Genomic DNA, 101,466 nt, shown 5'->3' with positions numbered 1-101,466 from the left:
TGTACCCAACATGCCAGTGTCTGCTCTGTGCGGCATGCCCCACTCAAGGCTGAATGGCTCCTGCAGACTTGGCTTTCCTTTGGACACAGCAGCATCTGCCTGCCCTTCACATCTCCCCCAAACCCACACCCTGACCCCGTGCCTCCTGTCTGTCCCTTCTGTCCATCAGCGCATGGACAGACTTGATTCAGAAAACACAGCCGAGGACTTAGCAGCAGGGGTCCCCATCCTGAAACAGGTTTTTCTGAGGGGTCTACTCTGAATCTCACTCTTGTGCATGTGAGGCCCTGATGAGAAAGTGATTAGAATTTTCAGAGGCTGTTTGACTCATCAGTGCCACCAGCGGAGGCTGAGCAATCGAGGCTTGTCAGCCGAGTGAGTTTCCCACATCAATGACGTCACACCTGTCTCAAGGCTCTGTTCTCACTTATTTCCTTGGCCAGGCTCTTAACAGTCTACAAGCCTGAGATGGAAAACAGCCTCCAGGCCTCAGGATAAGCTCACATACAAGCTGCTGTCCAGTGGGTTATGCAGATCACTACCTCTCCTAACTCCATGTGGTTAGGTATTTGCTGCAACCTGAGTTTTAGCTGAACAAATGAAGGTAGTAATGGGCTAAGTGACTCGTTCAACGTCATTTATCTTGTTAGCAGGACACCCAGGGTTTACACACTAGGACCAAGAATGTGGGCTCTTTGTTCTTGTTTTCCTCCACTTACCTTAACAGCATGATGAAAAGCATCACCCCATTGTTTCCTGAGTTTGAGGGGCTACATCCAGTCTCTGGTTCCCTCCATCACCAGGCCTGACAGCCTTGAATGTTTGGCAATGGTCTCTTCGTTTGTCTAGGGCTGGGCATGACATGTTGGTTTATGACTCATTCATTCTCAAGAACACGTTTTGGTGGGTGTCAGTGGACATCAGGCTAAGGGATTCCATGGGGAGAAGACCCTGTATGCGTATATTCTTAAAATCAAATGTTTCCTAAAGCAATTAATTCCTCCCCTTCCCCAAGACATGGTTTCTCTGTGTAACTCTGGCTGTCCTTCTGGAACTCGCTCTGTAGACTGGCCTGCCTCTGCCGGATTAAAGGCCTGCGCCACCACTGCCTGGCTGAAGCAATGAACTTAAAAGGATAATGCTATTGCTGCCTACTCAACAATCGGTCACCACTGAAGTCACCACTGAAGTCGTCTCTTTCGCTTTTCTCGGTTCTAGAGAACTTGAGGCTCTGTGGTGTGCTTTATTGTTACCAGAGGCAGGCTCCTGCTGTGTAAACCAGGCTGGCCTTCAATTTACAATCCTCCTGAGTGCTGGCATTGCAGGTATGCACACTTTTCAAAATTAAGTGTTTAGGTTCCATATACTTTACTTATTTGTGTATGCATGCGTGCATGTGCGAATATGTCACATGACCCTAGTGCCTGCAGATGCCAAAGAGGACATCATCCACCAGAGTGGAAGTTACAGATGGTTGTGAGCTGCCTGAGTTGTGCTGGGAACCCAACTTGGATCCTCTGGAAGAGCGGCCAAGTGCTTTTCCCCTCCACATGCCTTTTAAAGACATGCCAGTTGTACACACAACTGAGCGCCATATTGAATTGAAGGTGTGATTACGTACAGCACTGATCCATTGGACAGCTTATCATACCAAAGCATATCAAGTCCTCCATATCCTTTTCCTCCTCGATGATGCTAAGCCTGCAAAAGACTTTTTCCAATGAAACAGGTGTGATTTCTGAGCACTAGCCATGAAAGGCGCTGGCAGCTAAGATAGCAAAGCTTGGAGGATTCTGAGGCGCCACTTTGCAAGCAAATTGATATCACAGGCATGTGCGGTCTGCATAGTGAGAACAGATGTCATTCACTACATGGAGGTCTATGTGAAGAATTAACCATTCTGGAATGTTCTATGAGCAGATGCTGCAGATGGGGAAGAGCAGGGTGCAAAAGGTGGGTATGAAGGGACAACTACCAGTAGCCTAAAGCAAAGCAGAGTGCTTCCCCCAGTTACAACATTGCCACGTAACTGTGAGATGGCCATGGCCATGATGGAAATGCAGCTCTGACAGCCTGAGGACCACACACACCAGTGTGACCACTCAGACATTTGATTTTCAGCCAAGAGGGGGCATCTCCTACTCCAGCCAGCAGGCACTTCTGAGGCAGCTGGACAGGCCTCTGCCGTTTATTCTCTGCCACTGAGAGGTCCTGTGGAGTAACTCTACACTGCCTCTCCTCTATCTTCCAACCAAACACTCCCAGGGCTGGAGGAAGTCAGAAGGAATTTGACCACATTGGGCCATATTTGTGTGTGGCAGTCACCAAGAGCCAAGAAATGTGGTCATTGTTCCAGGCTGTATGGGACAAAGAAAATCTGCATTAACTTATGAGGAAAAAAAATCATAACTGAGAACACAAGGTGCTTTGGAGGGACAGACACCCAGCGAAACTGGGGCCTCCTACCCACCCCTCATTTCAAGCCACTTCTCTATACAGCTTGTCTATCCTAACACGTCTGGCTTCCAAGTCTGCTTCTCAACTGGAATATACTCTACTTGCCAGCGAGTTACAGAGAACATGGCTGCAAAGCATGACTAGGATATTTTTCTTCAGTTTTATACACAGCAGAACGAATAGCATCCTAATATATACTAAGTGAAGGTTAGTTCTATGCTAGTAAGTGTTGGGATGGAGGGGCATTTTTTCTTCCAAGATGAACACAAAACAATCTACACTGGATGTGCAGATTTTTTATGTGTGTGTGAGAGAGAGTGAGTAAGCTTGAATGTGTGCATGCTATACTTAGGATAACACTAAAACAAATTCTTAAAACAGGATGCTTTTCAGCTGGGCATAATGCATAATGGCACACACCTTTACTCCTAGCACTTGGGAAGTAGAGGCAGGCGGATCTCTGTGAATTTGAGGCCAGCCTGGTCTACATAGTGAGTTCCAGTACATCCAGGGTTACATAGTGACACCCTGTCTTAAAACAAAACAAAACACCAAGACCCAAACTAACCAAAACAACAACAACAAAAAACCCAAACAAACAAACCCAGAAATAATTTTCTCCCTAGTACTGGTAATTGAAGCCAATTCATATGAACTACAGCCCCAGCAAAAAGAAGATGCCTTTCAGAATGCAAAGCAGAGGTACAGGGTGGGATGAATAATTATGCTTGGAATTATTCCAGGCAAAGAAGCATGTATGATCACTTCCTTAGAGTTCAAGCTTAGTGTTTCACAAGTATGTAAATTATATATATAATTTATTTAACTTTATTTTGTGTGTGTTGGTATGAAGGTGTAAGATCCCCTGGAACTGGAGTTAGACAGTTGTGAGCTGCTATGAGGGTGCTGGGAATTGAACCCGGGTCCTCTGGGACAGCAGCCAGGGCTCTTAACCACTGAGCCATCTCTCCAGCCCCAAGTATGTAAATTTTAACAAGCACAATCTAATTTTATCTAATACGACATGCAGCATTTTAGACATATATTACTTTGGTTATTCTAACACAACAACTCGATCTCTGGCTAGAGGGAATAATGTTCCACCTTTGTCTTCTTGTTCTGTGGACACTGTCTTATGGATAAGGTAAACAGCACAGGAAGCTGGTCAATCGCTCCAAATCACCCCACAGCTCAAAGCCTGAAAGAAACCCAGCCCATGTCCTCAACAGTTACGTAGTTTGCTGCATCAAAAAGGGCTGCCTTTTGGAATCTCCAATTTGTATTAGATGCACCAGAGGAAGACATCTGTCACTACCTCACTGGCAAGAACCTCACCTGAGGCCCCTTCCAAAAAGCCCAAGTCCTAATAACTGGTCATATATTTGGACTTTCCTATTTTAGCTTCTGGTGCAGATCTCTGAGAAGGAATGCAGGTACTGACTGAATTTGTGCTCAAGGCGTCTTTATTTACCATGTCCTGCACTGGCAAGTTTAAAAGAAGAATCACTGGGCCATGTGGCAGAACTGTCTCCTCTAGTCCAGTCACCCTCCACTAGGCTGCCCATCTGCTGCCATGTCTTCTGTCTGACCACTCCATCACCTTTGGTCTAGCAGTTACCACAGCTGCATACCTTATGCTTTAATAACGGCTGACTACAGACTGGACTGGAATTAGCGGGTCTGACCCTTTGTTGCCTTGCGTAAGCTGTTATCAGAGCCACATTTTAAGTGTTGTTCGACACTGACGCTTTTGAGCATGAGTTGCCTTTATAAACACAACTTTGCTTCTCAATCAGTATGGGAAGCGCTGCAAATCACTATACACTTCAAAACCGGCCCTTTCCCACCATCAGTGAAATGCAGAGAAGGGGTGTGTGCCAAACACGCTACCCAACACCCACTAACCCTAGGTGGACTAGACTTCCTATGGGGTGCTCTAAGAAGACAGCACTGGGAGGCCAAGGCAGGGCCGTGGAACAGAGAAACTCTAAAAAACAGTGTTCTACTAGGGCAGTCTTTGTAGACTCTAATCCTGACCTCACAACAGTCCTGTGGGACATCTTCCTATATACGCTGTGAATGTGTTGTTCTGATTGGTTGATAAAATAAGGCTCCATTGGCCAGTGGCAGAGCAGGATGGAGCCAGGTAGGAAAATCCAAGAGATAGGAAAGGAGATAGGAGTAAGGGGAGACACCAACCACCACTCAAGGAGCAGCAAGATGCCAGCTGACTGGTAACACCACAGCCACGTGGCAACTTAAAGATTAATAGAAATGGGTTAAGTTCTAAGAGCTAGGTAGCAAGAAGCTTGAACCATAGGCCATCCCATTCATAATTAATATAAGCCTCTGTGTATGTACTTGGGTCTGAGTGGCTGTGGGGCTGGGCGGAACACAGGAAAACTTCCAGCTACAACATAAGGTCTGTGAGAGCTCTACCACTGACCAGCCTTAGTTTTCTCATCTATCAAATGGAGATAAAACCTTCTGTCTTCATTTATGGGGCAAAGTGGGATCATGCATGCAAAGTGCAGAGGAGGTATTTCTCTTCCAAGGTGATGGGATGTTGAGAACTCTAGAGAGAGAGAGCGCGCTATCATTAGCTCCCAGGAAATTCAGCAGTGAGAAGTAGGAAGGCAGGAGGAAGCACCACTGTCTCTGGCCTCTTCTTCATCTCAAAACATTAGAGCTGAGCCTTTTCCCTGAAAAGCTTCCCCAGAGTTCTGGCACCTATTCAGGATACACTAAGAGGTCAAAACCAAGACAGAATGGCTCATGACAGAGGTCTAGCTAGACTGGCCATGAAGGAACCATATGGAAGTGTAGATGAGTGTGGCACAGCTCAGTGGGCAGGCTGTCTCACTGACAGCAAAGTGTCAGGGATGAGGGATGGCCTTGGGGTTTTACCTAACTTCTTTTAAACTTGATTTCTTATCTCTAAAGAGAAGCTACCCCCTTTAAAAAAAAACATTTAATTATTTGTATGTGTATGGATATTTCACCTGCATTTTTGTGCCTGGTACCCACAGAAGTCAGAAGAGGACATCAGATCTCTTGAATTAGACAGTTGTGAGCTGCTATGTGGGTGCTGGGAACTGAACTAGGTCTTCCAGATGAGACATCAGGGCTCTTAACTGCTGAGCCATCTCCAGCTCCCAAGAAGCTACCTTTTAAAACTACCTTAAACCATCTTTAAGCAACACTAGCCTAAATAAGTTACATGAGGCTTAAAAAGACAACACAAACACAGTAATAGCTGAAATTTTCTGTGTGCCTTATTTCTGTGTGCATGCATTCATGTGTGAATGTGTTTGTCATGATACACATGTAGACATGTCAGAGGACAACTTTGGGTGTCCACCACCTTGAATAGCCTCTTATGCCTCCCCACTGCTTTGTGCCCCAGGGCAGCTGGCCCACAAGTTCCCAGGAATCCCCCTGCATCTCAGGAGGCTTGAAGAGATTACCCAGCACGCATTACCACACTGCCTTTATGGGTCCTAGGGATTCACATTCAGATCCTCCTCATGCTAGGCTGTAAGAGCTTTACTCCACCCCTCCCCCATCTTCTCAACCCCTGAGCTTCCTTACGGCTTATACAAAGTCAAGACTTTGTAGGGCTAGAAACTTGGATATTCTAAGATTCTATCACACCATTTCTAGGACCTGCAAGCAGGATTCAGGCAAATCTCAACCAGGAAGTAGCCAGTGAAGTGTACAGTGTCAGTTTTCACAACTTAGTGTGGCACACCCCCCCAACTCTGAACAACGTATGGGTAAGTACTTTCCCACAAACAGTATCAGGAAACAATGGCTTAATCTGCTCACTTAAGAGGACACATAGAACGGCTGGAGAGAGAGAGGGCTTAGCCATGAAGAACGTTGGCTGCTCTTCCAGGGACCCACATCAGGCAGCTCACAAACACCTGTAGTTCAGGGATCTGATGGCTTCCACAAACATACATCCAGACACACGCACACACACATAAAATAAATGTGAAAATAAACATGTAAATACCACAGAAATGTGCTTCACAGGATGGAGCACATAGTTCTCTTGATATTAGATTCGTGTGTGTGTGTGTGTGTGTGTGTGTGTGTGTGTGTGTGTGTGTGTGTTATATTTGAATAAATGTGGTCATGTTAGGATTCAATCTTGCTTTAGACATCCACTAAAGCAGAGAGGTGAAGAGTTAAGAGTATTAGTATGGTGGTAAAAAGGACCAGCCAGGCCAAAAAACTTAGCATGTGTTTGTAGAGCAACGTCATTTCAAAATGAGAAAGTCAATCAACCAACTGGGCCTACCCCAGGATTGTCTTACATTTCTATTTCACTATTTCTTAGCTTTATTTTATTTAGGTGGGCACTGTTCAGGCATATAGAATACAGAAACCCTAAAGGGTAAAAGGCTGTAATCTTTTCCAAAATTCTCATTCTCAGCCCACTTACACAGGAGCTGTAAGGCTGGCTAACTCCCATGACAGGCTCAACCTCATTAGGCTTAAAGTGACTCTCATCTCATGTGTGACAGAGCAAAAGGAGTCGGGGTGGTGGCCACAGGGCTCCCTGACTTCAGGGAGAGATAACCTGGTTACAGAGTGGCCTATCCTTGGGGGAGGTCCTCACTACAGGTATTGGCATCTTTTGCTGAAGATGTTTAGAGAGCAAGGCTTTTTTCAGGCAGACTGGTGGAATTCCTTAGAGAATGCAGGTATTGCAGGCCCTTGTTTTCTTTAGGACTACAAACAGAAAGTTAACTGGGCTCTGGAATTTTTAGGGAAGCCTAAAATTGGGCCCCAGGAATAAAATACATGGAGAAACTGTGAAATCATGAAAATGCATTTCTTAAGAAGGCTTTCAAGTATTACACACAAAAACAAACAACTTTACCTTAAAAATATCAAGTATCACATCTGTAACCTATTTCTATTATAATTACTTCTTTAAGCAACATTTGCCTTTGCAAATACAGCAGCAGGTGATTAAACCTAGAATCTTCCATTTCTTACAGTTCATAGTACAAATGTGTATGTCTCAAACCACACTACAGGCAGCTTAAGTTAAAATGCATAGACTGTAAAATACATCAAATTTACCATTATTCAGTAAGTGGAAAATCACAAGCTCAAGAAAAGCATTACAAAAAACCTTTATAGAGCACATACAAGTCAAATCTACTCAATGGCAACAAGCCAGTGTCTGTTAATGAGTGACAGGCTGTGCAAAACGCACAGGAAAAACATCCTGTTACTTTGCACACTTGAATAGTTGCACTGGTCAGCACTACAATCTTGAAAGATATTATTTTGCTTTTCTTGTTGTTTCTTTGAGACAGGAGATCTGTCTATGCTTCCTGAATGCTGGGATTAAAAGTGTGCACCACTTTTAGTATCATAAAGATATACGAGTATCTACACACACACACACACACACACACACACACACACACACACACACACACACACACGAGTTTAACAAGCCAGGGATATTCCTTTAATCTCAGCATTTGGGAGGCAGAGACAGGAAGACTTTTGTGAGTTGCTCATCTACATTAAAAGCTCCAGGCTAGCCAGAGTTATATAGTGAGACCCAAGTCAAATAAGAAAATAAGTATCAAATCCAATGCCATTTAAAATGACCCAAGACAAATCTGTTATCTCGAGAGTTATCGTTCATTATTTTTTATTTAGGTGGCAGGTAATGGTGTGCCTAACTCTCTAGCACAGATGTGCACATCGGATGGACTCAGTCCGCAGATGGGTTCTCAGTCCCCATTACCATTACCCGTTTTTGTTTGACTTGGCAGAATCCTGAAAACAGAGTGACATTTGCTCCCTAGGATCAGGCTTCTGAGGGCATGCACTGCTCTCAGCAGCTCCTTCAGGGAAGCTTGCACTTCTTAACATGGAGATGGTTGAAGGCTTGTGCTTAGACTTCACTTTGCAGAGCTGTCACTGCTGGCACTGACCAAGCTAGCTCGAAATCAGAGGGGAGGAACACATGGCACTAGTTGTTTAGAAATGTAGGCAACTACACCAAGTTTCAAAAGCTGTGTGTGTGTGTGTGTGTGTGTGTGTGTGTGTGTGTGTGTGTGTGTGTCTGGAAAGTGTTAGCTTGTGAGGTGCATCATGACTGTTTTCTAAAACGTTCTGTTGCCCTCTGACAGTAAGAAGAACAAAGGAAGAGTTCTTGGTAAAGAAGTGTACACTGTAAAACCTAAGATTTCAACGCCAGAAGCACTGATCTTCCACACACCTCGATGTTTTTGCCATATTTATTTAAAAATTTTGTCAGCCTGTCTCAACAAATTCTGTAATTTGGACCAAACATATTGATGCGCTGTCTTTTTAGAGACCAGACCTGGCCCAGCATGGCTTATTCTGAAGACAGCATTATTCTTTTCTTAGGTTAAAACACAAACAAAAATAGAAAGCCCTTTCTGGATTCTTTTCCTCATTTGGCTACCTTTTATTTTTTATTTTTGCTTTTCTTGATTGTATCTTGAATCCAGAAATACTCTATCTACCCTGACAGCAACAGGAGAAATGTTCTAAACAAAACAAAACAAAAATAGACAATTCTGCCATACCTTTGATTTCCACTTACATTAAATAATAATAATAAATTGAATAAGTCCCAATTATCAGTTGGAAAGTCCAAAACACAGGGTTTAAATGGAAGTACTGTCCACAGCACAACATGCAGTATGGGTCATTAGATTCTATTAACTACCCTCCCCCCCAAACACCAACAATGAAACAGCAGCTGATGAACTTGGCAGCTAATTATTGGCTTAAAATTACATAGGTAGGCAGGGCAGTGACAGTATGTTCCAGGGCCCAGATGCCCAGACTGTCCAGGCGCCCCCGGGAGGAGAATCAGTAAACTTTTTGTGGCTGCTAAGCTTAATTCAATCATTATATCCAGTTCCACCAAAATAACAAAATGCTCCCTTTTAAAACTGCATTACAATCTAAGGGGTTTCTTGCTCTGCTAGAGTGCTAGAAAAATGTTGGCACCAAATGCACTTACAAGTTTTAAGGCTTCAGTTAATGCAGGAGGTATTTTTGGTGAATCGACATCTGAACCCACCAGGTAGTAACATCAGTGGCATTTCTGGGTCACCAGTCACTGCCATGGCACTCGTGGCACACCCAGCACAAACAAGCTCAAGGATCATGCTTTGCTATGTGAAGCCGAAGACTGTAAAATCTCACGGAAAGCTGGACAAACCTCACACCCAGAGCAGCAGTGAGAAGACAAGCCCAGCTCCTAGTTCCAAAGACGTGGACCACACCGAAATGCTGAAGCCCGCACCCACGGTCGACTGGGGCCATGACTTTCTCCCCATAACAAGGTCTTAAACCGACCAGGAGGCAAATCCAGCACCCCCTTTTTCTATTTCTTTCCAAGACAGGATTTTTCTGTGTAGTCCTGGATGCACCGGAACTCCCTTTGTAGATCAGGCTGGTTTCAAACTCAAAGACCCACCTGCCTCTGGCTCCTGAGTACTCCAGATCTCCTTTAACCCCTTAAGTTGGAGTGGGAAAGGGTCTGTCATACAGGCCTTGTTGCTACTGGGAGAGCACAGCAGACTACCTTCCAGACTCATAGCAGTTCCAGAAATGTCCTTTGGTAAATCAAGTTGTGCAGTCATGCACTCCGATCTAGATGGTGAAGTGTCTGCAGGAGCCACTTGCCAGCCTTGGCTTCCTACTGGTCTACTGAGAGGTCTGACCGTGGCTTTGTCAACTAGAGTTTCACCTCCAGCTGTCCTGTATACTACTGCCAAGCAACATGTATTACATGCATAATTCTAGAACAACCCAAATGGGTTGTGGTTCAGTCATTAAGAGAGATTTCATTTGGAATTCATTTCTCCCCCATTAAAAAAATGTCATATATGGTGTTTATTTAGTCCAGCCAGTAACTTAACTTATAAGGAAATGGACCACCTTTTGTAAATGCTTTAAGAAAACAATGATTTGCAAATTCCCAAGCAGACTGTCAAGAAGGACATCCTTATGTTGTCCCCGCTGTCCACTAGTGAGAGGAAAGCTCCCAGCTCCAGCTGCTGGCTTACACAGCTGGGGGAGAGGAGGCCCTCAACACTGACTGCCCAGCTCCAGCTGCTGGCTTACACAGCTGGGGGAGAGGAGGCCCTGCAACACTGACTGCCCAGCTCCAGCTGCTGGCTTACACAGCTGGGGGAGAGGAGGCCCTGCAACACTGACTGCCCAGCTCCAGCTGCTGGCTTACACAGCTGGGGGAGAGGAGGCCCTGCAACACTGACTGCCCAGCTCCAGCTGCCTCACTCCTCTCCTCTTCCTACCTTCCTGAGGCTAGACAGTCTGACTCCTGCATTAAACTGTAAAACTTGTTTAAGTGCATTTGGCACCAGCATATTTCTAGAACTCTGTCAGAGCAAGAAACCTGTCCTTAGATCATAATGCAATTTTGACAGGAATATTATCTTATTTTGGCAGAACTGGGAATAATGTCGAATTAAACTCAGTAAACACATACACAATACATTTTTGTAGCTAAAATATAACAAGAAGTCCTGGTTTGTGTAGCTAGAGGACCTCAAAATGTTGAGGAGTCATGTTTCAATTAAGTGATTGTTTTCAGTTATATGGGAGTGAGGGATGATTATAAAAAATACTTGAATTACTTTGCCAATTAAGTTACAATTCTAACAATAATCCATGTCATTTTAGATTGAGGGTATAGCTATATTTTAAACAAGTATTATCAAAAGCAATTTGATATACATAACCACATTAACCACACTTGGTTTGCTTTTACATTTTTATCTGATTGTACCCATGTGATGCTCTACATATCCAAACACATGAAGCAGGAACTCTCTGAGGTACAAAAGTTGTTCTTTCATGAATGTCCTTCACCAATAGCGAAACCAGCCATTTGTATATAAGCCTTCATGTGCATGTACATGTACTTCAAAAAGCAATGCGCCATCTCTTCATCCACTGTCAACTTAATGGTACTGCAACAGAAAAAAAGGGAAAAAAAATCAATGTGTAGAATTGTGTGTGGGGTGTCTATGTGAACATGACAGCCAGATGAACAAAACTGTTGGGACAGTACAAGAATGGAGTTATGTGAGATTTCTGAGTGCTCATGAGAAAGTCCAAGAAATCAAGACAAGTGACCTCAGTTTCTTCAATAACATAAAACTGGTCTTGGATTGTTTTTGTATCTCTCCCAGATGCATCGGATAGGAGAGAGTTGACTTCAGATTATTTATCACAATTGGCTATTGTTATTTATTTATATGCTTCTATGGAAAAACGTTTTTGCTGCATTCAGCTTGCCCATCACACGCGGTTTGCACGTGTGATTGGACACTTTACTCACGCAAATACTCTTGACCCTTAAAACAGAAAATGTCGGAGGCGCTAAATAAATATAGTGGTTATTATATGAGACTTTAGTCCACCTCATTTATGGGCTCCATTCTCCCAGGTCCCACCCCTCTAGAACAGTGACAAGTGGCGCCCAGAATAGGGATCTGAAGTCCCTACAAAATTAGAGAGTGGAGATGCTCACACAAGGAGGTGAGAATTACAGGACAGAAACCAGGGAAGGCTTTGCCTGATGTCGACCTCGTGCACCATTTTTTAAAGAGAGGAGCGCAAGTATTAAAATCATAACTATTAGACTATTTGCAAGTATCCCTGGTTTCCAGAAGAAGGAACTTTAGGTGAAGGAGTATAGGACAGAGCCCAAAAGTACACTGAATAAGACACTGAAACAAGAGGAAAGATCCCTGTCCAATTTTGGTCACTTGGGCATTAATTCGGACTGTTATCAAAATGCTTAAGGAAAATAAAGATAATACTAATTATAAGAAAGAGATGGATAGTTCCTTGTATGAATATAAACTGAATGATCAAATCTTAAAATTGGTAAAAGGGGCAAAAAAGTAGATTTTTCCTGTTCAGGCAAAATTGAAAGTAAAAACAGTGCCATCAGTAACTATGCTGGTGATGACCCCTTAGCTCCCTTATGGGAACCTCCTTTAGATATGTTTCCTCCACTGCCTGAAGACGATCCTGAAGCATGGGGCGAGTAATTTGATAATCAATCCTTTTTAAAAAAAAGATTTTATTTATTATGTACACAGAAGTGGGTACCAGATCTCATGATGGTTGTGAGCCACCATGTGGGTGCTGGGTCTTGAACTCAGGACCTCTGGAAGAACAGTCGGTGCTCTTAACCTCTAAGCCATCTCTCCAGCCTTCAATCTAATCTTATATTCCCCCCATTTCCTGATAGGGATTTAGGAGAACCTATGAAAATGCCAAGTTTACAACCTAGGCAAGCTAGGACACAGCAGGGAAAAGGAATTCATCTATCAATTCCTCCTCAGCCTCATGAGCTGCAATTGGTATTTCCAGTGCAATTTCAGCAAAATCAAAATGTTTATCAGGGATCAGACATGGATATAAAGATTTTTAAAGAAGCTTGTACCTCTTATGGACCTACTACTGCTCCATATTGCTATGAGTATCTTTTTGGTTACATCATCACTGCAAAGGATGCTTTATGATTTTCATGCAATTGTTAAAATGGTTCTAAGCCCTTCCCAATCTCTTCAAAGGCAAATATGGCTTACAGATGAATGAAGACTGAGGGGTGATCTGGGAAATGTCTCCTATGCTGTTAGGGACTAGATCAACAGATCATCAGTTAGATAACAGACCTCCTACAGCTCTCCCACATTCAGGACATAACTGGCTGCTTGGCTGAAAATTGATAGGGGATCTGACTCTGGGTCTAGTTATATATATATATATAAAATCACATAAGGTCCCTCTGAGCCTTATGTTGATTTCAAAGGGAGACTCGAACATGCCATTGAGAAACAAGTAAAAGGGGAACCAGTTCAAGCATTATCATTAAACAGCTGGCTTTTGATAATGCCAGTGAAGGTCACCAATCACCAATGAATAACTAGACCTCAGAGAGATAGGAAATGTTAGGGACTTTCTCAAGTCCTGAGAAATGGGGGGACTTAGAAACTTAGAGCAAAATTAGCTGCTTTTGAAACCCATGCCCTTCAAACACAGACCTCAGCAAAATGTTTCAGCTGTGGCTGACCTGGCCACTTAACAAGGGAACACTCAGAATCTAGGAGCTCCTGGCTTATGCCCTAAACGCAATAAAGGAAAACATTGGGCTAAGGAATGCTGGTCTAAGTTTGATAAGGACGGAAATACACTGCCTAGTAACAATGACAATACCAGTCAACAAGATTAGAGGATTAAAGTAAAAAAGCAGTAACATTTGTGTCAGCTTCAGATCGCAATCCATCTGTTCTTTTGGTATAAACTACTACTCAAGGAAGAGCTGCTCTTCCTTGTCCTAAAGATATTCCCATTTCCCACATATACAGACGGCCAGCCAAACCAGTGGAAACTCACGAACTGTGGACCAATAGCTGTGGAGCCGTCATGGGACTGGACTAGACCCTCTTGGATAGGTGAGACAGTTGTTTATCTTGAACTGTTTAGGGGGTCCCCACCTGCTTCAACTGAATGTGCCAGGCTCTGCTGACTCCCCATGGGAGACATTTCCTTGGAGAAGGTGGGAATGGGGGTAGGGTTGTGGAGAAAGGCTGGGGGGTGGAAGGAGAGGGGACCTGTGATTGGTATGTAAAATGAATAGAATATTTCTTAATAAAAATGAAAAAAAAAAAAGATATTCCCATTTCCCTTCTTCAGTGTCCTTTTAAGTTACTTATAGGATACTGGGGACCTCTAATGAATGTTGCAGTTTATTTATGAAAGGAATAATCGTTCAGAGTCATTGATGAGGACTATATATGGGGAAGTTCAGTCATGACCACAGTGCCCAATGACCTGCAAATTAAAGCAAGAGAAAACAATTGCATAATTGCCATTTCACAGAAAAATGTGCTTTGCGAGGAAGAATTTGGTAGTACAGATAAAACTGAAGTTTTAAGCACTTTATGATAAGCCATTACTAGACTTAAAATAACAGGAAAACCTTTACAGCATTGACTCTGGAGCTGACTGATGTCTGTATTAGAACATAGAATGGCCTCCAAATGGCCTGTTGTGGAGGTGAACTAAACCCTCCTAGTGCTGAGAACTATGAGCTCCAACAAGATTAAACAAAGTGGCACAAAATTAAAATGTGTAAGTACACAAAGTATAATAGTAGTCCTACAGCTTTCTGTTACTGATGCTCCCATTCATCTTTGGGGAAGAGACATTTTACAAGTTAATGAGATCTTTATTCGACCTCTAATGCCACTATTCACAGGAGCAATGGCTAATGAAAACAGGACAGCAGCAAGGAAAAGGACCAGGCAAAGAGTACAGGGAATTATTAAATCTGTCTTCCCACAAGGGCAAAATCATGAACATAGATTAGGTTTTTCACCTCTAAAAATGACACGGAAATCCAGTAAGTCTGTCTGGACACCTCAATGGCCCCTTTCTAAAGACGTGGTACCTGCACATACGCATTGCCACAGAACTCTAAATTTCTCTGGGCTGTACCTCAGTCTTCAGAGAACGCCTCTGCAGTATGCTCTTCTCTTACACAAGCTTCTGCTGTTATGGGAGTGCCTACTAAACTGACAATGGACTAAACTGACAGTTCTAGAAGGAATGAGTATTAAACATATTACAGGCACTCTTTTAATCCTTAAGGCCAAGGCATAATTGAAAGAACATAAAACCAATTACTAAACAATTAAACAGGAGCACCAAAGGGTATTCCTGCACTTTATTTACTGTTAATTTTTTAAAATTGCCTCAAGGTGGTATGTTTAGAAGAGCTCAAAAACATTTCTCTATAGAACATTCTCAACTGCCTTTAAATGGGCCTGTGTGGCTTAAATAATTTGAGACTTGGAAGCCTGGGTGGCTGGAAAAAAAAAAAAATCAGGATTGGATATGAGTTTGTCATTGCAGATGGATCCATCAAAGATGATGGTGGAGGGCCTCCAGCTGTAGGGCAAAAGATATCAACAATACACAAGATATCAACAATACACCAGAAGTCAAATGTGCCCACCTGGGGCCAAGGTAAAGCCCTATGCACCATGGGAGAGGTTATTCTACAACACACAGAGCTCCAGGTCACCTAAGAATAGCCTTACAGTGATGCTAGCTGCTTTGACCTGGGCATGTGCAGTGAGTGCCTCTGAGCACAGTTGTTAGTTTTATGTTTCTCATTCTCCACTGCTTCAACTTGTAGATGAACAGACCCAGCTCTTGTTATCTTTATTAATGACCCTGTGTTTGTGCCTGGACCACAGGACCATAATAGACTCCTTTATCCATCTGAAGAAGGGACTGCATTTAATTTTCCTAGAGATTTAAATCACTTTCTATCTGCATAAGGCATTATAACATTTATGTTCCTATTAAAATTCTATAAGATACCATAACTACTAATTATACGAGTCTCTTTTCAAGCTCTAGATTTTTCTGATCAATATATCATAACCAATAGTACTGGGCATAGTCTAGATCTCTGTTCTTGGTGGCAGAGTATTACACAAAATGCTTCTCACTGTTTTAATATTATTATAGTTATAATTTGTTTGCTTATAGTATACTCATGCATCAAACAATATATTTATCTACAACATCTCAAAATTACATTACCCTGGATATCTTGAGTTTAAAAAAAACCAAAAGGGGAGATATCAAAGCATGGTGCAAGACTGGAGTCTTGTGAGAAAACTCCAAGAACCGAGACAAGTCTTGTGGTCTTAATTTCTTAAAAGACACAGAACTGTTTGGAATATGCTTTCATACCCTCCCAGGCGTAGTGGATAGGAGTGAATTGATTTCAGCTGTTGTTAATCATATGCCTCTATGGAAAAACATGTTTTTGCTGCGTTCAGCTCACCTACCACATGTGGCTGTCTGCCAGATGCAGACTGCCCACCATGTGTGGCTTCCCCCGCCACATACAGCGGTGACAAGTAACGATCTGCAGGAGGCAAGACAGCTCAGTTCAACAGGATTCAGTAGCTGGTTCAAACTTTGGGAGTCTGAACAGGAGTAGTTTATTTTAGGCATATTTAAGTACAGTGTAATTTAGTGAAAATTTCCTGGTGGTAAAGAACTCAGTCCAGCGTGTACAATGAGGCTTAAGACAGGAGTACATAGCAACACTTTGTAAAGTACATAATATCTCACATAAAGATAAGTCTCACAGATTGACAAGTTCATGGTCAATGTCTGGGGGAGGACCCAGTGTGCCCTTGGCCACACATACCACGCAAAGGTCTCCAGGCTATTAACCACATCTGCTCCCAGTCTTCTGGGCAGAAAACAGGTTAGACATCTCCTCCTTAGAAGAGACAACCCTGTGTGTTTAACATTCCTGGTTCCCCTAGCGCTTCCACATCTCCTCCTTTTTAATGTTTAAAGAAAAATTGTGGTCAAGGTTAAACGCACTGTTTGCATGGCTAATCTAATATAGGCAAGCACAACAGAATTGTAAGAATAGCCAACAGAGGAGCAAAGAAAGGGGCCCGCTATGGTAACCATGACAGCCATTCAAAGGTCACCCGTGAGATCATTAATTTTATCAACAACAGTATGAGAAAAATCTGATACATTAAAGCAACACACACCAGAAAATTATTGACAACTATAATTATTATCTGAGCAACAAATAATCCATGGTAGCTCTATTTTGTAAAACTGTGGTTCTCAATTTACCCATCTCTGACAAATTTCTGCTAACATATTTGTTGTAATATTAGTAGTTTTACTAATCAGACAGGCCATCTTTGAGACCTCTCCTTGTATTACAGTAATCACTTCTGGAACTGGTAATAAAAAAGCTCTAGCTGGGTGGCGGCGGCAGGCAGATCTCTGTGAGTTCGAGGCCAGCCTGGACTACAAAGCGAGTTCCACGAAAGGCGCAAAGCTACACAGGGAAACCCTGTCTCGAAGGAAAAAAAGCTCTAGTGGCTGTAACTACCACAGTATGCAACAGACTAAAGAATCATGACAACTTTCAGGAAGAGCTTTCTATTCTATTATTGCCTGCAAAGATCCACTGAACACAATGGATGCAATATGGCCTCTCCCACATAAACGTTTACAACCTGCAGGAAGGTCATTACAAGCAGCATTTTCATTATTAAAAAAGCATCCATCGCAAAGGCAATTAGACGTGAAATTGCAATAAGGAGGGATATGAGTACATTTAAAGCAGAAACAATGTACAAAAACCAAAAACAAACAAGCCCACTACTGACAAGACTGTCAGGGGAGCCTATGAATATGGGCATTGGTAGATCCTATTTTGTCCCTGTTATTTGTGAATAATGAATATAAATTTCTTTTTAAGAGCCCAGGATAGATGGGTCTCCTCTGTACAAAAAGATTGGTCTTGTTGACTGATAGGCACCAAATGAAGCTAGGTTATTTTCTAAGCCATTGGCAACAGATAGCACTATTCTAGGTACAGTAATTATCAACTCTAGTAAGCATACATCAGAAATTCCTTTTTTAAAATCTTCATACAACTATAATTTCCACTCTTAGAGCTTTCAAAAGAGTACTTAGTTATGCTAAAATCTGTATTATTGCATTTGGACTGATCTCTTTGATTAGTCCAACCAATATATCCTCCATTCATGTAACTAAATATTTGTATACCATCTTTTGTCCAGACAACTGGTCCCAAAGAATTAAACCATCCTTAGCATGGCAAGACAACATCATACTGCTTATTATAGGTATACCTTTACCTCCCTCAATAAAAGTCATTTGGGATCTGAAGGGTCACGCTGAGAATTAACATGTAATATAGCCATTAAACATAACAGCATCATTTTGGGGTCAGTTGTACTGTGTCCTTGTTCTTTCCCCAAGGTCTCAGCTTGTTGAGTTAAATTCTTGATGTCTCCCCAAGTTATTGGCTTACAACTCTTCCTCTTGGGATTCCGCTTCTTGATAGCTTTCTTGTCTACCTTGAGAACTTTCATTTGTCCAGTGGACTCTGGGCTGCTCTCCTGGTCAGATACATTGGAATGGGAGCCACCTGGCACTTCATTCACTTTCTAGAAAAACACAAGCATAACCTTGCCCTGACGTTAGATGAACACTGGGCCCTTCCACTCATTAGCCTTTAGTGCTTTCCATTAAACCTACACTTTAGGCTGTGTCTATTTTTAAGGCAAAATGCTTTTGGGCAACAGAAGAAACATTATCCTTTAAAGTGAAAAAACTTAAAGTTAGTAGAGCTAAATGTAGCATCCTGTGAGGGGATCTAGGTGAGTGTCTATACCTCCCCCTTTTTACTTTTAAAAGTACCCGGTGGTGGTGTTCCACAATAGCTTGACCCTGTGGATTTTAAGGGATTCTAGTAACATTATTAATATTCCATAAATTCCAAAATTCTTTAAAGTATTTGCTGGTGTAAACAGGACCATTATCAGTTTTTAGTTGCAATGAAAGTCCTAGAGAGGAAGATGTATATAATAAATGAACAATGGCATCCAAGGTTGCTTCACCCCTGTGAGCAGAAGCAACAATCATATTAGAAAAAGTTTCAACATATTTTAAAGGTCCAAATTCTGAGAGAAGAGTATATCTGTTTGCCAAATGGCATTAGATTTCAACGCTCTGGAATTAATTCCTTAAGCAGCCAGCAGTGGGGTGAAAGAATTTAACAAGGACAGGTTCTGATGATCTGCTGAGCTTGGTCATGAGGCAGAGGATTACACCTGCTAAGATTCTGTATTTTGATGAAGTTCATGAGCGTTCTGAGTGACCTGAAAAGAATTAGGGATGAGGAGGCAGCCAGCACTTAGCTTGAGCATCAGCAGATGTTACCGGACCTGGTAAATCAGAACGAGCATGAATACAAGTTATAACACAATGCTGAGTTCATTGTCATACAGATGGCTGAAGGGAGAGAACTGTGAAGTAACGTTAGTAGCGGGCATGGGTTTAAGTCTTGCAGTTTCTAACAGAGAACAGTTTGAGCACAACATGCACAATCAGTTAAAATATTCATTGGCCGAGAAACATCTCATAAAAGCTGATGGATTACAGCAAACTGACATTCTTCAGGTAGGGAGGGTACAATGTTTTCTGTGGCTCTTTACCAGGAAGTTGTTTAAGAAGTGTCCCAACAATCATCATTAAGCCTGTAATTTCTTGTAAATAAGGAGATACAAAATGTGGTGGAGAACTGTCCTGCACGAAGTTCTGTAATACTCTAACTTTGTTGACACAGATTGCAGTAGGTGCTGAGGAGGAACAGGTACGTAACTAGTGAGCAGGTACTTTAGCAGCACATTATTTAATAAGGAGGCACTAGTTGCTGAGGGTCCCTGAGACTGCTGCAGCTAGCAGACTAAGTGACGGCAGCTGGGAGGGAGGCAAGAGGGCAGAAGCGACACAGCCTGTGTGGTATTAGTTCAAACTTCGGAGTCTGACTCCCAAAGTTTATTTTAGGCACATTCAAGCACAGCACAACTTGGTGAAAAATTTTTGGTGATAAGTAACTCAATCCCGTGTGCACAATAAAGCTAAAGACAAGACCACATCAAAACTGTTAAGTACACACATGACATCTTCCATAAAAATGGGTTCCATAGATTGACAAGTTTATGGTAAGTGTCTTGGGTAGAATCCAGCATGGCCCTTGGCCACTCAGATAGCACAAAGGTCACCAGGCTATTAACCACATCTGCTCCCAGTCTTCTGGGCAGAAAACGGGTTCTATGTCTCTCCTGTTGAAGAGACAACCCAGTGTGTTTAACATTCCTGGTTTCCCCAGTGCTTGTCTGTGAGCACAACGACCTCTGTGCCTCCCACAAATGCTGTGACATACATGCAAGAAAAAAATTGGGGGTGGGGGCAGGGAGAGAATATAGCAAGAAATTGTACTAATGCAATTCCGGAAGAAACTTCACTAAGAATGTTTGTCTTCATAGCTGAGATAGTTATTAATTACTCATTGTAGAGACGTGCTTACTTATCAGGTGGTTTAGGAGTTAACAGATTGCTTTCTAAGAATAGTGGCATAGTGCCAGGCTCAAATATACCAGGAAGGGGGTCAGGCGGTGATGGCACACGCCTTAATCCCAGTGCTCAGGATACAGAGGCAGGAGAATCTGTGAGTTCAAGGCCAGCCTGGTCTAAGGACAGCCAAGGCTACACAGAAGAAATTCTGCCTCCAAAAAAACGCCAAACACAAAAAACCAAAAACAACAACCCACCCACCAAACAAAACCAAAAAACCCCGGGAGAACTGTGTGACATGGGCACTATCTATTATACACTCTGCCCCATGTTCTCTCCATCAACTTAGACAAGCAGCGTTTTCTCAAGCTGCTCTTTGATGTGATGCAGTAAAAGGACACCAAGAATTGTAAGACAGCCGCTCTGCCCAACAACACAGCCCAAGACATGCACCTTAGTCATCTAAGGGTCCTGAGGAGCACACTGCTCATCATAGTCCAATGTCTTTAGGGATCTCTGAGATCTTCCCTTGATATTTTTAATAGCAGGAATATCTCTGCTCTTTGAAATGCTGCACCTGAACCCAAAGTCCTTACATTTACTCAGTGTACAGACTCACAACCACGTAAGTATTAGAAGTTCTCTAATCTCCCGCCCAGAACAATCTTCCAGTGTGTCAATGTGATTCTGACTACATGGTCAATAACAAGCTCAACACTTACATGAGGGCCACCAGGCATTGGTGGAGCACCAGAAGGTCCTGAAGGCACTTGGTAAGGATTATTCGGAACAGGATGGGGTCCTGGTGTGGGATATGATCCTGCAGGGCCATGATATGGTGCTGGTGGTCCCCAGGCTCCCGGTGGCACAGTGCCCCATGGAACAGGCGGTGCTCCTGACACTGGAGGAGGAGGAGTGGGATATGGCCCTGGAGATCGATATGGCATATTAGGATGCTGCCCCCCAATTCCTGGTGCCCAAGGTCCAGAAGACATGGATCCCCATGGACCTAAAGTACCAGCTGGATCTGTGGGTGCACCATATGGCCTAGGTAGCTCTGGAAGGGGCATATTTGGCGTAGCATATGGCCCTGTGGGGCCAGGGCCTGGCACAGTAGGGGCTGGATAAGGACCACTAGGTGGGGGACATGATGGTCCAGAAGGAGGAAAGGGTGCTGGGGGTCCTGGTGGTAGTCCAGTTGGAGGCATAGAGGGATACATTCCTGTTGGTGTTGGTCCGAAAGGCACAGTGGAGGGTGCTGCAGCACTTGGTGGGAGTCCAGATGGCATAGCAGGTGGAGCACTTGGGTTACTCCAAGGGTTGGAGCCTGGCCAGCCTTGAGGAGACTGGCCAGCTTTTGTATTGCTCACAGCAGACGTTTTGGCAGAGGATGGTTCAGGCAGTGCATCTGCCAACTGGAATACAAAATAAATATGTCTTATCTGTCTTATCCAGGGGCAAGTCAAAGCAAACATGGCGATAATTGCATACAAACTATACACAATACCTGGGGATTACAAGCCCCAGGGGCACCTTCAAAAACTAAATTACTCATCTGAGAAGCTCGCCTTAAAAAAAGCACTTGATGTGTTATCTTGAACATCAACTTCACAGTGCAAATTCTCCAAAGCTCAACTTTTCTAAATACAGTAGTTCTACCGTGTTTCATTTCTGAGCACTGTAAACAGAATGCAGTATGGTAATAGGACAGGATATGATCTCTACACGTGACTCTCAACTTTTACTCTTTTAGTTTCAAGAACAGTTTGGGGTTAAGTTCAGCATTAAACGAGGCAACTTATGTAATGTTGTAAATACAGGTTAAAGTAAAATAAGTTATTTTTGAGACAAGGTTTCATGTAGCCCAGGTGGTCCCTCAACAAAACAACTATGCTATGTATGTGTGCGTGCTAGTTGGTTGGTTTTGCCACCCCGACACATGCTGGGGCCACCTCAGAGAAGTCAACTCCAATCGAGAAAATGCTCTTGTGAGACTGGCCTGTAGGCAAACCTGTGAGGCCTTTTCCTGACTAATGCCCACCGTGGGAAGTACCATGCCTGGGAAGGTGGTCTTGGGAACTGTAACAAAGGAAGTTGACTGTGACTCCAAAGAGCAAGCCAGTGTTCCTCCATGGCTTATGTTCCAGTTCCTGCCTTGAGTTCCTGCCCTGGCCTCCCTTCATGATGGACTGTGAGCTCTAAGATGAGGGCAAGCTTCTCCTTCCAAGTTGCTTTCTGTCATGTCATACACCAGCAACATGAAAGCAAACTCATGCCTTCCTGAGTTTGTACAAATAACACACATGACTGGTGCTGGCAGAGGCCAGAGGTACTGGACCCCTGGAACTAGAGTTACTATGACATATACGTACACACACATAAATAAAAATAAATCTGAAAAAAAAATCATATGCCTAAAGTCCAAGCATGTGTCTTTTTAAGTTAAAAAGCCATAGATGCCTTACAGTTAGGACCATGTGGTTTATTGTGTCTGAAGTTGTCCACTATTTATTAAGAAGACAGGGTCTCACTGAATAGCCCAAGATTGCTTGGAACTCACAAGCTTCCTGTCCCAATCTCTATAGAGCTGAGATTACAAGCGTACACCACCTTCCCTGGCAGTATCATGTTTTCCTTAAAAGAAAAAAGAAAAGAAAACGATAAAACTTAGCAAGGTTCAACTTACCGAAAATTCATCTGACATTTTCCTAAAAAAAGAAAATTTCAAAATTATTATTTGTATTTTATACATTTTAGAAAGAATCTTTTGTGTATACATTTTACTTACATGGAATCTTTCTCATTTGTGTATTCTTTTGTATAGGAAAATTTTTCTATTAAAATTGAGATGACCATACCAACTTCATTCTTGTCAGGACTACATATTATCTACCAGTGGGCTCTCACTGTCCAGGCTAATCTCAAACTCCTGGGTTCAAGCAATACTGCATGGCCAAGAGATCCTTGGTAGAAACTCCTTGAATCTCTCACATGACCAAGTGTAGACTTTACAGTTCAACTTGAACCACAATTTACGGCACATGTTGATTTTTTTTTTTTTTTGACAGCAGGGTGGGGTATATTTTATCTTATACTCCCAGGTCATAGCCCATCACTGAGGGAAATCAAGCAGGATCCAAGTGTTATGAACTGAAGGAGAGGCCATGGACAAATGCTATTTACCAACTTGCTCAGTTTCTTAAACATTTTATTTTTGAGATTAGAATTAGATCTCCCCCTTCCTTCCTCCAAGCCCTCCTATATACCCTTCTTACTCTTTTAAATTCATGGCCTCTTTAAAAACCAATTATTGTTACATGTATGTGTGTGCATACATAGATATTCCTAAATGTAAGCTGTTCAGTCTGTACAATGCTACTTCTTATGCTGACTGCGGCAGCACAGGTTCTTTTGAGCACCCGCATAGCACACACACACTCAACTCTCCTCAAGTCTAACTATGTACAATCAAGAGAAAGCACCAGAAGTGGAACAGAGTCAAACATGCAAGCTTCCCTAAATCCACCTAGTACAACCTATGCAAATTTATGCTGTATCCTTTAAACTTCAAACAAACAAACACACGAACCTCTGGATATTACCAAAGCTTTACAACCTGCTTTAATCACGACAGATTAACAATCTTTTTAAACCCAAGGCCCCAATTATATTCACTTCCCGTGACTACTCTGCCATCACTGAATGGACCACTTGCATTACTGTATTAGACAGGGAATCCAGGGGCAAGTGTTCATGCTGGACAATCTATATTTACATATTTATTTTTGAGACAGGATCTTCTGTATATCAGGCTGGCCTTGAACTTGATATATAACAGGACGACCTCGAATTTCCGATCCTCCTGCCATGATGTCTGGTTTACGTGGTGCCCCACCCCGTACCAATTTTCAAGTTGAAGTATAATCAACACTGGATAAAGTGCAAAGGTAAGTGTTCACCTTAAGCTTTGCCCACTACAAACAAGATAGACTTCCATTTCTTTCTGGTCACCGACCCCTGCTGTCACTTTTAGCCCTGAATTTGCTAGTCCTTGACTGTATCACTAGAATAAAACAGGTACTCTCTTTCCCTTGTCATTAATACTTAGTGATACATCACTCCACCAAACCATTTTGTTAGATGGCAAGAACACTAGCTGTTATGTGAGACAAAAAACTTTCTGCAAAGGCCCTTTTAACTCTCTTAAATGGTATTTACTAATCTGTCTCTGCTTGGGTTTTTAAATTAACTCATTTATTAGAGGCTAGGAGGTCTCAAACAGTAGCACTTCTGGTCTCTCAGTCCCTTCAGTTTTCTGATGGAGACTTCACTGTGACCTCAGAAGTAGTGTTGCAGGTTCAGGTCCCACCAGCCACTGTTTTCATGCAGGACCCACAGTGTCAGATGCCAAGAATTCATCCCTTTATCTTGGTTTTGCCACGGAAGGAGCAGGTGTACTTGGTGTGCTGGCTTCACCATTTTCTTGAAGGAGGCACCATAGTGGGTCCCATATTTTCCGACAATCCCGACCTTCTTGGTGTGTTTAGCCATGCTACCAAAACCTAAGCCCAAGCCGGGAGAGGTGTCTCTACTTTTGATGTCTCAATTTTATGATCAACAAGTTAAGTATGTTTATGGGTTAATGTGTTTACTATTTCTCAATTATTCTGAGTCAATAAATAACCCACTCCTTCTCAATTAATGGGACAAGTTACCTTTAAAACACTTGTGCTGCCACTAAAAATAGTATTTACTGAACGCTTACTGCGAACAGGGAAGTTCTCTACAATGCAAATGCTATTGTCACTCCAGCTTATAGGTCAACTTGTTTAAGCAGAGAAGAGGTTCAAATACACATGTATCCTGACTCCAGCTGACCAGGCTCTAGATGCAATTTTCTCACAGGTAGAGGACCCCTGATCTGCAAGTAGCTCTCATATTTAACTAGGACACCTTTACATTTTAAGCAGACAGTTGTGCTAGCTACACTGTATTTTCTTCAGATGTTCCTGAATTTCATAGTTTAATTTTCCTGTGTGTGTGTGTGTGAGAGAGAGAAGAACAAAACACCCGACATTCTGGTGAGAAATGCCTTAAAGTTTAATCAATGGATTTGGGAGGTAGCCGATGTGTTGAAAATGTTAGATCTCATGCAGGAACAAGACACAGGCATATTTCTTAGATAGGGTGTTGGTGTTTCCAGGCTAGCACTGAATGGGTAGGTGATCAAGCAGTCCTGTCCTGGCACTAGAGTACTGCATGTGCCACCACACCCACCTACCTCAGTGTACATTTTTTCCCAGGGGTTTCTAGCTCCTTTTCTTGGGGATATAAATAGGCTCCTTGGACCATATTCTCTAACTTGTTACCCATACCTGAGCAGAGCTTTACTTTTGCAAGCTATGCCATTAGTGGATTATTTCCTGTAAGTCTTCCAGTTGATTCTATAGTTTCCAGGCAAGGGTTTTATTGTATTTTCCCAATACCAACGGCTCCTTTCTCTTTTGCATCAACTAGGACTCAAATAATAAGATTAAATAGTGATGGTTGTACAGGGATCTTGTTTTTAAGGCTCCTAAAATGCTTTTGATGTTTAAGCATGATTATTGCTTTTAGTTTGAGATTTAGGGACAAAAACAGACAAAAAAAAACAAAAAAAAAACCAAAAAAAAAACAACAAACCACAAAACCCAAACAAACAAAAACAACAACAAAGAAAAACCCAAAACAAACCCCACCACTACTACCAACAAAAAAACACACCCCTCAGCTCCCTTACGGGAACCTCCTTTAGGTGTTTCCTCCACTGCCTGAAGATGATCCTGAAGAAGTTTTTGTCTACACAGTGTTGGAACCCACTCTCAGAAGCCACATGCAGCTTGTCTTCAGCCATGTGCGGCTTGTCCTTGTGTTTGGACACTTCACTCATGGGAATCCTCTTAACCCTCAGAGAGGAAACTGAGACTCTGAAATCAAGTGGACCACTGCACTGAGACTTTAGTCCACCTCCATATTGATCCTTTTCTCAGAATTCTATTTTCCTTGAGAAAAGAGTGGGCCTCCCAGGGATGGCAACCAGACACTGCCCAACAGTTACAATAAGACCAGCACATACCTTCTTAGCAAGGCTGGACAAACAAGGCAACTAGGAGGAGGATAAAGGGTGCCCAGAGACAGGGGCTGGGGATCTAGCTCAGTGGAAGAGCACTTGCCTAGCAAGCACAAGGCCCTGGGTTCGATCCTCAGCTCCACAGAAAAAAGAAAAAAGAAGGTCAGAGACAGCCCCTGCTCGTATACACCATACCATATATGCAGAGGACCTAGGTCAGACCCATATAGGCTGCCTGACTGTCCTTTTAGTCTCTGTGGGCCCTTAGGAGTCTTAGTTAGTTGATTTTGTGGGCCGTGTTCTGGTGGTCCTTCCTCCTCCTGTTCTGTGGGATTCCCCAGCTCTACCTAATGTTTGTTTGTCTCTAGTCCACCTCATTTATGGGCTCCATTCTCCCAGGTCCCACCCCTCTAGAGCAGTGACAAGTGGCGCCCAGAATAGGGATCTGAAGTCCCTACAAAATTAGAGAGTGGAGATGCTCACACAAGGAGGTGAGAATTACAGGACAGAAACCAGGGAAGGCTTTGCCTGATGTCGACCTCGTGCACCATTTTTTAAAGAGAGGAGGAGCGCAAGTATTAAAATCATAACTATTAGAATGTTTGCAAGTATCCCTGGTTTCCAGAAGAAGGAACTTTAGGTGAAGGAGTATAGGACAGAGCCCAAAAGAATACTGAATAAGACACTGAAACAAGAGGAAAGATCCCTGTCCAATTTTGGTCACTTGGGCATTAATTCGGACTGTTATCAAAATGCTTAAGGAAAATAAAGATAATATTAATTATAAGAAAGAGATGGATAGTTCCTTGAATGAATATAAACTGAATGATCAAATCTTAAAATTGGTAAAAGGGGCAAAAACGTAGATTTTTCCTGTTCAGGCAAAATTGAAAGTAAAAACAGTGCCATCTGTAACTATGCTGGTGATGACCCCTTAGCTCCCTTATGGGAACCTCCTTTAGATATGTTTCCTCCACTGCCTGAAGATGATCCTGAAGCGTGGGGTGAGGAATCTGATAATCTAATCTTATCTTCCCCCATTTCCTGATAGGGATTTAGGAGAGGCTATGACAATGCTAAGTTTACAACCTAGGCAAGCTAGGACACAGCAGGGAAAAGGAATTCATCTATCAATTCCACTCCAGCCCCAATGCGGGATGCTCGTTATTTCCAGTGCAATTTCAACGAAATCATAATGTTGACATGACTACCAGTCTACTTCAGACTCTAGGAGAAGCACTGGACAAAAGAAGTACAGCTATCTGAATCCAGACTAAAAGAAGTACTTGTACTTAGTGTGGAACCTTCACTGCCTTTAAACTTCTTTTCCCCACTAAACTGTTTCCTCCAGGGATAAACCTTTGGAATGGATTCATTACACCACAGGGGCCATAAAATACTAACTGTTACCTTACTCTTTTTGCTCAGTTAGTAAATCAGGGGAGGATCTGATGTCAACAATTACATGGATTTTGATCCTTGCTGTATTATTAACAATCAGCTTTAAAGAGTGTTATAGAATTCTATGGATTTTCAGATTTCATTTGCATATTATTATGGAAGGATATGAAATCATTATCTAGCTAGAAAGCTATGGGATTTTCTCATGTGAACTGAATTTGTGATTATGAAAATTGTCAAATCATCTCCCATCCCACAGATACTTATTTTATTACTGATGGCCCAACAGGTGAAATGGTTGTTTGGATTCATCTATTATGGTTAATTCGTAAGTCCTTAAATACTGTTTCAGTTTCTGCTTATGTTACAGGATTATTTTCATCAACAGAAACTGCTTTAATTTTGTCTTCACGTTGTTATGCTTGAATTACTACAGGAACTACAACTTCCTGGTCAATACCCATATACATCCATTGTTTGTTTCATACTCCTGCAGTATGAAACTCTAACCTCCCTGGTCTTACTGCAGAAGGAAATAAACAAGCTGATGCATTAACCTGCTCTATTTTTACTTCTCCAGAAGAAAATTAGGAGGGGTGTGCACCTGTCATTGCATATGGATTGTCACTGAAAGATCATTCATTCCTCTTTGGCTCCTCCAGCCCCGGTCCATCAACTCAATGGCAGTGGAGGGTGAGGAGACAGTGAAAGTCACCAGAAAGATAGCAGACCTCCAGCTAAAGAACAAAAGGAGGTATCAACCATATTATCAGAAGTCAAGTGTGCCAACCTGGGGCTGAGTCAACAACCAGTGCACCAAGGGAGAAGTTCCTTCACTAATGACTCTGTATTTATGGATGGACTTTGAGACTATAATAGACCATCTGAAGAAGGAACTGTGTTTAATTTTTCCTAGGGATTTAAATCACTCTTTATTTGCATAGGACACTGTAACATTTGTTTTCTACTAAAAGACAAATATGGGCTTACATTCTACAAGATACCAGAGTCATAAGTCTCTTTTCAAGCTATTCTCTATCAATAAAATGTAACCAATAGTACTGGACAGTTTGGATTCCTGTTCGTGGTGGCAAAGTATTACACACAATGATTTCACTGTTCTAACATTATCATACTTTGTTTGCTTATAGGATATCATGCGTCAAATGACTATTAGATTTATCTACAATGTCTCAAAACAAAACCACTCTGGGTATCTTGCATTTAAAAGAATCAAAAGGGAAAAGATGTCAGAACACAGTGTAAGAATGGAGTCATGTGAGATTTCTGAGTGCTTCTGAGAAAACTCCAAGAAACCAAGACAAGAGTCTTGTGACCTGAGCTCCTTCAAAAACACAGAATTGTTCTTGGGATGTGCTTTTGTGCCCCTCCCAGATGGATGGGATAGGAGTGAGTTGACTTCAGATTATTCATTACAACTGGCTATTGTTATTTGTTTGTGCCGCTATGAAAACACACTTTATTTTTTCTGAATACAGCTTTCCCTATGATTATAAATTTTGCTCCTGTGACTCCTCTTAACCCGCAAGCATATAAATTGTCTGATGCTCTGAATAAAGTGGACTATTGCACGAGACTCCAGTCCACCTCACTTACTGCCCCATCCCATTCTCCCAGGTCCACCATTCTAGAGAGGTCAACAGCATGATGCTGGAGCTTCCTTGCAGAAGGTCACAACACCTAGGTCTTCTCAAAAACTATATAAAACACCCAACTGTACTAATGCCAATGAAGTGGCTGTAAATTTTAGCATATAAAAAAAGAAGTTTAGAACCTGGCAGTGGTAGTGTACACCTATAATCCTAGCACTCGGGAGGCAGAAGCAGGCAGATCTTTGAGTTTGAGGCCAGCCTGGTCTATAGAGCGAGTTCCAGGACAGCCAGGGTGAAAAAATCAAACCAAATAAATAAATAAAAACAAAACAAAAAGTAAAAAAAGAAGTTTAGAACCAGGAGTATTTTTAGGTTGGGTGAAATGGGGCACACCTATAATCTTCTGGAGGCCATGGCATTGAGGCTGGAGGGCTGGGAACTTGCGGCTAACCTGTGCCACATACACATCTTAGGCTCAAACTCAAAAAAGACACTTTTTTCTTTTTGCACAACTGAAAGCTTTTACTTCCCAAACTCTCCATTACTATTTCAAACACCGGCTCTCCTCCAAGAACAAGGTATGGGTAGACAGTGCTATTTGCTTTCCTTGCTTCTCAGTTTCCTCCATTAGATAGGGTCTCATTGTTCCCAGGCTGAAAAAGACTTATTTCCTTAGGAATAAATGTAGAAAAATATAGTGTATTTATCTTTTGCCAGTCATTGGAAGAGAAAAACACAATACATCAGTAATTTCTATGGTCTTTCAGGCAATCATCCCATCTAAAGAAAGCATTGAGTTATTAGTGACAACTGGCAAGCAATACTTCAGAAGGCCATCAACTCTACACTTAAACACAAACATCAATCCTTTTTGACAAAAGCAGGTTTCTTAACATCTGTAAAAGCTGCAATTCCTGGATACTTCATCGACCAAGAATCTAAACAGAAACACACACAAACACACACACACACACACACACACACACACACACACACGATATATAAATTCAGAGAAACCAAGGAAAATCAGGACTTTTGTGATTTTAGTGTGGGTGAGTGTTAATATTCTGATCCCGCCACCCTGTGTCCTGAAGTAGAAGCCTCTTCTTAAGGAAAAACTTCGCCCTTGCTCTCTCTCCCTCCACCCTCACAAGGTGTGCACCCCCCAACCCCACCTCTTCTTTCCTATCTTCTCTTTGCATCTCTATTATAATAAACCATTTCCAAGCAATGTAGCATCGGGGTTGTGCATGTCACCTGCTGTCCCACCACCATGGCTCCATGGTGTAGATTACCAACTGGCCAGCCTGCCGCTGCATCTGCCCAGGATGCCAGCATGTTTCCCTGCACGCGCGTGCACGGTCCCCGAGTAATAATTCATAACAGTGAACACAGATTCTGAATTGGAATCTACATTAGCTTTTAGCATTGGCTAATTTATCGGATTATATTCAATTTCATAATTGAGGAAGTAAAAAAGCATGGTGACATTCTTAAACATTTAAAAATTCCTAGTATCTTTTATAAATTATTTTATAATTATTTATTGGAACCCAAGTGTGACACACTGCTGGACTTTAGGGGTAATCAGCAGCGTGACATAGACATTCTTGGTGTCTCTGCAGTCTAGAAGTAAGGGAGTATTAGGTTAAAGAGAGGCTCCAGGGTAAGAACAGTCTGCATAAATCTGGGAGCGAGGACAGTCTGTGGAAAGGAGCTGCAGTTCAGATTGATTGGAAACTGAAAGAAAGCAGTAAGAAGTTCTAGCAGAGGTCTCCAGACAAGGATCCAAATCCTTTAATTTTACAGTTTACCCGCGTCCACTTCTGTTTCTGGTCGTACTTAGAACGGGCAGTAAGGCTACATGGGAACGAAACAGGACCCCATCTGACCAAGGGGTCTGACCAAGTAGCCAAAACCGTGCTTGGAAAAAAAAAAGTATATAGGTTTGTTCACATCAATGCAGGAGGCTAGAAGTGCAGAATTCCCTGAAGCCGGAGCTACAAGCAGTTGTGAGCTGTCTCACGCAAATGCTGGGACCAGAACTCCAGTCCTCTCCAAGGCTTTTAAGCCATCTCTCTTCTCTCCACTCCTCAGCCCCACCTTCCCTTTGTCACAGTTAGACACAGTGCACAAAGGTAATGGCGTAGACTGCCTGTCTGGCCTCTGGTCAAATCCAGTTAGCCGAGTCTCATGAACGAGAGTCAATGGTTATTTCCCAAAGATTTGCCGAGACTTACATAAATTTGTAAACAAATCTCTTAAATCACTGCCCAGCACAGAGCAAAAACTCAACAAACGTTAGTTTTTTACAGCCTCTACAGTGTGACCACAAACCTTTGTCTATTTTCAAACCAGAAAGCTTAGAAAATGCAGCCTCCTATCCTAAGTATGGTACAAAACTTACTTGGTGGCAAAAGGTGACCTGACTGTATTTATCCATTTTATTTTCCATTCACCCCTCGCTATGAGTATTTACAACTGCAGTATTTTTTTTCCTTTCTCTGAAGTTTTGACGACTGAATTTAGGACCTCACAGGAGGCCAGGCCCACGCTCAATTACTTGAACTACCGGCCTAGCCTGTACAAATTATTAACACTGGGTTAACGGCCCCGTGTCTAGGGGTGTTACCTCTCCTCTGAAATAACAGTCTTTATAAATTACAAAATCTGAAGATTGCTGAATTCCTAAGCACACTGGCCTCAAGACTCAACCTCAGTTAAGAGAATGAAGATGGACATCGTTGATTCCTTCTGCACTCAAAAAGCACATTTCAACTTCGGCAACTGCATTAAAAAGTTTCTGAAGCAAATCAGTTTTACGGAGTGGTTCCTACACATCATGAATAGGGAAACTATTCCCCCTAGCCAAGGAGCACCACTACACAAAGACTTTCGAAGACGACCCGGGATGAGGGTTTGGCTTCAAAACCAGGCCTTTACCACACCGGGGGTACACGTGTGTACACCCGTAGCGGGCTGTACTGGATCTAAGGTGGGGTCTGGTTTGCTTCAACATTAGGATTCGTGAAAACATTACTTTCGGTTTTCAAGGCAGAGAGGAAAATGGTTCAAGCGTTCTATCTGCGCCTAAATCTTACAAAAGGAGAACGTCACTCAGCCCTGGGCACATTCTGTCCCGGGGAGTCATTTCACGAATGGGTAATTACCAACAGCAAGAACCGTGTCTGTGACACGGTTATCCAGGCGCCAGACCTTCCTGCAGAGGAGGATTCGGGTCTCCTCCACTGCTGTTTTTATTAGCAATCCGCGGCAGGGATACCGGCGGCGGGGCATGGGGCAAGGGGCGCCAGACGAGGTGCTCTTTAGGGCTAAGCGAACAAAGGGAATCCGGGATCAACCGGAGCGAACCGGCCCCCGGCGGGTCCCGCCGGCGGGAGTGTGGGGGAGGGTCGCCCGCTCCCGCCCCACCACCCCACGAGTGTGGCGTGACGTGGTCGCCCGGGAACCCGACCGGCGCTACGTTAGACCCCTCGGTCGCCTGGTCCCGGGAGGAGCCTCCGGGGCGGCCGGCCGCCCAAGGTTCCAGCGCCGCCCGGCCCCCGGGGACCCCGCGTCTTCGCGCCGTCTCCCGCCAGCCGCGCGCCCCGCGCCCCCGGCGCGCGCCAAAGCAGACTCACCCGGCAGGATCCGAGCCCTAGGCGCGGCACAGCGGCGGCGAGGAGTCCGGAGAGACGAGCAATGGAGAACCGGCCGGAGGCCTGACGGACCAAGGCGGCAGCGACACGGCTCCTCCTGGCACCGGAAAGGGAAGCGCGGAGGCCCGCCTGGCCACCCGTTGTTTCCGCCCACCCCGCCCAGCGCCCCCAGCCGGCCGCCCACAAAAGTGCAGGCCGGACCGCGTGGCTCCAGGAGCTAGGGCTGTTTTTTTTCCTGGGTGGAGCGCGGGAAAACGTCACCGCTTCCTGAGTTCAAAAGACCCCTCAACGAAAACCTCTGTGCCCCGGGATGCTCAAGGCAAGCCCGTGGCTAGAAGCAGATTCTGGACTCCCTTCGTTCAGCTGTTTTTGCAGCCAGGCTCCAGGCTGGCTGTTATAGTCCAGCCAAAATTGAGGGTTAAAAGATGAGGGAAGGGGACGACTTTCCAAAGGGGTTGTGAATGACAACTTTTGAGAGCAATCTATGTCTGCAGAGACTGAGTGGCTAATTAGAATTTCAGTGCTGTGGAAAGATTGGAATGTTGCAGGTCCAGATGCTAATTACCTTACCTAGCTCCAGCCCTCCAGAACAGCGGCTGATCCTTGCCCGCCTCCGTCGAAACTAACATCTGGTGGCAATAGATAAACATCTTTCAGAATGCACTAACTTAACAGACAACTAGCTTCTACCAATTCAAAAGCTAAGAATGTCATCTGAGGGCACCTTAAGCCTATAGAAAAGCCTCCTCTATCATGATGTACTTGTCTCTCCAATGTACCCACCAGTGTATTTTAAACTTACCTTGATTTATGACTTTGCTGTTCTATTAAAACTTTAAAAACTTCTTGATACTGGTTGAGGTAACCTAAATTTATGTTTTGGCTCCGTCATTCAAAGTGGCTCCAGAATGAGCTCTCTTACCCTGTAAGTTTTTGAGAACAGTGGCTCCTAACTTGTGGGTTTTTGGGGGTCGAATGACCCAAATGGGCCACTTAACTTATTTATATTACAATTCATAACCGTAGCAAAATTACAGTTATGAAGTAGCAGTGAAAATAATTTCATGGTTAGGAGTCAACACAACATGAGGAACTGTATTCAAGGGTTGCAGCGTTGGGAAGCTTGAAAGGCACTTCTTTAAGATGAGAACTGTGGTTTTTGAGACTGGCTTCTGTTTCTTGTGGACTCAAAACTGATATATCAAAAAGCAAAATGTAATTATATCTATACATTTTTTAATTTTTCCTTTCCAGACCTTTGATTTGAATATATGAGAAGTATGCAAGGTCCTAAGGAAACCTAGGACAAGTCTTAACTCAGGACCTGTGGTTCCTCCCACCGTAAACCTCTCCAGACTAGTGGCTGCTCCTTCCTTTCCCTAGCCTGATACCTACATAACCCCAGCCATCTTGACTAAGTTTTTGCTCTCTTGGTCTTCCAGCCTGCTCTTGGCCTCAGTCCTCGGTTCTTTTGGTCTGCTCCCCATGGCCTGGTTCAGTTTGTGTTGTGGAATAATCTTTTTGTACAGTGTGAAGATGTGTCTCTGCCTAAGGTACCTTCTGATTGGTTTAGCAAAGAGCTGAATGGCCAATAGCTAGGCAGGAAGAGGTTAGGTGGGACTTCTGGGGACAGAAGAGGACTTGGAGAGGAAGAAAGGCAGGGTAGCAAGCTGGAAGCAGGACACATACAGGAGAGGTAAAAAGCCATGAGCCATGTGGCAGCATGCAGATGAACAGAAATGGGTCAATTTAAGTTCTAAGAGCTAGTTAGAAACAAGCCTAAGCTAAGGCCGAGCCTTCATAATAAATAATAAGTCTGTGTCATGATTTGGGAGCTGGTGGTCCAAGAAAGTCTGCTACAAGTTTGGACACTTCCAGATGCCTCTAGACGTTCTTTCCCTCCTATCTACAATAGAACCCCTCTCCTCAACCACACCTAGGAATGGCCATGTCCTCCTTTTCATTAAAAGGTAGGAATGCTTTCTAAAACAAAACCACTGGCCAGAAACGTGGCTCAGCTGGTTGAAATGCTTGCTGTACGACTGGACAGTCTGAGTTTGATCCCTGGAGTGAAGGTAAAGGTAGAGATAAGTAACTCCACAAATTGTCCTTTGACCTCCACACCTGCCATGTGACACCACCCCCAACCCCCAATAATAATAATGAACTGAAAAACAAAACCACAATGCTGGGGCCAAGGTTTTACATTAGCAGGTGAAGGCCAAAAAATCCTGACCACTTGAGTTTGATCACTTAAACCCATGTGAAAACCCAGATGGGTGGCCAGCAGTTGTGATTCCGGCACTCCTGTGGTGAAGCTGGATGCAAACAAGGAGTCAAACCACAGGAGAACCAGCCCTCAAAGAGTTGTCCTCTGACTTTCCCAAGTGTATCAAGGTATGCTCCTGAATTTAACATACATGACACAAATCTTTAAAAAACAACAACAAAGCTTTTGGATTTCATACATGAAGATTTAATTACGTGAAAATTTATTTAGATCAAGTTTTTTTTTAAACCCACAAATGTTTGTCAAGATTAGAAAGTGGAGATAGTATGGATCGCACACCATGACTGACAATACAGCTTTATGAAATCATTAGGCTCTGTATATTCAAGTATATATAGTTCATACTTGGCTGAAGAAAAAAAAAAGATGCAATTCTAGCAAAGCCATCAAAATTTAAATAAACTTTCTTGAGTTTTACACCATGGCTCCCAAGTCTGAAAGCTTAGATTTATGACCATGGCAACAATTATCTTTATTTCCTGTAAATGTAATCAGCTTTCCAAGTAAGGCAAACATCAGTTTACATACACCTTATGAAAGGCAGGAGGAAATTGCAATCATCTAACTGTAGAGTTTGAACCATAGACCCAAATTGTTCCATTATTTCCATTGTCAGATCAAGTCAAGAAAGCCTGTTACAGACTGAGTGAATATGATTTTGGACAGGCAACAAAGGTGCTATTTTGAAAACTGATCATTCTCAACTAGTACTATATAGCTACTCAGAAATTATTTTCAACTGTGCTCCAAGGGATATCTCTTAGTGAATGAACTTACAGGAAACCAAGGGACAGTACCTGCGTTTCACAGGCAATTAAGACAAAAGAGGATTTAGGATTGAGTAATCCATTCCAGATTACAAATTAGAAACACTATCTTGGAGTTAGTTTTGTCCCAAAGCCTTTTCCACTGGATAACCATTACTTTACGTTTTTTCTTCACCTTTTTTTTTCTTTTGATTCTCTTTTCTCTTTTTTTTGAGACAGGCTCTTGTTATGTAGCCCTGGTCTGGAACTCACAGAGATCCCCCTGCCTCTGCCTCCCAAGTGCTGGGACTAAAGGTGTGCACCATCACACTTGGCTAAATAGGCTATTTTAAATATTGTTTTGTCTTCAGGACTGTCTTAAAATTAAGTCTATAGTCTGTGAACTTTGTCCTGCCAAAATAAAAATATGCTTGTCTACTGGATTCTGGTTATAGTTTAAAGTGACAAATACTTCTAATGAGAAGAAGGTAAGAGATCTCAAGGTACCTGTTTCACAGGAAAGAAGTGTTCTATTACATGGATCACAGGAAAGAAGTGTTCTATTACATGGATCTATAAAAACAACCCAAACTTCAGAGACAGGAAGTTGATAATCTGATTTATCTTAATGGCTCTAGCTCATGAATAAATGATAAAGCATTATGTGTTTTTCTTATAAAAAGATGATGAGTCTTATTTGTACATTTGTTTTCTATTTTAAACGATTTCTAATTACTAAAACATCCTTTATCTTATTTGTAGTAAGTGAAAACATTAAGTGAAATCCATTCTTTGACCACAGTCAGCCATGAACTGAAAGTCAGCAAAGAACACAGGTCTGTTCACCAAATCAACAAATCTAGCCACAGGCTGGCTGGCTAAAAGCTTCCTTTAATATTCCTATCAGGTTCCTTTTACATTAGCATACTCTCTCCATATACTTATTCAGGCCAATGACATGGTTATGCATCAGAAAGATCACATAACTCTTCACAGAAAAACACCCAAGGAAACTAAAAACCCCATTCAGCATATTTCGGGAATCCCAGCGTTACTCAAGGTTTAGCGAAGAGCAGGGGCCTGTCCTGAAAGCCTCCAGAGAAATGGAGAAGTCAAGGTCATTTCCTGATTGTGCAGATGATTCCCAAGGCAGTTAGCGTCTGGTCCAGACGAGCTATTAGCGGTTAAGTAGTTCCCTTTCCCTGGCAAGGCTTTTCCCTGAGGTAATGCCTAAATTTTTAAATTTTAATATCGTATCCTGTTTCTTTTAGCTCCGTTCTCTCTCACAAATAAACTAGACATTTCTGCGATACCGACTGCATTTCTTTCTTTTTTGTGTTTGTTTTGAGACAGGGTCTCAATATGTAACCTGGCTGGCCTGGAACTCACTATGTAGACCAGGTTGGCATTCAACTCTCAGAGACCTGCCTCTGTCTCCCAAGTGCATGTATGCACCAAGCCCTGCACTGGACACCTTTTCAAGTGGAACTGACACTATTCAAATGTTTCCAAATTCAACTTAAGAGTTACAACATTTCCGTTTAATTTAGACTTGTGACTTCATAAAATTTATTCATTTTTAGTTATTTAACTCAGTAAATACATTTTAAATTTTTTTACGAGTTAGTTTTTTAATATAGATGTTCTTCACAAAAACACAGGGAAAGTGGGTAATTTCTCTAAATTCAAATTCCCTAATATTTTTGTCACTCTTTTCTCTTCCCTTCACAATAACTAGTTCTCTTCTCAACTCTTCACAAAGCTCTACTTTCCGATTTCTTTTCATTGTAGTAAGTACCAAAGGAAAGATACAGAACATTTCAGCGTAAAGCAGTCTCTCCTGTTCTCACTTAATACACACTTCAAAGCTACACATATGGCAGTTTTCTGAAAATATTAACAGTTGTTAATACCATGAAATTGAAAAGAATAAAAATGCCAGAGAAAATATATCATAAGCAATCAGTCTGAAGTATATTAAAAGCTAATCAGATCTTGACTTTCATATAAACACTAATTTTACCACTATAAAAGACATGATTATATTTTACTTTTCTTTATAAAACTACCTTTTAACAGAATATTCATAAACTAGTCATCCTTTAGATAGTTCTGTACTGATAAAAAGTTACTTGTAAAAGAAAAATATTAAAAATAATTGTTTCACAGAAACAGAAGGTTTTATCAAATTCTGATAAAAAGCTGTAATTATGAGTAGAGTCTTACCACACTATAACTTTTGCCACCAAAGATGGAGACTTAGGAAATGTTATACTGGTTAATAAGATGAGCATCTCAGCAACTTCAAAAATGCCACAGCAGAGATGAGGTAGTCGGAGACTCCACTTTCAGGAAGGGTCAGCATCATCTTTGGAGGGTATGTAGTTATCCGACATGTGTTTATAGCCTGAGCCTCATTACATCAATAAGAGGCAATCTTGAGTGGCTACCTCTCACAGAGATCAAGACGATCTTTAGACCACTAAGGAAAAAAAAAATTCTAGAAGAGAATGGTACCATTTCCCCCCTTTTAATTTTGTAATTGGTGAAAAAGTTAAAGCTATTAGTTTTTGTTTGCTTGTTTGTTTTTTGTTTTTCTAGACAGGGTTTCTCTGTGTAGCTTTGCCCCTTTCCTGGAACTCATTCTGTAGCCCAAGCTGGCCTCGAACTCACATAGATCCGCCTGCCTCCACCTCACGAGTGCTGGGATTAAAGGCGTGCACCACCACCGGCCTGGCAAGCTATTAGGTTTGTGTGTGTGTGTGTGTGTGTGTGTGTAGGGTGTTATTGAGACAGGGTTTCACTCTGTAGCCTAGGTTGTTCCAGAACTCATGGTAATCCTTCTGCCTCAGTCTCCCAAGTTCTGGGAATACAAGAATGACTACCATGATCAGTAAAAGCTATTGCTAGAAAATGTTTTCTTTACACTAACAGCCCCCCAAGATTGGGAAAGGATACTTTAATGTACATGTAACAAGAATTAAGGAAAAAAAATATTTTGAGATATATTCTCACCATACAGCTGTGACTGGCTTAAACTCACAGCAACCTTCATCCCTCTGGTTCCCAAGTGCTGGGATTGCAGGTGTGCACCACCATAGTAGCAAGAACTATTTGTTTTAACTTGGAAACTTATGAGACAATGTCCTTTCAATCCAGGTTGAAGCAAGTTTTCTAATACAACTGAACTAGCATCAAGAAATCAATTACGAGAGCACACCTTTAATCCTAGTGCTTGGGAGGCAGAGGCAGGAAGATCTCTGTGAGTTCGAGGACAGCCTGGTCTACACAGCAAGCTACAGGGATATACAGAGACTGTTTCAAACAAACACACACACACACACACACACACACACACACACACACACACACAATCCAACCAACTAAATAACAACAGAACCAAAACAAATAACAACAGCAACAAAAAAGAAAGAAAAAGGAAAAAAGAAAGGAAAGCAAGAGAAATAAATCAATTACTAGCTCTTCATGGGGGTTCAAACCTGTAATCCTGAAACTCAGGCTGTTGTATCTCAAACCTGAGGTCAGCCTAGGCTACATAGAGGGACACACTCTCTCTCTCTCTCTCTCTCTCTCTCTCTCTCTCTCACACACACACACACACACACACACACACACACACACACACACACACAAATAAATAAAAATTACTACAATATTTAAAAGGGGCAGATAGCCTATCAGAAGGAAAACTGGGCAATCTGTGGTCAGTCACAGAGGAGAGAACTAGGGCACCAGTGCACGTGTCTATCCTACTGGTTACTCCAGGCCAGTGATGGTCCTGAAACACCGTGCTGCCCTTCAGAGTGTGAATGTGAAGTACTATTTTGTCCTCCTGTCCAGTATGTTATATGCTGGAGCTATGGCTATGTCTTCTCTTCTCTGAAGCTACATAAAATGTATGTTAGTTCTGAAGACAGAAATAATTAGTTAGGGTGTGAAGACCAAAAGTAATATTAAGCTTCCTAAATATTGAACGTGTTTTGTTTGCATCTTTATTTAAGTTTAGTGTAAAATAATGAGAAACTGTTCAGGTCTTTTGGTTACTGGTGGATACAGCAGCTGTTTAGAAAGTGCCTATTTCCCCCTAGGAACCAGAGTTCCTAAGAAAGAGCTGAAGTAGATGCAACAGTCCATCAATGAACATAGCAAACTCTAGTTGCCTTAGCAACTCCAAGCTCCTAATGCTGCTATTTTATTTGTAAAGCTTCTAGTAAGAAAGGAATCCAAGTTACATTATGATGGTATTCACCTCTTCCAGGGTGAAGGGCTGCTGTATTTGGATTTATTGACAACCCTGCCACACTGCAGAACAAATGTACCTCTAGAACGTAACATTCTCTTTTCATTGGCCAGATTAATAAAAATCAAGCTTGTTTTAGTTAATATTTAAAATGAAAACACATTAAGTTTCATTTTAAAGCATTTTGTTGCCTAACATTCCTATTAGCAATTACAAAAATCAATTACATTATTGTGGACAGATTACAACACTCATCTTTACTGAAGAATTTTAAAATGAAAATGGAAAAGATAACTATCCTGCCATACAAGAATACTGATAGCATAGATTAGCAAAATATTTCACATGTAGGAAAGGGCAGAAGATTACTTAAAAAAAATACAGAATATTCAAATGTATTTGTAATGCCTTGAAATTTCAAATATGCCTGGACCATATGTAAATTAAGTGGAAAAGTATATAATTTGCACGGTAAAAACAAAAACCAGACACCTGCTTAAAAATATATAACAAGTGTATTATAAGAAAAATAAATTCATCTGGAATTAAAATTTAGGGCAGTTTTATTTTGGATTCTAACTGCCTTTGTAGAAAAATTCAAAGAGGCATAAGAAAAATAAGATATTAAATGAAAATATGTATGCAAGTCCACATTCCTAACCTTCTCCATCACTGTTGCTCTGGCACATCAATCCTGAGTAACCTAACTTTGGATTTATAATGGTATTCCTTCAGATACAATTTCATAGGAGAAGGAACTGGAAGGGCATCAATGCCATCATAAGTTGTACAATTACAAATAACTGTTCTGCAAATATGCTGCAAGGAAAAGGGGAAAGTCCGGATTAACGGAGTGGACAAAAGTGGTTCAAAGAACATACAGGCACTTGGGTCCTTATAATGTTCTAGGAGCCCAGTAATGTCAGGAGAATGGAAGACACACGGATCATGGGCATCGAAGCTAAAGTTGTGATTCCACTGTTCAATTCTAGCATGAAGAGAACGACTATAGCGTCTAAAACTAACGGAGAATAAATAATCTTCCTGTGCTGAGTCTCGAAGTAAAAAGGTACCCTCTGGCTTTCCTTCTAACAGAGCTTCGGCTGCATATTTATCCATAACACCCCAGTAGCATGGATTGTTACTGATCTGAAGGAGGTCTGGTACAAGGCAGTGAACGTAATCAATCTGGGTGTGGTGCTTGGGAGGTGTCTCCAACTGCAGGATTTCATCATCCATTTCCCACCTGGGCTTGTTTCTTTTCCTGGAGCTTGTGCACAGTGTTATAATTTCATCCTCTGAATCCATATCACTATCTTCTATGCTGTTATTTGTGACCAAGTTCATAAGAGAGCCAGTTATGTGACCACCTCTACATGAAGCACTGCTGGTAGGTACCACACAAGGCTGAACACTGGTATCCGAGAGACAGGGCATGTCTTCGTCCACGTTTCTTCGCTTGAGCTGAGCATCCCTCAATTCACTCTCAGATAAGTCTGTGCTCACCCATTCATCTGAATTTGGACTTACAGGCACAGTATGTCGTTTAATAAAATGCCATCTAAAGGCTAAATCCGATCGAGGTGGAAAAGGGCACTTATCTAGCATGAGTTCACTGATATGAATTTTTCTTTTAGATGGAAGCCCTGAAGAGTGCCGACTACTACAATTCTTTATCGGAAAACACTGGCCCACAGCATCTTGTAGTTTCTGTTTAAGGGATCGGCCTAAAAATCTGTGCCCACAGGAGTGGTCTAAGTCCAGCTGAATGGATGAGCAGCTGTGCTCCCTTTCTCGGCCCCTTCCAGGAGCTTCAGCCTTCTCTCCAGGACATACGGTTTCAGACTCGGAACAGCTCTCCCTCTTTCTGGACCAAGATAACTTCCTTCCGCTCCACACATAGCCATCCTTTCCATCAGCACTTCTACTCCGGCCTGTTTTAGGCCGCACATCTACATTTTTACTATTGTTTTCAGCCATTTTAAACAAATTATTTACAAATCCCAGTGGTAGCAAGACTGCATTTTCAGCTTTTCTGACCGAAGTTTCTTCTGGGCACTTTCTGGATGAATCTAAGAAAAAGAAGAAAGGAAGTCATTAGCAGCCTGTTCATCTATTGGACACGAGATAAAAAGCAGAATCAGCCCACGAAAGACACTGCCATGCTGTTAGGCAGCCCCGGGTATCCCATTCCCATGTTACGGTGCTGCTCTACCATATTGGGATAATATTTCCTCATACCATGAAGGTAAGATGATGGAGTCCTGCCGGGTGGTGGTGGCGCACGCCTGTAATCCCAGCCCTGAGGAGGCAAAGGCAGGTGGATCTCTGTGAGTTCAAGGCCAGCCTGGTCCACAAAGCTAGTCCAGGAAAGGCTCCAAAGCTACAGAGAAACCCTGTCTCGAAAAACAAACAAACAAACAAAACAAAACAAAAAAAAGATGATGATGGAGTCCTTTCACAGAGCTAAACTTCAGTATGGGTCCTCTCTCAGGAATAATACATGCTTGGATAGGAATAATTCCTACTTTTGCAGTTACCTTATACCTATTTATCCTTCCCTTATTTTTCTTTTATTGGTTTCCTGAGACAGGGTCTTGCAATGTAGCCTTGGCCAACCTAGAAATCTATGTGGCCCAGACTGACCTTAAACTTGCAACATTCCTTCTGCCCCCAATTCTACACTAGAATTACAGTCATGTGTCACGACATCTGACTTTCACTTTCTTTTTCTTATTTCACAACAGGCCAGTGAATTCTTTATGAGAAGAGGCAGTTACAAATCTATGAGCTAGTGCTTAGAACTAATACCCTGTATTGTTTCTTCTCTTGTTTCCATCTCTATTGATTAAAATACCAACAATTTTGAGTTGTACAGTGTAACATGAGTCTATTAAGTAAACAAATTACTACCGAGCAATAGGAATGCCAAGTAAATATTCCTAAGAGTTTTGCCAATTAATTCCAGTAACTAGTTACATCATTATCAGTCTTTGCAGTTTTTAGAAGTATTCTACTCACATAATACTCTTACATTCTTGATCACAAACAGGTAATTTTCTACAGGGCATTCCTTGGCTACACATACTAGAATTCTAATGAATTTATGTAAGTATTGTGAAAATCTTTTCTTAGTCATTTTGAGTTCTGTGTTTGTGTGCACCATGTACATGCAGGTGCCTGAGGAAGCTTAGAGGGTATCAGGTCCCCTGAACTGTAGTCAGAGGTGGCTATGAGACTCCTGGTGTGCGTGCTAGGAACCAAACCTAGGTCCTCTGTAAAAACAATACATTCTCTTAGCTTCTGTGACATCTCTCGAGCCCTACTTTATTTATGTGCATTGGTGTTTTGCCTGCATGAAGGTGTCCACTAACCTGGAACTGGAGTTACAGACAGCTGTGAGCTGCCATGTAAGAGCTGGGAATTGAACCTGGGTCCTCTGGAAGAACAGCCAGTACTCTTAACTGCTGAGCCCTCCTACATATGTGTTTTCAAGTGAAGCAGGCAGGGCCCTATAATTCCAAATATTTTGCAACTAAGAGCTGAATTTTGTATCAGCCAGAAAAATCAGTCATTCAACATGTTAATTAAGATTAAGTCTCTTAATTTCTGAGCATTAAAAACCTCAACAGTCAAGTGATATGGTTAGAGAATTAATACACTTTGAAATAAAATCCTAATTTTACCTAACTTTTCAAGCAATACTACTATCACTTAATACTGCATTTATATTCAACAGTATTTTTTTTCCCCTCAGAACAGAGGCACATGAGTTTCCATAGTCAAAGAGCCTGCTAAATAATACATCATTCTAAATGCTTAGATGGGGGACCCTAGCATGACTGTAACATATAATAAGATTTGGTTTTACTCAATTACTGAGCAACCCTCAATGAAACATTACACTATTAAGAATTTATACAAGCTGTTAATAGAAAATTTAATTAATCTAAAAAAATAAAAGAAAAATTTGAAATATTAAAAAAAAAACCCAAACAAACATATTTTGCTGCTGGAGTATCCACTGCAGATAAGCACCGGAGGGCTCCTGTTGCAAATCACCCTCTGGAGCGATGGAAGGATCTTTCTACTGACACTTGGAGGGAACCTGATCTGGTGTTGGTGTGGGCCTGGGCTTCTGCTTATGTCTTTCCTCAGGACAATGAGATTCCTCATTAGGTTTCTGAGTACTGAGTGTGCCCTGTGGCTGCAGCTGAAGCCCAACATGGCAGAAACCTCTTGGCCCTTTGTGAAAAACTCTCCCCTTCTGATGCTAATGGGGACTGAAAGCCCAATATGGCCAGCTTTGGTAAGCATTAAGGTAAGCCTAGGAACTGCAGCCATGTGGTTGGATTCTCCAGAAGGTAATGTATGGCAACTGCTTTTTCAAGTATATATGAGAACATGTCACCCAGACACGTTGGAGATTAAGGATAACACTGAAGATCACTGACCTCCATTTATTAACAGTAGCATGCCAGCTAAGCATTTTCATTCTCACAATCTCATTCAAGCTGGAGCAGTACCTACTTCTCAGGAGTGGCTCTGTGCAACATTTATTGGCCTCCTGAAATTCATTTAGCCCCCTTTGAAGATACCTTAAAATTTGTAAGCCTGAATGTAGCCATTATGAGACCATTAATTCTGCTCCTTGTGAGCTGCCTGTTTTTTCTTTATGGTTCTTAGTTGTTCTTTTGCAGAGCTTCCAGCTTAAGTCGTACTGGGATCAAGAAAAATGGGCCTCGGCAGTTCGTGTTCCTGGAGTTGTGTCCATGCCAGTGGATACCCTCACGCTCCAGAAGAGAATTTGACATCGCTGCTGCCGTTGTTGCTGTTATAACAGCGGCGACCACCGCTACTACTGTTTCTGGGATTGCCATTTCATAATTGGTTACTACAGCTAGCACAGTGGAAACCCTGGCAGCAAAAGTAGCTACCACAGTTAGTTAATCTTTCATTCTATTGGGCATGACAAATTTAAATCAATAGTTAAATACATTTCGATTGACTTTGAAAGTTATAAATTTACAAACTCAAGTTCCATTTGCTTTCAGGATACCATCTTACAAGGACTCCAATTTGCAGTAAAGCTCGTTAAGGAAGGGAATTGCTCAGTTGCCTTTAGCCTACTGGCTATGGGTGGGTTAAGACTTCTGTTGGTCTTTTTTGTGTCGAACACACAGATTGCAAGCCCAGCACCACTTAGAGATCTTTGGCAACAGTTAACTCTGCAGCTCTCACACGACTGAGTCTGTATGATAATGAGCATTCAGAGACGGGTAATGCCTGGGGGGCGCTCACCAACCTAAGACAGAATGCCTGTGTGGCCTGGACAGGTGTCTCCATGACGGGTAAGGTGACCTGCTGACATCCCATGCAACCTAAGTCAGAAGCTCATTTTTTTAGTAAAAGGGGGGGGACCTGTAGGTCCCTGGCCCCCTGTTTTGGGTAACTGTTGCATTGCTTGCTGACCTTGACCTTGATATCCTCCCTAGGCTAATTCCCTATGAGATTCCACCCTCCTGAATGCTTAAGGGAAGTTCTTTGTCTGTGTATCCTGCATATTGAGCGTTAACAGCTTAGATGCAAGATTGTAAAACATCAGAAGCAAACTTCTGCCCTCTGGCGTTCTCCCATTGTGCTGTAAGCCTGTATTTAAGACCTCCTCCCTCCTTCAATAAACGACACTTGGCATTCAAAAAATAAGAAATTAAAACAAAGCTTAGAATCCTAGAAGCAATGAAGATAGTTTGAAGATTCCTTACTGTAAAATCTGAAATGCTTCAAAAAAAAAAAAAAAAATCAAACTTTTAAAGTGTCAGCATGTGGTTACCAGTGGAGGATTCTACACCCAACCACATGGTTGGCTATAGGCAAAACACAGGCACATTAAAAATGCTGTGTAAAATCACCATCAGGCGATGTGTATAAGATGTACATAAATCATGAATGAATTTTTCAGACTTGGGCTCATTCACAAGATATCTCATTACTTTTATATATATATATATATATATATATATATATATATATATAAAAATTCCAAAATCTGGGAAAACAAACAAACAGCATTTAAAAACACTTCTGGGGCTGGAGAGATGGCTCAGAGGTTAAGAGCACTGACTGCTCTTCCAGAGATCCTGAGTTCAATCCCCAGCAACCACATGGTAGCTCACAACAATCTGTAATGAGATCTGGCGCCCTCGTCTGGCCTGCAGGGATACAAGCAGACAGAACACTGTATACATAATAAATAAATAAATCTTAAAAAAAACCAAAAAAAACAAAAAAACACTTCTGGTTCTAAGCATATCAGCTAAGGGAGACCGAGGTAACACAGAGAAGGAAAGCCTTGCAAACAACTACAGGTAAAAATGCTTTTCAACAACACTGGAGGCTAAAGGTGAACTTCTTACTTGGAAGGAAAAGGAGCCAAAGCATCAAACAGGAGAAAATGAAACTTCCTATTTCACTGAGTTATGGATAAGATGTTCTCTAAAGCGGGATGTAAAGTCTAAACAAGACATGCAGCCAGGAGAGGGAGCTCTGGGTAAAAGACAGAAGGACATCTCACACACAAGACAGACAACGCCAAGGTCAAAGATCAATGTCTGGAAAGGTCAATTACTGAGAGAGTAATAAAGCAAATTTAAAAAAGATTAGATGACAACTATGAGGAGTTCACCCCATACTCCCCCCCCACCCCCACGTGTGCTGGGGGTTGAGCTCAGGGCCTTGTTCCTGACAGGAAAGCTCTCTATCACTGAACTACATCCCAACCCTTCACTTTTACGTAGCCCAGATAGGATCCACCTCTCAATCCCCTGCCTCCTGAATGCTAAGATTATAGGAAGCTATCATGGCAGGCTAAGGAATCCTAATTTCATAGAGGAGCATGTTACAGTTTTCAAAGTAGAAAGAAAATTTACATGGCATTTCTTGGTTTCCTAAAAGTTAAAGTGTATGAAACTGATTCTACGCTTGACGATGCTTTCAGAACTCACTGTCATCTGGTAATCTGCCCGAGGCTACCCTGGAGGGACAAGTGGAGTCCTAACTGCTGAAGTCAGGCCAGCCTGCTCCATGTCTAGTCACTTAGTGTAGTGTACTGTGTGTCTGTAAGATGAGGGATGGATTTTTGGACTATAATATTTGAAGTAAAAGAATCTTTATAATGTTTTATTGAGATATGACTATGAAAATTTCGTTAAACACCAGGGTTGCTGTGGCAGGAATCTTAAAAGGTCTTATTAATGAAATCAAACCCGAGGCCAGTTATTGGGGTGAATGCTAGAAAATCAGATAAGCAGAACAAGCCACAATTACCTCACCTCACCTCACCAGTTCCTCAGCTGGTCTTGTTTCCTCAGATTGTAGCTTCTGAGTCCTCCACATGAATCTTAGCTGAACTGTGTTGCTCCAAAGCCAAAATGCTTAACCAAATGCTTAACTACATGCTTTACTCCTTTAGTTCCTGGTCCTCACGCCTTATATACCTTTCTCTTTCTGCCCCCTCTCCCTGGGATTAAAGGTTGGGTTTCTGGGATTAAAGGCGTGGGTCACCATGCTTAGCTGTTTCTAAAGTGGCTTTGAACTCAGGAATCCTGCTAGCTCTGCCTCCCAAGTGCTGGGATTAAAGGCGTGTAACACCACCGCCCAACTTCTGCTATGGCTTACTCTTCCCATTTTCTAGCCACCATTTTTGGCTTTGTTCTAGTGGCTGTCTGTTCTCTGACCCCAGATATGCTTATTTCGGGGAACACCCAATATTTCAGGGAACACAATACCCACCACAGGTTGCACATGATCTCAAGATACGGTATTTACATTAGTTGAGCTTTGGGGGCTGGAGAGACGGCTCAGTGGTTAAGGGTACTGACTATTCTTCCTGAGGACCAGAACTGGGCAGCACTCATATCAGGTGGCTCACAACTGCCTTACCTGCAGCACCAAGGTATCTGATGCTCTCCTCCAGCATCTGTCCATCTCTCACACACACATACATAAATACAAATTAAAATAGTTTTAAAGTAAGTAAGTTAACTTTTTGTGTGTGTGTGTGTGGGGGGGGGGAAGACAGGGTTTCTCTGTGAAAGAGTCCTGGCTGGCCTCAAACTCACAGAGATTCACCTGCTTCTGTCTCCTGAGTGCTGGGACTAAAGGTGTGCACCATCACCGCCTGGCTCTAAGTTAAAGTTTTAAGAGGAATCCAAATCAAATTTTCTTCTTTCCCAAAATGGCAAGTCTTTTAATTTCACTTTTACTGAGCTAACAAGTGACTCTCCAAAGTGACTAAGCAGATTTTTAACAGTTTACACTCCATAGCATAGGTAACCTCTTAACAACTTCTAGAAAAGCCTTTGCTACAGTTAAGATCACATTAGAAAAAGGTAGTTGGGATCTCCAGACCATGCTGCAAAAGATATTCAGACTGTCCTCCATTGTATAGAATGTGCCATCATGTGAGCTATGCATGGTGGCACACATGTACTCCTAGTATTTTGGGGGTAGAGGCAGGAGGATCAGGAGTTAAAGCTTGTCTTTGGGAACATAGTGAGTTTGAAGCCAGCCAGGGCTACATAAGATCCTGTCTTAAACAGTTAAACCAAACAACCAATATATCATGTCCAAACAATAACAACAAAAAACCTTCTTGTATCTTCCCACTTAAGGACCTGGGAGGAATTTTCTAATATCTTTCAAAAGCCTCATTAGATTTGTGGTGCTTGGGATCAAACCGGGTTTCATAATGCTCTTTTAATAAGGTACATCCCTAGCACCCCAAATTCATTTAAAAGTTATTTATTTTTGAGACTCAGTCTTACTATATAGCTCTGGCTAGCCTGGAACTCATTATGTAGATCAGGTTAGTATCTACATACTAAAAGAGTATGAACTCACAGAGATTTGCCTGCCTCTGCCTCCCAAGTGCTAGAACTAAAGTTGTGCATTGCTACACCTGGCTCCAAATTCTTAAAAATATAAAAATGCAATCATACTGTTCACAATAAAACTAACATGGCTCCTGTGGTGTTTTGAATAACAATGGCCCCCGTGATTCATACATTTGAATGCTAGGTCAACAGAGAGTGGCATTATTTAAAAGGATTAGGAGGTATGGCCTTGTTGAAGGAAGTGTGTCACTGGGGGAGGGCTTTGAGGGCTCAAAAGTCCAAGCCAGGACCCAGGGTCTCCTTCTTCCAGCTGTTGGCAGATCCAGATGTAGACCTCTCAACTATCTCTCCACCCCATGTCTGCCTGCATGCTGCCATGCTTCCTGCCCATGGAGAAAATGGACTAAACCTCTGAACTGTAAGCCCGCCCCAGGTAAAAGATTTCTTTTTTAAGAGTTGCTGTGCATGGCCTCTCTTCACAGAAACAGAACACAGACTAATACAGCTCCACATAGCCAGCCAGCCATTAGTTCTTGAAAATGTCTTGTCGTCATCATTGCTCTTTACAAGGCTGGGGTTAGAATCCAGGCTTCATGCATGTTGGGTAAGTGCTCCAGCCCAGCTGATTCTTGGAATTTAACCAACTTTGTATAGAGGAGAAGGAGCTACAGGATGGCTGGGTGGCTCTGTGACCAGTTTGGGTGCAGTACAAAACACAGACAGAACTTCGAGAGATGGGAACATACTGAAGAGTGAGTGTGAACAGCTAGAGAGAAACTCCCCTTCCTCTTTCTTTTTAAAGAAGGGGAAGGACCCATTTGGGAGAAGCTGCTTTGGTTCCTGATTCAATATTAATTTTTTATGAAGGGAGCCATGTTACACACAGCCTTGGGGAATGAACAGTGACATAAAAAAAAAAAAGCCATTATTTCTTAATGAGAAAGAGGTAAATGTTTAAAAAGCAAGTTTACGTAAGAGCCACTTCAAGAGAGCAAGTTTCCAGATCCAACTGCCATGATAATGATGAAAGAAAAAAATCAATGTCCATATGCTAATTTCACTAACAAAAGATATAACTAATATTTCTATTGTGCCAGGCTAGGAAGGTAATTTTAACTCAAGTAAAAGTTAATAATGAAATGGTTAAACATTATCAGGAAAACTAATTTGTATTCTCTATATTGCTGGATAATAGGGCATATTTTATATGTGTGGATATAAATTATTCTACTACTTATGCCTACAATGCCAATATACATTTCAGTCTCAAATTCTAATTTCTAACACTAACCCAAAATAAATTTGATTCAGAGTAATTCAACATACTAAATAATTCACAAATATATTTTATTATTGTGATAGCAATTCAGTCCTGTGACTTTTCCTACAAAATTTGTGACTCCAAGTCAGATTATAGCTTGATATTTAAGTTGGATGTTGAAATAAACATTTAGGCTTCACAAATGGAATTTGTTGGATAGCAGACAACAGAGGAATTCCTTGGAATATTACATCAAAAAGTGAAAACAGGTTGTACATGAGAAAAAAAAAATTGAGATGAAAAGTTTTCCTTCTCTAATTATCCTTTCCCTAGTAAATTTTTTTTTATTTTCTAGCAAAAAAATTTTAAATTTACATTTATTTTCTAGAAAGTATTTAAAAGTATGTTCTTTAAAGAGTTAGCCAGGGCTCACAAGGCTAAACTGGAAAATTAAAAAAAAACAAAAAAGAAAAAACAACAAAGAAACAAGAAGGGCAAACCCGACAAAACCTGGGTTTAACACTCTCGTCTGCCCTTCCCACTCCTGCACTCTCCTTTCCGCTCTCCGCTTGTCATGCCAGATTCTTAATCTGCACATACCCAGTAAACATACATTCCAACTGTCTGGGTAGGAGGAAGCTTCAGTGTTTTATCATACTGCATGGGAACCACTGCTAATAGTAATGCACATTTAAAAATATGCTAAGATAGACTTTTTAACTTTCTTACTACAAAAGTTATGTTAACTTGAATGACTCATTTCATTATGTATACATCCATCGAAATCATATTGTATTCCATAAGTATATAAAATTACTATTTGTCAAAGTAAAACAACTCAATTCAAATACCTATTCTGGGGAAAAAAGGTAGGACCCTCGTTAAACAAGTTTGAATAGTGCTCACTGGCAGACCATCACCCACATTGACAAAGCTTTTCAGAGGCCCTTCAGTAAAGAAATCTGCTTAAGGCACAGATTCCTGCATTTACCACAAATCTTTTTTGTAGAACAGAATTTGGGAAACATTAAAGTGAATGTACATTCCATGAGCTTATGAACTAAATATAAAGAGATGTATCTAAACACTTCTCAACTGAAGTCAGCTACGCTAGGATAAAGGGCAAGCAGAAAACTAAGGGCTGGAAGTACATGTGATATAGGCAAGCCCAGGAACAGTTTAGTAACCTGGGACTTTACTGGGGTTTGTGTTACACACACTCATCTTCTAATAATGGACTTGGTAGCTTAGGTCCCTTTTCTACAGGTACTATGAACATACCCTTTTCTGAACAATGCACCTAGCAACCTGCTAGCAACACAGAGCCCCCACCTACATCAAGCTATGTCTACACCCCTTTTCAATCAACTATGCAGGTTTCTCTTCCCACATGGGCCAAGGAACAGTTTTTATTCAAATATGTTCCTAGTATTTCTTGGTCCTGATCCGATGTAAATTGACTTTAGGTACATGTGCAGTAAAGCAAAACCTGTGTCATGTTAACTGTCCGAGAATTCCCTATTACTATCTTATGCCTATGCATAATTGGATGTGCGTATCATTAAAGTCAGATGCATTTTGGAAAGAAGCATGTTCAGGAGAAAAGTGACTATATGACCTAACCTATCAATCCAAATAGGAAGCCACCCTCCCCATGCCCCTTTTAACTAAATTCCATTTTCTCTGAGCCCACAGAAAGAAGCCCCCAATGCCAACTGAGGCCCTTGAGAATCTGGGTTCATGAGGCCCACTGCTCCCTAACAGTGCATTATGATATTTTTATTGCTTTGTTTAAATAAAGTTTCCTTGCTACTTTTGCAAATATGTGTGAGCTTTTATTTCAATTCCAAATGAATAAGGAGCCAAGAATCTGGAAACACTTGACTCTGGCCCTCAGTCCCTGACTGCCACACAAAACCTGGCTTCCTCAAAGTGGAAGGAAGAGCAACAACAGACTTCTTAAAAAAATTTATTTATTTTTATTTTATGTGCATTGGTGGTGTTTTGCCATGGTTGTCAGGTCCCCTGGAACTGGAGTTACAGACAGTTGTGATCTGCCATGTGGGTGCTGGGAATTGAACCTGGGTCCTCTGGAAGAGCAGTCAGTGCTCTTAACCGCTGAGCCATCTCTCCAGCCCTGAACAACAGACTCTTAGAACCGGAATATTTAAGATAAGTTATTAAAACACTTTATGGAATAAATTGAATAGATGTATTTTCCTCCTAATTTGTAATTTTCAATAACAAAACTTAGTATGTATTGGTTAATATATGGAATATTAAAATAAGTTTAAGGAAAAAAAGGAAGTACAGATCACTGGTAGAGAACTGGATTAGCATGTATGAAGCTCTGTGATCAATCTCCAACACTGCAAAACTAGCCAAAAGTATAACTCTTATTAAACTTGATTTTCTCATTTGTAAATCAGGACACATTTTTATAGAATTGTAATTAAAATGTATGAAAGCAACATTCAATGAGATTAACAAAAATAAGTTTCTTTGTATAGTGAATGGCAGTTAATATAGAAATTCCCGACTGATCAAAGTACAGAGAGTAATTATGAATGCATTCAACCACAAATGGGACACCATGTCACACACCCCAAAACTAAGGACTATTGTGGAAGATGAGAGAGGTTTTAGGAGCCAGAGGTCATGGAGAACCAAGCCAGTGAACATTCTAGTATGGAGTGGGGAGGTACTTATGAGACCCCACTCTGAACTGACGAACTACTAACAGATGATGGCTTCTAGGGGAGGAAGAGTCAGTTTTCTTTAAGGGTGTGGCAACCATATTCCAGTGGATGGCCCTATACTCCTAAGTATATGGGCAACACTGATTAGACAATGGGAGTTATTCCAGTGGTAGAGGACAATAGGCTGAAAGAGGGTGGGGAGGTAGGAGCAGATCTCAGAGGAATTGGGGGGAACAGTGAAATGGTGGTGAATATGATCAAAATACAATGTGTGAAATTCTCAAGGAATAAAATTATATTAAAATTGATAATATCCGCCTTGCTATGATAAAAGTCAATCTAGTGCTGCCAAAGTAATACAAGAATTAAATGCCTGCTATTTCATGTAGTGGAACTAGGCGGCTAAGAGCAGAGGCACTTTTACTATATTCTCTTTTGTATCTTTATTTATTTATTTATTGACCTGAGGTCCGAACCCAGGGCCTTGTACTTGCTAGGCAAGTGTTCTACCACTGAGCTAAATCCCCAACCCTCTATTTTGTATCTTACTGGGTTTCTACAAGTATTATTTACTCCCAGAATAAATGTTATTAACATTCATTCATAATACATTTGGAGAGATTAAAATATATATTTTTTTCAATATTTAGTTCTCCTCAGTTATTGTTACCCTCTCTTCCAGCCTCGTCTTCCGTAGTAATGATAGGGTTTTCTCTGTAGCTTTGGAGCCTGTCCTGGAACTCACTCTGTAAACTAGGCTGGCCTTGAACTCACAGAGATCTGCCTGTCTCTGCCTCCTGAGTGCTGGGTTTAAAGGCATGGGCCACTGCTGCCCGGCTATAATGATGATTTTTACATCAAGTAAATATTCTATTGAAAAGAAATTTTAGGGGCCAGACTGAAGAGATGGTTCAGTAGTTATGAATACTTGCTGTGCTTGCAAAGGACCCAAAATTCAGTTCCCAGAACCTGTATCTTACAGTTCACAATAGTTCACAATTGCCTATAACTCTCCAGGGGATTTGATGCCCTCTTCTGGCCTCTGCAAGCACCCTCTCCCTCTCCCCTGCCCCCCCTTCTCTCCTCTCTCTCTCTCTCTCTCTCTCTCTCTCTCACACACACACACACACACACACACACACACACACACACACACATCCCACCACATTTTTTATAATTAAAAATAAAATTTAAAAAAAAATAAACTCTGCTGTAGGAAATACTGTTATAGTTTCTTGCGTAACTGTGTAGGCTTATATGACATTATTTATATAGATAATATTACCTTTGATATAATGCTAATATATCTATGTTTTCTCAACCTATTGCCTTTGAGATCAACACTATTCATGAACCTCAGGGTATTAAAGTGGCCACAGTAGGCAACTAACCTTCAGTGTAATTGAATCTCCAATTTTGGCATTGTTTTTGGTGAGTTCATTCAGATACCCACTCAAATGGGATATGCACTGGTAATAAACAATTCATCTGGGGAACTTTGGTACCCACACCAGAATTAATAAATACAGAAATCAGGTATAATGATTTATTTTTTATTTTATTTTATTTATTTATTTTATTTATTTTTTGGTTTTTCGAGACAGGGTTTCTCTGTGTAGCTTTGCGCCTTTCCTGGAACTTGCTTTGTAGACCAGGCTGGCCTCGAACTCACAGAGATCTTCCTGCCTCTGCCTCCCAAGTGCTGGGATTACAGGCATGCGCCATCACCACCCGCTGATTTATCTTTTAAAGTAATGTTATTTTAGATAGCCTGAAAATTTTGCAATATAGTACTTTAGTTATGCAAATTTCATCACTGCATTATCATCCTGTACATTTTGCTTGAAAATCTATTGCCTTCAATAGTCCCATAAACTTGCTGAAGTTAGTAGCATTCACAGTTTTGGAGGCATTTGGCATTTGAAGGTTTTACAGGCTAATCCCCACTTTAAACAAAACCACTAGATATCTAAAGTGCCTAGCTAATAAACAATATCAGGCCTTAACAGTTTTAGACTTCCGTGAGTATCTTTTATGTACTTCAATAATTTGCTGGACCTAAGTATTATTTCCATTCTGTGGGGTGAGAAATCTGACATTCAGGAAACTAAAGACACACTCACACTCAAAGTCATACAATAGGTTAGAGTTAAAATTAAAACTACAACTGTTTAATCCTCAGGCTAAAGCTTAACCACACGAGTGAAATCAGCAAAGGAAATATTATCTTAACCTGTGAATAAGGCTTGATTGCTAGGGCAGAGAGAATGGGCAGGTGTTCTGACATTGTTCATAGTTTTAAAATCAGGTGTTAGTACAGATACTATGTCTAAAGTATTTACAACTATAACTCTTGTTCCTCTTTGCAGGTTTCTGAATGTTGAGCTCTGAAAAGCATTACCATGAAATCCCACCGTGATATATAAATAAATATCAGCTCAACCTGAACCTCACCCTGTAGCTAATAATTTTTATTGCCCAGTTACTTGGGCAAAAGAATTATAAATTTGTCCATCTAAAAACTGAATAATTTCACTGGGCGGTGATGGTGCACGCCTGTAGTCCCAGCACTCAGGAGGCAGAGGCAGGTGGATCTCTGTGAGTTCGAGGCCAGCTTGGTGTACAGAGTGAGTTCCAGGACAGGGTCCAAAGCTACAGAGAAACCCTGTCTCGAAAAACAAAACAAAACAAACAAAAAAACTGAATAATTTCAAAATAAAACTAAGTTACTAAACCATCATCTCAGGTACCTTCGTTCCTGTGGGAAATTAACAATTGGGTATTTTAAAGAATATCAGGTTCTTTTTGGGCCAACTAATCTTTCTTTTCACTCATATACAACTCTATTTGGAACCCTGGTTCTTACAAAATGCCACCAAAGCAAGAATACCACGGTTTGAGTAACTTAAGTTTGCAACTTTTTAGAATGAACCGAGACTGAAGAACAGCGAAAAATATACCTCTACAACAGAAAAATGTCTCAGGTGATGAAAATAAGTGCCTGAAACCGGATGGTGGGTACTACAAAAAACTGACAATTTCCATAAGATAAACACTAAGGAAAACAACAAAACAAAACCATACTTTTCAACAGAGACCAATTTACTAATATGGAGAACGTGAAGAACCCAAAAAAGCATAAACCTGACGGGCCAAGACCTTACTTAGCACAGGATGTGTTATGAGTTGCAAGGATGAGAGGAAGCGTTCCACAATGTAAATCAGAACTCTTCTTTCCGATCTAAACGCACTTTAGTAAACTTTGGGTGGGATCTAAAGAGGAAACCCGAGTTAACTCTCCTAAGCATTGTTTAGCTAGAGTTGCAAGAAACCAGAATTAATCCCTCCTTTATCACTACAGAAACGACAACGTGAGGGGCACGAAGGATGGTCAAGAATACAGGCTTGACAAGGTCCGTCTCTAACCCTGTCCCGAGGAGCTCGATCGGTTCAAGGAGCCGAATATGGTTGCCTGGGAGGAAAGCCTGGAGGGGTAGGCGCAAAACCCCAGCCCCTCACGGCCACCCTTCCCCCTCTCACCTCTCTGAGCGCGACTGAACCGGGGCTGTCCGAGCCACTGCCGCCATCACCGCCGCCATCACTCGGCGCTCGCTCAAGTGCGGAAAGGAGGCCCGGCCGCTCCCGCTCCTCGTGGAGCTCCCACCCGGCGGATGCCTCTCTGCCAGCGCCTCCCCCGCCCCCGCTCAGTCAGTCCAGTGTCAGACTGGCCGCTGTCTCCGCCTGCTCTCCAGGGACCGCCACCACTTCCGGGTTCCGCTCCCACCTTCTCTTTCAGAGCCGCCCCAGCCGCCGGCTCTGGGCTCCGCGGCGGCGCGCCGCTGACGCCAGCACCCGGCGACCTCGGTCGGGACCTGCGCCGGGCGGCGGCGGGCGCGCGCATGCGCAGAGGGCGAGCGCGCCAGAGCGCGGGAAGCCGCTCCGTGCGAACTGCTCTTCCCTGGCACCGGAGGCTGTGGCACCCTTCCTGCTCCCTTGTTCGCTTTGCCTGAGCCTGCAGAGGTGAAGCTTGTCAGCTCCCCGTCCGGCCGGGACGGGCTGTTGCTCCTCGGGTGAGGGGAACAGGACCGACCTTCCTCCTGAAAATCCTAATTCCTACAAAACGGTTCAGGTAGGCAAAGGGAAAGATGCCGGCCACACAGAAGCCCATGAGGTATGGACATACGGAAGGACACACAGACGTCTGTTTTGATGATTCTGGAAGGTAAGCGTCTTTGGAAATTTAAAAAAACAAAAAACCTACTCAGGTGTGACTGTCAGCGGTCATTTACTGCACGTACAGTCAGCCGAAGATGACCGGTGCGGTGGGAGAGAGGGAGGGATAAACAGGGACGTCTGTTCCCTGAGACTTGCTCGCTTTCAACCGTCGTGGGAAGTTAAAATCCTCTTCCCAGAGGAGCGTCTACTCGCCACACAGTTTCATTCGGTGTCGTGTTCATTTTATGAGCTCGCTCACTGCATACTGCTTGTCAAATCCCTCAGCCCGTCGGGAAGGGTAGCCTCCTTTGGCTTTAGTGATGCTGTTCCTCTTTGTTCTCTTTCCTTCCCTTTTCTTTTTAACTTGCTGACTTCGAACCGACTTTGTTCTGTTCTAGGGCTATTCCCTTCTCTTTAGAAAAACAGAAGGTATGTTTATTTTTGTTTTAGGTCTATGTGTGTGTGTGTGTGTGGCTGAGTCTATTTGAGCTGCCATGTGGGTGCTGGGAACCGAACCCAGGTCCTCCGGAAGAGCAGCAAGTGCTTGCAGGCCTGAGCCGTCTCTCCAGCCCCCATGCTTCCCATTTATCTTTCTAAAAGCCATTCCTGTCAAGTACTGTTAAGTTGTGTGACCTCCAATGCCACACCTCTCTGTTCATTGTGAGTCTATTTGTGGCGCTAGAGATAATATCAACAAGCCATGACCATTTCCTTTATTGAAGTTAAGGTCCTTTTGGATTAATAGGCATCAGGCACAAATTAATTACAAAGCACACATATATTTAGAAATATACCTAGAACTACCAAGTGATGTGTACATTGATAAGAATATGGGCAGGGAAGGTGTGGGTTAGAGGACAGAAAGCTTCTCTAAGGGAGTGTCTTGAAATGAGAATGGAGATTGAGTAGGTATTAAGAAATAAAGATAGGCCAGGGATGTAGCTTGGCAGTACCACATTCCCCAGCCCCATGAAAAAGAAAGAAAAGAGAAATATAAAGAGTTGGAGGCACGTTTGGGGATTTAGCTCAGTGGGTTCCATCTTCAGCCCTGGAAACAAACAAACAAAGAGTTGGAGGCATGGCGGTAGGGTGGTGATGTTGATGTTCTGAGTATGTTCAAAAGACCAGTGGCACCAGGGGCCCTGCTTGCTTAAAAATGAAAAGGTATCCATAGTAGAAGGTGAAGTGATATTGAGCTTCGTGAGATGGCTTTGTGAATGTGAATAGGGAGTGTCCTATGCAAGGCCTTCTGCTTTTCACCTTGGATGGGGAGATGGCCAACCAGAGTTCAGATGGGCCTGTAATACCAGTGGTTAGGAAGTGAAGGCCCCAAGAAGTGGAGGCAGGAGATTCCCAGAGCAAGCAGGCTAGCTAGACTATCTGAATTCATGCGTTTTGGGTTCAAGAGAGACCCTGCCTCAGTATGTGAGAGCTATAGAGGAAAACATCTGACGTTAACCTGGCATTCACATGCTTGTGCCCACACATGCACCTGTACCCACACAGATATGAACACACATAAACACAGGCGTGTACACACACACACACACACACACACACACACACTTGTATGTACACACGTAAGAATCTTGTTTTTGTCCTAACAGTGGGAAGGTCTTGAATGTTTGAAACAGAGTACAGCTCTTCATAGAGTACAGCGTGGGAGGATGAATTAGTAGGAGATGCTTTGATTAGTTGTGTGTCAGAAATGGACACTAGAGTGGATATAAGCATGGAGAAAACAGGTAATCAATAGGATAATTCAGATGTTGAGGATAGAAAGGTGTCTGATAGTATCTGCCTATCTGGATGTTACAGTTGAGGAAATTATGCTGTCGTTTGTAGGTACTGGAAATACTTGACACTTGAAGAAGAGCATGGTTTAGAGGGGGGCAGGGAGTACAGATTATGAGTTTGCTTTTGGACAAGGTTAGTGTAGGATTTCTCTGAGATGTCCAACTAGAAATGTAAAGAAAACATTTGGAAATCAGAAAAATGCGAGCGAGGGATAGAAATAGATATGCATATCTTTACTTGAGGTCTGTCAGGGGTTAGGATTGAAGTCTTGACTGGGAATATGTGTGGAGTCGTCGGCATATGTATAGATAATTCCTGTTGCCACTAATTTAGATGAAATCACCTAGAGAGGAATGAATGTAGTGAGAAAGGGGTTCAAGGGCTAGGCCCCAAAATTTAGATATTATTTTAGAGGAGGGACAGCTCACCCCCAAGGAGACCTTAGAGGTACCTAGAAAAAGAAGAGGAAGAAGTAACTATCAAGTGTTCTTGGTGGGCCAAATTGAAAAAGAACAGCAGATTTAATAACCTGGAGGAAACTGATGACTGGTCAAATTCACAAGTGAAGGTAGGATGGAGGAGAGCAAATGTCGTCAACAATGGATTCTGTGTTCTGAGTGAAGTTGGAAGCAGTCGTTTGAAAGAAGAGGAGTAAGCTGAGACTGGGAGAGGAAGAGTCGATGGCCTAGGGTGCGTTAGAGGACGTGATGGCCTCAACACGGAGAAGTCATTTATCCACCTTGTGAATTCATGGTCTCTGCATTCACTGCTATTCACTGGAAATAGAGGCTTCCGTAGTAAAGGCTGAAAGTAGCATTTGTAATGCACATAAATATTTCTAAGGCAGTTTAGGCAATAGTACTAAGTACACACTAGGGTCTATGACCTCCTCTGCTATGAAAGTGTTACTGTACCAGGAATGGGTTCCCCTTTGTGGAATAGACCTTGAATCCAAACATCACTTTGGTTACCCCCATAACTGCCATGTCACATATGTCCACACAGATGCCTAGAAGCTGGTGTCCTAGAGGCAGGCTGGTCTCATATAGCACAGGCTGGTCCCAGACTATGGACTCTGCCTCCCAAACACTGAGATTATAGTCAGTGTTCCCACCCCTGGCTAAACACTTTCTTATGACCCCTTCTGGTTTTCCCATTTAGAAATTACTCATTTTTTCTTTTAAACATTCATTTTATTCATACTCTTTCCTTCCTTCCTTCCCTCTCTCCCTCCCTTCCTCCTTTTTTAAAAAATTATTATTACTATTTTTTTTTTTTGCCATTTACCCTATACTATTTTTATTTTTAGTTTATGGGGTTTTTTTGTTTGTTTGTTTGTTTTTGTTTTTTAAGACAGGGTTCCTCTGTAGCCTTGACTATCCTGGAGTCACTCGGTAGACTGGGCTGGCCTTGAACTCACAGAGATCCTCCTGCCTCTGCCTCCTGAGTGATGGGATTAAAGGCGTGTGCCACCATCACCCAGTGAATTTGCAGTTTTTTATGTGTCCAGATAGGACATTTTAAAAAATGAACACAAGAACTTGGGAAATTAGACGTTTGAAAAACGGGCTATAACAGATGCATGTAGCTATTTTAATAATTATTTTTGGGTAATTGAGGTCATATATTTATTCAACAAACATTTGCTATAATTTCTGTGTGTCATGCTGCTTGGTACTAGGGATATGATGGTGATCGATGCAGAAATAGTCTGTGCTGTTGCGGAGACTATGTGCTCAACTTTGTCTTACGTTATTACAAGAAATAAGTTTATGCCAAGGAGGAACTTAGAGGACATTAAACTCATCTTCATTTTATAGAACAAGAAGTTAACAGTCTGTTAGTGATGTTTATTTGAAAAAAAATGAGAAAAGTATTCACTAATGTCTTGATTTTGTTTCAAAAAATATAAAAATAGCATTCCATAAAGAGTATTTCTGAAACAGGTGACATTTTAATGTGTGCATGTCCTTTACAGTTTTATTGTGACTTGTGGAAGTGATGGTGACGTGAGGATGTGGGAAGATTTGGACGACGACGATCCCAAGTCCATTAATGTGGGAGAAAAGGCATTTTCATGTGCCTTGAAGGTACAATCAATTTACTTGATGTGAAGTAATGCTGGCATGTTACTTTTATGCTTGGGTGAAAAATTATATAAAAATATAAATTTCTCCTTGCTGCATTTCCTTTACTCTGTACCATCTTTGGGGAAGCACTTAGTTTTTCATTTTTAAAAAATGATTTATTTGGGCTGGAGAGATGGCTTAGTGGTTAAAAGCACTGACTGTTCTTCCAGAGGTCCTGAGTTCAATTCCGAGTCCTCTTCTGGCAGGCAGACAGAACACTATATACATAATAAATAAATCTTTAAAAAACAAAAAACAACAATTCATTTGTGTGTTTGCCGTTGCATGTCGAATCCTGCAGTGGGCATCAGATCCCTTAGGGCTAAAGTTACAGGCAGTTGTGAGCCACCTTACATGCTGGGAACCCAACTCAGGTCCTCTGGAAGACCAGTAAGTGCTCTTAACTGCTGAACCGAGAATGAAAATATTTCTTATAAAAGTTTTGAATATATTGCATGCGTCTTTATCACCCCTACTCCCTGTTTTTGTCGTTGTTTGTTTCTTGAGAGAGGGTCTTCTTCAGCCAAGGCTAGCCTCAGGCTCACTATGTAGTCAAGGGTGGGCCCTTGAACTCCTGCTTCCAACTACCAAGTGGTGGGATTATAGGCACACTCCATCCACCATGCTGTGTTTGTGTAGTCCTGGGGATCAAACCCCAGGCTTTCCTGAAAGCCAGGAGAATCCTCTACCAACTGAAATACGTTACAGCCCAGTATCACTGTAATAGCAAAGTTGGAAGCAATTGAGGGAATTCTCAGAGAACTTGTTTTATAATTTGGTAGAGCCACAAGATAGATAGGAAACTGCTAAAACAGGGTAGCTTTTGTATATCTGCGTCAGGAAAGATGTTTATAACAAGTGAGAAAATTAAAAAGTTGTAGACGTATATGTATCGTGTGAAGTTTGGTAAAAATACGAACGTATTTGCGTTGATTTATGAAAAAGTTAAAATGACATAACCTCCGTATGTTAATAGAGATTACTTTGTAAGAGTAGAAAACTCTTCGCTCGGGGCACTTTTATATTGTGTTTTTTCCTCCAATAATAGTCACGATTGTGTGTATGAAAAAGTGTGTAAGAAAGAAAAAGTAAATGAGGTATTATATATTAGTTTGCTAGTCCTTGTGTAAAATTACTGCAAACTCGGTGGCTTAACCCCTAGACCACGATTGCTTCACAGTCCAGGAGGCAAGAAGCCTGAGACTTAAAGGGGCAACAGAGTTGACTCTTGCCGTTCTCTGAGGGATGATCTGTTCCTCGTCTGCCTTCTGGTTGTCATAGTCCGAGTCAACCCATGTTTCCATATTACTCCATCTCAGCAATGGGCTCTGCCGTGGTCTTTATCCTGTTCTAAACGGCATAGTTGTATTTGCTGACAGGGCTGCTGTAGTGGCTTTGTCTGTGGATGTCATCTTCTGTGCTGAAACTGTTTTCTCTAACCTCCCGTGAGTCTCCTCATGTTATGATACACGGCATCCTTTAAAATTTAACTCTTTTTCTTTTTCTTTTTCTTTTTTTTTTAAGATTTATTTATTTGCAGGCCAGAAGAGGGTGCCAGATCTCATTACAGATGGTTGTGAGCCACCATGTGGGTGCTGGGAATTGAACTCTGGACCTCTGGAAGAACAGTCGGTGCTCTTAACCTTTAAGCCATCTCTCCAGCCCCGTAACTCTTTTTCTTACCGGAATTTAAAAATAATTATAGGCCAAAGATCGGCTGGTGAAGGTAGAATTAAGGTTTTTAAAGCTAGGAGACTTTTCTTACTAGTGTTTACTTTAGACAAATTGTATACTGATAAGTTCTCTCTGGGCATGAACTACATTTATAAGGCTTTGTGGTTTTTACAGGATTTTTCATTATGGAGACACTATTAGCTGATTTGGATTTGTTATGCCAGCGTGTCTAACCTTTATTTTTTCTTTAAGAATGGAAAATTGGTCACTGCAGTTTCTAATAACACTGTCCAAGTCCACACATTCCCTGAAGGAGTTCCTGATGGCATATTAACCCGCTTCACTACAAATGCAAACCACGTGGTCTTCAATGGAGCCGGCACTAAGATTGCTGCCGGGTCAAGGTGAGCTCAGCCCCCATGCAGTGTTAGGAGGTTGGTCGCTTTAGGACACGGTGGTCGCTTTAGGACACGGTCCACTTCTATTGGTGTTGCCAAGTCTTTGATAAAGGGTTTTGAGGACAAACTTGTGAATTTAAGAAAACAAATTAAATACATTGCTTCTAGTGCTGAAAAAGATCAGAGAAGGTAATAACTTGTTAGAAATTTTTAAAAAATTATTTTAGGTAGAACCAAAATCCAGATTTTTGCAGAATCTTTCTTTTTTTGTATTTCTTTTTTTTTTCCTTTGAGACAGGGTTTCTCACTGTAGCCCTGGCTGTCCTCTAACTCCCTCTATACACCAGGCTGACCTCTGCTGGGTTTAAAGGTGTGCACCCCCACACCTGGCTTCTGCAGAATCTTTTAATTCTCATTATTGGGCGGGCGGGGGACACGGAGACGGACGGATGGACGGACGGACTTGTTGAATTGTGAGGTAGGATGGGATAGTACTTTCTAAAATGGTTGTAACTGTTAATTAGATTAGCAATACTAGCTAGAAGTATCCAGAGAAGCCATTTAGGCAGTGGTTATATTTTAACAAGGTAGGAAATGTTGACTTGTTTATTTTCAGCATTTTTATTGAACAAAATGAAACAGCAAGTTACTAAATCTGGGTGAGAGTTTGCAAGTTGTTATAAAAGAATTCTAGCTTTCACTCTTGGTTTTGAAATGTTTACACCATGCTTTAGATAGGGTTTTGTATTAGCATTTATTCACGTGATTCCTCTTCACTGTTACAGTGATTTTCTGGTCAAAGTTGTGGACGTGATGGATAACAGCCAGCAGCAAACATTTAGAGGCCATGAGGCCCCTGTTTTAAGTCTGTCTTTTGATCCTCAGGGTACCTTTCTGGTAAGTCTTTCTTTCCTTTTTCATTTTCTTCAGTGTGTTTAAAGCTATGGAAGAATTGGTAGAAAAATTTACCCTATTGGTAAAAAACTTGTTTTATTATTAGTTGAACCAATTTCTAAGTGGTATTATGGCTGTAATTATAGAAAAATACATTCTTTATTTCTGCAGGCATCATCTAGTTGTGATGGAACTGTCAGAGTGTGGAATGTTTCTGATCAGGTAAATTAGTAAATTTAAATTTAAAACATTTTGCCCCGTTTCTATGGTATTTTGCATGTTACATAGTATATTATTGGTCCAAATAGTTATTTATCTTTATAATCTGTTTCTATGAGTAACATTAAGCATTGCTTACATTATTTCAGAATAATCTGATAGAAACATAAATATGTTGAACAATAATTGCTTTTACACAAACTCATAGGAGGAACTAAATAGTATTTAACTTTTAAGCTTGATAAATTAAAGGGGGCAATTTAGTCATATATTTAGAGGATAACTATCCTCTATATTAGATTGTAGTAGATGTTGCTGATAGGGAAATAAAGACAGAGGCTACACTTGATCTGGAGAGTGACATAGAACTTAAGCTTCTGCTAATCAAGCCTGGTACAGGTTTTTAAAAAAAGCTCTCCAGATGGGCAGAGGAAACAGTCTGATCTCCCTGAGGCAATCAGTGGGTTTGTAATCACACAGATACTGTGGCTTCAGGAAAATACCCCTCACAGATAGGCCTCAGTGACCTCAGTTCTACCTGAAGTCTTGAATGAAGAAGTTCTGACTTTGATAACTTTGATGCCTTACCGTTTTATGGCAGACCATTTGAAATTTATTTACTTTTGTCAACATGTTTAATTTATTGAGGTCTTTTCTAGTTTTTTTGATTCGTGAAAGTTGTGTTTGCTTAATGTGCACAGAAAATGTTCTTGTAAAGTTTGTACTCTTCATGTATCTGAAGGACTTAAAACAGAATAGGCTAATTAGTTGTGATAGTTAATATGTATTAAGTTGCTTTTTCCTAAGGCATAACAAATGGAAGACACCACCCGTTGAATCTGTTTTGCATCTATTTTGAGAGAAATTTTGATAAAGAAGAGTAAATTTTCTTTTTGAAAAAACAGACATGTGCTGTTAGTTGGCCAGTACTACAAAAGTGCAACGATGTGGTGAATGCCAAGTCCATCTGCAGACTCGCGTGGCAGCCCGAAACCGGGAAAGTATGTGACTAAGCTTAGTTTTCAACCCTTAAATTATTTCTTTCAGTCCTTGTTAATTTTTAAATGTGAAAACAGTTTGTTTTGTATTGTAATTTTATTTGTATTATGTGTTTTAGAGCTCTAAGCCAAATAATGAATACTGAAATGCTTCAAGAAACATTTCAAATTTAAAAAATTTTACTACGTGTATGAATGTGATGTTTGGGTGTATGCATGTGTGCCGTGACATGCTTGTAGAGAGGACAGTGGACACTTTTTTTAAAAGAATCCATGAAAACTTGAGGTGTGGGCTGGCAGGATAGCTCTGTGGGGTCAATCACACTTGCTAAGAGAGTATGATGCTCCCTTGGACTCTTGTAAAAGGGAAAGGATGGGCCTGGCGGTGGTGGTGCACACCTGTAATCCCAGCACTCGGGAGGCAGAGGCAGGTGGATCACTGTGAGTTCAAGGCCAGCCTGGTCTACAAAGCTAGTCCAGGACAGGCTCCAAAGCTACAGAGAGAAACCCTGTCTCGAAAAACCAAAAAAAAAAAAAAAAAAAAAAAAAAGAGGAAAGGATGGATCTTTTTAAATTGTATGTTTTACATGACTTATTTTATATTTTTCTTTTCATTAACGCTAACGGAACAACTCTAAAACAGGATTATATGCAGTGTTGAAGAAATATAGAACTCTTGCTCAGAATAAATGACTTAGTGCTACTTCTAGGTGTATTCTATAAGTATATATTTATACATGTGTGCTACAGTATATGTATAACAAAATATACCATTCTATGAGATTGCAAATGTCTTAGGTTAGGGAACTGGTTAAATAAATATTGGTAGTCCTGAAAGTTAGATTTTTCTCTAATTGTTAGAATGAGGAATATCTTTCATGTTCTTTTTTTTTTTTTTTTTTTTTGGTTTATCAAGACAGGGTTTCTTTGTGTAGCTTTGTGCCGTTCCTAGAACTCGCTCTGTAGACTAGGCTGGCCTCGAACTCACAGAGATCCACCTGCCTCCGCCTCCTGAGTGCTGGGATTAAAGGTGTGCACCACCACCGCCCGGCTTTCACGTTCTTATGAAATAGACTTTAAGATATAACTACAAACTATTAAGCTACAAAGTAGTAGGTATAGATAGAATGTATATTTATATTTTACTTAATATAATTATAAATGCTCAAATATACACACATGCATATATACATATGCATTCTTTGTTTTATTGTGAGAAGGGGCTCAAGATCAAGCTTGCTATGTAGCTAGGATTTTAGGCTCATAAGCATCCTGCTCATATTCATACTTTTACAGTCTGCTTATATTTGTCCTTATGAGTAGAACTGCTTCTGATTTGGAGAGACTTTCAGGACAGACCCTTCCTTTTAGATCTTGTGAATATTTTTTTCTTTGACACAGGGACTGGCTGTGCAGCCTAGAAGTCAGGATTCTCCTGCCTCTTTCTTAATGCTGGGGTTATGGGCATGTACTGTACTCAGCTTTCATAAGTTGAGTGAGCACTTAGGAGTGTAGATTCACTTTGGTAACATATTTACTAAAATTGGAATGATACAGAGAATATTGACATTGGCCCCATGCAAGGATGACATGCAAATTCATGAAGCATTCTATATTTTTTTTCAAAAATTCCATGTTATATAATTAACTTGTGTTATTTAAGAATAAAATACATTATTAGATTTTTAATTAATTAATTTTATGTGTTTGTATGTTTTGCTTGCATGAATGTCTTCTGCCTCATGGTCATGCCTGGTGCTTGAGAAGGTCAGAAGAGGGCATTGGATCCCCTAGGACTGGAGTTACAGACTGCTGTGAGCTGCTGTGTAGGTGCTGGGGGTCAAACCCAGGCTCTAGAAAAGCAGCCAATACCCATAATTGCTGTGCTGTCTCTTCCGCCCCACTTTATTTATTTATTATTTAGGTTTTCATTTATTTTTGGGGGTGGATTTTGAGGTAGGTTTTCTCTGCGTAGCCTTGGTGGTCTTAGAACTAACTCACTCTATAGATCAGACTGAACTCGAACTCAAAGACATCTGTCTGCATCTGCCTCCCAAGTGCTGGAATTAAAGGCATGTACCACCACCACCCAGTTCAGCTTCACTTTACTAACCTTTTTAAATATGGAAAAATATACATTTTTTTTTAGTGTTTTGATAGTGCTATTTTTTGTTGTTATTTTTCTTCGTAAGTCCTAGACCTTGTATATTTAAAGCATATATTTTTCCACTGAACTGTCTCCCAGCCTTTCCACAGTTTTATTTTTTCTACTTATTCTTTTTCTTTTTCCTCTCAAGTCATTATGGAGCTAGTGAGATGCTCAGCAGGTAAAAGTGCTCACTGCCAAGTTTAACTACCTGAGTTTGAGCCCCAAGACACACCTGGGAGGAGAGAGCCAACTGCTACACATGCACACATGCAAAATAAACCAATAAATATAAATGTCATTTTAAAAATTGAAAAACCAAGGACGCTGGCTTGATTTCCCAGCAGCAAATGCGGTGGATCTTTAGCTGTAAGAAGGCTGGATTCTGAGGCTGGAGGACTGGCTCAGCGGTTTAGAGTACTGGCTGCTCTCAGAGGGCCAGCCTCAGTTCCTGGCCACCACACAGTGGTTAACAGACAGACGTCTGTAACTCCAGTTCCAGGGCAGCTAACCCTCACCTCTGGCCTCCACGGGCACCGTGTGTGCAAGTGGTGCCGACATACAACAGGCAAAATGCACACATAAAACAAAAACAAATAAATCGTAAAAAAATAATATGAATAAAAGAAAGCCTTTAGAAATAGTTTAAAATATAGTGAAGGGCCAGTGAGAGGGCCCCGTGGATAAAGGTACTTGGCGGCCAAGGCTGACAACCTGAGTATGAGCCACAGAACCTAGCAAGGTGGAAGAAGAAACAAACGGACTCCTACCAGTTATGCTCTGATCTCCCCGTGTGCAGAGGCATGCTCGCTCTCTCTCACATGCACAGTATTTATTATATGTACACAGTAGCTACTTCATTGTTGCTTTGTTTTCATTGAAAGTCATAGTGATGTCTACTTTTTCTTATCAAGATTTCAAATCCAGTGATTTTTGAGTTTTGTTAATCGTAGTTGAAATTCAAATTTGCTCTTATGTCTTGTAAGTTTGCCTAGATTAGCTTTATGTTCTTTTCTTCTGCAAATTGAATTTTTGTGCTTTTATTTGTTTTTCCCAATAGTTACTAGCCGTTCCTGTGGACAAGTCTGTTAAGCTGTACAGAAGAGACACTTGGAGTAATCCATTTGATCTTTCTGATAGTTCTGTCTCTCAGGTAGGTTTTGTGACACCTGGAGTAGTGACAATAGAGAGGATTTAATGCATACGTCACTGAAAACAGTTGTCCAATATGAAGCATGTGGGCTAGAGAGGTGATTCAGTGGGTAGAGCACTGACTGCTCTTCCAGAGGACCCAGGTTTGATTCCCAGCACCTGCGTGGTGGCTCACAACCATCTGTAACTGCAATTCCAGGGGAGCTGATGCCTTCTGGCCTCCACAGCAATGCTTGCAGATGGTACCCAAGCATACATTCAGGCAAAATACCCATACAGATAAAAATAAATAAATGGATATATAAATAAAAGAAAGACATTTATAGGAAGTAAAATTACCTTTAGCTTAATATTGGAGTAAATTATTCTTGAATTTTTAGTTTGAGTTTCAGTAATACTTGTGATTCTAGTCTCCAGAACTTTAGTAGAAGAAAGTTTATTAGTTTTTTTTTTTTTTTTTTTTTTTAAGGATTTATTTATTTATTTTTAGGCAGAGCCTCTCATAGTTAGGGTTTCTATTGCTGTGAAGAGACACTATAACCACAGCAACTCTTATAAAGGAAAAACATTTAATTGGGGTGGCTTACAGTTTCAGAGGTTTAGTCCATTATCATCATGGTGCAACATGGTGGCCTGCAGGCAGACGTGGTGCTAAAGAAGTAGCTGAGAGTCCTACATCTTAACTTGCAGGAAGTGGCTGTCTCACTAGGCATGTCTTGAGCATATAAGGGACCTCAAAGCCCGCTTCCACAGTGACACACTTTCTCCAACAAGACCACACCTAATAGTGCCACTCTCTTCGGGGGCCATTTCTTTCAAACTGCCACAGAGGCTTACCACATAGCCCTGTCTGGCCTGGCATTCTCAATGCAGATCAGGCTGGGATTAAACTCATAGAAATTCACCCGCCTCAGTCTCATTAGAATTAAAAATGTGTGCCACTACGCCTGGCTAGATTATTCTTTTTTATTTTCAGTGTATGCGTTTTTTAACGTGTGTAAGTGACTGTGTATGTGCCTGGTGCCTGAGGAGGCTAGAAGAGGGCTCTGAGTCCCTGGCACTAGAGTTCTGGATGGTTATGAGTTGTCATGTGGGTGCTGAGAACTGAACCCTGGTCCTCTGCAAAAGCAGCCAGTGCTCCTAACCACAGAGCCACCTCTCCAGCACCTGGTTAATTTTCTTATTCTATCTCTATCTTTCATTTTCTCGTTTCTCTCAAATTTTAGGTCAAAAATTACTCATCTGTATTCTTTTTCTCTCTATCCTCATATAAGTTTTTGCAGTTAAAGGCTCAGGGTAGCAACAGTGACTTGCTAAGGTTTGCCTCATTTACTGGTGTCTTCATTTGATAGTGAATGGTGGGAGGACCCCCCCCCCCCTTTTTCAGGATGATAACATTGTTTTGTATTGTTATATTTCATTGTTAAAATTAGGCAGGTACTAATTTTCTCTTGGCTAATAAAACAACATATGCTAATAGCTGAATATTATTTAAAAAGGTTAAAAATAAATATACTTTTGCCATTTAAAATGTAATTAGAATAATATAGACTAGAGATTTAAAGCTATTTGGGAGTAATAAAGTGGGTAGTTTCAAAATGTACAACATTATTATTAACTGTTTCTTTGTAGACACTCAATATAGTTACCTGGTCTCCCTGTGGGCAGTATTTGGCTGCAGGTACTATTAATGGCTTAATTGTAGTTTGGAATGTGGAAACCAAAGACTGCATGGAAAGGTACAATTTTTTTTTCTTGTTTTATTAGGAAACATTTGCACATTTTGACTGTTAATCAAAATGAAAATAGCTCTTAGTTATGTAAACCATTTAGCTTTTTAAATATTTATTTACTTATTAATTGTTTGTGTGTATGTGCACACTGGAGAGAATGCATGGTCCAATGTAATGTAGACATTGCATGAGCCAGTTCTAAATTCGTGAGGGTTCTGGAGATCAAACTCAGGCCTGGTGACAAGCATCGTTACGCACTGAACCATCTCTAGTACCACGTAATTTTTTCATGCTGAAATTTACCTAGAAAGTAAAGAAATGCAGTTTGTATTTGTTTTTGGATCGTGTTGAAGACTGAATGATTGCTAGACAAGGACTCTACTACTGAGTCACATTCTCTAGTCCACTTGACTATATCTTTAAAAGAACCCACTTTTCCATTTTTAGGGTAAAACACAAGAAGGGTTATGCAATTTGTGGCCTGGCCTGGCATCCTACTTATGGTCGAATATGTTACACTGATGTGGAAGGGAACCTTGGGATCCTGGAAAATGTTTGTGACCTCAGTGGAAAGGTGTCAAGCAATACGGTAATGTGCAGCATGCTAGAACAGGCATTTCCCAGTGTTCTGCCATTGTGTAGATTTAGAAAAGATGAGTAAACTGCCTTATTTTTTGTGTGGAATTACAATTTATGTTTCTATCTTAGATGTTCAGTAATCATCTGTAATAAAGCTATTTAAATTTGTTCAATCTAACATTGCTCAAATATATTTCACAAGGAAGCTTTGCTTCCTCCACTGAATGCTTTTCTAAGTGATTCTTTTCTTTTTTTTTCTTTGTAATTTTCTTTGTAAAATACTATTTTTGCATTTTGTGTGATGATTGTTAGATAAAGGTTTTAGAGCTAAAACTTAAATTTAATAACCACAACAGGTCTCAGTTGGCTTATAAGCCTTTTCTGCTCTGAATTACCCTCCACTCTGAAAGCTTCCTGGCTACCTCCTCTGCTTGGTCATCTACCCTTCTAGAGTACTTTGAGCTCACGACCTTGTTTTTATATTTCCTTGCTTTTGTTCATTCTCCTTCCTTGACAAATGCACCTTTCTCTTATTTCAAGTCTTGGTGTAGACTTCCATTTGAAGGTTGCAGAATAAATGCTTCCCCTGAAAACACTATTAAAGTGAAGAGTCACATAGGATAAAGAAGACAATTGAAGCAATGCTAGAAATGAAATTTTGTAGAGTGAAAACACAGAAAGATTGTTTTAAATTGGGTTTTCAGAAAGTTGGATTTAAATACTGCAGTGGTGGAGAACTAAGGTACAACCCAGCTTGCATGACTAAATCCCCAAGTTTCTGAACTTCGTTGCATTAAGCACTTCCGAAAGTGGGGCTGACAATAGATTTGATTCAGTGAGCAGAGACCCTCCAGTCTCCGTGTCAGAAGGACAGAAAGGTAACCCTTTCCCCAAATCCTCATGTCTACTTTAGCAAGTGTCGGAAATTTGTTCTCTAGAAAGGCAAAGTCGAGAAGGTGCTTGGTTCAGGAATTCTGGATACAGTTGAGTAGCATTAGATGAGGGAAGGTTTGGAAATACTGTACTGAAAATCGGTTTACATGAAAGCGATGATGCTTGGATGTTAAAATTCCCAGTTCACTTGTATGTGGCTACTTGCTCTGTTCTCAGAAGGAGCTTCTTTTTTGGTTGTTTCTAAATTTTATTTATGAATTAATATTCTAGATCAGTACATTCTAATCCTCTCCTTCATCCTAGTTAATTGAGAAGGAATGTGATTCATGACTCTCTTTACTGTTAGTGTGTAACAAGTCACAGAATTTTTTTTAATTTGAAAAGGAAAATTTTCAGTTGAAAAAAATTAAACAATATATTTATTCATCAACATGATACAATTTAGAATTTTAACATACAGTTTAAAAAAAACAACAAATTTCTCGGTGTTTTCAACTCTGATATAACTCTGAGAGGCAAAGAAGATAAATCATCATTCCCAGATATTCCCAAGAGTTTTGAAAACTATGACAGCCAGGCGGCGGTGGTGCACGCCTTTAATCCTAGCACTTGGGAGGCAGAGGCACACAGATCTCTGTGAGTTTGAGGCCAGCCTGTGAGTTCCAGGAAAAAGGCGCAAAGCTACACAGAGAAAGCCTGTCTCAAAAATCCAAAAAAAAAAAAAAAAAAAAAGAAAGAAAGAAAGAAAACTATGATAATTTGAATATACTTCTAATAATCTTTACATTATATAATTTAATTAGCTAAAATTCTTATTTCAAGAATAAAATACACTAAGTAGTACTTAGAAAGAAATACATCCTACAAGAACATTCGATGAAAAGCACAATTTAAAATTCAGTCCCCTCTGCTGGGCAGTGGTGGCACACGTCTTTAATCCCAGGACTTGGTAGGCAGAGGCAGATGGATCTTTTGGAGTTCGAAGCCAGCCTGGTCTACAGAGTGAGTTCTAGGACAGCCAGGGCTATATAGAGAAACTGTCATCAAAAACCAAAATAAAATAAAACCTAAACAACAACAACAACAACAAGTCAAGCCCCTCATGGAATCAAATGTGGACCCTGCCCATTTAAAGATTTATTTTGCATTGAAAATGTTATAACTTGAAAGACTATTCAGAAGACTTACACAGAGTGAATGTGTCTGTGAACTCATAGAAAGTATTTTCCTCCAAATATATTGTGGTGAGATATTTCAAACACTGTTGGAAAGAGACATTTGGGGACTTACAGTGACCTCACTCTTTCTCATTCCAATGTCACAGCACTCCTACCGGATCCCCACCTTCCCTCCACTCTGATTCTCCCCTGGCGGACTGCCTGAGCTGGCAGTGTCCATGATTCCCTCTTCTACAGGGTGGACACCGTGGCAGCATAGGGGCTTCTTTAGTGTCCCTTCATGGTCACTGCATGTTATTGAAGAAATGGGGGTTCCCTTTTGTGGGTTCTTAGTTTTATTCATAAATTCATTTAAAATGGACTTAGGAGGGAGCTCGAGGACTATTTTAGTAGAAGGGAAAACAACAGTAGGCAGGTAGAGATCCCCAGCAGTTGCTGAGAGCCTCCACAGAGATGGAGAAGAGTCATGCCTTTACATTAGGCAGGGAGGGCAGCAAGCAGCCGTGGAAAGCTGGGAGGGTGGGTCGGGGTGTCTTGAACAGCCTCGAGAGCCAGTGTCAGGGAAGGCACGCCTGGTCCTCCAGCAGTGTCTGGAAAAGAGGCGAAGTTGCGTTTTTGAATCAAGAAAGCAGGCCGACTTGGCGGTGCTTCGTGATGGCAGCACTTCAGCTGGCTGCCTGCATGTAGTGTGTGCACATGCGTCTCTCTAAACCTGGCCTGTCCCCAGGCTACAAGGCGTTTGAAGTAAATGTATTCGCTGGGCACTTGAAATCAGAGCTATGTGCTTGGCAGTGTATGCACGTCTCTAGGAGCCAGGTGAGTTGGTGGCCGTCTGAGTCCCAGCACTTGCTAGATAGAGCTGCAGGAGCAGACGTTTCAGGTCAACCTCTGGCACAGTGAGTGTGAGGCCAACGTGGGATATACGAGACAGTGTTTCAAAAAACCACAAACACAAAAAGGTTGCCTTGGGAATCAAGGCTGCTATACATTTATGTACAAGGAACTGGGTTTATCTCTGGCACCACATTAACAGCAAAAGAAAAAGAGCTGCCTTTGCCTAATTGTTCTTCTAGATCATTTACTACTTTGTTCTAATTTAATTTTTCAAGGTGTCTGGTAGAGTGGAAAAGGATTACAATGACCTTTTTGATGGAGATGATACAAGTAGTGCTGGTGATTTTCTAAACGACAATGCGGTTGAGATCCCTTCTTTTCCAAAAGGAGTTATAAATGAGGATGATGAGGATGATGATGACCTCATGCTGGCTTCGGATCGTCTCAGACGGCGAAGCCATGTCTTGGGAGATGATGAAAACTCAGTTGGTATGAATTTGACTTTGTGTGTGTGATAACCCCCTTGCTGATTAGTTTTCCAAATGTTTTTAAAACTATCAGAGGTGGCTTAATTAGTGTGTAGAGCTACATTCTAAATCCTATGTTAAAAAATTTCAAGTCAATCATGTAAGCCTTTTTAACAAACTATAAAGTAAGTCATAGTCCAAACAAAAAGGAAATAATAGAGATATTAACTCAATGAAATTGACAATAGAAAAGTTAGAGAGAGGGCTGCCTCACAGGATAGAGGTGTTTATACCCAGCCGTCATCTGAATTTGAGTCCCAGATCCCATGAGGTGGCAGGAGAGAACTTAGTTCCCGATGTCATTCTCTGACCCTGCACACATGCTCGCATCTGCACTCAAAGACACAGGAAACTAAATGGGCCAGTGAGATGGCTCATCAGGTAAAAAGTGCCTGCCCGTTAAGGCTGACAACCTGGGTTCAGTCTCTGAGACCCGCAAGTACATGGTGAACACTAACCACCAAGCCATCTCCACAGCCCCAGAGCTTTAAAGACAATTATGATTTGTGTGTGTGCACCTTTATGTGGATTCTGGGGATCAAAGTCGAGTGACCAGGTTTGCACAGCAAGCAGCTTTAATTGTTTAGTCATCTCAAAGAAATAGAAGTTGATTTATAGAAATCAAGGATTTGTAAATGAGATTTTACTGTAAGTGGGTGGTAGCTAACAATGCAGTGACTACTAGCAGAGTTCCGTGTCCTTGCCTAGATTGACGGAAGGCACCATGTGTTCCGCTGCCCAGGACTTTTGAATCGTCACTCCCCCTGCTGGGAGAGGCGACTAGTGTGTCAGCTATTGCTCAGAAATGTGGGAATGTCACTCTACACTTCCAGAATGCTTTTCTTTTTTATGATTGTCTTATACTGCTTTGAACCATAGATGCTACAGTGCTAAAAACTGATCTTCACAAAGAGGAAGGGGAAGATGACCAGGCAGACAGTCTTCACAGTCTCCCCCTTACCAAACCCCAAAGACTATTCTATGATGGGCCCATGCCAACACCCCGACAAAAGCCGTTGCAGCCGAGTTCTACACCCTTGCATCTCTCTCACAGATTCATGGTAAGCCTTCTTCTACACCTAACTTTCAAGTAATTCTTCAGCATTGTTTCCTCCCTACTTATTTGATGGATTAAAACATAATTTCAAAAACTTTGCTTAAGTGGGCTAGAGCATTTTGATTGATATAGTTTTATGGTGGGTTTATTTCATGGTTAAATAAAATTTTTAATCTTATTTCAATCTTACTATTGAAGATTCTGCTAATTCTGTTTTGCAAAATGAAATAACATAAAAATATGACTATATAGCTGGGCGGTGGTGGCGCACGCCTTTAATCCCAGCACTTGGGAGGCAGAACCAGGTGGATCTGTGAGTTTGAGGCCAGCCTGGGCTACCAAGTGAGTTCCAGGAAAGGCACAAAGCTACACAGAGAAACCCTGTCTCGAAAAACCAAAAAAAAAAAAAAAAAAGACTATGTATCTTGTAATACTTATTGAAATATTTCCAAACCTTATTTCGCAGAATCTCACTGAGTAGCCTAGAAATCACTATGTAGACCTCAAATTTGTGATAGCCTCCTGCCTTTGCCTCCTGAGTGCTGGGATTATAGGTGTGCACTGTCATGCCTGGCTACATTTTTTTTTTTTTTTTTAAGATTTGTTTATTTATTATGTATATAGTGTTCTGTCTACATGTATCCCTGCAGGCCAGAAGAGGGCACTGGATCTCATTACGGATGGTTGTGAGCCACCATGTGGTTGATGGGAATTGAACTCAGGTCCTCTGGAAGAGCAGATGGTGCTCTTAACCCTGAGCCATCTCTCCAGCCTGGCTACATTTTTTATATAAAATATTGTTTGGATTCTAAAACACTTGTTGGAGGATGTTTTTTAAGACAATTTTTTTCTTTTTGTTTTTTTGAGGCAGGGTTTCTCTGTGTAATCCTGGCTGTTCTGGAACTTGCTCTGTAGACCAGGCTGGCCTTGAATTCACAGAGATCTGCCTGCCTCTGCGTCCTGAGTGCTGGAATTAAAGGCATGTGCTGCCACCACCCAGTTTATTAGATGTTTTCATTGAAGACATAGTCTTGGCATACATTTTTGTGTAAATACAAAGAGTGATATTTAATAATAAAACTTTATTGTTATTAAAAATTCTCATCAAGAAATACATCTTACTGTCAATATTTTATTTTGTAGCTACGTTAACATTATGCTTTTCTGGCCTTGGTGTCACCAGATGTGCACGTGGTGCATATACATACCTACATGCAGGAAAAACACTCTTACACATTAAAAAGACAGACAGACAGACAAGGACCAAGTGTGAGCCTATAATGTACATAAGTGAAAAATAAAGTTTCCAAATAGTAACAATTTATATATTTATCCTATAACAAACCAGTTATTTGGCCAGAAAAATAAATCTGTGGCATTTACATCTTTATTTGTGTAGAAGCTCAAAGTTCGAGGTATTTGTCTTGGAGAATGTAATGGCTTGGTTAAGTGCTTTTTCAATTATATTACTTATGTAATTCCTAAAATGTTAAACACTCCATTTGCCAATTGATTCTGTGACTTTTTATAAAGGAAAGAATAATTAGTCATTGTAGCGCTCCTATGACCACTGCTTCTGAAGCTATACTGAGTTAGAAAAAGCGTGGTAACTCTAGGTACAGATTGAGTTCCAGTGTTGTTAGTCAGAGCTCTTGTAATATAGCCTTAGGAGTTCCTGTTTTTCTTACTTGATCTTACATACTCGTAGGTGTGGAACTCCGTCGGGATTATTCGCTGCTATAACGATGATCAAGACAGTGCCATAGATGTGGAGTTCCACGACACCTCCATCCACCATGCAACGCACCTACCCAATGCATTCAATTACACAATGGGAACTCTTTCCCATGAAGCAATTTTGTTGGCCTGTGAAAGCACTGATGAATTAGCAAGGTACATAGGAATCTGGCATTGAACTGTTAGATCAAATTGTGTCTTGTACTATGGAATACCAGAAACTAGAACTGGGTGTAAACACCAGGACACCTCAGAGAGTGTTTTGCTCTAGTTGTCTCCTCATTGCATCTTCTGCATGGGAAAATGATAGGATGTACTTTATAATAGAGATGAGATTATATTTTATGTTACTGCTATTACTATTATTACTGTAACATTCATAGAACATTCAGAAAATGAAAGTTCCTTTCATTCCTTTAGAATTCTCTCAGAATTAATAATTTGATCTGTATCCTTGACATCTTTTTGTATGAACTCTCCTTTTAAAATTTAGTTTATTAGCCAGGCGTTGGTGGCGCATGCCTTTAATCCCAGCACTCGGGAGGCAGAGGCAGGCGGATCTCTGTGAGTTCGAGGCCAGCCTGGTCTACAGAGTGAGTTCCAGGAAAGGCGCAAAGCTACACAGAGAAACCCTGTCTCGAAAAAAAAAAAAAAAAAAAAAATTTAGTTTATTGTAGTATAATTTATATACAAGAAAATGTAACCAACCATACTTCAGGTTGATGAGTTGACAGATTTGTATATACTTGTAAGTACTACTACAATGTATAAATATTATATTATATATAATATTATATATATTATATATATATATACACACACACACACACTTTTTTTTTTTTTTCTGGTTTTTCGAGACAGGGTTTTTCTATAGCTTTGGAGCCTGTCCTGGACTAGCTCTGTAGACCAGGCTGGCCTCGAGCTCACAGAGATCCACCTGCCTCTCTGCCTCTGCCTCCCAAGTGCTGAGATTATAGGCGTGCGCCACCACCACCACCACCCGGCCTATATTTCTTAATATTAATTCAATCCTAGTCTTGAATAACTGCTGGCCTTGGTTTTTTTGTGTTTGTTTTGCCATAGATGAGATTAGAAATTTTTAAAGGAAGATAACATTAAGATGTAATAAATATCAAGTTTTTCTTTTTGCTTAGTGGATTGTGGACTAGTTTACATGGTTTGATAGGTAGACAGATATCCTTTTTGTTCTCCTTAGACATATATTACAGTTCTGTATATTTCCTTTTTATTTTAAAATTAGTATTCAGAAAGTTAGTTTTTCTTCTGATACCAAATTCAGGTGGTACCTGTATTCCAAATTCATAGAGAGAAAAGACTGGCAATACATCAACTTGTAGAAGTGTTAATAGTTTTACTGATGATATATGATTCCTTTTTCTTTCTCTCCTTTTGGTCTTTCATGTTTTCTTTTTTTTAATGAGAACTATTGCTTAAAGTTTTGCTACTTTGTAACTTGGCTAAAGTCTTGGTTGTTGTTTGTGCATTTATGGTATAGAAACACTTTATAGCCTTTACATCCTATTTTGCATTCAATATCTTGTAAATATATTCTTGTATCTTCAAATATCCTTAAAAAATATGAGTCAACAGATTAAATGTAGGTTATTTTAAGTTTATTTCATGGGTTTGGGATGTAACACAGACACAGTATCACCTTCAAGGCAGTGTTTTATACCTGGTACTAGACATGGACACATGCACACACACCCCAAGTGAATTTCATGATTATTTCATTAAAATCAATTGTAGTAATAAAATAGAAAAATAAACTTTGGCATCACAATTAGTTATGTATAAAAATATCACATATAGCTGCATGCCTTTAATTCCAGCACTCGGGAGGCAGAGGCAGGCGCATCTCTGTGAGTTCGAGGCCAGCCTGGTCTACAGAGTGAGTTCTGGGACAGTCTGGGCTGTTACACAGAGAAACCCTGTCTCAGGGAGACAAAGAAAACCACACGTAAACATTCAGTTGTTCTGTCTTGTTTTATTTCTTAGCAAGCTTCACTGTCTGCACTTCAGTTCCTGGGATTCCAGCAAAGAGTGGATAGTAGACATGCCTCAGAATGAGGATATTGAAGCCATTTGTCTCGGTCAAGGGTGGGCTGCTGCTGCTACTAGTGCCTTGCTCCTCCGCTTGTTTACTATTGGAGGTGTGCAGAAAGAAGTCTTCTGCCTTCCTGGACCCGTGGTGTCAATGGCGGGACATGGAGAACAGCTTTGCATTGTTTACCATAGAGGTGGGTATCTTACATGATACTGTAGCTTGAGTAAAATGGAAACTATTTGAGCAATTTTTTAATTGTTATTGACCTCCTTTTGTTTGGATTGTATACCTCCTTTTACATTTACTTAGTATTTTCATCACTGTAGTCTTGGAATTTCAAAAATTTTGCTGCGTTACTAAGCAAAGAAAATGAGGCTGCTCCATTTATTTATAGACTATTACAGAGGGAATTCCAAGGTAAAACCTGGTTTTTGCATGCATAAAGTTTATCTTTTGGCAAGTACACTGTTCAGTATAAATACCTCAGAATAACCTACAACTTCTAGTATGACAGACCAGAGCAACTGTGAGTGTGGCTTTTCAGAAGCGGGGACCTCCTTTTCCTCGATCTCTGTCCTTATCTCGCCCCCCACCCCCCATGTTTTAACAGAGACCTTAGCGAGGTTAGTGATTGAGGTTATTTGTTTTGTTTTCAACACTGGTGAGGACACTGTCTTTTCTTGGCTTCTGTGACACCCTTGTCTAACTTTTGCCCTCACTGACCACTCTTTTTCTCCTTCTGGCTCCTCCTGTTGGGCTGACTTTTTGCTGGAATTAACTTCATCTTCCCTGGTATTCTTGGAAGGTCAGAGCCTTGCAGTCTGTTGACAGTGCACCTACAATAAAAAATAGATTCTCCCCGGGCAGCAGTGGCGCACGCCTTTAATCCCAGTACTCAGGACACAGAGACAAGTGGAGCTCTGTGAGTTTGAGGCCAGCCTGGGCTACAGAGTGAGTCCCAGGACAGCCAAGGCTACAAAGAGAGACCCTGTCTCAAAAACCAACCAACCAACCAACTAAACAAACAAAAAATAGATTCTCTGTTGCCATTTTGTATATATGTGTAAGTGTAACTGAAATTAAGGTCTCATGAGAGATATTTACTCTTTGATTTCACCTTTTTAAAATGTTATTTGCAACTCCAAACTGATATCATGACAAAATGTCAAAAGTACTGCTTGAAAGCCAGGTGTGGTGGTGAACATCTTTAATCCTGACACTTGGAAGGTAGAGGCAGATAGATTTCCTGCTTTCAGGGCTACCCTGGTCTACATAAGAGTTCCAGGTGAGTCAGAGCTCTATATCTGTCCAGACAGTCAGACCCTGTCTCTAAAAAACAAAAAAGCCACCCCAAAACAGTTTGAGAAGCTACTGTGGGGGATTTTATTTAAAAATATGGTTTTAAATATGTGCATCCATGTCTTCTAAATTGGTATACCAGTCCTATCTCATACCTTGTCTCTGGACGTCCATTTTCGATTGCTCATTTGAAAAATGTGTGTTGTGTTTTAACTGGCCTTTTGAACTCATCTTGTACATATAAGTGAAACCTTTATATTTTTTTCTTCCAAACATTCTGTTTGAACAGTTTGGTCACCTCGGTAATTAGCCTGGTAACAGTTCATATTAACAAACACTCAAGCCACATAAACTCCTTCAGTATTGTCAGAACCTGTTTTTTTCTGTGGACTGGCCCATTCCAAGTCTGTCTCATTTCATAAACCAACACCCAGCCGCATGTCATGTTGCATTGCCGGTCATAGCCCCCACTAGTCTTTCAGCTCTTAACTCTTGCTTAGTGCAGTCTGTTTGCTGCATAGCTGCCTAGACGATCTTTTAAAAGCATAGATCACCTCCCTTTTCTGCTTAAATTTCTCTAGCTTCCTTTCATTTTTGTAATAGCAACCAAACTGCTTGCCAGAACAAGGGCGTTTTACTGGTCCTTTGTGATCTGAACGTCATCTGTTTCTTCAACCTCCTGCCATTGTCTCTCAGGTTGCTGTGGTCCTGCTGGCCACTCTGTTCTGTGAACTCTTCATTCCTATTTCTATCTTAGGACCTTTCCACTCCCTCCCTGTTCCTGTGTTACTGTAACCAGTTTTTAGATGTGAGTCCATATGACATTATATAATTGAATGGCAGTCACAACAAAATCCAGTCATGATAAAAGGCTTCTAAATGCAACCATAAATTAATTCAAAGTGTGCAGTAAGTCTGTAGTGTTTGCATAAGGCTTGTCTCTGTTGGTGTGGCTTCACTGGGTTCAGAATGCCCAGTGTGCACTCGGCACTGTGCCCGCCATCCCACCACCCGAAGCACCTTGACTAAAAGTGTCTATGTTATGAATTCAGTGTGTTTGCTGTCCGTGGGAAGTTTTCTACTCTTTTGTTTGGTTTTTGGAGACAGGGTTTCTCTGTGCAGCTTTGCGCCTGTCCTGGAACTCACTTGGTAGCCCAGGCTGGCCTCGAACTCACAGAGATCCACCTGGCTCTGCCTCCTGAGTGCTGGGACTAAAGGTGTGCGCCACCACCGCCCGGCAGTTTTCTACTCTTATAGAAACACAATGGTTTAATTACTGGAAACAAAGACAATATTTTCCTACCATCATTCCTCAAATAAGTATCTTTGGATTGGACTGTGTCAGGATGCTTGATTGTAAAACTTGCTGTTTTAGTCTCATAAAAAATGGTGAATGAAGCTAGGCACTAGTGGCGCACGCCTTTGACCTCAGCACTCAGGAGGCAGAGGCAGGCAGATCTCTGTGAGTCGCTGCCAGCCTGGTCTAGTAAATGAGTTTTAGATTGGGATTAAGACAGAGTATCCGCCAGGTGTTGGTGGCACACTCCTGTAATCCCAGCACTCCGGAGGCAGAGGCAGGTGGATCTCTGTGAGTTTGAGGCCAGCCTGGTCTCCAAGGTGAGTTCCAGGAAAGGCCCAAAGCTACACAGAGAAACCCTGTCTCGAAGAAAAAAAAAAAGACAGAGTATCCAGCCGTTTCTGAATGACCCTGTTTTAGTTTCTTTTCCTGATGCTGTGATAAAGTACCTGTGTGAGACAGTGGTGGTGCAACCTTTAATCCCAGCACTCGGGAGGCAAAGGCAGGTCGATCTCTGAGTTCAAAGCCAGCCTGGTCTGCAGAGAGAGTCCCAGGACAGCCAGAGAAACCCTGTCTTGAAAAACCAATAATAATAATGATAATGATGATAATAATAGTATAAAGTACGTGATATAACCAACTTGAGGGAGAAGTGTTTAATCTGGCACAGTCCATCATGGTAAGGATATAAAGGCAATCAGGTTTATTAAATTAGCTGGTCACATTCCATCCACAGTCAAGAAGCAGAAAGTGGTGAACATCTGTTGCTCACTTCTCTTTCTACATTTATATACTCCAAGATCATGACAAGGAAATGGTGCCAGTTATGTCCTCCACAAATGTTCCTGAGTGAATGAACAACTGCTTTCTACAAATAGTCAGTGTAGTATATTAATCTCTTTCCAATGTATCAGAACGATTCCTCGTAGGTTAACCATAAAAACAGTGCTATTTTAAGAATGTGTCATAAAGTTAATTCCAGAATATAGTTCCGACCTGGTGATGGCTGAATAACCTCTGGTCCTGACCATATGTGCATTTCTCTAGGTACAGGGTTTGATGGAGATCAGTGCCTTGGAGTTCAGCTGCTCGAGCTGGGGCAAAAGAAAAAACAGGTTTTGCATGGCGACCCTCTTCCTCTTACAAGGAAATCCTACCTTGCATGGCTGGGGTTTTCTGCTGAAGGCAAGATAATTTTCTTTCTTTATAATAAAAACATATTTAAGTTTCAAGATTTTACTCTAACATGGAAACTGCCCTTGTTATGCAGAATAGTGGTTGTTATCTTCAAGAGAATTCTGGTGAGAGTTTACAAAGGCAGTTATGTTTGTATTATTATTTTTGTTTAATTACATGCATGTGTGTGCCCAAGGAGTCCAGACGAAGACATTGGATCCCTGGAGCTATAGTTATAGGTGGTTGTAGCTGTCTCTCTCTCTGTTCTGGGAACCAAACTGTAAGAGTGGCAAGTGCTTTTAGCCACTGAGCCATTTCTCTAGCCCTGGGGAACTCCATTTTTCTGGTATTTCTTTATTATATAGCAAATAGAAGATACAAATGATTGATAAAATTGTATCTTTCCCTGTAAATTCTACTCATAAGTTAGTAAGTTTCTAAAATTGTGCTTAATCTATGTGTGGCTCTTGAACACTTGAACTGTGGCCATTCTGAATTGAGATATACTATAAATATAGAATACTGGGCTTTACAGATTAGTGTTAAAAAAGGAATATAAAAAAAATCTCAGAGCCAGGCAGTGGTAGCGCATGCCTTTAATCCCAGCACTCGGGAGGCAGAGGCAGGCGGACCTCTGTGAGTTTGAGGCCAGCCTGGGCTACCGAGTTTGTTCCAAGAAAGGTGCAAAGCTACACAGAGTAATCCTGTTTCAAAAAACCAAAAACCAAAAACCAAAACAAAACTCAGTAATTCACGTACATTGACTACATACGTGTTAAGTCATAATATTTTGGCCATATTGGATTAAATACTAAAATTTCTTGTTTAAAAGTACTATAATAAGATTAAAAATTACATTTGTGGGTCACATGGTATTTCTCTTGGACAGTCCTATTACTGACCTGTTTACAGTAGTTTATAACAGGTGCTTTAAAGAGTGCCTTATTTAAGCATCTGCTAATTCAAATATAGCTTACTAGGGATGTATGTCCTCCAATGACCACTTGAAAACCTGGTTTGTCTTGACTGTATCAGCCATTTCTGTTGGAAGGTTATTGGCTGTTTACGCTTGAATAACGCTGCCATGAGTAGCCTCCGTTTCTATAGCTTTTTCTTTTCCCAAGTGCCAACCATGTCTAGGACCTGTGGGAAATGGTTGCGGATAACAAAAGGGCTAATTTGTACCTTCTGAGGAGGAACAGTAGGTGGGCAACATTGATGTGTTCACTCTTTTCCTAAGAATTGTTTCCCTGGGAGCTTTTGACAGACAGGAATAAGACCATTAGAAAAGAGGCATAAAGCAGTACCAAAGCATTACCTTAGAGCAAATGCTGCTGGTCATTGTACCATCTTTCTTAACCAGGAGACTTCAGATGATAGGTGTTTAAACTTTTTAAAAAGTTGAATTACTGTTGTATTCCAGCAGGGGGCATAGTTTTCACTAAAACTGTTTTGGTTTTGGTTTTGGTTTTTTAAAATAAATTTTAGTCAGATTCAGGCTTTTTTTTTTTTTTTTTTTTTCAGTTGGGTCTGTGTGGTAATGAAGTTTTGCAGCAAGCAACGATGAATTATCTCCTCCACCTTTTGCTTTTGAAATGAAAGTGGAATCCTTGGCATGTCTTTTGAAGGTTTATTTAACAGTACATAGCTATATTTTCAAGTGCTTTCTTTGTTGTTGGTGTTTAGGTACTCCCTGTTATGTGGATTCCGAAGGCTGTGTTCGAATGCTTAACAGAGGGCTTGGGAATACATGGACTCCTATATGTAATATAAGAGAACACTGCAAAGGAAAATCTGATCACTACTGGGTGGTTGGTATCCATGAAAATCCCCAGCAGCTAAGGTGGGCTATCACACAGTGTAGAAAGTTGGTTGATTTAGGGTCAGGGTTGAGATAAGACCTTGCTGTAGAACTGCGTCTGGCCTCTTAACTCAGGCAGCCCTTCCTTCCTCCATGTCTCCTGAGTGCTGGAGTTACGCTTGTACACTTGCCTGGCTCCAACTTCTTCTTTGTACATTTATTTGCTTTTCATCTTCTGTCAACTGATGAAGGGAAAATTACAATGTGGTCTATCTATATTACTGGGCTGTAGAAAGTTATAAATTACTGATACATATAAAGTAAATGAACCTTGAAAACATGCTAAGTAAAAGAAATCAGGTCTTAAAGGACTACATATTGTTTGATTCCGCTTATAAAGATATCCTGAATAGGGTATCTCCAGAGACAGAATAAGTTAACAGGAATTCCTGTATTCTATTCCTGGCATCTCTAGGCAGACTACGAGATGAGCAGGAGTGTTTGTGGGGCGGAGGGAGGAGTAGTCTACACTGTGGGGATTTGAGAAGAGAGAATACAGTCTTTTTAGACAGTGCAAAATTGAATTTAGTACCATAAAGGTTTTTAATGCTTATGTCCGTGTTTGTCTAGAATCTGCAGAATTCCATTGTTGATATATTTAGTATTATATTAATTTATAACATATTATAAACTATATTAGTTGGCTGGGGATATGATTTAGTGGTAATGCTTGCTTAGCATGCAGGAGGCCCTTAATGTCATCCTCTGTACAGGGAAAAATACTATTTTTGTTTTTTAAAGAAAAATCTGGGTGTGGTGGCACAGCACTCTGGAGGCAGAAGCTGCTGAATCTCTTCTGAGTCTGAGGTCAATCTGGTCTTCAGAACGAGTTACAGATCAGCCAGGGTTACTTAATGAGACCTTGTGTTTTGTTTTGTTTTTGAGACTACATTAATTAATTTTTTAATCAGTGTTAGGATGCTTGGTTGTCCTCAGAAACTTCTTGTATTTGTATTTCTAGAAATAAAGCTATTTAGTAGTTTGAGTTAAAGAATTCATATTATGTCTTAATAGGAGGTTATGGTTTGAACCCATGAGGAATTTGGCTAGCCTCTCTAGTGCTTACTAAAGTTAAGATGACTCATTTTGTTTCATCTTATTATTTGAGTCAGTGTCTAACATGTAGACCAGGCTGGCCTAGAACTCAGAGAGTCACCTGTTTTGCCTCTAAAGTGCCAGGATTAAAGATGTGCTGTTCACAACTGTAGCTGTAGTTCCAGGTGACCCAATCCAGTCTTCCAGCCTCCTGGGGCACCTTATATACTGGCACAAGCCACACTCAGACATACTCATAGTTAAGAATACGGAAATCTAATTTAAAAATTATTTCAGTTTTCTTGAAATTGAATCTCATGTAGCCCAAACTGGGCTCAACTCACCATATAATCACAAAAAGCCTTGAACTCCTGCTTTCCACTCTCCTCTCCTCCTCCTCCTTCTCTCCCTCCTCCTCTCCTCTCCCTCCTCCTCCTCTCCTCCTCCTCCTTCTCTCCCTCCTCCTCTCCTCTCCCTCCTCCTCCTCCTCTCCTCTCCTCCTCCTCCTCTCCTCCTCCTCTCCTCTCCCTCCTCCTCCTCCTCCTCCTCCTTCTCTCCCTCCTCCTCTCCTCTCCCTCCTCCTCCTCCTCTCCTCCTTCTCCTCCTCCTCTTCATCCTCTTCCTTTTTTTTTGAGAGCTTCTTAAGGATTTGAGCCTGGCTGGCTTCAGCAAGAGGATAACTATGTACCACGGTGCCTGTCTGTTTGTTCATTTACACTCATTTAGAGGTGATTGTTTTCCTGTGTATGGTAGAGATAACTAAAGACCAGGGAAGAAACCCTACAGCTTTCTTCAGTAGTCTACTGCTGTGTTTAATGAAACTTACCCACCCTTACAATCAGGAAAGTTATTGAAAATTTCTCAAGGCTTCAGTTTGCTCTTGGTGTTTGTGGTAAAGATAGTGTGGGCTTTGTTACTCAGAAAGGCAGTGTGGTATCGAGGTCTATTGTTGTTTTATTACTCTTTAGGGGGCCCGCCACCCAGCTCCCAAATAAATCACACACGGAGGTTTATTCTTAATTATGAATGCCCAGCCTTAGCTTGGCTTAGTTTCTAGCCAGCTTTCCTTAACTTAAATTATCCTGACTATCCTTTGCCTCTGGGCTTTTCCTGTTCTCTCATTTCTGTAAATCTTACTCTGTGGCTGGCTGTGTAGTTGGATGGTTGGCCCCTCATATTCTTATCTGGCTCCTAGATCTTTTTCCTCTATATAATCTCTCTGCCTGCCAGCCCCGCCTCTCCTTTCTCCTGCCTCTATTGGCTGTTCAGTTCTTTATTAGACCATCAGGTATTTTAGACAGGCACAGTAACACAGCTTCACAGAGTTCAACAAATGCATATATTCAACAAAAACATTAACGAATTAACGCACCTTCAAATATTCTACTACGAGTCCACAGCTCAGTCTCTGAGCATGCTGCCTGCTATGCAGCCAGGTCGTACATAGACAGTCCATGTCACCAAGTGAGTAGTGTCCAGAAGGTTAGCTGATAAAGATGAGTAATTTTTTCTTTTTTCTTTTTTTTTGAGACAGTAGTTCTTACTGTATAGTCCTGGCTGTCTTGGAACTCATTTTGTAGACCAGACTGGCTTCAAGCTAAACAGAGATCCTCCTGCCTCTGCCTCCAAGTGCTGGGTTAAAGAGCCATGTGCCATCATGCCTGAATTCTTTCCATTCTCGGTCACAGGTATTTTGCTTTGTGGTGCATGGTTAATAATACTTGTTTCTATACTATTTTGTTTTGATGATGGGGTTGGAGAGGCAGTGCTTGGGTCTGAATGAAGGGCCTCACAAATGCTAGGCAGGTTTTCTGCTTCTAAGACTAGCTCTACCTCCTTTCACTTTAAATGTGTTTCTTAACCCAATTTAGGGAGTACAGTTTGTTAAAAATAGTTAAATAAGAGCTGGAAATACAGTTTAATGGGAGAGGCCCCAGTTTCAATCCCAGAACTTTAAAGTTAATTAATTGATTAATTTGTGAGTTCAAAACACCTTCCTTTAAGTATGAATTTAAAAATAATTGCTATAATAGAGATAGCATCTATACTTCTTTGCAGGGAGAAGCTTAAAGGTTCTGACTGACCTGGAACAGAGACCTGCCTGCTTCTGTCTCCTGAGTGCTGGCTTTGAAGGTGTGCGCCACCACACCCAGCTCACTTGTACCTCTTTTGAACTGAACTCCCGTTTAGCAAAACTGCTATCATTGTTTCCTCCAAAGAATTTTTTCATGATTACTAGTGGTTATAGTACACACACACACACACACACACACACACACACACACACACACAGTATTAATATATAACTGGGGTTCATTTGTCTGTGCTGTAGTCTCATTTTCTGTGAGCAAACAGCAGCCTTCCTCCCTTTGCTCTTTTGTTTTTAAAAAAACAAGCCTCTTTAATGAACCTGCAAGTAAATTTGTTTTTCTTTTTTATTGTGTATGTGTATGATATGAGTGGGTGCATGAATGCCGTGTTGTACACGTAGAGGGAAGAGGACAGTTTGTGGGAGTGGTTTATCTCCTTGGCCCATGGTTCCTAAGAGTATGGAACTCAGGCCATCAATCTCGTCAGCAAACACCTTTACCCACCAAGTCATCTTGCTGGCCCAGATTCGTTTTTCTAATTGTGTTCATTTAACAAGTGTTTGTTATAGTCCTGGCTGTACGTACTATACTACACAAATCAAGTTCTGCCTGGAAGAGGTAGGCTCGTACAGTCATGTTCCCGAATGTGTGCTATAAAGAGGTGTGACAAAGGCCCCTGGAACAGAAGAGAGTCTGGCCAGTCCAGAGGATAGTGTAAAGCTTGCCTACTACAGAGGGGTAATCTGCACACTGGCCACAGTGTTTTCTGCAGCTTGACTTTAATATAATAATAATCTCCCTTTAATACAATAACAGAACAGATTCTGGGATCAGTTTGAAAGGCAGTTGAAGTAGCTTTGTCTCCTTAGTAACGTAGCTCACCCTTTCACATTTCCTACTCCAAATAGTTTAAACGTGGTTTATAAGAAACATGTTCATAATAGACAAGCTCTACTAAATTAGCAGTCAAATGTACCCCCCCACACACACACCTGCCTCAATTCCTCCATGAGGGAAAAGTCTTTGGTTCAAGCCTTTAAAGCTAAGAAAATAAGAATATGATCAGTGTCCTGCTGTGATGTACAATAGCTTGAAAGTGACTTTTAATAAAATCCTAATTGTATCTTTTTTTCTTTGTGATGAAATCAATAAAGTCTTTGAGTTGGGAAGGTCAAATGGTCATTTTACAGATAGAATGTTCTTCCTGCTTGTTAGTGGCATGTATGTGTGTCCTTGTCCTCCGTGAATGCACACATTCTGCCTTTTTCATTCAACCAAGTGGCAGGCTGGTCCTTGTGACTAAGTGCATGGCAGTTTCCACAACAGGTTTTTCATGTTTGAAGTGCTCACACTCCTGTCTCACACTCTGTGCTTTGATCTCTATAAAACCATAAAAGAGAAGAAAGAAAATAAGATTGTATGCTCAAAAGAAATTAGAACTTTAAAAACATGTTTGTGGTTTTTGTGGTTGTTGTTGTGGTTGGTTGGTTTTTTAGTTTCTTAAGATAGGGTTTCTCTGTGTTGCAGCTCTGGCTGTCCTGAACTCTGGCTTTGTAGGCCAGGCTGGCCTTGAATTCACAGAGATCTGGCTGGCTCTGTCTCCTGAGTGCTGGGATTAAAGGTGTGCTGCCATGCCCCGCTCATATTGTCAAACAATAAAGAAGAGGTTCACATTTCATGACAAAGGGGCATGTATCATGTGAATAGTATTTGTGAGTGTGGCTGTTTCTTAATTTCTCTGGTGGGCATTTAATAATAATACTAGGAGTGGTTATAAAACATTTGAAATCCATGGGCCTATTAGAATAGCATTACTGTTGATAGTTCCTAATTCATGAAAAGTTTTTATTTTAGCAGTTTTTGTCATCCTATAGAAAGACTTTAAGATGGGACTTTTTTCTTCACTGACAGGTGCATCCCTTGTAAAGGGTCTCGGTTCCCTCCCACCCTTCCACGTCCCGCCGTGGCCATATTATCCTTTAAGCTTCCTTATTGTCAGACTGGGACAGAGAAAGGCCAGATGGAGGTATGCAGATGTCTTAATACTATAAATTCGATAGTAAGTACCTATGACACAGAAGATTTGAAGTCATCACAGCGGCCAGTGTTGAGTATTACTACACAGTGATTAAATTAAATGCAGTAGGGCACTGATTGTGATCCCAAGGCCACTTGATGTGGTCACTGTCACAGCTTCCAGGGCTCACTGCAAAGGAAGTGGTTATGGCTGGGAGGGCCTTACCAGGGTTAGGCCTTTCATGGTAGGGTCAGGTAAGCTTGCTGCTCTGACCATAAACTCATCCTACTCTGGACCTAGCCCTGTTGTCCTAAAAGACATTTGAAACCTTGCAGTTAGTTATTCTATTAGGAAGCAAGTCATCTACAGGACTAGTTTACTGAGTTCTCTGAAGACTAATATAAGAGATAAAAAATATTATACAAATACACACATAGACACCTTTTTTAAAAGACTGGAATGTAAGGCCGAGCTATAATATCACATTGAAATTAGAATTGTAAAATAAGCTTATATAGAAAGGAGGGTTTCAGAAAATAGTTTAAAGCTGGTATTGTAAGACGTACCTAACACTTGAGGGATATTAAGGGGATGGTAAAGGTTTTATGTACTTTGATCCATTTTGCAGGAACAATTTTGGCATTCAGTCTTGTTTCACAACTACCTTGATTACTTGGCTCAAAATGGTTATGGTTATGAGGAGGGCACTAAAAATCAGGCGGTAAAAGAGCAGCAGGAACTTCTGATGAAAATGCTTGCGGTGAGTAAAATATGCTGAAAAATGAAAAGTTAATTATTCTCTGTCTAGTTTGGGTTTATCTTGCTATGAAAATTCACCATGACCATGGCAACTCTTATTAGAAAACATTTAATTGTGGTGGCTCGCTTACAGTTTCAGAGGTTCTGTCTATGGTCATGACAGGGAGCATGGAGGCATGCAGGCAGATGTGGTGCTGGAGCCATCTAGGGTTTATAGATTTTATCTTTTCTCTTAAAATTTCTATCTCCCTCTTGATGTTAAAATATTTGCAATATTTCCTGTAGCTAAGGCCATAGGTGGAGAGTAAGCTGTCCCAGAGCTGTGCCCACCCACTGCTCCAGGTGACTTACAAGTCTGAGAGCCATTGTGACTCCTGCTTGTGTACACCACAGAGTTTAGGTGTGGACTGTTCTAGATCTCCAGGGTTAGACAGTTTCAGAAATGTCCTTGGGCATTTGGATTTTCCAGCCTTTGGTCTAACCAGTGGCCAGGTCTGGTGCCTGGGGGTCTTCACTACATTTATTTTTGGAGCGGGATCTCATTTCAGGTTTGTTTATTGAAAGGAGTGTAACCCCATGTCTTCTCCAATGGATGTGCACTGTTGACCTTGGAGGGAAGTGACTGTCAGTTTGTTCTAGCTCCTGCAGGATCCACACTGCCCTCTGAGTCAGAGTTCCTCCTGATTGGACTTGTCATACCAGCAGTCTCAAGGAGCCTCTGGTGCATGTGTAGAGAGAGCTTCACGCTCAGAGGTCAGGTGTGCAATTACAAAGTGCTCCTGCACCGTGAGTTCCAAGACCTCTGGTGTCAAGGACTCATTTTCAGCTTGAGTTATCATGTGCTGAATTTTCAAAATTCAAACCAAAAAGAACCTGTATTTTCTAAGATGTATTAAGAGAATGTTGTTGTTCCTCCTCCTCTTCCTTTTTAATTTTTATTTTTACTTGATGTGCATGAGCATTTGCCTGCATGTGTGTATATGTGCCATGTGAGTGCCTGGTGGTCACAAAGTCCAGAAGATGGTGCTGGGCCCTCTGGAACTGGAGTTCCAGAGAGTTAAGGCCAGTGTGGGGGTGTGGGGAACATAACCCAAGCCCTCTTCAGGAGCAGCATGTGTCCCGGGAAAGGACTAGAATCGACACAGGACACCTCAAGACCAAGTTCTCATCACCAAGAGATTTAATTGCCCCAGAGGGTCAAAGGGCAGGGAATAAGAGACAATGACAGGAGACACAGGATGAGGGAGAAGGAAGGGAACAGGGAGGGGGAAGGGATGTTTGCCCCAGAGGACAAAGGACTGCCTCTGGGTAGAGAAGAGACAGAGACAGACACGGCCCATAGTCAGATGGCAGTGTATTAAGGAAAAAAGGGAACCCCCATGTTAGGATGAGTTGGCTTATTTTGACTGGGCATGATAATTAGGTGAGCCAAATCAAAAGGCGGCTTTTGATTGCTGGACTGCAGTACTTTGATAGCTGGACCTTGGTGTCAGCCTCAGGAGGAGGGAGTGGCCAAACAAGGGACTAGACCTTGGTGGCCAGCTTCAGGAATGTGATCTATGGTTTAACGAGGAGGAGGGAGGGAAAAGGGCAGGGCCTGCCAGAGCCATGTTTGCCATGCTTAGGCCTCTGGACCCCTTCCTTCCTAACCACTGAGCCATCCCTCCTGCCCACAACACCCTTCGTTTTCTGCTATAGACATAATAAATGCAGTGTTAATTTACAAGTTGTAGAGCTATTTCTGGTAGCTGAAGGTCATAGGCGTACATGAAATTTTAAGAATGTTTACTTCTCCCATCCAAATTCACTTAATAGCATTTGTTTGCCAGTTCTGAGCAAAGTAATAACTAGTTTTTGTTTTAATTCACGTTTTAAAATTTCCTACCCTTGCCAGACGGTGGTGACACACGCCTTTAATCCCAGAACTCAGGAGGCAGAGGCAGGCGGATCTCTGTGAGTTCCAGGCCAGCCTGGTCTCCAGAGCGAGTTCCAGGAAAGATACAAAGCTACACAGAGAAACCGTCTTGAAAAACAAAACAAAACAAAAATTTCCTGCCCTATTGTGATTGGTGGTAGCTGGAGAAAAGTTGAAGAGAACTACATTTGAATTTGGAACGGCTGCCTTTTCATGCACTTAACATCTGAAATATGTCATGTCCCATTGAGTCTGAGCTACTGTTTATAAATGTGCCATTTTACTCATTTAAGTCACTAAGAACTACTGCTGGTCAAGCCAGCCCACCATTAATGTAAGATACTTTTCAATTTTGCAGATGTAACAATGTGCATTGTAGAAGCAGTGAGATAGTTCACCCAGAGACTGTTTTTGGTTTTGCTAATCCTGTGGGGTTTTTGTTTTTTTAAGTTTGACTTAACATGATTTGATTTTGATTTTCCCTGATTAGCTTTCTTGTAAATTGGAACGAGAATTTCGATGTGTGGAACTTGCCAGTCTAATGACTCAAAATGCTGTCAACTTAGCCGTTAAATACGCTTCTCGCTCTCGGAAATTAATATTGGCTCAAAAACTTAGTGAACTCGCTGCAGAAAAGGCAGCTGAATTGGCAGAAACCCAGACAGAGGAAGAGGAAGAAGAGGATTTCAGAAGAAAACTGAATGCTGGGTAAAAAGAACAACAGCTATTTGAATTTTCCTTCACTGTCCGGAATATGAAATGGGTCTTGCATTTGTTCCTTATGGAATAATACTGCTATCCATCAGTTACAGCCACACCACTACAGAATGGAGTCAGCCACGGGCCAGAAGTAAAGTTGAAGAAGACACTGAGGACAGAGAAGAGACTGTTCCAAAAGAAAAACTGGAGTCACACAACCACGGTGAGACAGTTTTCAAGTAATGAAAGATGGGGAGGCTCAGCAGGTGGTGGTGCTTGCCATGCCGTGCTGGCAACCAATGTTCCAGGTAGAGCGAACTGACTGCAGAATTGTCTACAAAGTGCCATCCTCAGCAGAGGCAAATTAAATAAATAAATAGATAAGAGATGAAAGCTATCGAATTACTTTTCCAGTTTGGCTGGCTGAGAGAAATTGAATTCCCATATTTTTTCAAAGTATCGCAGCTATCTAGATGTTAAATATCAAGGATGACTTCATTTTCCTCTCTTATATTGTATGGTTTTAATTATAGGGCAGAACTTATTCCAAAGTGCAAATTCCCCTGATATGCCAGCTCTCAAATCAGGTGAGAAATGTATGTAAACTTGGAGCATATAACAGTGGCCGTAATCCTGTCAGAAGGGGATAGGTACCAGACGATGTTCTCGTGGAATGCTGACAGCAGACACTGGAGATGAAATAGCCAGCAAGGGAGTAGTGGATGGGAGCGAGGGCAGAGGAAACAGTATGTGTGAAGCCTGCAGGAGAATATAGGAGGGCCTCAGAGAGATAGACAGCAGGCAAATGGTAAAGATTTTCTAGACTGTTCAAAATCACAGGAGGCTGGTAAGTTCTGAGCAGAGGCTGCTGTAGGTCCTAAGCAGACCATAACCACACATGATACTGAGGAGGAATGGGCATAAGACTATCCAAGTGAGACCGAATAGTTCAGCTCGGGCTAGAGCAGAAAGAAAAGGGAGTGTTGTTGAGGTGTTCCTAAGGTGGAAGATGGTTCCAGGGGAAGAGCAGTGTAGCATCAGAAACACTAGAGAAAAGCAAACAGGTTTATAGGGGATACCATTAGCTTAGCAGGTCATATAGTTAGGCATTTGCTTCAAAAGCTCTTGAAATAAATTTAAAACCATTGGCATAAATAGAGCAGTTTATTCCTTGGCCACAAGTGAGCACACACTAGAGAGTTTTTAAAGCAAGAAGAAACAGGAGCCTCAGTTGGGAATTTCCAGCATTTAAGTATTTGATTACAGAGAAATGGGTTGGGGGCGTTAGCCATAGTGTTGGAAGGCTGGACCTTATACCATTGTATGGAGAGACGTACGGGCAAGGAGGAAGTGACGGCAGTCACGTCAGTGGCTTTGAAAACATTTGCTAGGGTTGTAAGAGAAGGTGGTAGTTGGAGGTTTAAAGAGTGTTTTTGAGAGAGGCAAATGAAAGGGGGTAAATGTCAGAAGACGGGAGGCATCAGAAGGTTGTTTTCTTGATAGGTGGGCGTGGGTGTCCACATTCGAGGGATAACTCACCTTAACACCATGTTGCATGGTCACCAGAGATAAGGGGTCTACACACTGGTGTGTTTCATAACATCAAATTGGGACAGTTCCCATCTAACATTAGTTTGTATCAGAAGAAGGAAAGAGGTAATCTGTATTTGTTAATTGTTTTAAAGTTACGTGGGGGCCGGGTGTGGCAGCGCACACCTTTAATACTAGCACTAGAGAGGCAGAGGCAGTGGAGATCGCTGTAAGTTTGAGGCCAGCCTAGTTTATTTACATAGTAGTTCCTGGCCAGTCACACCAACTTAGTGAAACTGTCTCAAAAAAAAAAAAAAGTTGCACAATACCTTTGTTTTCATATAATACAGACTAAAATATTCTATTTAGTATTGCAAAAGTCAGAAGTTTTCTTTTAAAAAACCAAAACCACTATTGAGAGTTCTCTTCTTGTATAGGTGCAGTTTTCTCTAGCAGCCAAGGACGGGTAAACCCCTTCAAGGTAACCAGTGTTGTTTTCTGTTTGAATGATGTCACTAAAAGATATTTCCAAATGACCTCCTTAGACTCTGAGGGATCAAAGACAGATCACAGAGGTCATTCCCATCTAAGAGTTCCTCAGTTCTGAGTACTGAGTTCGGATGATTTTGAGAGGTTCTCCCTGTTTGTCTTTGGGGGTGTAGTATTTGAGAGAATATGCTTCAGTCTCAATTTGGGTTGTACTCCATGACTTCATTTTCAAAAAGGATGCTACAGTGAGGATGTTTTCTTCTTCAAATATAATATGCTCTTTTCTCTTCAGGTGCTAGTTAATTCCAAAGAACCCGCTGTGTCAATGAATTCAGCACGCTCAACTAATATTTTGGACAATATGAACAAATCCTCCAGGAAGTCCAGCCCTCTTAATCGAGCAGGAAATAACGAAAAGTCTCCAGTTATAAAGCCTCTCATTCCCAAGCCAAAGGCTAAGCAGGTACTGCTTCAGTGGCCTTGTGCCCTCTGTGCTGGGGTAGATGGGGTGCCTGTGGCCTGTCTCTGTGTGGCTAGGGAGTGTGTTCCATCCTGGTTTAGCCCCAGAATCCCCTTTTAAAATGTCTGCATGTTTGTCCCCAGACTCACACAACCGTTTGTTTTCGTAGGCATCTGCAGCATCCTATTTCCAGAAAAGAACTTCACAGGCTGACAAGACAGAGGAAGTAAAAGAACATCCTAAAAGTTCATCATCTGAAACTCCAGCTATATGCCCTCAAAACTCGGAAAACCAAAGGTACAGAGAAATTTGAAGACAGAGTGTCCCAGCCAGGTGTGGTAGCTTATCCCTTTAATCCCAGCACTTGAGAGGCAGAGGCAAGCAGATCTCTGTGAGTTCTAGGCCAGCAGGTCTAAAAAGCAAGTTCCTGGACAGCCATAGCTACATAATGAGACTTTGCTTCAAAATTAATTAATTAAAAATAAGATTTTAGGGCTGGTGAGGTGGCTCAGAGGTTAAGAGCAGTGGCTGCTCTTCCAGAGGTCCTGAGTTCAATTCCCAGCAATCACATGGTGGCTCACAACCATCTATAATGAGATCTGGTGCCCTCTTCTGGCCTGCAGGCAATATGCAGGATGAATATTGTATAGATAATAAATAAATAAATCTTTAAAAAAAAATAAATAAGATTTTAGCCGGGTGGTGGTGGTGCACACCTTTAATCCCAGCACTCGGGAGGCAGAGGCAGGTGGATCTCTGTGAGTTCGAGGCCAGCCTGGTCTACAGAGCTAGTCCAGGACAGGCTCCAAAGCTACAAAGAAACCCTGTCTCAAAAAACCAAAAAAGACTCTTAAAAAAATAAATAAATAAGATTTAAATTGTAAATACCTTTATCATTTAGGCTATTTAGAATCTATTCAGCTTCAGTATAGTGAAAGGCAATGTAGACTGCAGGTGGACTAAACATGGGGATTCTGGGGTCAGACTGCATAACTGTTCAGTCTCGGGTCCCACTCTTGTTCCCTGATCTCTCTGAGTCTCAGTTGCCTGGTTTATCAGTTGTGTTATTTCCAAACCATAGGGTTTTGCTATAAGGTAATACACATAAAGCATTTAGGATGCCTGGCAGCAAGTGCTCAGAAACTGAGACATTTCCATTAAACCTTCCGTAGACCTAAACAGTCTGTGCAGAGGTGTGATAGGATCCAGTCAAATGTGCAAGGTGCTTTGGCCACGCTTTCCTAATGATGGTGCAGGGAGAACCCAGGTCAGCAGAGTGAAGTGGAAAGGGGGGAGGGGGGAGGGCTGGGAAGTCAGCAGAGTTCACATAGCTGCTCTGCTAAATGATGAGCCTATGAATGACAGCTGGGGGTTCTCAGGCCAGACGGGCTCAGAGAGACTTTGAACCTATAAACACACAGAGCTGAAAATGCAGAGTTCATGTTTCTACGCCGACAGATGTAAAGTAAGTGGTCCTCCTGGATTACCCTGCAATGGATTCCAGCTCACAGACCCTTGGAACGCGAATCTTAAAAGGTCTTACAGTAAAAACCCAGAGCCAGATATTGGGGTGAAAGCTGAAAGATCAGAGGAGCAGAACAGCCACTAGCTTACCTCTACGAAATCCTCAGCCTCAAGAAAGTGCGTTCCTGTTTCCTCACGCCTTATATCCCTTCCTCTGCCCTGCCATAGCACTTCCTGGGATTAAAGGTGTGTGTCACTGCTGCCTGGTCCTGTTTCTCTCATGTCGCCCAGGGTGGCCTTGAACTCACAGAGATCCATCTGCATTAAAAGTGTGTGCCACCACTGCCTAACCTCTATGTCTAATTTAGTGGCAGGCTCTGTCCTCTGATCCCCAGGTAAGCTTTACTGGGGTACACAGTGTGTCGCCACAGACCCTGCAGCGCCCAGGCTCTTGAAAGTAATCTGGATATTGTTAACTAGTAGGGTTGTGCCTCCCTACTTTATATGAGTCTTGAAAGGCCAGTGGTTGGTTACTAATTTCAAAGATCATGTGACCTTTTAAATAGTATATTTCACATAATTTTTTCATGTACTTATTACCCCAGGCCGAAGACTGGGTTCCAGAGGTGGCTGGAAGAGAATAGAAGTCATATTCTGTGTGACAATCCTGACTTTTCAGATGAAGCGGACATAATAAAAGAGGGGATGATTCGATTCCGAGCATTGTCCGCCGAAGAAAGGAAGGTAAGGATCACCGTGCTGAGAAGAGACCTCGGTGGGTTTCCCGGCTTTCAAAGTTCTTTTATGTGCCTTTTTTGTTGGAAAATTGAATACATCAAAAAAGCCTTGGTGAAGAGGAAATTAGATGTGGGTGAATTTTTGACAAGTGGACTCGTAGTTGTTACTGAGTACTCATGGATCACTTTAAAAGCTACCTGTGTAAATGTGTGTCCTTTGAGGGACTACTCCCCCAAAGGGATGCTTTAGTTATGAGCTGAAAACAAAAGGATTAGTAAGCAAAAATTAATTTAAACTTTAAACTACTCTTTTCAAGTCCATGAAAGCAGAAAAAAATTAATGCTATCTACTTACATGAGAATAATTCCTTTTGTTGGAAAACCTTGGCGCTTTGGTCCAACTTTCACACAAAAATTAGGCTGGGAGCTGGCTCTCCTCTGTTGTGTTTAGGGATGAAGGAATGTGGGTGGTGTGCTAATTTAAACCTCAGACTTTACTTCCTCAGAGAGGCAGTTTACAGTATAGGCACCCCTTGGTGTGGACACCCTTGGTGTAGACACTGGCTTTGATGAATTGGGCTTTATGAACGATAGGTATTGCATGATCCAGAAGCTAGAAAACAACTGTTCCAGCTGCATTTAGAACCTTCTTAGCATTTTTTGTTTTTCTGTATAAGTTGACATGAATGAATTTGTCACAAAAGAGGGAGAGACTTAACAAAATTTGTGATTGTGGTTTTTGTTTTGTAATTTGGGGGAATTTTGTTTTTCTGTGTTTACAATGTAGGGCTTTGTGAATGTTAGGTAAGCATTCTCCCACTGAACTACATTTTCATCCCATGATTATGGGGATTATAATTCCATGGCTTTGGGGATTATTATAATCCCAATTCCCATGGCTTTGGAGATTACTTGGTTTTGTGCCAGGACATTGCTCTATAGCCCTGACTGGCCTGGAACTCACTATGTGAGTAAGGCTTGCCTCACACTCTGGGCAGTCCTCCTGCCTCTGGCCCCCCCCCCCCCATGTACCCCCATGTACTGAGATTATAGTGTTGAGCCTAGTTGCTGATTATGTTTTGTTTTAATTTAAAAAGTACATGCGGGGCTGGAGAGATGGCTTAGAGGTTAAGAGCACTGCTTGTTCTTCCAAAGGTCCTGAGTTCAATTCCCAGCAACTACATGGTGGCTCACAACCATCTGTAATGAGATCTGGTGCTCTCTTCTGGCCTGCAAGCATGCATGTAGGCAGAACACTGTATACATAATAAATAAATAAATCTTTTTTTAAAAAAAGTGCATGCATGTGTATTTGCCTATGTGTATACACACCATGTTCATCCTTAGTGCTCAAGGAAAGTGCATTTCTTTGCTCCCCACCCCCAAGTACATATGGTTGTTGGTTGTTTGTTAAGAGGAGATCTAATTAATTAGCCCAGACTGCCCTTGAATTCTTGACAGTCCTGTCTTAGTGGCCTCCCAAGTGTCCAGAATTATAAGTGTTCAGTGCCACACCCATGTGGACATTACCTTAGTGAGTTGTGATTTGAACCCTAGTGATGAGACAGGCTGAGCCTTTCCGTGTGCCCGTTGGCCATTTGTGTGTATCTTGAGATATCTGCTTAGAATCTATTGTGTGCTCTTAACCTGATTGTTAGAGTTTTGCTATTGTTTAGAAAGTTGCTTAAATATTATGGCTATCTACCCCTTGTTCAGATGGTTAGTTAACAAATATTTTCTTCCAAAAAATAAGAAATCTAAATCTGTCAACAATTAGAACCTTTAATGATAAACCTAAAAATTCTAGTGCTAATTACTGTTCTATATACAAGGACATACCCATGGAAGTAAATAGACCATTTTCATCCTAATTTTCCTTCATGCATAAAATCTCTTTACCCACTGTTTTACAAAGGTATGGACCAACAAGGCCAAGGAAGAGATTGCCAGCGATGGAGCTGAAGAGAAGAAGCGAAAACGTGAGATCTGTGAACCAGAAAACCCGGAAGAAGCAGCGAAGGAGAATCTGGATCTGTCTAAAAAGCAAAAAGCGTTAGATCTTTCCACCAACCAGAAACTGTCGGCTTTTGCATTTAAGCAGGAATGAAGGAAGAGTTGGGAAATATTGAAACTTGGCTCTAACTTTTGATGGATCCTGGACTTGTTTTGGTCTTAGGGAACCTATTATTATACTCCCGTGTGTTTAGAGACAGTGTAGTGGCGGGGGTGCAGCTTGTTGGTGGAGTGCTTGACTGGCATGCACAAGGCCCTGGGTTCCATCCTTAGTGCTACAGAAGCCAAAAAGATGGAGTAGCAATTTGCTGCATCAGAAACACAAGGTAAGAACTGTCTGTGCAGATTACTTGCCTTCCCCAGACAGAAGTGTCAGGATTACAGTTACTACCGGGGACACCATCATTTTTACTGTTTCTGACCTTTAAAAATCATTAAAAGCTCAGTCTTAAGACCTCTGCACTTTGTAGTACCTTCTAAGGTTTCCTCCCTCCGTTTATGTTTCGTAGTAGAAGGTACCACGGCCATCAGCTTCCCAAGTGAGTTATTATAGACTACTTTCTTGTCAACTTTCCCTCAGGACTGTGGCTTTAAATATGGGCCCCAAAGTGTAAATAATCCTGTAAATGAGATATGTTATTTTGTGTGTCTGGGAACTTTTTTCATCTCTGGCTTTCTGTTGTGTTTATACAGCCTGGGTCTTTTCAATAAATAAAACTTTCTCGTTTGCATATTTGTCTTGATACGGTGTTTAACATCGACTTTCCATGTCCCACGTTCTGCTACACCATTTGCATGGTAGAGAAAGTGGAGGCCTTACTTAGAGGTTGTGGCTGTGTAAGCATCCATGCTGCTGGGTGATGCCCTTCTTATCAGCAGCAGCAGTGTTTTGCAGAGTGAGTCTTTGAAAGCGTGATAAGACAGTTAGAGGAGCGGAAGTGTCTAACAGCTCTTAAACAGGCACAGTGCATTTCGGGGGATGCGGATGTGGAGTGCAGGTTAG

At 41.4% G+C, this 101,466-nt stretch overlaps 3 protein-coding genes, 1 non-coding gene and 1 pseudogene across 6 annotated transcripts; 2 read left to right on the top strand and 3 right to left on the bottom strand.

Moving 5' to 3' along the window:
- Positions 1-9,918: 9,918 nt before the first annotated feature.
- On the bottom strand, positions 9,919-33,357 carry Mapk1ip1l (mitogen-activated protein kinase 1 interacting protein 1 like). 2 transcript variants are annotated; one of them, XM_036199236.1, is made up of 4 exons: positions 33,225-33,357; positions 23,147-23,168; positions 21,183-21,875; positions 9,919-11,468 (listed from the first exon to the last, which is right to left on the bottom strand). In XM_036199236.1, exons 2-4 carry the CDS (start codon positions 23,162-23,164, stop codon positions 11,460-11,462), a joined length of 720 nt encoding a protein of 239 aa, XP_036055129.1. In that variant the 5' UTR covers positions 23,165-23,168; positions 33,225-33,357; the 3' UTR covers positions 9,919-11,459. The 2 variants fall into 2 exon arrangements, with proteins under 2 accessions (XP_036055129.1, XP_036055130.1); XM_036199237.1 differs by lacking the exon at positions 9,919-11,468 and adding an exon at positions 17,393-18,548.
- On the bottom strand, positions 24,718-25,011 carry LOC118590694 (annotated as a pseudogene).
- Positions 33,358-39,904: 6,547 nt separating the features above from the next.
- On the bottom strand, positions 39,905-57,214 carry Socs4 (suppressor of cytokine signaling 4). Its single transcript, XM_036199271.1, has 2 exons — positions 56,934-57,214; positions 39,905-42,611 (listed from the first exon to the last, which is right to left on the bottom strand). Exon 2 carries the CDS (start codon positions 42,517-42,519, stop codon positions 41,209-41,211), a length of 1,311 nt encoding a protein of 436 aa, XP_036055164.1. The 5' UTR covers positions 42,520-42,611; positions 56,934-57,214; the 3' UTR covers positions 39,905-41,208.
- A 111-nt stretch (positions 57,215-57,325) lies between these two features.
- Positions 57,326-101,194, top strand: Wdhd1 (WD repeat and HMG-box DNA binding protein 1). Of its 2 annotated transcripts, XM_036198473.1 has the most exons (25): positions 57,326-57,615; positions 61,384-61,495; positions 63,461-63,612; positions 64,392-64,503; positions 64,672-64,722; positions 65,625-65,720; positions 68,924-69,016; positions 70,648-70,754; positions 71,196-71,337; positions 74,509-74,722; positions 75,640-75,821; positions 77,526-77,710; positions 79,574-79,815; positions 83,266-83,403; positions 85,081-85,237; positions 90,292-90,406; positions 91,026-91,157; positions 93,562-93,779; positions 93,878-93,993; positions 94,304-94,357; positions 95,738-95,781; positions 96,082-96,252; positions 96,419-96,546; positions 98,319-98,457; positions 100,366-101,194. In XM_036198473.1, the coding sequence occupies exons 1-25, from the start codon at positions 57,539-57,541 to the stop codon at positions 100,555-100,557; spliced, it is 3,369 nt and encodes a 1,122-aa protein (XP_036054366.1). In that variant the 5' UTR covers positions 57,326-57,538; the 3' UTR covers positions 100,558-101,194. The 2 variants fall into 2 exon arrangements, with proteins under 2 accessions (XP_036054366.1, XP_036054368.1); XM_036198475.1 differs by lacking the exon at positions 94,304-94,357.
- Positions 67,233-67,337, top strand: LOC118591727. Its single transcript, XR_004946015.1, has one exon. It is a non-coding gene; the product is annotated as a U6 spliceosomal RNA (small nuclear RNA).
- Positions 101,195-101,466: the final 272 nt, after the last annotated feature.

The sequence above is a fragment of the Onychomys torridus genome, chromosome 9 (genome assembly GCF_903995425.1).
Source record: "Onychomys torridus chromosome 9, mOncTor1.1, whole genome shotgun sequence".
Lineage (NCBI taxonomy): Eukaryota > Metazoa > Chordata > Mammalia > Rodentia > Cricetidae > Onychomys > Onychomys torridus.
The sequence above is the reverse complement of the archived record's forward strand: the minus strand, read 5'-3'. Positions and strand labels throughout refer to the sequence as shown.

Bases quoted from the DNA above. Each gene is read 5' to 3' on its own strand.
- Mapk1ip1l (XM_036199237.1), bottom strand. The intron at 18,549-21,182 runs GTAAGTGTTGAG...GTGTTTTTCTAG, and splicing joins CAATGCCTGGTGGCCCTCAT to AAAGTGAATGAAGTGCCAGG.
- Socs4 (XM_036199271.1), bottom strand. From the start codon at position 42,519: ATGGCTGAAAACAATAGTAAAAATGTAGATGTGCGGCCTAAAACAGGC.
- Wdhd1 (XM_036198473.1), top strand. From the start codon at position 57,539: ATGCCGGCCACACAGAAGCCCATGAGGTATGGACATACGGAAGGACAC. The intron at 75,822-77,525 runs GTAAGCCTTCTT...ACATACTCGTAG, and splicing joins ATCTCTCTCACAGATTCATG to GTGTGGAACTCCGTCGGGAT. The intron at 85,238-90,291 runs GTGGGCTATCAC...CTTCACTGACAG, and splicing joins GAAAATCCCCAGCAGCTAAG to GTGCATCCCTTGTAAAGGGT.